The following is a 144,179-nucleotide window of genomic DNA, read 5'->3' as shown; positions in this document are numbered from 1 at the left end:
GGAAAATGAAGAAATTAAATATTTTTTCACATTTCTCCTACACAGCATAGGCATACCTAAAATTACATCTCAAAACACATTCTGCTATGCCTCCCCAGTATGGAGATACAACATGTGTGAGTCTTTTTCACAGCCTAGATTCATGGATGGGGCTCAAAATTCAAGAATCCCCTTAGCTTCAAGGGGCATATCATTTCCTGATTACTTATCACATTTTTGTAGGCCCTGGAGAACCAGGACAGTGAAAATATCCACAAAATTACCCCATTTTGGAAAGCATACACTTTCAAGGTATTTTCTGAAAGGCATAATGAGTCTTATAAAAATGTAATTTTTTACCACAAGTTTTTGGAAATTGCAGTAAAGAAAATTAAATGTATTTTTTATACAAAGTTGTCAATTAATAAAATATTTCTAACACACATCATAGGCACACTTAGAATTACACCCTAAAACACATTCTGGTACTTCTCCCGTGTATGTTGACACCACATGTGAGACTTTTTCCCAGCCTAGCCACACAGAGGAGCCCGAAAAAAATTACGCATCTAATTTCCTGATTCCTACCACATTTTTGGAGTCCCTGGGACACCAGGACTGTGGAAACACCCGCAAAAAGACCACCTTTTGGATAGAAAATGCCCCTCTAGCAACACCTACAGGACGTAACAATAGAGGAGAAAAAAATGAATCTTCTATTGTGAAACTTCCCCCTCCTTTTTTTTTTCCAACTACTGGAAAATTCTTTGAAGGGCTATTGGGCTATAAGGCTCCGTATGCTTACTCCAGTGTATCAGGGAGCTCTCTGCTCCCTCCTGAGTTTTGGATCCAGCCTTTCCCTGTGCTCCATCTCTCTTCCTCTGGTCTTTTGGTCTGGGAGATTCCTCAGTGTGCGATACTGACTTTCCTTATTTTGTTCCCTGTTCTCCTGATGAGGCTCCTCACTGTGAAATGCGCTGAGAGATAATCTCACACCCCTTTATTACTCACTGGTACCTCAGGGATCAGACATTGGCGTTATGATCATCATGTTTTGTCAAGAAAAACAAATTGACTTATGTGTGACATTGTGAGGTTATATGCAGGGTATGGTCTATGAGCCTGTGGGAATCTGTTTCACTGTTTTTATGGATAACACCTTGTGGTGTATTTTAACATGGATATGATACATGTTTGATTTTATATAATTGGCTTCAGTCTTTTTTCCCTCAAAGTGTCTGGCACCTAAAAAGTCCCATTCTGTATTTTATACTTTGGTTGTCATTTAACCACTTCAATACCGGGCACTTATACACCTTCCTGCCCAGACGAATTTTGAGCTTTGAGCTCTGTCGCACTTTGAATGACAATTGCGCGGTCATGCTACACCATACCCAAGCTATATTTTTATCATTTTGTTCCCACAAATAGAGCTTTCTTTTGGTAGTATTTGATCACCTCTGGGATTTTTATTTTCTGCTAAACAAATAAAAAAAGGGCGAAAATTTGTAAAAAAAAAAATTTTGGTTGTTTCAGTTACAAAACTTTGTTAATAAGTAAGTTTTCTCCTTCACTGATGGGCACTGACGGGGCCGCAGTGACTGGCACTGATAAGGCGACACTGATGGGCACCAATGATGTGGCATCAATGAAGTGGCACTGATAGGCGGCACTGATAGATGGCACTGATATGCGACACAGACACTGATAGGTGGCACAAATAGGCACTGATAGGTGGCACGGATTGTTATGGATAGGTGGCAGGGATATGCATGGATGGGTGGCATGGATGGGCATGGATGGGTGGCATGGATGGGCATGGATAGGCGGCACAGATGGGCATGGATGGGCACTGATAGGCGGCATGGATGGGCACTGATAGGCGGCATGGATGGGCATGGATGAGCACTGATAGGCGGCATAGATGGGCACTGATAGGTGGCACGGATGGGCACTGATAGGCGGCACGGATGGGCATTGTAGTGTACAGTACTGTATAGGGATTGTGATTGGCATCCATTATGGGCATTGATTGGCATCCATTTGGGCACTGACTGGCATCCCTGGTGGTCTAGGGAGGCATACCTGTTGCTGGGCATCCCTGGTGGTCTGGTGGCGTCCCTGGTGGTCCAGTGTGGGCATCCTCAGGGGGGCTGTGCTGATAATCGATCAGCACAGACCCCCCCCCCCGTCAGAGGAGCAGCCGATCGGCTCTCCTCTACTCGCGTCTGACAGACACGAGTGAGGAAAAGCCGATCACCGGCTCTTCCTATTTACACTGTGATCAGCCGTTATTGGACATGGCTGATCACATGGTAAAGAGTCTCCATCAGAGACTCTTTACCGAGATCGTAGTTGCGGGGTGTCAGACTGACACCCCTCAACAACGATCGCGCAGCGGCTTAATATCCTGATCACGTCATATGACGTCCGGTCAGGATAATACAACCACTTTGCCACCGTCATTTTGCTATATAGCGGGCGGCAAGTGGTTAAGTTTCATGGTCAGTCTTTTGAAGATTTCATTTTTTTGCCACAAGCTTTTGGAAAATTAAGAAAGATAATCAAACATTCTTTTTTTTAACAAAATTTCCAGTTTAAGTGCCGGTTCACACATGTGCGATGCGATTGGGACGGTAATTTTTTCATTGCGTGTTTGGTTATTACCAGCACGATTGTATTGCGAATTTAATGCGAATTCAATGCGCTTAGAATGTAAATGAGGTACAGTTGCGTTTTGTGCTCAGGCCAATCGAAAAGGCAGGAAAAAAAGGGGTGTTCCTATGCTCTTCCTGCTTTTCTTTTGTGGGGAGAGTATTGTCATTGAGGAGTGTGGTTTCTTTGTGTGTGGTGAGAGAGGATTTTGATTTTTGGCCATTATGTTCCATCATATGCCGTTACTCATGGCAGCAGTTGTTACTGCTACTGCTGCAGTGATGATGACCAAAGCCAGGAGGAAAAGGAGCAGGAAGAGACTGACGAGTGCACGTAGATATTGGGTCCATCCTATTATCCAAAATAGGGATGAGAGAGGCCAGTTCAGGATCCTCTACAATGATCTCAGGCAGCATGAGGAGAAGTTCTTCAACTATTCCCGGATGTCTGTAAATAGGTTAGTAACTGTACTTCATTTCCTTCTCCTCCTCCCTCCTTTCTATCACTGACATGCATCCCACTGACCACCAATCCCACTGACCACCAATGTAAGGGCATGCATCCCACTGACCACCAAGCCCACTGACCACCAATGTAAGGGCATGCATCCCAATGACCACCAATCCCACTGACCACCAATGTAAGGGCATGCATCCCACTGACCACCAATCCCATTGACCACCAATCCCACTGACCACCAATGTAAGGGCATGCATCCCACTGACCACCAATCCCACTTGCTATCTTTTTTCTCCTTTTACTAGAACTCTTGCCTCTTACCATTTTATTTGATTGTGAGTATGTGCTTTATCCTGTCACTTATATTGGCATTGTGGTTTTATTCTTAGTTTCGATGAATTGCTTCAGCTGCTTGGTAGACGTTTGGGGTATCAGAACACCACCTTTCGGAATAGTGTGGAGCCAGCGGAAAGGTTGCTTGTTACATTAAGGTAAATTTCTTAGATATACTTTGTGAAAATTTTTGCTAAACACCATAGTAAGCACTAGTAATGAATGCAAAGAATGCAGACAGATATCACAACAAAAGTGTCTTCCAAAAAAGTATTTTTTTATTTTTTTAGAAAAACTTGTAATTATTTAGCAATTGCATATTTTGCAGGAAATATTTTCAAAAAAAATCTAACTCCTCCAACTTCCTCTGACTCTCCAACTCCCTCTCTTACTTCTTCTGACTCTCTAACTTCCTCTGACTCTCTAACTTCCTCTGACTCTCTAACTTCCTCTGACTCTCTGTCTTTACCTGCACTGAACTTTAATTCTAACTTTCAAAACTTTAGTAACTGAAACTCTCTACCTCTCCACCTCCTCCTCCCTGTCATCTCCCACTCTCTCATCCTCCCTCCCTCACATCTTCATCTCCACTTTCCCCCTAATCTTTTTTTCTCTCCATCTCTATTTCCCTGAGCCTTTAAAAAAAATATAACATTTTTTGAACAAACCATCAAAATGGCAAAAAATAATTTAACAAAAACATAACATGAAGTTGGTAGCAGTAGTCATCTACAAATTCAAATAACTTGACGAACTATGTTCATGACCTGCGTAGCCCAAATGTCCCCTTTCTTATTGTTAACCCCATAACACCTCTAGCCCCTTCCTATCAACCTTTAATAATAATAATGAGACCACACCTTCTCTTTGGAGTAAACTGGCCACAACAGCCTTTATTAACACACCAAAATTTTAACTCACTCCAAAGATATGTATATAAATATATAAATATATAAATACGTATATACAACCATAAACAACATTTTAAACCAAAGTCCAGTCTGGTGATCTCTGACGGTGACCCACTTTATAACCAAAAACCAACCTCACTGCGGTACCATTAACATAACCAGGCCTCCAGCTGTGACCGCCCGGAGACAACCAATTCCTGCAGTGAAAAACACCCAGTATTCCGTCCACCGTTCGGGAATACATCGGAGGGGCCCCATATTACTTATGAGCCCCCCACCCCTTTTAGATCACCTCCATTTACCGCCACCGTCAAAGACCACCAGAAAGACAACGCCACGGCCTGAAAGGGTGACCCCCTTACCCTTGAGGGCAACCCCACACTCTCAAAGCAGTTTGAATGCCCCCTTGCAAACCCAGGGACCACAAGTCGATGCCGACATCCGTGAGATGTACGCCATCCCGTCTCAAATATAAGCCCACATTAGACTCCAGCTCCCTGTGTCTAATCACCAACCCTCCATTCTTGACCACGAACCTTCCCACCACCTTATTCACCCTGATCCTTGTCTTCTGGATACTCGCCACCGATCTAGCCCACCTCCACTTCGTCCGGGCCACGATGTCTGACCAGAGCAAAATCGTGTTCGGGAACCTCGCTCGGAGCCGCAGAAAATCCGCCTTTATGTCCACGAGCAGGTCCCGGACCTTACGCAACCCCAGGTCATTCCCCCCAGCATGGAGCACCAACACATCCGGGGGCCCATCTGAATGCACATACCTGTCCACCACACCCATCACCCCGTCCCACTGCATGCCCGGGATTCCCAACCAATGCAACTCCGCTTCTCTCCTGGAAATCCCCAGCTGCCTCCCATCCGGCCTCATGTCTCCTCTCCTGGCCCCCCAACATACATAAGAATGGCCCACGATCCAAACGAGGCGTGGTGCACCTCCATCTGAAACGAAAAACCACACACACGGACACTGAAACGGAGAGAGAACAAAACAAAACAAAACACATCAACCAGACAACAGTGCCGTCCCACAAGATACCAAGCCCTCTGTAACCAAGTTGTTGTTTTCCCTTTTTTTTTTTTTTATTGCCGTTATCCGCTCCCTGTGTGAGCAACCACACGCCAAACCAACACCCCACCGCTATTACCCTACCGCCAACTGCGGCCTAATGTAGGACCTGAACCTACGCGACTCCCACCGACCTATCTTGCGCACAGATGCTTCGTCCAACCCGCACCGGGCCGCTTCCGTGGCCGCCCGATGCGGAAGGAGTGTGAAGCATACTCCGACTCCACTAAACCTTGATTCCGCAAACACCGCCGAAAAACCGACACAAACTGGAACCTCGACAAGAAGGACCCATCCTCGTGCATAAGGAACGGGCCCTCCTCGCCCGGCCTGACCCCCCGATACCCCTGAACAGTAGCAACCGGGCAAACCGGGGACCCAGGTAACTGAAACAACGAAACCTCCACACCCCGACCCCGCTGGTCAGTTTTCGATCGCCGGATAAGCAAACAAACCTTATCGTTCGCCACCTGCACGTCCTGATCCAACAGCCCTCCCGGTATTTTCTTGGATGGGCTGACCAACTCACCCACCCTAAACGCCCCATAAAACGCTAACGAAAAAGCCGTAGTAAACAGTCGCACCTCAAAACTAGACGTACAAACCGACCCCAATTCCGCGCATATGGCCACCAAAAGGTTGAACGTCACCGGACGCCGCCTGTCCCCCCGCTTAATCTGTTTACGAAAACCCTGCAGCATCTGTCGTACCCAAAAGTCTTTAGTCCAATCCTCCGAACCCAGCAGTTTAAAAAGAAATGACAAAGCTGCCATTTTCTTGTCAATCGCGGCCGCTGAGCGCCCGCCCTCCATATTCCGGACCACAAAATACAGCACCAGTAAACGCCAGTCTCCGGTATCCCCGTCCGAGGACACCTCCACCACCAACCCCTGCCATTCCCGCCATACCCTTTCGTATGCTGACCAGGTAGGCCCACTTACGGACCGCCGTATCCATCCCGCGGCGATTCCAAGGGCAGCGCCCACATCCACTCTGGGCAAGGGAGTCCGTCCACCGCCGCGCCAGGCGCCAGTTCCCTGAACTTGTCCCACTGGAAACAAGACAGTGAGTCAGCCAAGGAACTATCCACCCCTGGGATGTGAACGGCATATTTGAACATGTTTAAACGCAGGCACCGAAAGACTAAATGACGCAAAACTCGAATAACCGGGGGGGGAAGACGCCGACATGCGATTCACCACCTGCACCACCCCCATGTTATCACAGTTAATTCGCAATTTCAAGTTCTTGCACCTCTCCCCCCACAGCTCCAACGCTAGCACTATCGGGAAGAGTTCCAGTAACACCAAATTGCCCAGGAAACCTGCCTCCTTCCAGGAGCTCGGCCATGGTGCCGCGCTCCACTCGCCCTGAAAAAACGCGCCATAACCCGTTGACCCGGCCGCGTCGGTGACCAACTCCAGGTCGAAATTGCTCACCGGCCCGGCCATCCAGACTGCCCGGCCATTGTAAGAGGACAGGAATTCATGCCACGCGCCTAAATCATCCCTGTGTTCCTTCGTCAATCTAATGAAGTGCGTCGGTGCTTTCGCCCCAGCCGTCGCAGCCGACGGCAAAACACCCTCCCCATAGGGATAATACGGCACGCAAAATTCAGTTTTCCAAGCAAGGACTGCAAGCTCTTCAACTGTACTTTCCGGCGACCTTGAACCTCCCGAACCTCCCTCTGCAGGCCCTCTAGTTTGTCCAACGGCAGCCTGCATTCCATGGCCTCTGAATCGATCACTATGCCCAAAAAACTCAACACCTGCACAGGACCCTCCGTTTTTTCAGCCGCCAAAGGCACCCCAAAAATGCTTGTGATGTGCTGCAACGTGGAAAGAAGAATCGCACACACAGCCGAAGCCCGGGGGCCAATGCAGAGAAAATCGTCCAAATAGTGAATGATCGATTCGAGGCCAGAGACATCCCTCACCACCCATTCCAAGAACGAGCTAAACTGTTCGAACACCGAACACGAAACGGAGCAGCCCATGGGCAAACACTTGTCCACGTAAAACTGCTCCCTCCAATGACAACCCAACAGTGGGAAACTGTCTGGGTGCACCGGAAGCAACCGGAACGCCGACTCGATGTCCGCCTTCGCCATAAGCGCCCCCCGGCCATACTTCCACACCCACCGGACCGCCGCGTCAAATGACGTATAAGACACCGTGCAGAACTCCGGATCAATGAAGTCATTGACCGAACCCCACTTTGGGAAGGACAAGTGGTGAATGAGCCGGAACTTGTTCGGCTCCTTCTTGGGGACAACCCCCAGTGGAGACACCACAAGACACCCCCAAGGTTTTTTCTCAAAAGGACCCCCCATGCGACCCAGCGCAACCTCCTTACCCAACTTGTCATCCACTACCGACGGATGCAGTAGGGCCGACTTGAGGTTCCGTGCCAACGGCGGCACCACCTGCAGGTCACAAGGAATCCGGAAACCCACTCGGAAACCCTCCGCCAGCAGTCGCGCCGCCTCCCCGTCTGGATACTTATTTAGGAAAGGAAGCATCCTTTCCACCTTCACCGGCGTCCTCCCTCTTGTTAGAAGCGTCTCCGGTGCGTTTTCCCCTCTTAAAGCACCGAGACAACGCGTGGGCCCCCCCGCAACCAGAACATTCGTGCTTGAATCTGCACGCACCCCCGAACTTGCACGCACCCTCGTTGAACTGCCAGCAAACTCCCCACTTCTTTCCGGCCGACAGTCCTGAGGAGGTTGCACCCCCGCCCCCCCCTGAAAAAACGAAGGCGGGGCCCGGGGCCGAGGACATCAGCCGCATCCAGAGGCTGATGTCCTTGTGATCCCACCGCAGTTCCTGACGCACCGCCTTTCGCTGCCGGAACTGTTCATCATACCGCAGCCACGCAACACCCCCGTACACCCTGTGGGCCTCTCCGATGGCGTCCATATAGCAAAACAACGCCGAGCAGTGCTCGGGGTTCTTTTCACCAATGACGCTCGCCAATATCGCGAATGCCTGCAACCAATTTGCAAACGTCCGCGGTATCAACCGGTAACGCCTCTTTTTCTCGTCATCCTTCTTGGTGTCATTAGGCTTGACCCGATCCAAATTGAACTTCTCTAACGGGAGCAGCGAGAATATCTCCACGTACTCACCCTTTGTTATCTTCTCCCGGACCTCCGGCTTCAGGTGCGCTCCAAGCGTACACCTCGCACCGTGCCGCATCCCCAATTCTGACCACGTCTGACCGACCCGTCGCCACCTCCGCGACCTTGTCACCACTGGCCACCCCACCACCCCGGGTACCGCGGGTTCAACCACCGCCACAGGCACGGCCACGGCCGCCCCCGGAACCGCACCCGACCTCCACAGTTCTGCCAGAGCAGGCGTGCCCTGAGCCCCCCCAAACCTCTCCACCAATGCCCGTAGACCGTCCAGAAGCCCCTGCAGCTGCGGTGCGGGCGCCGCCAAAGCCGAGCCAGGCCCCGCCCCCCGCTGCTCCCCCCCCACCGGCACCACCGGTGCCGGAGACCCAGTTGGCACCCCTTGAACCACGCCCAGCAACCCCTGCAAAGCATCAGTCAAAACATTATGCATGGACTTACCGGGTCGACCAGGAACAGCTCCCACAGCCGCACTGCCGCTCTCCACCGACGGATCCGCCACCTCGTCTTCCGTGGACAGCTCTCCTTCCGACCGCTCCACCACGTCCGCCTCTGCTTGTGAAGGGAGCCCCCTGGGCGATCTCCCCCCAGAGGCCGCATCACTCTGGTGGCTGGAAAGTTGTGTCTCCACAGGGTGCGCACTCCCTGACCGGCGGTGAGAACCGGACCTGGGGTGCCCCCTCGTACCGCCCTTCGCCTCCACGTGTCCCCCGCGGAGCCCCGCTTGGCCATCCGCAGGTCTGCGTCCCTTCCCCCTGTCTGCAGCTTCCTTGCGACACTCCTCCCGCCGTCTTCTGCCCCTTGCATCTCTTCCACCCGAACTCCGCTCGTGCTGGGGCCCCCCCCCGAGCTCCCCCACGCGACTGGTTGCCAGGCTGCGAGACGGGGAACCAGCGCAAATACTGCCTGTGGCCCCGCTCCCCGGGGCGAGCCGGCGGCGTGTTGACCACCCTGAGCCCCGACACTCCTGTTGTCTCTTCTTAGCCGGGGGACCGAGCCGTCCCTCCCCGGGCTCCGCCGGTCACAAGGTGGCCGAGGGGCGGGGCCTGGCGAAAATCGCGCCAGCGGCCGAGACCGCCGGGCCCGCTGTACAGTCCCTCCACCGCCCCCCACCTCAGCACCATCCCCCAGCAACTCCTGCACCTGCCTGGTCAACCATTCCGGCCCCCTCACCGCTGCCTGCGCCCTCAGTTTCGCCAGCGCCGCCTCGATCGCCGCCATTTTGTGTGTGGAGGAGCAGTGATAAAAGCTGCCTCCTCCTGTGACCTCCCCACGTGTACTGGCCCCGTATAAGCTCCGCCCCCTTTTTATACGGCTCCGCCCCCCCTCGCTTCTCTCAGCTACTTCCAACTCCCCTTCCTTCTATTGGCTCCTGGCACCAGGTCATGCCCGCCCCTCATTACCCCTCCCCTTGGGGGTCGGATCATTCCGTGGCTCCCTTTAGGCTTGGTTACATCATGCCGTTGTAGTGTTGCTGTTGAACAGCTCAGTGGTGTTTGCTGCAAGGCTTCACCTTGTGTTGAGGGATATTTCCTGCATGGTGGTGATATCTCGGTATCCCGTAGTACACTACTTGGTCCATAGTGTCGATAGGGTCTAGGCATGTTTGAGGGAAATTCAAGAGATTGATTATGATATGGATAATGATTTGGAATTATTGGTTTGTGCTGTTCCCTTGGTTTTGCTACAGGAGGGAATTGTTTTGGCAGGGACGTTATTTGCTCATATTGCTGTGGTGGTCTGTTTTGTGTCAGGACATGGTAAGATGTTGAGTCAAGTGGTCTCATATCAATTTGTCTGCTAATATACGTGGTTCTACTTGGGGGTGAAATTACAGAGGCAACTGGTGAAGGAATGGGATATGGTATTCGTGATCTTGGGGTCTCATACATACTAGAGGGTTCGTCAAAACTAGAGGGATAAGGGTTTGGCACGGTGTCTGAGGCAGAAGAAATAGGAGGAATTATTTGGGTATTAGGACGGTCGTGTGTTGACACAGAAACATGGCGTGGCACAGTGAATGAATGGATGCAATGTTCCACTTCAATCCTCATATTAAAGTACTGGTCTGGCAATACCTCTTTGAGAAGAGACACCAAACTAATGGCAAACAAAGTGTGAGGGCATCGCTGGGCATCAATTTGTTCAGTGATCCCTGACACTATGTGTAGTAATTTTTTGGTCTGGTCTTGTTCTTCAACCTGTTCTACTGCTGCTTTTCTTCCTGCGGGATGTAGAGGTTTGCCTTGGCCTTCTGATGGAAGGTGTTGAAACGTTGCTATCCTCATTGTCTGCCTCCTGAGCAGAGGACTCATGTAACTCGCTCTGCTCACCCTGGAGCTCCATAGATGACTCCTCATGATATGTGCAAGCAAATGATACTCCTTCTTCATCATCAACACTAGCAGCATGCTCCTCCTCCTCCTCCTCCTCCCAACTTGCTTCCGTGCTGAAATACAAAAAAATAAAAATTAAATCTGTGTTATGAATGAAAAAATATAAAGCTGATAGGGGGAGTAAAGGTTAAGGGGTAGGACAGGTTAATTGGATAGAGATTGTAGAGTGACCGATTCATGTATGATAACTTACTTCCTCAATTCTAAAACTGGCTTCAAAAAATCCATGTATCTGGTGAAGGCCAAGGGACGCTTTGGGCAACACCAGACCCACTCCTTGCTTCACGTTGCAGTCTCTGGTGTCTCTGAAGTGTGTCCTTGAGGCTCCGCCACCTAGTGCGTATGAGACCTTCTGTAATAAAAAAAAAGCAAAATAACTAAGTAATTTCATATTATTTTTCAGGTACCTAGCAACTGGAAATTCATTTACGAGCTTACACTACGAGTTCAAGTTGGGAAAATCGACGGTGAGCACAATTGTGCGAGACACCTGTATCGCCATCTGGGAGGTCCTAAGAGATGTGGTCATGAGAAAACCAAGCAAAGAGGAATGGAACACCAAAGCTGAGCTGTTTTGGGAGCGCTGCAACTTCCCTAACTGTGTTGGTGCTATAGACGGCAAGCACATAAGAATTGTGAGGCCAGTTGGTAGTGGGACAAAAAATGTTAATTATAAAAAATAATTTTCTTTTGTTTTGTTGTGCTGTGCTCACACCAGGGGCGTACCTAGAGCATTTGGCACCCGGGGCGGATCCTATATCTGGCACCCCCCCCCCCCCCCCCCCACCATTAAATGTAAAAACACCCACTGTGTCCCCTGCATACCTCTGCATCCTTCAATATCTTTTTGTCACTACTGTGTACCCCCCCTCTCCACAACTGCACCTTTGGACCCCTTTAAATTACACTGCACCCTGCATCTCTGGACCCCTTTACATTACACAGCACCCTGCACCTCCGGACCCCTTTACATTACACAGGACCTTGCACCTAAGGACCTCTTTACATTACACAGCAGCCTGCACCTCTGGACCCCTTTACCTTACACAGAACCTTGCACCTAAGGACCCCTTTACATTACACAGGACCCTGCACCTCTGGACCCCTTTACATTACACAGGACCTTGCACCTAAGGACCCCTTTACATTACACAGCAGCCTGCACCTCTGGACCCCTTTACATTACACAGCAGCCTGCACCTCTGGACCCCTTTACATTACACAGCTCTTGTACCTCTGGACCCCTTACCTCCTGACCCCTTTACATTACACAGCCCTTGTACCTCTGGACCCCTTTACATTACACAGCACCCTGAACCTCTGGACCCCTTTACATTACACAGCCCTTGTACCTCTGGACCCCTTTACATTACACAGCACCCTGCACCTCTGCACCCCTTTACATTACACAGCCCCTCACAGCTCTGGACCCCCTGCATGTTACACAGACCCCTACAGTGCAGACCCCCTCCCTACCATACAGACCCCCATCTACAGTGCAGACCCTCCTACAGTACAGACCCCTCCACCCTACAGCGCAGACCCCCCTACAGTACCGAATCTTCCCCTACAGTGCAGACCCCCTACAGTGCAGGACCCCTCCTACAGTGCAGGACCCCTTCTACAGTGCAGGACCCCCCTACAGTGCAGGACCCCTTCTACAGTGCAGACCCCCCTACAGTGCAGGACCCCCTCTACAGTGCAGGACCCCCCTACAGTGCAGGACCCCTTCTACAATAAAATATCTGAGTTTCTTCTAAATTTTTGTTTGGGCTACTGTCCATAAAAATAAGAGAACGCGTTTTTGGATTGGTAAGCCTTTTGTGGGTAGGCTCAGAGAGAGGGCTGGAACCAAAGAATTACACAGGACCTTGCACCTAAGGACCCCTTTACATTACACAGGACCTTGCACCTAAGGACCCCTTTACATTACACAGCAGCCTGCACCTCTGGACCCCTTTACATTACACAGCAGCCTGCACCTCTGGACCCCTTTACATTACACAGCTCTTGTACCTCTGGACCCCTTACCTCCTGACCCCTTTACATTACACAGCCCTTGTACCTCTGGACCCCTTTACATTACACAGCACCCTGAACCTCTGGACCCCTTTACATTACACAGCCCCTCACAGCTCTGGACCCCCTGCATGTTATACAGACCCCTACAGTGCAGACCCCCTCCCTACCATACAGACCCCCATCTACAGTGCAGACTCTCCTACAGTACAGACCCCTCCACCCTACAGCGCAGACCCCCCTACAGTACAGACTCCCCTACAGTACAGACCCCCCTACAGTGCCGAATCTTCCCCTACAGTACGGACCCCTCCTACAGTGCAGGACCCCTTCTACAGTGCAGGACCCCTTCTACAGTGCAGGACCCCCCTACAGTGCAGGACCCCCTCTACAGTGCAGGACCCCTTCTACAGTGCAGACCACCCTACAGTGCAGGACCCCCCCTACAGTGCAGACCCCCTCTACAATGCAGACCCCCTCTACAGTGCAGGACCCCCTCTACAGTGCAGACCCCCTCTACAGTGCAGGACCCCTCTACAGTGCAGGACCCCCCCTACAGTGCAGACCCCCTCTACAGTGCAGACCCCCTCTACAGTGCAGGACCCCCCCTACAGTGCAGGACCCCCCCCTACAGTGCAGGACCCCCTCTACAGTGCAGGACCCCCTCTACAGTGCAGACCCCTCCACAGTGCAGGACCCCCTCTACAGTGCAGGACCCCCCACAGTAAAGAACCCCCCTAAGGACCCATAATGTACCTCGAGCCCAAGGCAGTGGCATTGCGGGGGGGAGGTGCGAGCAGCACTCGAGTGGAGTGACATCTGTCGGCTCAGTGATCCGGGACCCGGAGCAATAATCCCCTTCTCTGTGGTCGCGTGACTCACGTTGCGCCGTTCTGATCAGTCCCGGCAGAGGCTGTTAGTCACAGCCGAGCAGAGTGAAGCCGCCTCCCCCTCCTCCTTCATGTCTACACAGTGCTGTGCATGGAGGAGGGGGAGGTGGCTTCACTCTGCTCGGCTGTGAGTGACAGCCGCTGCCGGGACTGATCAGAACGGTGCGACGTGACCACAGAGAGAAGGGGATTATTGAACCGGGTCCCGGCTGCCCGTCACAGCGTAAAAAAAAAAAAGAAATGAACAAACGGCCAGCGGCCGTTTTAAACATAATGTAGGTGCCGGCCTGGGGGGAAATTTCCACCCTGCCCCCCGGCCCAGCCCGCCCCTGTACAAGGGGAAATTACAGAGGGGCCAGCATCCGAGAGAAGTTTACCGACTTCTTTATGAGTCCTGCCGGTCAGGTATCATGGCAGCTTGATGCAATTTAATAAACAAAAAAACGTTTTTTACTGCATTGTCTACTACATGTACTTTTTCAATAAATGTGATTAGTTTTATTGTTCAACAGTGTGTCCATCTATTTTTTGCACTTACTTTGTCAACATACTCAGCTTGCAATATCATTACACAACATTACATTGGTGGTCAGTGGTATTGGTGGTCAGTGGGATGCATGCCCTTACATTGGTGGTCAGTGGGATTGGTGGTCAGTGGCATTGGTGGTCAGTGAGATGCATGCCCTTACATTGGTGGTCAGTGGGATTGGTGGTCAGTGGGATGCATGCCCTTACATTGGTGGTCAGTGGGATTGGTGGTCAGTGGGATGCATGCCCTTACATTGGTGGTCAGTGGGTTTGGTGGTCAGTGGGATGCATGCCCTTACATTGGTGGTGAGTGGGATTGGTGATCAGTGGGATGCATGCCCTTACATTGGTGGTCAGTGGGATTGGTGGTCAGTGGTATTGGTGGTCAGTGGGAAATGGAAATATACTTATGTTTGTGTTTGCGAACCTGAGGTGTGAAGTCATCCCAGTCTGCATATAGACTCCTGCAAATCTCATCCCAGCCTCTGCTCTTCATGGCATTATTTTTGTACTCTTCTATCCGGCTGTCCCATATATATGGCCTGTCACGGACGAGTCTGATGAGCTCCTCATTGTCCACACTGTTGCGACGCTTGGGGGCCATCTTGACTGTTTACAGATGGACATGTGACAGGAAACAGGAACTGAGGGGGCGAAACTGGAAAGAGGAGCTGGAAGTGAAGAATTTGCATATATCTAAACCAACAATGCGATTCCAGAACGATTTTCATTGATGTCTATGGAAACTAAATTCGCAACGCAACGCTGTAAACTCACACAAGACCCTTTTTTTTAACGCATCGCATTCAGAGAGGAATCGCAACGCATATATGTGAACGACCGTAATGAAAACCAATTACTTTTGTATGACATGCGAATCTAGTTTTTGTTTAGCGCATCGCATTCGTTATCAACTCGCACAAGTGTGAACCGGCACTAATAAGAAAATTCTCACATACAGCATGGGCATACTCACTCACATAACAACACATTCTACTACTCCTCTCTAGTATGACGATACCACGTGTGAGACTTTTTGTTACTGTTTGGACTGATTATATATAATGTATCTTGTGTATCACACAAATCAACCAATTGTATCAAAACCAATGTACTGTAAGAGTCCATTCACACTATGGTGCGGGTGCTTTTAGCCCCACTAGTGGCCAAAAAAAGGGTTAAAACTGCCCGCAAAGCGCTGCTGCCGAATTGCTTTGCAGGCGCTTAGGCATCACTGCCCCTTGATTTCAATGGCAGGGGGGCTGTGGGAGCGGTGTATACATCATAAACATGGTCAATAAACTGGCCAGGGTTAGTACAGGCGACAATCAGGAACATGTGTGACTGGCTGCACTAATAGGGCTTGTTCATATGTGAAGTTGGGGAGTGGTAAAACCTTGTGGTTAAGCCACAGTTTTACTGCCCCTCAACAGCTAACCCCTTGAGCTGCAGGGGCAGCGGCCTGAGTTATACACATGCCAATGCTGATATGCTTTGCTTCACAGCTGTGGCAGTACTTATACCCCCTGTATGCCCTCCAAACATGAGCCGTTCAAGTAAATGGGGGTACTTGTATGGGGTCCAAGGGGTTAAAACAGGTGGTGAGGAGGCAAACCAATGCCTACTCACTGCCTGTCCAATGCTCTCTGAGGAGCAATCTAAATATGGATGACACTTTAGAGAGCATTACACCAGTTAACAAGCCTTTATGGTCACACTATGACTGCTGTAGCAGTGATTAGGGACATGGGACTGGTGTTTCAGTGATCAGGGACACTGGGCTGGTTAGGCGGTGACCAAGGACACCATAGCTGGTAGTAGTATACAAGACGTCATGATCAGTGATTAGCTGTATCCGGTGGATGGTTACAGAGGGCTGATGCGGGTGGACTTACAGATACAGCCACCCTCATTGATGCTGCTTCTGTCTGGCCGTTTAAACACGGTGGCAGGACAGGAGGTTGTTAATGAATCAAAGAAGTCATCTTTGGCTAACAGAAGTTTCTATTATGGAATTGTACATGTAATTGTAACTGTAACCTTGGTGTATGAGAAGAACTTTACATTGGGAGTTAAGCCATTCAACCCCCTGGGTTATGCAGCCTTGTGCTGCTGCAGGACATTTGTACTGCGTTAACCCTTGTGGTTAAGTACATTTGGAGTGCACATTTTAACCTTCATTGTTGGGACATATAAATAGCAGCCAGACTGAGTGGAAGTGGGTGACTGTGGCAGGTGACGGTGGCCCTGTTCGGTAGGAGGATAAGTGTACTTTATGTCCCTCACCTTGCAGCTTGGTATCCATATTGGAACCTGGAACAAGAGCAAGGCCTTGCAGTAATAATAAAGAGGTGTCTTTCTGTGATGTAAGCCTACAGTTTATGGAAAAGTGAATAAAGAATATAGTGGTGATTCAGTATTGATTGTATCGAAAACAATGACCACAGGGTGGCAGCATAACCATAAACAATGAAAGTGGTTCTAAAGCCTTAAATTGCATTCACACCTAAGGATTAGCCTCTTTGAGCTTTTTCCCTGGCTTTTTTATTTTATTTTTATTTTTATTTTTTTGCTCAATTTTGACATGTTTTTATGTGTGACCTGCATGCATTTTTGAGCTTTGGCATTTTTTTATTAGTCAATAAAACTATAGTTTGTTGTATAATTTGTTGCTAGGTATTTCAGCTTTTTTAGCTTTTCCCTTAGCTTTTATTTTTTTTTAATTATTATTATTCATTTATTGTTTTTACGCATTGAGTTAAGGGGTTAGAGTTAAGGTTAGGTTAGGGTTAGGATTAGATGTTACGGTGTCACGTACCTTGGTTGGAGGCCGAGTTCCAGATACTACCGAGAGAAGGATGAAAGAGTCCATATTTCTAGAGACACTGCACTGCTGAGATATTTGTTGGAATCTTCTATTTCCAGGAACATTGCACTGCTAAAATAACATTTCTAAAGGCGGCTTCAGACTGCCCCACTTCACTTTTGCTAATCTGCAGTTTTCATGTGGGTTTTCCTTCCATGGTTTTCTATGAGGTCCTGCGGTTATGATGCACTTTCAAAAAGCCCACCAAAGATGCAGCATGCAAGAGTTTTTTTGCATCTTCTGAAACCACGCCAAAACAGCAGGACCTCATAGACATTTATGGGAAAGCGCAGCTAACTCACACAAAAAAAACAGGTTAACTGCGTTTAGGCAAAAGCACAGCAGGGCATTGCGAAGCCGCCCTAATAGCATAAAATATGTAACAACATGTACAGTATCTAACAAAAGTGAATACACCTCTCACATTTTTGTGAAGATTTTATTATATCTTTTCATGTGGCAACACTGAAGAAATTACACTTTGCTACAATATAAAGTAGTGAGTGTACAGATTGTATAAGGCCGCGTACACACGCGCGGACTGTTCGCCCAACTTTGTCCGTCAAACAGTTTTGGCAAACAGTCCGCTCAAAATTAGCATGGACGGACATGGCCACACACGACGGACGAACAGTTTGCTGAAACCGTGCGCGATGACGTGAACGGCACGTACGACGGGACGAAAAATACGACGTCCTATACACTGCATTATAACTTTCGGCGTGTAAATCCTTTCTGAGCATGCGCGGAACTTAGTTTGACGAACAAGCCTACACACGAGCGGACTGTTTGCTGAAACAAGGTTTCAGCGGACAGTTTTTCGGAAATTCCGTAAAACCTTGTTCGTCAAACTGTCCGCTGAAACTGTCCGCTGAAAGCCCACACACGAGCGGACTGTCCGCCCAAACACTGTTCAGCGGACAAAGTTGGGCGAACAGTCCGCCCGTGTGTACGCGGCCTTACAGTGTAAATTTTCTGTCCCCTGAAAATAACTCACAGCCATTAATGTCTAAAGCGCTGGCAACAAAAGTGAGTACACCCCTAAGTGAAAATGTCCAAATTTGTCCCAATTAGCCATTTTCCCTCCCCAGTGTCATGTGACTCGTTAGTGTTACAAGGTCTCAGGTGTGAATGGGGAGCAGGTATGTTAAATTTGGCGTTATTTCTTTCACTCTATCATACTGGTCACTGGAAATTCAACATGGCTCCTCATGGCAAAGAACTCTCTGAGGATCTGAAAAAAAGAATTGTTGCTCTACGTAAAGATGGCCTAGACTATAAGAAGATTGCCAAGACCCCAAAACTGAGCTGCAGCATGGTGGCCAAGACCATACAGTGGTTTAGCAGGATAGGTTCCACTCAGAACAGGCCTCACCATGGTCAACTAAAAAAGTTGAGTGCACATGCTCAGCATCATATCCAGAGGTTGTCTTTAGGAAATAGACATATGAGTGCTGCAAGCATTGCTGCAGAGGTTGAAGGGATGGGGGAGGGAGGTTCAGCCTGTCAGTGCTCAGACCATAGGCTGCTGCATCAAATTGGCCTGCATGGCTGTTGTCTCAGAAGGAAGCCTCTTCTAAAGATGATGCACAAGAAAGCCCGCAAACAGTTTGAAGGCAAGATGACTAAATGAGGAGGGTGCAGATCAACTGAGAATGAAGATGGGCAAAAAGTTAGAGGGGTTTTTAAACTATACGACGGGGGGAGCTAGTCAGAGCGGAACATATTCCAGAGGATAGTATTAGCATCAGTGGTAGGTTTTCCAAAGCACATAAACCCAAGGTAAGTATAGTAGCAAGTCCTAGTTGCAATATTGGAACACCCAATAAGAGGATAATATGCAACCAGTCTCAACTACTTGGGATGTTCACCAATGCCAGGAGCCTGGCGGACAAGATGGGTGAACTAGAGATACTATTGTACAAGGAGGATTTGGATTTTGTGGGAATTTCAGAGACCTGGTTCAACAGCTCTCATGATTGGCTGGCAAACATTCAAGGGTATACCCTTTATCGCAAGGATAGAGAGGGTAAAACAGGGGGAGGGGTATGCCTATATATCAATAATAATGTACAAGTGAATGTGAGAGATGACATCACTAAGGGAGCTATGGAGGTGGTGGAATCCTTATGGGTAGAGCTCCAAAGGGATGAAGCTAAGGGGAAAATAATGCCCCTAATCTGAGGGAGGAATCTGAGATATCCTATCACGATTTGGATTAGCAGCAAGGATGGGAAGTGTTATCATAATGGGGGATTTTAATTATCCAGACATAGACTGGGCGGAGGGAACAACGTATTCATCTAAGTCTCACCAGTTTCACAATGTCTTGCAGGAAAATTTTATGGGTCGGATGGTAGATGCACCAACTAGAAACAAAGCGTTATGCCCCGTACACACGAGCGGACTTTTCAACATCCAAAGTCCGAAGGACCGAGTCCGTCAGACTATCCGATCGTGTGTGGGCTGCAACGGACTTTTGATTCGCCAAAGTCTGACGGACTTTAGAAATGAAGCATGCTTCAAATTTTCCCGAAGGAACTCCGCCGGACCCGGTCCCCTTCGAAAACTCCGCTCGTGTGTATGCTACTCCGACGGACTAAAACCGACGCTAGGGCAGCTATTGGCTACTAGCTATGAACTTCCTTATTCGAGTCGGGTCGTACGTCATCACGTTCGAATCCGTCGGAGTTTAGTGTGATCGTGTGTGGCCAAGTCCGTTCGGCCGAAAAGTCTGTCAGAACTCCGTCGGAACTCCGGCGGAACTCCGGCGGAACTCCTTTGGAAGTCTGTCGGACATAAGTCCTCTCGTGTGTACGGGGCATTACTGGATTTACTGATTACCAACAATACAGACCTGATCACGGATGTTGAAATATGGGGCAATTTGGGTTACAGCAATCAAAGGTCAATTGACTTCAGTATAAATCACACAAATAGGAAACATAAGGGGAATACAAAGACACTGAATTTCAAAAGAGCCATTTTCCCTAAACTACAAACCTTGCTAGAAGGCATAAATTGGGATAAAATCTTAGGAACAAAGAACACGGAGGAGAGATGGGTTTGCTTTAAGAGCATATTAAATAAGTGCATTAGCCAATGCATCCCATTGGGTAATAAATTGAAAAGAGCGAACAAAAGTCTTGGATGGCTTAACTCCAATGTAAAAATGCATATAAAAGCAAAAGAGAAGGTCTTCAAAAAATACAAGGTTGAGAGATCATCATCAACATTCAGACTTTATAAAGAATGCAACAAGAAATGTAAAGGTGCAATAAGGGCGGCTAAGATAGAACACGAAAGACACATAGCGGATGAGAGCAAAAAAAAATCCCAAGAAATACTTTAAGTATGTAAACAGTAAAAAAAGGACAAACCATATTGGCCCCATAAAGAATGAGGAAGGACATCTGGTTACAAAGGATGGGGAGATGGCAAAGGTATTGAATTAATCTTCCCCTCAGTCTTCACAAGGGAATCGGGGGGCTTCAGTAACCAAAACTGCAGTGTTTATCCTCATGACACATCACAGGAAGCACCTCCATGGTTAACAGGGGACATAATTAAAATTAGATTTGGGAAACAACCTTAATAAATCACCAGGACCAGATGGCTTGTACCCGAGGGTACTTAGTGAACTCAGTCAAGTAATTGCCAGACCATTGTTCCTAATTTCTACTGACTGGAATGGTACCAGCTGACTGGAGAAAAGCCAATGCAGCACCAATATTTAAAAAGGGCCAAAAATACACCCCTGGGAATTATAGACCAGTTATATAATAAAAAGCACGTGACCGTGATTAATAATGACGTTTCAAGTGTGTATACGTTAAACGTCATTATTAATCACGGTTAGCCTTTATCATTCAACTTTTACTTTATTTTATTTTACTTTACTATATTTATTTTATTTATTTATTCCTTTAGAATCCGATCTGCGGCCCATATGCGCATACCTCATACTCTGTTGGGTTATTCATCTAAACGTGGCCAAAGGTAATGCATTTACTTTTAAAACCTGCTCTCTTTTTGAAAGCAATGATTTTTCATTTGAGACTGTGACTGGCCTATTTACTTACTCATTCCATCTCCTTTTTTTAGCCATTTTTGATGCATCCCACTCCTGATGATTGGCTGAAATCGCCATGAAATGCGTAGAGTCCATACTCAGGGATGCCAAGTCAAGTTTGCTATAATCATGAATTTCTTTTATCATTTATAGTTTTATTTATTAGGATAACCATGTTCACCTGCTCTGTATATCCATTCAATTTTTGAATTGTGATTGCTTGTACCAATTATGTCTATCCATTATATATGTCAATATGATTATTACTACAATTAATTATGCTTCTTTTTGCATGACCCATGTATTATATATTATGATACATTATATATACCTACTATTTAGTATTTGTATTTAATTTATTGGATTGATTAGCAACTCTCTATGGGTATACAGATTTTCCCCGCAGGGACAGTGACAATTAATTAAATTTTAGGTATCCTAGATCATTTCAAATACATATCCATGCCTCATTTAAAGTCCCACAACCCACTTTCTTAATTTCCTTTTATTAATACAGGGATGGAGGCATGCTTATGTTGGATTGGGGTCCAAACAGGTCACGTGCTTTTTATTATTTATATATATTAGGGTGGAAGACACACATTCCCTTTGCGACCTGCTATGGAAATACAAAAACCCAATATATCCAATTGACTGTATACCCTCAGTTCATAGATTTCTGAGTTAATTTATATTTTGGCATCTCCCCCACTAGCTTGTATCATCATTAGGATCTACATTAATATTTCTTTCTTGGTCAAAGGGTCATTATATCACCGTCTCTTTTCATTAATGTTCTGATATTTCAGCTAATTAGTTTTTTTTTTGTTCATGCCCTTTGGCTCGTCCAGCTCACCAGATGGATGGTCCTGTTAACTTGGTCTTTCTCTCCTGGGGTTGCGAGGTGTCTAGCTCCTTCTCCCCCGCCCATCCCTGTAAGATGATAGGGGCGGGGTGGGACCTCGACGCTTCAGCGTCATGCCAGCACGCCACATGCTCAATGTCTTGTTGACGCCGGTTTGTGTGGTAGTGCTTTTTCCACCTAGCGAGGCTATGTGGACGGGATGGACTACAGCTGTGGTCTCCGCACCTCGGGCGGGTGTCCACTCTGTCCAATCACATGACCAATGTTGCATGACGTTGGCGGTGACACGGCCCATGTCTGTGGATACAAAGGCAGGGTCAAGCCAGCAGCTCACTTCACACATTACATTAGGAGGAGAGGTTCTATGGACTCTGATCTACACTCTAGGTAATTAGGAGGTCCTATTTAACCACTTACAGACCGGACCATTTTGCTGGTCTAAGACCAGACCACTTTTTGCGATTCGGCACTGCGTCGCTTTAACTGACAATTGCGCGGTCGTGCGACGTGGCTCCCAAACAAAATTGACGTCCTTTTTTTCCCACAAATAGAGCTTTCTTTTGGTGGTATTTGATCACCCCTGTGGTTTTTATTTTTTGCGCTATAAACAAAAATAGAGCGACAATTTTGAAAAAAACGCATTATTTTTTACTTTTTGTTATAACAAATATCCCCCAAAAATATATAAAAAAACATTTTTTTCCCTCAGTTTAGGCCGATACGTATTCTTCTACATATTTTTGGTAAAAAAAATCGCAGTAAGCGATTATTGATTGGTTTGCGCAAAAGTTATAGCATTTAAAAAATAGGGATAGTTTTATAGCATTTTTATTAATAATTTTTTATTATTTTTTTTTTACTAGTAATGGCGGCGATCAGCGATTTTTATTGTGACTGCGACATTGTGGGGGACCCATCGGACATTTTTGACACATTTTTGGGACCATTGTCATTTATACAGTAATCACTGCTATATAAATGCAGTGATTCCTGTGTAAATGACACTGGCAGTGAAGGGGTTAACCAGTTGGTGGCAGTGTAGGGGTTAAGTGTTCCTAGGGGTGTGTTACTAACTGTGGGGGGGTTGGGCTTCCATTTAGTGAACACTGATCTCTGCTCCAATCACATGGAGCAGAGATCAGCGTCACTAGTTGCTAGGCAGAATGGAGAAATGCTGTTTATACGGCATTTCCTCCATTCAGCCGTCCCGTGAGACGATTGCGGGTATGCCCACGGCGATCAAGTCTGCGGGTCCCGCGACCGGACTCACGGGGGTCCCGACCAGCGCCACCATCCTATTCCCCTTTTTGGGTCTGTTGGGTTATTCATCTAAACGTGGCCAAAGGTAATGCATTTACTTTTAAAACCTGCTCTCTTTTTGAAAGCAATGATTTTTCATTTGAGACTGTGACTGACCCATTTACTTACTCATTCCATCTCCTTTTTTTTAGCCATTTTTGATGCATCCCACTCCTGATGATTGGCTGAAATCGCCATGAAATGCGTAGAGTCCATACTCAGGGATGCCAAGTCAAGTTTGCTATAATCATGAATTTCTTTTATCATTTATAGTTTTATTTATTAGGATAACCATGTTCACCTGCTCTGTATATCCATTCAATTTTTGAATTGTGATTGCTTGTACCAATTATGTCTATCCATTATATATGTCAATATGATTATTACTACAATTAATTATGCTTCTTTTTGCATGACCCATGTATTATATATTATGATACATTATATATACCTACTATTTAGTATTTGTATTTAATTTATTGGATTGATTAGCAACTCTCTATGGGTATACAGATTTTCCCCGCAGGGACAGTGACAATTAATTAAATTTTAGGTATCCTAGATCATTTCAAATACATATCCATGCCTCATTTAAAGTCCCACAACCCACTTTCTTCATTTCCTTTTACAGACCAGTTAGGCTAACATCAATAGTATGTAAACTCTTGGAGGGAATGATAAGGGATTATATTATATACAAGATTTTAGTAATGAGAACAGTATTATTAGCAGTAATCAGCATGGTTTCATGAAAAATCATTCTTGCCAAACCAATCTATTAACCTTCTATGAGGAAGTGAGTAGCCATCTAGATAAAGGAAGGCCGTAGACATGGTGTATCTGGATTTTGCAAAAGCATTTGACATAGTTCCCCATAAACGTTTACTGTACAAAATAAGGTCCGTTGGCTTGGACCATAGGGTGAGTACATGAATTGAAAACTGGCTACAAGGGCGAGTTCAGAGGGGGGTGATAAATGGGGAGTACTCTGAATGATCAGGGGTGGGTAGTGAGGTCCCACAGGGTTCTGTGCTGGGACCAGTCCTGTTTAATTTGTTCATAAACAACCTGGAGGATAGGGTAAACAGTTCAATCTCTGCATTTATGGATGATACTAAGCTAAGCAGGGCAATAACTTCTCCGCAGTATGTGGAAACTTTTCAAAAAGACTACATGGCAAATGAGGTTCAATGTAGAAAAATGTAAAATAATGAATTTGGGTGGCAAAAATATGAATGCAATCTATACACTGGGGGGAGAACCTTTGGGGGAATCTAGGATGGAAAAGTACCTGAGGGTCCTAGTAGATGATAGGCTCAGCAATGACATGCAATGCCAAGCTGCTGCTAACAAAGCAAACAGAATATTGGCAAGCACTAAAAAGGGGATTAATTTCAGAGATAAAACAATAATTCTCCTGCTCTACAAGACTCTGGTCAGGCCACACCTAAAGTAGGCTGTCCAGTTCTGAGCACCAGTCCTCAATAAGTATGTACTGGAAATGGAGCAAGTACAAAGTAGGGCAGCAAAGCCAATAAAGGGTCTGGAGGATATTAGTTATGAGGAAAGGTTGCGAGCACTGAACTTATTCTCTCTTGAGAAGAGATGCTTGAGAGGGAATATGATTTCAAATTACAAATACCGTACTGGTGACCCTACAGTAAGGATAAAACGTTTTCACGGACGGGAGTTTAACAAGACTCGTGGCCACTCATTAAAATTCGAAGAAAAGAGGTTTGACCTTAAACTATGTAGAGGGTTCTTTACTGTAAGAGCGGCAAGGATGTGGAATTCCCTTCCAATCCCTTCAAATTTACAATGTTATACAAGCTGTACACTCACTACTTTACATTGTAGCAAAGTATAATTTATTCAGTGTTATCACATGAAAAGATATAATAAAATATTCACAAACAAGTGAGGGGTGTACTCAGTTTTGTGAGATACTGTATATTATATAGATTAATTACACACAGAGTTATATGTTTCAAGCATTTCTTTCTTTTAATTTTGATGATTATTACTTACAGCCAGTGAAAACACAAAATTAAGTATCTCAGAAAAGGAGAATATTACATAAGACCAATAAAGCAAAAAAATAAAGGATTTTTAATACAGAAATGTTAGCTTACTGAAAAGTATGTGCATGTACAGTATAGTATTATACTTGATCAGGGCTTCTTTTGCAGGAATTACTGCATCAATGCAGCGTGGCAAGTCTCAAACCCACATGGGCTCATATCACAAACTCAGACTGAACAAGAAAATATTAATAAACAGGAAAAGAAATACCAGGTGAATATTTTGCGAAATAGCTGAAGGGCTGTCCATGTTAGGGATTTGGGGAAGTCTCATTGGCAGTAATCACAGTGAACACATTTAGTATGCATATAAAACAATTTGTATAGAAGAGCTTCTGAATGATAGCCCTACCGCAGGCGCTAAGCCAGCCGGTGCTATCATTAATTTCTTAGTGGAAATAGGGTCACCTAGCCAGCGCCAGGCACTGGGGAAGGGGGCCAAAATAGCCTACAACCAACCTCCCCCTGCCCTCCACGCGAGCCAGGGGTACCTGAGGTTGATGTTAAACACTTGGGGGAATAAACATTGCCGCCTTTGATGAAGGAGCCCTGCCCCCCAGCGAAGAGACATTAGGCATTATGTCCATCAACAGCATGGTGTGCAATACATAAAATGGGGGTGTATACGATTTCTGAAAGGTATAAGAAAGAAAAGAGGGAAAGAGGAAACGACCAGATCATACTTGGATTGGATTGGAATAGGTGACCCATCAAGACTCCGAGAGTAGCCGTACAGCGAGGAATGTCTCCCTGCCCCCTAGGTTCTTAGTGACACACGTGCTTTAAGGGATGGTCTGCAAACTCCAACAGAGCCATGTCTAGGCTAGATGGCACGTGCTTAGGGTTGGAAACGTATTCTATCCGAGGTGTGCAGATACCAACAAATTGGTCTCAAGAACCCCCGACAAGTCACTATCCAGTCTTCCGCCTCCCGGATGTCATTTACCCTGCTTATCCACTCCTCCCGGGTAGGAACTCTGGACTGTTTCCAGTAGGTTGGTAGTAAGCGCTGTGCCACATTCAGTAAGTGGGGCAATGCACTTTTTTTGTATTGGCTGATTGGAATCAGAGGGATGTGCAGGAGGAAGTGAGTTGGGGAGAAAGGAACATCGAGCCCTAGTATGTCTTTTATTTGGTCCCAAAAGGATTTGATTAAGGGGTGTTCCCACCATATATGGAGAGGTGTACCCCTGTGTCCACAGCCCAGCTAGCATAGCTCGGACTTGGAGGGAGTAATTGGTAGCATATACCATGTCAAATTGGTCCATGAGTTGTATGCCCAAATATCTAAGGGACGACTTAGCCCTGGTTGAAAGGCGAAGGCTGTCCAGAGGCTTTTTGTTAAAGGGGAAGTAAAATGGACAGGTAGAACTGCTGACTTTGCTTAGTTAATCTTAAATTTGGAAAGCGAGCCAAAATGTTCAAGCTCTTTCATCAGGTTGGGCAATGAGATCAGGGGGTCCAAGAGGTGGAATAATACATTGGCAGCATAAGCTGACAGCTTATGTTCCGTATTGCCAACCTGCAGGCCCTTAATGTCCTTGCTAACTTGTACAGTGCGTAGTAGTGGCTCCAGCACCAGGGCGAATAGGAGGGGTGAAAGGGGGCACCCCTGTCTCGTGCCATTCCTAATCAGGAATCGTGTGAAGAAGATTCTGTTGCCTGCAGGGATTAGAATATCGGTCCATGATCGATGTCAACATACATGTCCCAGCCCCAGGGTCTCTAGTACTGCTTTCAGATAGGATCAATCGACACGATTAGAGTTGAGCGGACAACTGGATGTTCGGGTTCGACGGGTTCGGCCTAACTTCGCAAAAAAGTTTGAGTTCGGGACCCAAACTTGACCCTGAACCCGAACCTCATTGAAGCCAATGGGGACCCGAACATTTGAGGACTAAAATGGCTCTAAAAAGGTAATGGAAAGGGCTAGAGGGCTGCAAATGGCAGCAAAATGTTGTTAAGAGCATGGCAAGTGCCGTACAAACAAATGTGGATAAGGAAATAACTTAAAATAACATAAAAATGAAAAATAATAATCTTGACCTAGGAGGACAAGGTCCATATGGAGTAGGAGGTTGAGGTGGCGGTGGATGTGGCCGCGTAGGTGGAAGCAGCAGTGGAGGAGGACGAGGTAGCCAACACTGGTTTTTGTTTTAATTTTTTTTTTTTTTTAAATAAGGTAACACCCCAAAAGAGTGAGAAAGATCAAAAATACAACAATGGCTGGGTAAGGTTGGTATACACATCTATTCTGCACAAGATATGGACAAGTCCTGTGGGATCCATGCCTGATTCTTTTTAATGAACGTGAGCTTGTCCACATTGGCTCTGGACAGGCGGCTGCACTTGTCTGTGATAACGCCCCCTGCCATGCTAAATACACGTTCAGATAATACACTGGCTGCAGGGCAGGCCAGCACCTCCAAGACATAAAAGGCAAGCTCAGGCCATGTGCCCAATTTGGAGAACCAGAAGTTGAAGGGGACAGACCCGTGTGCACACATACTGCTCCACCATGTTGGTGAAATGCTGCCTCCTGCTAAGACGTTCCATATCAGCTGGTAGTGCTGGTTCTTGTGGCGTGCGTGTGCACACATACTGCTCCACCATGTTGGTGAAATGCTGCCTCCTGCTAAGATGTTCCATATAAGCTGGTAGTGCTGTTCTTGTGGCGTGCTGACAAAGCTTTTCCACATTTTGGCCATGCTAACCCTGCCTTCTGAGGTGCTGGCGGTGGCCCGGTTGCATTGGCAACCTCTTCCTCCTTCTCTGCCTTCGCCTTGTGCTTCCACTGTGCCCCTGCTGTCAGGTGGGAATGCCACCAGAAGCGCGTCTACCAGCATGCGCTTGTACTCGCGCATCTTACGATCACGCTCCAGTGAGGGAATTAAGGACGGTACGTTGTCCTTGTAACGGGGATCCAGCAGCGTGGCCACCCAGTAATCAGCACCAGTTAGAATGTGGGCAACTCTGCGGTCGTTGTGGAGACAATGCAATCGCTCATGTGTGCCAGGCTGCCCCGAGGCAACGAAAGCTGTCCTCTGTGGGAGGTGTATTGTCTGTGTCCTCTGTATCCTCCCAGCCACGCACCAGTGATGGTCATGAGCTGGTCTGGGTGCCACCCTGCTGTGAACATGTTTCCTCCTCCTCCTCCTCATCCTCCACCTCGTCATCCTCCAGAACTGTGCCCTTGCTGGACAATTGTAGCGTTTGGTGAAGGAACCCACCCTCTGAGCCACTTGTGAATGACTGCCCTGAAAGCGTTGGAAATTATCCCTCTTCCTCCTCCTCCTCCTGTGCCACATCCTCTTCTATCATAGCCCAAAGCTTTTTTTCAAGGAGGCATAGAACTGGGATAGTAACGATGAGAACATCATCGGCACTGGCCATGTTGGTGGAGTACTCAAAACAGCGCAACAAGGCATACAAGTCTCACATGGATGCCCAGTTATTGGTGGTGAAGTGGTGCTGTTCTGCATTGCAACTCACGTGTGCCTGCTGAAACTCCACTATCTCCTGCTGCTGCTCGCACAGTCTGGCCAGCATGTGCAAGGTGGAGCTCCCCCTTGTGGGCACGTCACATATGAGGCGGTGAGTGGGAAGGCCGAAGTTACGCGGCAGCGCTGACAGGCAAGCAGCAGCAGGGTGAGAACGCCGAAAGTGTGCACAGACAGCCCGCACTTTCTGCAGCAGCTCTGGCATATGGGGGTAATTTTTAAGGAACCTCTGTACTACCAAATTCAGCACATGTGTCGGGCAAGGGATGTGCGTCTAACTGAGACCAGCTACGAGATTTCGCCCATTATCTCACACCACCAGGCCGGGCTTGAGGCTCACTGCCATCAACCACTCATTAGTCTGCTGTTCCATGTCTCTACACAACTCCTGTGCGGTGTGGTTTTTTTTCCCCAAACAGGAAAGTTTTAAAACTGCCCTGCTGTCGTTTACCCCTGGCTGTGCTGAAGTTTGTGTTGAAGGTGTTACGCTGACCGGATGAGGAGGCGGTAGAGGATGAAGTGGAGTAGGAGGGGTTAGCAACAGGAGGTAAAATGAAGCGCCCTGCAATCCTCGATGGTGGAAGGACATGCTCCAAGCTGCTATCCGCCTCAGGCCCAGCCGCCACTGCATTTACCCAGTGTGCTGTGAGGGAGATATAACGTCCCTGACCGTGCTTACTGGTCCACGTATTCCGTAGTTAGGTGGACCTTACCACAGATGGCGTTGCGCAGTGCACACCTGATTTTGTCTCCCACTTGGTTGTGCAGGGAAGGGATGGCTTGCCTGGAAAATAGTGGCAGCTGGACACGACATACTGTGGGACAGCCAATGCCATTCTGTCTCCACCAGACAGAATGACAGCATTTCAAAGGCCAGTAATTTTGAAATGCTGGCATTCAGGGCCAGGGATCGCGGGTGGGTAGGGGGGTACTTCCTCTTCCAGTCCAGTGTTTGGGAGATAGAGAGCTTAAGGCTTCCATGGGACATTGTGGAGATGGTTGGTGACCCAGGTGGTAGTGTTGCTGGCAGATCTGTTTGTGGGGTGGCAGGTGCCACTGTCACTACAGAGTGGCATGAAGAGGCCTAGACTGCAGCAGAAGAGGAAGCAGGAGGTGCCAGAGACATTTCTTGGTTTTTGAGGTGTCTACTCCACTGCAGCTCGTGCTTTGCACTTAGATGCCTGGTCGTGCAGGTTGTGCTCAGGTTGAGAACGTTTATGCCTCGCTTCAGGCTCTGATTGCACAGCGTGCAAGCCACTCGTGTCTTGTCATCAGCACATTGTCTGAAGAACTGCCACGCTAGAGAACTCCTTGGACCTGGCTTTGGTGTGCCCTTGCTGCATTGAAAATAGCAGGCATACTGTCTAGGGGACGGACACTCCGCTTTTGCACCCTGCTCCCTCTCCTGCTGTACGGTGGCTCTGGGGAACCACCGCCTCTTCCTCTGAACTACACAGGTCACCTGCATGACGTTGATTCCATGTGGGGTCGAGGACCTCATCGTCCTCCACATCATCTTCCACCCAGTCTTCACCCCTGCCCTCCTTGTTGGTCTGCACAATTGCGAAAGCAGCAGCAGTTGGCACCTGTTTTTCGTCATCATCCGAGACATGCTGCGATGGTCCTCCCATGCTACTCATCTTCAAACATAAGTGGTTGGACATCTGTGCACTCAATCTAGTCCACTTCTGGGGCAGAGCTAGGTGGATGGCCCTGGGAAACCCTGCTAACAGTCATTAAAAAGCAGAAGAGACTTTTGCATGATTTGGGGCTCAGACTGCTTGGCTGATGTGCAAGGGGGTGAGGTGAAAGACTGATGGACATCGGCAGCAGGTGCCAACTCTGATCTTCAAGCAGGAGACTGGGTGGGAGGCAATGTGAAGGAACTGGAGGCACTGTCAGCAACCCAATCTACTATCGCCTGTACTTGTCCTGGCCTCAACATTTGTAGAGCCGCATTAGGCCCGATCAAATACCGCTGCAGGCTCTGTCACCTACTCGCACCTGAGGAAGGTGTTTCACTTGTGCATGTAGCTGGCACAGATCGACCACGTCCTCTCCCTGCAACAGGAGCTCCACCAGCAGCACTGCGACTGGGGCCACGTCCCTTATTTGACGTTCTCCTCATATTTCTCAAATTTAGGATCTTGCCCTATATGGCCTAAACATAAAGATATGCAGAAAACGCAGCAAAATATATATTTTTTGTTCTAAATGGGTGTTTTTAGAATAGCAGAATAGACCAACAGTATCTAAAGGGTGTATCTCACAGTAACATATGCAGTGCTGGTGCACTGAGCTTGCATAAAATGCCCGCCGACGCCAACCTAACAGACGGATAAAAGTTATCTTTTCTCTGGCACTGGGCTCAGGGCAGGGTAAAAAAAATTGTGCACTGCACCCACACAACAAAATTAAGGTAGATCGCTGAGTAATTTGATTTCTGAATCAGGACTCCTATCTAATTCTCCCCCTCAAAGCAGCAGCAGCAACCTTTCCCTACACTAAAGCAGAGTGACGCGCTGTGCTATGTGCCTCTAGCTTATAAAGAGGCTGGGTCACATGCTGCACTGGCCAATCACAGCCATGCCATTAGTAGGCATGGCTGTGATGGCTTCTAAGGGCACACAAGTTAAACAAATGTTGATTGGCTGCCCTGCGGCTTTTTAAAATGTGCCATTACAATGCCGAACACTGAACTTGAACCGGAACATACAGTAAATTTACAGTTCGGGTTTGTGCAACCCTGGACACGATCAAAAGCCTTTTTAGCATCTGTTGATAATATTTTATAGAGTCGGGGATCTTGGCAGTTCCGGGCCCAGTGGATAAGTTGGATTGCTCTAAGAGAATTGTCTCTAGCCTCTCTACCCATAATAAAACCCATTTGGTCAGGGTGGATGATTACAGCCATAAGGTGTTTAAGCCTATTAGCTAAGATTTCTGCCAGAAATCCTTGTCCTCCTTTGGAATCACAGTGGTGTGAGCCAATAGCTCCTCTGGGGGGATAGCATTGCCCCCTGCTATGGAGATAAAATACTTGCACATAGGTGCCGCCAGAAGGGAGAAGAAAGTCCTACAGTATACTTTGGTGAACCCTTCGGGGCCAGGGCTTTTCCCATTTGGCAAGAACTTCACTGTTTCCCCAAGCTCAGCTAGTGTGATCGGCAGCTCCAAAGTGGAGCACTGATCTTCAGTTAGGGGAGGGGCACGGGCTGAGGCCAAGTACTCCTGAACTGCCCTCTGTCTAGTCACCTGTGCATTAGGAGGTAACCCGGAGTAATTTGGTGTAGTAATCCTGGAACCCTGAGGCAATTTTAGAAGACTGTACCATCAGTTCTCCAGAGGAGGAATGGAGCTTTTGTATGTACGTCTGAGCATGTTTTTTCCAGAGGGCCCATGCGAGCAGATGACCGCATTTATTACTATCTTCATAAAATTTATGAGACATGATCTGAACCGTTTACCGGTTTGATTGTCTATCAAGCGCAACTCCCTCAATTTGGTCAGTTTCTTCAGTGTCTCAGGGTCTCCGCTATGTTTATGTTGGAGTTCTGCCTTTTGAAGGGCTTCAAGTACTCTTTGAAAGTCTGCCCGGAGTGCCTTCTTGAATTTTGAGCCTAGGGGGATCAGCTCTCCCCTGACTGAAGTAGTGAGTTAAGATGTCCGTTACCTCTGCCACTACTGCAGTGTCATCCAGCAGATTCTTGTTCAGCCTCCATGTCCAGGCTCTATGGGTGCCTGATGGCAGGGTGAAGGTAATGGTGACCGGAGTATGATCTGAGATAGTGATGTGGCCAATGGACGCTGACTGCAGGAGCTCAAGTCTACGTAAATATGGTCTATGAGGGTGTATATGTCTTGTACCTTGGAATACCTGAACCTGAAGCATGTAGTAATCTCCAGCTGTCCATCAAAAGGTGTAACTGGAGGGCCCTATGAAAGTGTTTGAGGAACGCGTAGGAATGTGAGGGCCTTGTATGAGACGTGTCAAGCAGGGGGTCTGTGCTAATGTTTAAGTCTCCCCAAAGAACTGGTGGCCCTCCTTAAATGCAGCCAGCTTCTCCAGGGCTGTGTCAATGAAGTTGAGTTGGTCAGTGTTAGGGGCATAGATCATGGCGAACGTATACATTTGTCCAGCAATGTTGCCCTTCAGGAAGATGTATCCTCCCAGAGGATCTGTTTTAGTCCGAAAGGGGCAGGATTTGTGGATTGCAATAGCTGTCCCCCTGGATTTAGATACCGGGGATGTGCTAAGGAACCAATGACTGAAGAGGTGAGTGGGCAGCTTAGGAGTTGACTGGGGTGTAAAATGGGTTTCCTGCAAGAAAATCACCTGTGTCCCAAGCCTTTTTAGCTCCCACCACAACCAACTGTGCTTGTTTGGGGAGCAGAGGCCCCGGACATTATAGGAGCATACTGTCAAAGTAGCCATGGAGGGTCTAGAGGATGGTAAAATTAGCAGTAAAAACATAAACAAAACAGAAATGTAATGTTCTAAATGTTCTGTGAGTCTTGTTCGGGGCCCGTCCCATAGGGGGGAGGTCCCGAGCCCTGACCCAATGGGGATAAATACCCAAGAAAGGGTGGCCTACATGGGGAATGTGTGCCAACAGGGGGGGAAGGTAAGGAATCTCAGTCTCCCTCCACCACATCTAACGATGTGCTACAAGTGAGGGAGAGGGGGGAGTTTTTTTTATATCAACTGCCCACGAGTTGCGGATTAAACTAGCCAAGATAAAGGTAGTCAAGCTATAGTTAGTGCATTCGGATCGCAGACTGTATTATAGGTGATGTGCTGATAATAGTGTACCTGCAAAACAGAAGGCACTGGTAATACTTTCTCCTTAGCAGTGGTTGTGATACAGCATTGACTTTATAGCACAGGGAAGGTAAACCTAAAATTCCACTGTATGCAAGCTATGGATGAATGAGAACACTTCTCTGGGACTACAAGTCCCACCAGCAGTCTGTAATTAAATAACACGGCAACAGCACACTATATTGATCTGGGCAAGTGCCCGCTTACCACAACAGGCCCAGATGCTTGTCAGGCCCCTTTCCTGGTATCTCAGTCCCGATCCAAGATGGTGCTGTCACACCACACTGCTCCTTCTGATGGCTGATGTAACTGTATGCAGGAAACCTTTAGAAATCCTGTATCCTCTGGTCCATCCTCAGAGGCCAAAGGATTCCGCTCTGCACCTTCCAGGCCGCAGTCTGTCACACACACAGACCTACTGCAGGCTGGCTTTGAATGTTCTGAACCACAGACTGATCCTCCTGCTCAATCAGCAGGGCAGTTCACTGGGATCCCTCTGGGGCAGGTGATCTGTTCTACGCTGTAGGGCCCCTGCTGTGTGTTGAATGGTGTCCAGAGAGAGAGAAAACCTGCCATGCATGTCCCTTTTATGTCACTACCCAGCAGATTGCTCTGTGACCTGGCATTGTGGGTCAGTAGTCCCTTGACTGAATTAAACACGAGTCACTTGAACATTGAACTACATTGCCCCTAATGCTTTTCAGCACTGCTCAAGAACTGTAAGACAAGTTCATCAGCATTAACATCAAAAGGACATTAGAGGGAGCCAAACTCTTATTTAATGAACATCACATCACTTATTATGATAACTGGGTCCCAACTAGGGATGGCCGAACTGTTCACCCGGCGGTCGCTTCGCTGCGAATTTTGCGTGATCGTGATTCGCCAAACCGGCGGACTATTGCCACTGTTCGCCCCCCGGCAGACATATGTTTGTACAGTGTGAAAGAATTTTGATCCATGATGACACATCCATCATGGGGTACAGGACAGCCAATTGAGACATTTCAGCACATGGACAATTGGACATACCCCCTACTTTATAAATAGACCTGATCTGGCGGCCATTTTACATTCTGTCTCATGTCAGTGTAGCGAGAGGTTGCTGTGTGGAGCAGGGACAGACTGTAGTGACACAAATCGCTAGCTATTAGGTCCACAAAAGTCCTTATAAGGACTGGTATAGGTGTAGTACAGTATATAGGGTTCAGTGCACTGCTGTGCTGGTGATTGCAGCTGTCTTTTGTCAATGTAGGGACAGGACGCTGTGTGCAGCAGGGACAGTCAGTTTAATCACTAGCTAGCTATTACTATTAGGTCTACAAAGGTCCTTTTAAGGACTGGTATAGGTGTACAATATATAGGGTGCTGGTGCAGGGCTGTGCTGCAGATTACTGCAGCAGTCTTTTATCAGTGTAGGGACTGAGGGACAGTCTGCAAATCACTAGCTACTAGGTCCACAAAGGTCCTTTTTAAGGACTGGTATAGGTGCAGGGCTGTGCTGCAGATTACTGCTGGTTTCTGCAGCAGTCTTTTATCAGTGTAGGGACTGAGGGACAGTCTGCAAATCACTAGCTACTAGGTCTACAAAGGTCCTTTTTAAGGACTGGTATAGGTGCAGGGCTGTGCTGCAGATTACTGCTGGTTTCTGCAGCAGTCTTTTATCAGTGTAGGGACTGAGGGACAGTCTGCAAATCACTAGCTACTAGGTCCACAAAGGTCCTTTTAAGGACTGGTATAGGTGTACAATATATAGGGTGCTGGTGCAGGGCTGTGCTGCAGATTACTGCTGGTTTCTGCAGCAGTCTTTTATCAGTGTAGGGACTGAGGGACAGTCTGCAAATCACTAGCTACTAGGTCCACAAAGGTCCTTTTAAGGACTGGTATAGGTGTACTATTTGGTGTGCAGTATATACAGTAGGTGTGTAATACACATATAAAATACTTGCACATATAGAAAGCATAGTATAGTGCATTTCCACTGTGCAGCATTGTGACTGCTGAGAGGTTCTGCAGCGATACTACAAAGAGTGACAAACGCAATCAAAAAAAGTATAACTGGTGTGATAGACCAGTGGCCCCCAAAAACGACAGATTGAAGCGGGATGTTATATACCTTCTTCCACATACATACTGCACTTCTCTAGAGACTTTTGTCACAGGGTCATTTAAAAAATGACAGGCAGAGGAAGAGGCAGGCCCTTCTGCAGGGGTGGTAAGGATAGGGCAGGAGCAACAGGCTTGAGCCAAAGTGGCAAAGTGATGTCACTTGGGTGCCCACAAGAGAGGAAGAGGAGGGGAGTTCAGAGGGAGATATGGACCAGCAGATAGGGAGGAGAAGCAGGAAGAACTTACATTGCACAGGAGGGACAAAGCAGACTGCGAATGTATCAGGAGCGAGGCATCAACCATGTACAGTCACATCTGGCGCTCCCAGGACGCCGGCACATGGCTCTGTGTGGGCTTTTTTTAACGTGTCCGCTGCTGACAATAGTGTTGCCATTTGCAATCTTTGCAGTCAACGCATAAGTCGCGGTAAGCCCAACACTCACTAGGGACAACCGCCTTAAGAAGGCACATGAGCTGCCATCACAGAGCCCAGTGGGAGCAACGGAACACATAAAGCCACACTCCAGCCTCTCACCGTCCAGCCTCGTCTTCTACTTCTCCTTCTCCTCTCCCCTCACAATTGTCCTCCGCTCCACCTTCCATCACGCCATCCTCACGTTTTTCTGCAAAAAGGCAGGCTTCCGTGGGCCAAATGTTTGAGCGTAAAAAAATGATGACGCTGGATAACCCTCTTGCCCAGCGGTTGACGGCTGGCTTGTCAGAACTGATAGCCCACCAACTACTGCCATATAAACTGGTGGACTCGGAGGCCTTTCAAAAATTTGTGGCCATTGGAACACCACAATGGAAGGTCCCAGGAAGGAAGTATTTCTCAGGGAAGGGCATCCCAGAGCTATATGGCCATGTTCAGTGGCAAGTGAATGTATCTCTGGCACACAGTGTCAGTGCCAAGATACATCTGACCACAGACACGTGGTCTAGCAAACACGGGCAGGGAAGGTATATCACTTTTACTGCCCACTGGGTGAACCTTCTGACGGCCGTCAAGCATGTAACCCGTGGCACCTGTGTATAATTGGTTTTACCGCCACGGATTGCATGCAGGCCTGGCTCTTCTTCTCCTCCTCCTACTCCATCCTCCTTCCTCTCCTCCTCGGCTGACTCCTCCTTTTCCGCTGCTATCGTCTCTTCCGCTACGCCGCCCAAGCTCCCCAGAACCTATTTGACATACCAGGTGAGACGTTGAAATGCTGTCCTGCGTCTGTTGTGCATGGAAGGCAAGAGCCACACTGGCCCGGCCCTCCTTTCAGCTTTGCGTTTACAGGCAGATCAGTGGCTAACACCGCTCAATTTGACAGTTGGTAAAGTGGTGTGTGACAATGGTGTCAATCTGCTTAGCGCATTGAAACAGGGCAAAATTATGCACGTGCCATGCATGGCACACGTCTTAAACTTGGTTGTGCGGTGATTTGTTTTCAAATATCCTGGGGTCCTGGACATCTTGTGGCAGGCAAGGAAAATCTCGGCCCATGGCTCGCCTTGCTGATCAGAAGATCTTACATGGCCATGGCTCACCTTGCTGACATTCAGCGGCGACACAATCTGCCGGTCAGACGTCTTATTTGCGATTGCCCGACGCGATGGAACTCAACTTTCTATATGCTTGATAGGCAACTCCAGCAGAAATGTGCAGTTAACGTCTTCCTGTATGAACTCTGCGGCAGAACAGGTTCTGGGGAGCTTGGTTTTTTTCACCGCGCCAGTAGCTGCTCATGCGCGACGCATGCAGCCTTCTGTGGCCATTTGATGAGATCACCAAACTGCTCAGTCGCAGCCATGGCGCCATCAGTGACATGGTACCTTATGCCTTATTTATGGAGCATGCATTGTGTCTCGTCATTGATCAAGCCGCAGAGGAGCAGGAAGATGCGGAAGTCGCAATGCTGGATGAATGAAGAGCATGCTTTAAACCTTTCTGGGATCCCTGTTGTGCGTGGGTAGGGAGAGGATAACGAGGAGGACAACATTATCCTGGATGATGAGCAGGAGCCAGGCCACCTGTCATGGATCTGCCACCTAGGGGTTAAAATAGTGCAGACTAATTTCAGTGATTGGTAACAGGCTGCCTTATTTAAACACCTCAGCAGCACTGTGTCTTTGCTGTCTGGTCTGCAGCTCATATCTGTTCCAGTGACTTCCTGTTCCTGTGATCCAATCTGTTTCCTGTGTTTGACCCAGCTTGTTTGACTACGATTGATCTCTGCTATCCTGACCCTGGTCTGCCTTGTAACCACGCTCTGCTCTACACTGCTTGATATCCTGTTGCCGAACTTTACCTGTATCCTGACCATTCTCTGCCTGTCGTCTATATCTACATCTGATCACCTGTTACCAAACCCGGCTTGTCTGATTACGTATTCGGTGTCTCCCCAGCTTACCCGCCTGCTTCCTGCTGCACCAGCTGAACTGACAAGACCAAAAGACGAACCAGGCACCCATACACCGCCAGGCCCTTGAGCCGGGGTTGTACGAGACAGCCTTCCCACTGCACATCAGGCTCATCCTGGTGCAAATGGGGGCCTTCATGCACCAGTGTTTTAACAGGAACCCCCGTATAAAAAGCATAAGGGGCAGTACTGGGTGGCAATGTACTTATACTCCCGGTACAAACACAAAATGGCGGAAATGTTACCACCGTCACAGAGGGCTGTCAGAATGGAGCACTTCCAGGCGTTGCTTCAAGAAATGCTGCATTCTGCTTTTGCGTGCGCTGGCAGAGGAGGAATTCTCACTCCCAGAGAAAGAGTTGCGGGTACCAATCCAACAGCGCCTGCAAGAAGAGGCCGATTTGAAGATGTGTTGGTGACTTCTGATATGAGGTCATTCTTTCAGCCGAAGGGGAGGGGAAGGAGCAAAAGGAAAAAAGAAAGATGGGGTGGATGGTCAGGGGTGGATAAAAATAAAAAAATTTATATATATATATATATATATATATATATATATATATATATATATTACACCATAAAAGTAATTAATCGTGTACACATTATGTATTCCCTATAGTAAATGTGAAATATAAAATCAAGCAGCATGTGAATCAAAGTGTCATAAAGATCTATATACCATAACTAGCAAGTGCTAAAAAACTTCAAATAAACCTCAAAGTGACTAGTGCATACACGAATAAAAAAAAAAAAAAAAAAAAAAAAAAAAAAGACAAAATCTCATTCAGAAAATAAATGCGTGGAGCAATTCATATAAATAAAGTGATAAGTGCCAATAAGTCCAAACAATTAGTCGCATAGATGAAATAACGCTGGAAGAGAAATCAGTGCAACTATTGCTGCTCAAGCAACAAATAAAGCCATATTTTATTCTGTGCAAATCATGCAGACAATTCAGTGGCACACTCCTCCTTTCCCCTTCGTGGGATAAATGGGTGGATGTCCCCTTACCTTACCACTGTAAGGTTACAGCGTATAGTAACATATGATGGCCAATGTGAAGGTTCCTTTCTCTTTATATCAGATGATATGGTGGCAGATGAACCTCATAAAATGTAAGAGACTTTGCCAGATCGGCTTTATTTGTTGCTTGAACAGCACAACAGCAATAGTTGCACTGATTTCTCTTCCAGCGTTTTTTCATCTATGCGACTAATTGTTTGGACTTATTGGCACTTATCACTTTATTTATATGAATTGCTCCACGCATTTATTTTCTGAATGAGATTTTGTAATTTTTTTATTTTTTTTTATTTTATTCGTGTATGCACTAGTCACTTTGAGGTTTATTTGAAGTTTTTTTGCACTTTTAGCACTTGCTAGTTATGGTATATAGATCTTTATGACACTTTGATTCACATGCTGCTTGATTTTATATTTCACATTTACTATAGGGAATACATAATGTGTACACGATTAATTACTTTTATGGTGTAATATATATATATATATATATATATATATATATATATATATATACTTTTTTTTTTTTTTTATCCACCCCTGAACATCCACCCCTCCCCATCTTTCTTTTTTCCTTTTGCCCCTTCCCCCTCCCCTTATACAGCGCAGCACTATCACCTCCCAAATTCACTTCATACATGTGTTATGTCAGTGGCCATGTGGTGGGACATGTGTGCACAGCTAGTAAGTATTTTGTGGCTGAAAATATGACCTGTAGGTTTTTAAGGTTTGCCTGCCATTGAAGTCAATGGGGCCCGCCGCAAACTTTGCGGTTCGTGTTCGTGAAACGTCCGTCGGAAGTTCGTCCATCTCTAGTCACAACATCGGCACTACATATATAAATGTCATGCAGCGCTTCACTATAAGGAAATAATTATTCAATTGGTGTGGTGAATCACTGAGTGTAACAGCAACTGTAGGGGGTTTTTTTATTTTTTTTTCAAATAAATTTTCTTCATATTAGTTTTGATATCTATATAGTTTTATGCACATGGCACTTTAGATAGTTTATTGGCACCGATTGCCACTATACACTTCACATCTGTATGATGTATACAACTTAGTACAGCAAAACTGAAATTTTCAGAGAAAAAAAAGTCGACAAATGACAGCTTATTTCTGTTTGTAAACAAAGCGGCAGTGGATTCCCTTTATCTATGCCAAACCCTTATCCTTGAAAAAAAAAAAAAAAAAAAAAAAAACCTGCATGGGATTCTCCTAAAAATACATACAGTAAAATGAAAAATAAGAAAAAAAAAAGTGTGGGGGGGGGGGGCCCTCCAAACCAGACCCATGAGTTTGGTATGAATTTGAGGGGGGCTACCCCCCCACCCCCTCACAAATCCATACCTGATCATTTTTTTATTTTTCAAAAGTTTTACTAAAAAGATAATTCAGTCAATTAAAAAAACAGAGTTATGTAACAGAACAAACTGGTCAGCACAGCCCTGGTGAGAGTCAAAGGACAATGTCAGGACAAGAACAATTAGCGTATCCACATAGAAGTAATTTTCCTATAACATTTATTGCATAGCTGGGTATGGTACCAAGAAAAAAATAAAACTGTACAAATTGATTTCATACACATAATCAAATACCTATCCCCCACCATATTGTAATAGGGACCCCTACATAAGGCACGATGGTACTCATAGACAGTAGCATACGTGGCCTTATAAAGAGGCAAGGCTTTATCAGAGCCTCCCCAGCGGTGATGGTTGAGGCAGTAGAATTTTTCCAGGAAAGAATAATGATTTTCCTGGCATAATAAAACAATAGAGTTAGGAGAGTTTGGATGAACTTTGCCGAGGCCAAAGAGTCAACCAATCTCAACAAACAAATCTCCACACTAAGGGTGTATGCTCATCATTGTGACTGATTTTACACATTGCATTACATTCAGCCAAAATTGTACCCTAATCTGAGCATGCGTGTACCCCCAAGCCATACCAGGCCATATGCCCTCAATACATGATCTCCCTCACCCCCCTTTTCGCTTGTTAAATAACTTTTCTCCCATATTGATGAGGACCAAAGTCAGTTCACTTGTGTTCTTATTGGAATCTGGAAGCACCCATATGTTAATCAATAAAGGCTATACAGTACTCCTATTTATTCACCCAAAAAAAGTAAAAACAAAACAAAAACAAAACAAAAAAAAACACACACACAGACACTTTTTGGCAAGCCCTTTAAAAAAAAAAAAAAACAAAAAAAAAAACACCCAAAAAGCCCTATGATGGAAATCCATAGTCGATCATGTTGTCCAGTGTTGCAGATCCATGTCAATGAATGGCGCACAACGCCTGCCAAAAGAAAAAATCCCATTGACACGAGCTGCTCCTGTCAATTACTCACACCGGACGACATCTCCCAGAGCCCAGCCATTAAAAGTAAACTGAGTCGGGGGGAATCCCAGGTGACATCATTGACCAAATGTGGGCATGACCATATTTGGACAGTGACGTCATGAGAATTGGACTGAGCCAGCAGCTCATTCCTACTGTAGATATTAAAACTGATCTTCATGCAGATATATATGTTACAAATTACTGCAGCTCTGCAATCATACAGTAGACACATTCCTAAATGTTAAAGTGCATGTTACTTAAAGTGGATGTAAACCCAATGTCATCCTTTCTAAACTACTGCCATAGGGGTTATCTGTAAGTATATACATGCTTCCTACATGTATCTTTACCTGTCAAATGTCTCCCCTCTGTCTGTTATGAGAACTGAAAAACTGCAGATTCTGTGGGTGGATCTGTTGTCTGGAGCTCGTGGGTGGCTTCCTGATGTTAGTAGACTCCACTCCCACCTCTACACTCCCCTTGTCAATATGCATTTTCTCCTGTGTATTTCTTAGCCCTTGTACACACGGTTGGACATTCCAATGAAATCCATCGGATTTTGTCCAAAACTGGTGTTGTATGCACACGGTCGGACAAAGTTGTCTGAAAATCCAATCGTTCGTAACACGATGATGTTATTTAGTTACGACAGGACTACGTTCAGGCTAGTAGCCAATAGCTTTGGTCTAGGAATTTGATCCAAGCATGCGTGGCACTTTGATCGGAATTCTCTACAAACGATCGGACAAAGTCCGATCGGATCATGTTGTCGGAAAATTTTTATATCCAGCTCTCAAACTTTCTCAGACATTCCGACGGAAAAAGTCAGATGAAGCCCACACACGGTCGAATTATCCGACAACACAGTGTACAAGGCCTTACACTGAACTTCTGCTATGATCTCTAACATCCAGTGAAAAGACAGGAAAGTAACCACATGACTTCAGCATTGAGGGAATTAAAAAATAATGCATGTCTCTTAGGCTAGTGCACAAGATATGTAAATCACCTGTGATTCACAGCAAAGGGACGGTTAGACAAATTTTTCCTCTGTTTGTCAAGATTTATCTCACTGAAAAATAAAAGAGGATTGCTCAGAGCTGGATTAACTCTTTGTGGCAATACTGGGCTCAAATGATAGGAAATCGTATACTCTACATTAGGACATAAAAAAAAAAAAAAAATTGTTTGGGTTTACATTCACTTTAAACATTTCATATTCTTGATATGTGTCTGTTGTTCCATGTACTTGTATTAAAACGTGTCCTGTTTTCTTCTGTATTGCTTCCTTTGTGTGAAATCCCTGGTGATCCTGCCAGGCATAGAAGCACAGCCTGCCTGCCCTCCAGTGGTCAGACTTCAGCTGACAAATACCCCAGCACAGCTCTTCACTAGGAGGATCAGTGAACTGCTTTTTTATATATGGGGACAGTAAACATATATACATCTATCTACAGTATATATTTAAATATAAATCTGTGATTTTCAGTCAGTCCATGGAAATATTTTGTTTTCTTCTGTCCTGATTAGTGCAATAAAAATAATATGTCTGCTATAACAAAGAAAGAGTAGGCATTTACAGTCTATTGTTATATTTTATATATATTTCTGAAACTACTCAAACAGGTCTTTTTTTTTTCATCTGAACTGAAACACAGAGTGGATTTCTGTGACAGATCATTTTTCGCACATGAACTGCTTGAGCAGTTACTTCCTCACACACAAATCCATACAGAGACTGCAGAAGGCTAATCTAAGGTCAAATTCAGGTACTTACACTGCTTGCAATTAAAACATACATTTAGTGATGCCTTAATGAGTACATGGCTACACTGGGTCACTTTTAGATCCCTGGTTAATACCATTTAATGTAGCTCTGCACTTTATGAGTTTTACAAACATCATTGTACATCATAACCTCTAATTTTCGAAATCAACAGGCATAGAGAAAAAGTTACCTGAGCAAATAAAACTGATCAGGTGAAACAACTCTGATCAAATGGATCATTGGGAATGTATTTGTAAAATAGATTATATTTATTAGTTGTGCTATGAAAAGTACAATTCAGTAACTGACATTGTATCTTGGATAATAATAGGGCACACATAAATAAGCTGCTGAGATAAAATAAGAAATAACAGTTGAAATATAATTGTGTGGCTTAAAAAAAAAAAAAAGAAAGAAAGAAAAAATACACAATCACAAAAATTAAAATGTACTAAAATTTAATCTTCATAAAAGTTGTAATTTAATCTGTGACAGTAAAACAAGAAGCAATATTAGAGTTTAGTATATTATATATTTCAGTTTTGAAATTCATAGAAATCAGTTTCCCAGTTTTCCCTATAAAAGAACCCACCATCCCTCCCCAAAACCATTGTACACTAAATGTTTTCTTAAAGCTGAACTCCAGGTCATGCCCACTTTTCACCCTTCGTGCCCTTTTTCTGTGGACAAAAACGCTTTTCAGTTTAACAAATAATGCCTTTTTTTTTTTTTATTAATGAAGGCTTATTTCATGTGACATCTTTGGCTCCTGCATAGTTTACAGTGCCCAAGCACCAGGGAATCAAAGCAGACCTTGTATGTCACATCTGCTGGGGTTCCCAGGAGGAATGAGAGACACTTTCCATAATTTGGGAATCCACATACTTTGCTGGGCATTCATACAGGTGTTGCTTAGGGCTGTTCACTGGCTGTGAGCAGTTTAGTGGGAGTTGCTTTGCAAGATTCACTGGCTCTGGGCAAGTTGCATCTGGGGGTTGTGTAATTGTACCTGCCCAGGTATGAAAGTGGTGATGTCACAGATACATATAAGAGACACTACCAGGAGCAATTTCTCCTTAAAGAGAAAACAGCAGCACCCGGTTGCACCAACACAAATTTTGAAGTAATGGGGCATCGGACCCATTTAGGGAAACAGAAAAAAGGCCAAAACAGACTGAAAGAAATAGAAAGCATTTTGGACGCAGGTAAGGACGTACCCAACTATTCCACCTGGCTGGAGTTCAACTTTAATTATAATGGCAAGATGAAATGATAAACTCATATGTTTTAAATATAAAATGAAGTCATCGTGACTCAAAGGTATTAGCCCCACTGAGATCATTAAAGAGGGGGGAAAAAAAAAAAAACAACAACACTATATATATATATATATATATATATATATATATATATATATATATATATATATATATATATATCGCTATATAGCTAAATTTTAGGGCTTGACACAAGCATGACTACAAACAGGATTTGGAAGTCAATATGAAAACCATGTAATTAAACTACTAACATGTAACATTTGAAATGCATTCATGCTCTCATAGAATCATTCAAAATAGAGTCAAGTAACTTTATTTCCACATCTGCCTTGAACACTATTGCAAAAGTTGACATGGTGGTGGTCTTGTTTTCAGAGAGAAATACAGCCGATTCATTTCCAGAGAACCTTGTGCAAACAGTATTGGAGATCTAAATTGTTTACATAATATATAAAATAAAAAAGGAGCCTTTTCAGATTTGTTAAATTATGGTTGGATTTCTTTTTACATATCGGAATGCTGGCACTTTCCAACTAGGCAACAGTTCTTCATTCCTGTACGCTACAAAAAAAAAAATAATAATAATTCAAATAAATCTGTATAAACACATCTATTTTTATATTTAAATGTCGTTTCTACATATATACAGTGGTGCAAAAAAAGTATTTGATCCCTGCAGATATTGTAAATTTGCCCACTTAAAGAAATGAACGGTCTATTTTTTTTATCATAGATGTATTTTAAATGATAGAGAGAATATCAATATCTGGATCAAAAATCCAGAAAAAAAAAACCACAATACAAATGTTATAAATGGAGTTGCAATTCAGTGAATAAAAAAAGTATATGATTCCCAAGCAAAACAGGACTTTGTACTTGGTGGAGAAACCATTGTTGGCAAGCACAGGAGGCAAGACATTTCTTGTAGTTGGTTACTGGATACACACATCTCAGATTTTGGCCCACTCTTTGTTACAGAGCTAAAGCCATTAGGCTGCTTGGCTGTCGACTGGTAGCCACGATGCCCGGAAAGAAGATGGGCGTTTTGTGGAAGAGGGAACAGCGGTGACATTGCTGGCTCCTGTGTCAGGTAAGTGACACATAATGGGCTACTATGCCATTATGCTTTAATTTTGCAGGGAAACAAAGAGGAAGTAAACTCATCAGGGTTTACTTTCTCTTTAAGGTCTTGAGACTGGCTAGGCCACTCCATGACCTTGACGTGCTTCTTCTTGAGCCACTCCTTTGTTACCTTGGCGGTATGTTTTGGGTCATGGTCATGCTGGAAGACCTATCCACGACCTATCTTCAGCGTTCTGGCTGAGAGAAGAAGGTTCTCATGCAAGATTTTACAGTACATGGCCCTATCTATTGGCCTCTCAATGCGGCAAAGTCGGTCTGTACTTTTAGTACAGAAACAATCCCAAAGCATATTTCCACCTTCATGCTCATCTGAAGAGATAGTGTTCTTGGGGTCATAGTCAGCATTTTTCTTCCCCCAAACACAGTGAGTCAAGTTAAAGCCAAAGAGCTCAATTTTGCTCTCATCTGACCAGAGCACTTTCTCCCAATCCTTCTCTAAATCATTTAGATGTTCATTGGCAAGCTTCAGATGGGCCTGTATGTATGCCTTCTTGAGGAGGGAGACCTTGTGGGTGCTGCAGGATTTTAATCCATGGCAGCGTGTTGTGTACCAATAGTTTGTTTGGTGACTGTAGTCTCAACTGCCTTGAGATCCTTCACAAGCTCCTCTCGAGCAGTTCTGGGCTGATCACTCACTTTTCTCATGATTATACTTACCCCGTGAGGTGAAATCTTGCATGGAGCTCCAGACTGAAAGCAATTGATGGTTATTTTGTATTTCCTCCATCTGCAATATTCGCTCCAACAGTTCTCCTTCTCACCAAGCTTTTTGTTGATGGTCTTGTAGCCCATTCCAGCCTTGTGCAGGTCTACAATCTTGGCCCCGACATCCTTTGACAGCTTTTTGCTTTTGCACATGACGGAGAGGTTTGAATCGAAGAAAGATTCTAAGGACAGGTGTCTTTTACACACATAATGAGTTGTCATTAGGAGCACCTTTTTAAAATGGACAGGACTAATCTGTGTACCAAATACTGTAGGGAGTCTGTGCGAAACTTCCTGTCCTGAGAGGAAACCAATTGGTGCACACATAAATATGCCAATGGATTCCCCAATTTAAAATTAAAAATTGTTTCATTTGGAGTTCAGCTGTAAAGCATGACCTGGCTCCCAGGCCAGATTTGTAGGCTCTAGAACTTTTCATCCCCAACCATTATACAGGTGTTAATCCACACAAACATCTACTGTATGTTAGGAAGTTAACATTCACCTGGCTCAGACCTGCTGCTTTACGAGGGTCTAAAGCAGCAAACACGAAGATTTCTTTTTAGGTTTTTTCTTTTCCACTGGTGTTTTCCTATTTATCTGTCTGACCAAGTCATAAAAGATCTAAAAAAAACAAAAACAAATCAGGACATTACAATACACAGATTACTGAGACATAAGAATCAACCTTATAGCCATAGGAGTACAGTTATGTTTTTCTATTCAATTATGGATTCTTAACTAAAAAGAACCTTCTATTCCTCCTCTAAGCTTCCTCCTCCAAATATCTAGTGAAATAGCAAGAGTGTCAATGTGTTTAGCTAGGTTAAAAAACAGGATTATTAATGTTTCTTAGCCCTACTATGGATACAAAGAACAAATGAAGCACACATGTGGTATTGCTGAGATTGTCAGGAGTAGGAGAATTTATTTTGCAGGGTTTTATGTTGGAAGGTCATGGCAATAGCTAAAAAATGTCAGGCTAAAATTTAAAGACGTATATTTTACATTTTGGATAAGTTTCACTTTCATGATAAAACATATTAGGAAATACCCATTACCACTTAACAAATGAAAGCCAAATCTGCCCTGAAGAAGATGTCAGTTGCAAAATTGGGTCTGGGCGTTAGGGCTTGTTTTGACTATCATGAGGGGGTTAATGCATGACCTCTTTCAGTAGTCTAAAAACTGACACATTGTGTGAAGAAACAACATATTCCATTATCCCTGGGTCTCTCAGTCTAATACTGGTGCAGGTGAACGCTAAACAGTAATCAGATCTGTCAGCCACACACAGGTAGGGCAATTAACAGAGATCACTATGTTGGAAGAGATGTTTTCATCACATTAGCACAGTGTTTCTCAACTCCAGTCCTCAAGGCGCCCCAACAGGTCATGTTTTCAGGATTTCCCTCAGATGAAACGGCTGTGGCAAATTACGAAGGCAGTGAAACTGATCAAATCACCTGCGCAAAATAATGGAGGGCCTGAAAACACGACCTGTTGGGGAGCCTTGAGGACTGGCGTTTTAGAAACACTGCATTAGCAGACCCACATTTGTGACGCAACACAAATGAAATGATGAGGCATGACCTGGACACTGTGTGACTTGCATCAAGTAGTGGCCTGTCCCTTTAGTGAATAGGGACAAGCTAGGTAACACACACACGGTACTCTAACAGCACTAAGATCTACTAAAAAAAGAAGAAAATAAAAACACATATGAAGGTGTACAATGCTTTCAATTAAATGGGAAAATGGTCACTTGTTAGACAACTTGTTAAACATCCAGGATTTCCTATATCTGACCTGAATCTACCAGGTAGAAAATTCTTCAAGTGAAAAAATAGGATTTTTGTACTCACCGTAAAATCCTTTTCTCTGAAGTTCATTGACGGACACAGCATTTTCATCTTGACCTTAGGGTTATATCACGCCTTTAAGAGAGGACTAGGCATTAAGTGTTAAAAACTGCAACACTTGCACAGTACCGCCCAGGGGGCAGTCCTACTGGCTATAACCCCCTCACACTGCATCCAGCAGCTCAGTTCGTCAAAAGCAGTACAAACATAAGCAGAAGGGGTGGGTGCTGTGTCAGTCAATGAACTTCAGAGAAAAGGATTTTACGGTGAGTACAAAAATCCTATTTTCTCTTTGGTTCTTTGACGGACAAAGCATTTTCATCTTAGGGACGCGTCCCCAAGCAGTGTCAAAGAAACGGGTGGGAACAGCAAGAAGATAATTCCACCTATAACAACCAGAGCTCCTCAATGGAGGGGTTGCAACCTTAAACAGCTGCCTGCAAAAGCTTGCGGCTGAAGCAAGCAACCCAAAGATGCGTTCACATCAACCTTGTAAAATGTTGTGAATGGACGACCAGATCGCCGTCTTACACACCTGGGAAACAGACGCTTGATGTCGGAAAGCCCAAGAGGCACCAATTGCCCTGGTAGAATGTGCCGTGACAGTAAAGGGAGGCGCCCGTCCCCTTATGGGATAAGCCTGAACCACAATCTGTCTGATCCGAAAAATGGTGGCCGGTGAGAAGGCCAGTCCTTTCTTTGGACCTGCCACCGATACAAACAACGAGTCCGACCTCCGAAAAGGAGCCATAGCAGACAGATACATCCGCAGAGCCCGGACCATAAGGACGGAAGCACATGTCCTCATTTAGATGAAAGGCCGAAACAACCTTTGGCAGAAACGGAGGCTGCGGACGCAGCACCGCTTTATCCTTGAGGAAGATCAAGTAAGGAAACTTGCAAGACAAGGCCGCCAACTCAAACCCTCCTGGCTGATGTAATAGCCACTAGAAAGACTACTTTCTGAGAGAGCGTCAAAAAGGGGGGATCTCCCTAATGTTTTCAAACGGAGGTTTCTGAAGCACCGAGGGCACCAGATTCAAATCCCAAGGAGGCAGCGGTGGTCAAACCAGAGGGACCACATGTCGAACCCCCTAAAAAAAATGTACTCGCCAATGAATGAGTCGCCAAGGGGTGCTGATTAAAGACAGCCAAAGCTGATATCTGTCCCTTGATGGTGCTTAAGGCAAGTTTCTGATCCACTCCTTGCTGCAAAAACAGCAGGATACTGTAAATTGAATATGTGCACGGATGCCACCCCATCTCCTAACACATGGTTATGTAGGCCTTCCACATACAATGATAAACCTGCCAAGAAGATGACTTCTGTGCCCTCAGCATAGTGGATATTAAGGAATCCAACAGACCTCGACCCCTTAGCACCTGGCTTTCAACAGCCATGCCGTTAAAGCTAGTGACGGTAAAGCAGGATGAAGTATTGGACCTTGCAACAGAAGGTCCTCTCGCATCGGCAGTCACCAAGGAACATCCGCCACTATTCATACAATCTTGGCGTACCATGGACACCGAGGTCAATCTGGGGCAATCGGAATTACTAGAATCCCCTCAGCCTCCACTGTGCGAATCAGACATGGTAAAAGTTTGAGTGGGGGAAAAGCATAAATCAGCCGATAATGCCCCCATGGAGCCACCAACGTGCCTGCCTAGGGATCCTTTGACCTGGCCACAAACCTCTGTACCTTCCGTTAGCACCGCGAAGCCAGGAGATCCACATCTGGCGTGGCCCACCTTAGGCAAAGGAGCCGAAAAACATCCGGATGTAGCGACCAGTCCCCTTGGTCCACCATCTGACAACCATCTGATGAGGTAATCTTCTATGCCCGGAATGTACGCAGCCGACAGAGCTGGCATGCACCACTCTGCCCACCGCAGGATGTTAGCAACCTCCAGTACTGCAGCCAAGCTCCTTGTTCCTCCTTGATGGTTGACATATGCCATCGCTGTGGCGTTGTCCGACTGGATCCTGACCGGACACCCCTGCAGCCTCTGTGACCACGTCGAGTGGCACCGCCTGATCGCCCGAAGTTCCAGCACGTTGATCGGCAGGTGGGATTCTTCCTGGGTCCAGCGACCCTGGGCTGACTGTATGCCCCAAACTCCCCTTACGGTACCGCCTTGAAAGTGGCTACCATGAGACCCAGGACTCGCATGCAAAAAACGCAGCAATGACCACCTGCGGGACACCAACAACTTCACTGCAGCTTGTCCGAAGGGAGAAAGACTCTCGCCTATAAGGAGTCCAGAAGCAGGCCCAGGTACTCCAGGTGTTGAGTCGGCACCAACACCAACTTCTGAAGGTTCTGTACCCAACCAAACTCCCGAAGAGTTTGCATATATTGCTACATCCTCCCTTAATTTTGAGGCAGAAGCTGCTCTCAGGAGGAGGTCGTCCAGGTAACCCACAATTTCAATCCCTCACTGTCTTAGCAAAGCCAAATTGGGGCTAGCACCTTGGTGAAGGCCCTCGGTGCCAACGCCAGGCCAAAAGAGAGGTATAAATTGGTAGTGCTCGTCCCCGACCACAAATCGCAGAAACCTCTGATGCTGGATGCATATGGGGATATGCAAGTATGCGTCCTGTATGTCCAGGGATTCCAGAAAATCCCCCTGATGGAATGCAGCGGCCACTGAGCGAACCGATTCCATCCTGAACCTTTGTACCTTCACAAAAGCTGTTGAGGGCCTTGAGGTCCAGGACCGGATGGACCCCTTCTTCTTTGACTACAAACAGATTGGAGTAGAATCCCTGAAATCTTCCCGGCTTCAGTACAGTTACTTCGAGTTCCACCGCTCCAGGTCAGTCCGCTAAAAAAGCTTTGCTTGTCCTCCAGACAAATAGGGGTCCCAGGTGCAGGCTGATTGCACAAACCAAATGGATGGGAAATGGAAAAACTCTGGACAGCCGCACTCCGAATCGAATAAAGTAAACCGTGCCTTTATTTTCTCAAATGAAAAACCTCACATCACACAAATCACAGCAGCAAAGGGAAAAATATAGAACAAAATTCTAATGCGTTTCACAGAGGTGTGTGTGAAAAGCATGCTGTTCTAGAAGGAAACAAGCACCCAGCGCTAGAGGCAAAACTACCTGAGGCTACTAGAAAATGACCGCCTCTGTAAAAACGCCTGAGGGCACCGAGAAAATGGATGCCAAACTTCCAGACAGTGGTTGAAAGACAAAAAACTGGCTGTGGCTACCAAAAAAATGGGGCATGGAGTGCCCGGCGGCCTTTCCACATGTCTAACACAGCACAAACACCCCACCATTGCCCAGAAACAGGGAAGAGGACGAGCGGACCCCCAACACCCAGCGCAGCCCCCTGCCAGGACCCAGAGCGCCCCCCCCCCAGATACATGCACCGCACCCCCATGTGCCCAGTCACACAGCGGCCTATAGCATGGGGAAGAGGGAAGGGACAGGGAGAGAATAAAGGGAGAGTGAGAGACCCCCTCCCTAGTCGACCTCCCAGGGAATGCCCAGCTGCTCCATCCTGCTGAGACAGGTGGAACCATATTTAGCCCTCCTGCAGGGACTGCTGGACACATTCCACAGACAGACCCATCACCCAAGCAGTATGGGGTGGCTGTCGGCCACGGCACACTGACACAGACAACAGTAGCCCCGTCATGTGTGTGCCCCAGAGCATATAGCTCACCGCCCGCCCCGGGCTCAGAGGGGGGCAAGTCCCGGCCGACCCAACGTGTAGCTAGGGCCTGCTCACGCTCGATGGCCAGGCTGGGGAGACTACCAGGATCTATATTATCTAGCCTGTCACCCAGCCCGGCTGTTGATTGTAGATCACAGGAATCAAAAACGCAGAAAAAAAATTCCCAGGACCAATGGACCAACCGTGAGCCGGATCCTGGTCCAGAGCCAGATAGGCAAAAAAAACTGGAGCTGCTGGATGTAGTGAGGGGTTATAGCCAGTAGGACTGCTCCCAGGGCGAAAGTGTTGCTATTTTTAACACTTTCTGCCTAGTGCTTTCCTAAAGGGGAGATATAACCCTCAGGTCAAGATGAAGATGCTGTGCCCATCATTGAACAAAAGAGAAAAGTAGCAGAGCGGACACTAAAGCTGGCCACAGATATATGGAATATATATCTAAAAATGAACGATCGTTCGCTTTTTATAATGGTTAATGTGCTCAATTTGATTATTGATATCCAATTCTTCATGGGAAAAACAAACTCATGTTCGAAAATTGTTTAAATGAATGATTTTCAAAGCGTGAGTAGTGTAATCGATTGAAAAAAAAAAAATAAGTTAAAAAGCATATGCGCATGAACATGTCACACAATTTTTTATATATATTTTTGGGGGATATTATAGCAAAAAAGTAAAAAATAATGCGTTTTTTAAAATTTACGCTTTTTTGTTTATAGCGCAAAAAATAAAAACCGCAGGGGTGATCAAATACCACCAAAAGAGCTCTATTTGTGAGGGGGAAAAAAAGGACGTTAATTTTGTTTGGGAGCCACGTCAAATGACTGCGCAATTGTCAGTTGAAGCGAAACAGTGCCGAATCGCAAAAAGTGGTCTGGTCTTAGGCTAGCAAAATGGTCCGGTCTGAAAGTGGATAATGCTTAAAAAAAATAAAAAAAAAAATAAAAAAGTCGATGAGTTGGAAAGTTTTTTTATACAGCGATAGGTTAATCAAATGTGCTATCAAATGGACCAAATCTTTGATCAAATGATCTTTCGTTTGATTTTCTAACAAACTATAGCCAGCATAACTGTACCTGAGATGGGATGGGTTATAGCCTCAAGGGGGCTGACCTTCAGCCCACGGTCACATTGGGCCATTTTGACATGCGAATGGTGCAATGCCAAGTTTGCAGCGCCATACAGATTCCCAAAAGTAGTTCCTGCACTACTTTTGGCGACTTTGGGGATAATTTGAATAGACATCTGTACATGAACCTGCACAAATGTCTGACAGAAATGCCCAGCCCTCAGTGTGAACGTGGGCTTAATGTTCTTTTTGCCTAGTGTACATTTCTCCTGTAGGTGGCAATATGAAAAGAGGGATTCAACATGCAAGCTTCCTGGAGAGTTGACAGTGGAACATAGAACACCAGAAAGGGGAGCTAGGAAAGTTTTGCTCGTAGCACAAGTGGGGGGTACATATTCATATTTGACAGTATTACAGACAACAAAACTAAAACAAACTTTAAAGTTACATGAAACAGTAAGGATATAGAAATAACTACAAATATCAAATCAAAAACACTACTAACCTCATTTACATTGATCTTAGACTTAGCAGAAGATTCTAAAAAGGCACAATTATTCCACTGTCTGGCTAGGTTTTGTCCCTGTTCTTTGCCAACTACCCGCTCATCTTCCAAATCACACTTATTGCCCACTAAAATCATGGGAACCTTTATCCGGAGAAAACAAACAAAACAACAAGTTTAGTATTTAAGATATAGAAAAAAGAATTCACATATTTTACTAATGAAGAAAAAACTGCCACAGTTGATTTCACAGATATAGACATACAGACATTGTATCAACATTATCTCCATGATGCCCTCATTGCAGCTCTGAAGGGTGTCTACAATTTTCACTATGCAGTCCAGTAAGCACCAGTGTTTGATCTAGTACTCTCAGAAATCAGCTCTTGATAACAGTAACTGGTCAGACATACTCCCTCCCCTCTAATTCAACACATACCAGTGAGGAAGCTTGTGTTGTGAATGTGGCAGTTACTAAGCTACATCAGCATAGAACATTGAAGAAAAGATCTGGAATCATAATCTTGATAAAGAAAAAAAAAAAAAAAAAAGAAGATGTAAATCCCATATTTTGCAGTACAGGACACATGCTTGATATTCATAAACGCTGGGTTATAGGCTGGTACCTTCAGGTCATTGGACATGGGCAAACCCGTTGACACACTACTTAGGCATATCCCGATAAAACTCACTCAACTCTTAGTCCTCAGTTTTGCAGCACCCAATGCAGAACACATGAACAAAGGGTGGCCTGTGCAATGTACTGTACTCCGTAACGAGGAGTTTACAGGCAAATAATAAAAAAAAAAAAAAAAAAACATTCTCTTAATTGTACAGTACAAAGGCTTGATATTCATGGACCCTGGGGCATCCCCCAGCAATGAAGGGCTGCCAACGGTAAGACAACCACAACTCTAACAGGCCCAGCAATAACAAAGGTCAATTGACCCAATGCAGAGTGCTGCTTTAAAAACCTGTGCAGTGGAAAGAAGCATCCACAGAAAAATGGACATCCACCTGGTAGAATTTTGAAGACAAGAAATCAACAAAACCAGGTAGTGGAAAAGTTTTTAATTATGAAGTGCTTTCACAGGGTGACACTGTGAATGCACAGGTAGTAGTGTGCCAACGTCCCGATACTGGATATATAGAAAAACTAGAAACTAGGTGGTTGGACTTTAGAGGCACACTAGTAAACAGTCTAAAAATGTTTGGATTAATTGAGTACATAGATAAAATACATGAAAAAAAAAAAAAAAATCAATAAAGCTACTCATACACAATTTCTGACACCATATACATAACAAATATATATATATATATATATATATATATATATATATATATATATTTTTTTTTTTTTCCTAACGCCCTAGAGAATAAAATGGCAGTTGTTGCCATACTTTGTCACACTATTTTTTACGCAGTGGTCTTATAAGTGCACTTTTTTTGAGGAAAAATACACTTTTTGAATTAAAAACTGGACAACTGTAAAGTAAGCCCAATTTTTTTATATTGTTAAAGAATGTTACGCCAAATAAATTGATACCCAACATGTCATGCTTCAAAATTGCACGTGGAATGGCAACAAACTTTTACCCTTAAAAATCTCCATATGCGACGTTTAAAAAAAATATAGGTTGCATCTTTTGCGTTAGAGGAGGTCTAGGGATAAAATTATTGCTCTCGCTCTACCGATCGCGGGGATAACTCGGTTTTCATATGCGGGCGCTAATCACATAGTGTTCACTTCTGCACGTGAGCTTGGCGGGACAGGGTGCGTTAAAATAAGAAAATAAACTTTTTTTAATCTTTTTATTTTTACACTGTTCTTAAAAAAAATAAAAAAATGGTGTCACTTTTATACCTATTACAAGGAACGTAAACAGCCTTTGTAATAGAAAAAAAAAAAAAGCATGACAGGACCTCTTAAATATGAGATCTGGGGTCAAAAAGACCTCAGATCTCAAATTTACACTAAGATGCAATAAAAAAAAAAAAAAAAAAAAATGAAATGTCAAAAAAAAAAAAAAAGAAAAGAAAATGTCCCTTTAAGAGCTATGGGCAGAAGTGACGTTTTGACATCGCTTCCGCCCTGCAATGGTATGGAGATGGGTGGGGGCTATCTTCCCCTCACGCCTCTCTCTATACCAAGCCTGGGAGCAGACCCAATCGACCTCCGCCCCTACCGATGGTTCCGGTAAGCGTCAGAGGGCACCGGAGAGCAGAGGGAGGGGGTGAATCTGCTGCAGAGACCACTTTTATTGGAAACCAGACCACTCACTGAACAGGATACTGGGGGTTATGGCAGCTAGCTGCTGCCATAACAATATACCACTTCAAAGTGTCAACGTATATATCTGCGTGAGCCGGTCCGGAGACTCCACTGTTAACCTGTTTAAAGGTGTATGCTCTAAAGTCATCATCCTCATTGGGGCATACAAATCAATATTTGGTTCCCTGACATCAGATATGAACATGCTTGTTCCAGGGCAATGACTTAACATATCAAAAAAGATAGATAAGAACATCCACATTAGGTGCCTTAACACAAAATGAAAATGTGCTTCATCCAGGTCAGTGACTGATCAAGTAGAAAAGGAGCAATGAATTGCTCAAATTTCATTCAGACAAGCCCCTTTTAAATGTACATCTGGCCAGGCATACAGTGGTCTACACTTTAAAAATCGTTGCAGAAGTGACTACTGAGTTGGCTTAGACAACTACAAGAACTGAATATGAAAAGAAAGAACGTGATTACAGAAATAGTATGTACACAAAGAGGCAGAAGAAGAAAAAACAGTGGGACAAAAAAAGCATATGACAACCTCACACAGGTAACGGTAGACTTAAATATGTACAAACAGGTCTGGAAAACATTTTGAAGCCATGCCATATAGAAAAGCAAAATCCTTACATCTTCCGTGTCTTTTACTCGTAAAATCTGTTCCCTCAAGTCTTGCAAGTCATTAAATGTTGACTGTGCGGTGATAGAGTATACTAGTGCAAATCCCTGACCGTTCTTCATATACAAGTCTCGCATTGCAGTGAATTGCTCCTAGGAATATCAAAACAAAATGTTCATTAGATACTACAAAAAAAAACAGAACACAAATATCACCATATTTAATGAAACTGCCTACAAACCCCAAGTAGCAGAATTATAAAACACCAGGTTTAGCCTCACACCACCTTTCAGTGGTTATGGGCGTAATACTCAGGTACTGCGTTTTCTGGAATACATTCCTATGGACAAAAAAAAAAAAATCACTGCAGCTGTGGCTCCCATACACTGTAAATTGTGGCCACGTGCACAAGCCCTAAAGTTGAAATAACATTTTTGCACTTACCATAGAATCTTTTGATATGGATAGCAATTCTCAAAAAATGCAATTCTACTGCCACCTTCAGGAAGTTTGGATGCTGGCAAACAAACATTAAGTCAGCCCTCGTATAACCCTTCATCCAACCATCAGGCCTCAGTTTTGTGACCAGTTCATAAGTCTTTAAAAAGTAACTCCACTTTTGTTGAGGGGAAAAAAAAAAACGAACAAATTTCCTCAATAGGAAGAACTGCAAGTTTCTAAATGAGAGAATTTTTGCTAATAGCTAGAAGTCATAAAAGGGAGAAGTTCAAGCCTAGGATACCTGACCTCTGACCGCAGGAGTAGGAAATTGGAACAGACAAGGAATGCCCAACTGAACATATCAAAAAGGCTTGTAAACCTCGATTTCATGAAATGGACAGTTGGAAAAACAAGGTATGTCAAAGCAAAGAGAATAACCAACAGTATTCAAATAGCCAAAAAAGAAATGAAAAAAAAAAAAATCTTGGCACTTAGAATCAAGGAGAGAAATGTCCATAATATACAGGTTTAACCTGACAATTAAGAAATTTCTTGAGAAATAGCACATACTTAATGTGATTGTAGCCGTATTAGTGCAATTGTGACAGAGAAAATTGAGTACTGTCGGGTATACTTTTTTTTATTTGCACTAACATACAATTTTTCAGGACAAGCTTTCGGGGTATGTCCCTTTCTTCAAGGTCCAAGCAGTACTCAATACAGTATCAATTTTCTCTCTCAAGAAATAGCATAAACATAATTACTCCCAACAGAAAGCAACAAGAAGGGAGAAAATCATGGCTAAATTTAAAGTGGAAGTCCAGTCAAAAATGAATATTTTTCTATTAATTGTATGTAAAATATCTCTTTGACCCGATTTATTTTCTGTATAGCCGATTGCCAAGCTTAGAAAGTCTAATCAAAGCCAGACAATCAGTTTCTCCCTGTTCTTCAGGGACAACCTTACTTTCTTATTTCTGAATTCTGCCTCTCACTTCCTGAAAACATTGTCCTTCTCTTTAATACAGGCATGCCTACTGTTCATTCTAATCACCCCTGTCTTGCCCAGCCCTGCCCCCATCCCTCCTATCCTTTTTAGACAGACATGGCTCGACCTGCCCAGCCCCACCACCATTCCTCCTTCTCAGATTTCCTCCTGCCTTTATAGCCTTGTTTTGGATATCAGCTTCTCCTGAGAGAGAACGAGAGAAGGGCAGGCTTTGGAAGTATGTTCTGTTAGAAACTGTAAGATTACAATGCAACATGCTGCAGATTTTCTACAGTGTAGAATCACATGGTTGTTTCTGCATGGCCCGGCGATGGCCACTGGGTACGTGGTGTGGCATGGGGTGCATGGTGTGGTCCGGTGATAGCACTTTGTGCATAGTGTGGCACATGACCAGCTGAGGGAGCTACATGTGGAGTAATGAGTTTAAGGCTCCGTTTCCACTAGTGTGACTTATTCGACTTTTTACACAGTCGCATGACAAGTCACAGCCCATTGATTTCAAAGGCAAACGTTCCCATCTATGCGCCTTTGAAAATCAGGGTCTTTGAAAAGGTACCTGCACTACTTTGATGCACCTTTTATCCATTCCATGCTTTCAGAGCCCTGTGCCATGACCGGTGGCTCCCACATGCATGTGGAAGCAAGACGGGTGAACATGGAAGTGGCCTCCAGCTCTGACATCTCGCGGGAGGACTTCATTTTAAGCCAAGTTTAACAATGTGCTAGTATGCGATGCATACTAGCACAATATGGCTTTACCTTACAGGGTTTAAAAAATAAATAAAAAAAAACCTCCAGCAACATTGGCTGCAAATGCCTGTGCAGTGATGTCACCCATAGGCTTACTCTGCCCCTCTACACTGAAGCCAGCACTGGGAACTGATCATGTGATGGGACCAGAGCAGTTTCAGAATAGGCAAGTATAAGCATCTTTTTCTTTTTTTTACAGGGTAGATAGAATGGTCTTAAAATGGGGGTGAAAGTAGGTTTAGCCTTAGTTCAATCTTGACTGAAATTCCACTTTAACCACTTGCCGCCCACCATATAGCAATAGGACGTCGGCAAAGTGGTTTAGTTATCCTGACCGGACATCATATGGCGTGATCAGGATAAAGAGCCACACAGTGCGACGATCGGCGGTGCAGCGCGTCGGTGACGGTAAAGAGTCTGACTGAGACTCTTTACCACATGATCAGCTGTGTCCAATCACAGCTGATCACGATTTAAACAGGAAAAGCCGCGTATAGGCATTTCCTCACCCGTGTCTGTCAGACGCGAATAGATGAGAGCCGATCGGCTGCTCTTCTGACAGGGGGGGGGGGGGGGTCTACGCTGATTAGTGCAGCCCCTCTGAGGATACCCACCCAGTACCACCAGGTATGACAATCAGTGCCCTTCACTAATGTCTGCCAGTGCCTGCTCATCAATATCCTTTACTAATGCCTGCCCATCAGTGAAGGAGAAACCATATTTTATGGGAACAAAATGATAAAAACGGTTTGGGTACAGTGTAGCATGACTGTGCAATTGTCATTTAAAAAGCAACAGTGCTGAAAATTGGCTTGTGCGGGGGGGGGGTTGTTTAGTGCCCTCTTACGTGGTTAAAGAAGAGTAGGAAACCCAAACCCTTCCAAAAATAAGAGTGAGGAGAGCCGCAGCAACCATATAAAAGAATAATCTACATACAAGGGCATAATGGCCAAAAAGGAGTCATTTTGTCTCATACCCAGTGTGCCAGCTGCAGTTTACACTGCCTGGCCATTTAGTAAATACAAGTCTGGGAATCATGAGAAGCAGAATTGTATTGGGTAAAAAAAGGGGTTGGCTTATATAATCCTTTTCTTACAGTATATTAAAGACACAGGATGAGTAATTCAGGTACACAGGGTTATGCTACACTGCCTTGAGAAAACTGAACAATGGCAAAACAAAGCTGTAAAGACAGCCAAAAAACAAACTGAGTGGCCAAACAAGCAAACACTAAAAGGCCCACATGAACAACAGGTTAACAAAAGAGACCTACATGGGCTCACAATCGCCTTAAGAACTTTTTGACCAAGCTTGCATCAGATGAGGCCAGACTAACCACCTGGTAAAACTCGACAAACTTTTGAACAGAAGACCAGATGGCAGCCTTGAGGGGGAAAAAACAAAAACAAAAAAAACACGATGCCGGATGCTGAAAAGCCTTATTTAATGCAGTGCAATTTGGCAGTGACAGATGAAATTTGTCCTTATGTTTATAGGCTAAAACAATGAGCTTCTAAATCTACCTTGAGATAGTGAACAAGAAGCAACATAAGACTTGAGAGCTATTGCTGCAGAAGGAAGAACCTTCACAAGGAAAAATCCAGGAGAAGGGCCTAGGCTCTCCAAGCATTAAGAATGTTCAAGCAAAGACTTCTGGGGGTTCAGGATCCAGCCATACATCTGCAGAGTTTGATCAGTTTGAAGGACCTTGTTAAGGCTTTGCCAACTGTTCCCTCAAGTAGGGAGTTGTCTAGATATGGGAGGTGCAGTGGGTAGAAAAAACGTTTAGTTGGAAAGATGGAGATATACAAGAAAACATATTTGATGTGCACAGAGGCCAGAATATCTACCAGATGGAGGGAAGCACACTAGTAGACTATGCGCAATATTTGTACCCAAAAGAAAGAGAACCTGGAGATCCAGAATGAAGTGAATTTCCTCTTTCGCTTTGGGGACAGTAAACAGATTTAAAAAAAAAAAAAAAAAACCTTTCCTTTTCTGGAATGATAGCTCTGACCCCTTGAGAAAGGGCTACGCCAAAGGAACATGGAGGACAGCTAGTCTTTGTGGGGACGCTGGCAGGTTTGACAACATGAATAGGGGTGGAGGTGAGAGTTAAAAATTATGGTTGGTAGCCTCTGGATAGTAAATTCTAAGTGCAGTCATCTGAAATATCTTGGGACGAGGCGGACACTAGGGCAACTTGCACACTCCCCCGCTCTGACAAGTTGGGGCATCCCCTCATTGCAAGGAAGTCTTGCTTGTGGGTATTACAGCTTTGTCTACAACTTGGGAGGCCTGGAAGTAAAGAAGTCTTCTTAGTCTCTTAAGTAGAGGGTCTATAATATAGAACTTGGCCTTCTTTTGTGGTAGTGAAAGGGAGCTACTAGGGAGAATTCCTTCCTGGATAATAGAGGAGGGAGTTAGTCCTTAAAGAGGAGGGCCGGTTATACAAAAAAAAAAGTCGGCAGCTGCAAACACTGCAGCTGCTGACTTAATCAACACACTCACCTGTCCAGGGTGCCCGCGATGTCGGCCGACCAGTCCCTCGGGTCCCGGTGCTGCCATTCCTTGTAAGGGAAACAGGCAGTGGAGTCTTACGGCTTCACTGCCCGTTTCCTACTGCGCATGCGCGAGTCCCGCAGCTACTGCGCATGCGCGAGTCCCGCAGCGCTTTCTGAATGGGACGCGCTGTGTTCTGGAACACAAAGTTCCCAGAACACAGCGCGACTCATTACCCAGAAGACGCCGCGACGAAGACAGAAGATCTCCGCGGAGGAGGAAGAGGAAGATTAGGAGAAAGTGCCTAGCAACAGGCATTTCTGGTAAGTAAAAAAAAAATTTTTTTTTTCATTTTTTTTTTTTTTTTATATTTTTTTGTAATTTTTAATATTTTTTTTGTTTTCAGGGTGGCCCTCCACTTTAAGGATGAGTCTGAGAAGTGTTGAGAGTGTGGTTGGAGCTATCATTGTCAAGTTCTTTTGGAGGTACGAATTCTAGTTAACTTTGCTTTACTTGGAAACCACAGTATATTTTACTGCCCTAAAGATTGTTCAGCACATTTAAATGACAGCACTTAGAAGTGTATGGAGAACATAAAACAATGAATTGTACTAATCTGCAAACAGAGCAAAACAATTCTATTTGTTTTTAATAAATGTTAACATGCCAAGTACAGAAACAAAAATAAAAGAAGCAGTTTACTCACTGTTCCAGCAGTATCAAGAATTTCAAGCATGCACTGCTGTCCTTCTACTTCCACTTGCTGTCAAAAAACAGGAGAAAATATTAAAAAAGGAGAAAAAAAAAAAAATAAAAATAAAACACACACAAGACAAGTATGGTCAAAATATTTTCTTCCAAGTCAAGCTTTGTGCAAAAATTCAGCAGTCTAAATATCTTTTCAGATTCTGTTATGAGGTTTTCACTGACTGTAAACCCCTGCTCATGCCAATTTATCATCCGCTTATTCTGAATTCTGTAAGTTGGTAAAAGGCTTGTTTTAAAGGGGTTTTATGGCCAGAGCATGCACTTTAATTTTATAACACCGACAAAACAATATTGTTACGTTTGACAATCCAATATAAGCTTGAAAAATCTTCTTTCATGTTGCTATCACTGCCTGTCTGTTGGCCACCCCTTTGTACAACTTCCTGGATTCCCTGCATGCTTTGCAGCTCTTAACTTCTGTGGTTTCCTTTACATTTCTAAGAACGGCATATACAATGGTATTTTGCTGCCTGCAAGCAGTGATTCCTGTACTTACTGAAACTCCTCCTTTAAGCTCCTCAGTAGTTCAAAAAGGCATGCTCTGTGAACCCTGTGACACAATTCCTATTTAAACAGCATGGTGAATCATCCAAATTAGGAAAATGGTGAAAATTCAAGGAAGTGTGTGGGGAGCGTCTCAAACTTTACAAACTTCAAGATTATTCATATAAATAGAAGGCTGGAAATAAATACAATTTGGGAATATTCAACTTCAAATTTTAACTACAGATGAACGTTAATGATTTTTTAACATCAATCTAGATTTGTGGCTGCAGACTTGTAATCTTGGCTAGGACAGCACTCCTTTTCATTTGAAATTAATCTCAACTAGGAAAGAACACCCATATTTCATTGATAACATGAATAAGCTGGCTAAGTAAGCAACTGGTCTTGACAAACTGTGCATACTTTTCTTCTCCTTATTTGGGGCTTACACACTGTTCCACACAGTACTTAAAATTGTCTTTGCAATTATTTTCACATGAAGGATGTTTCTCAAACTGCAACTTGTTTTATAAGAGAGACTGACTTCTATGCTGCTGTCATTATCCATCAACTAAGACCATGCAAAGGGCATGGCTGCCAACTGTATGTAAATAGACATGTACGTCTGATACTGCACACCACCCAGTGTTTGTTCTGCCAAGGGCCCTGCTACTAGTGTGACACTGGGAAGTCCTGACCCCTCAGACTTTGCTGAAAGATGGCTGTTGGATAATCTTGACAAAGAGCACCTCTTCGTTTTTGCAGTGGAAAGCGCTCATAGGATCCCCACCCGCCACCTACCACCAGATAATCCACTGTGACCCTAATTCTTCTCAAACTATAGAGACAAGGAAACCATCCGTCACAGATCCAGGGAGCTTAAGACCTTTAATGACCGCAGTCATGTTTTTTCTAGATTTCTTCCCCAAGTACAAAAGCGCAGGGCTAGATTCCAAACAGATAAGAAGTGCCTCCAACAACTGCAACTTCATTATTCCATCATATACCCAGGCAAACCTTGGGTGGGGCAGAGAATGCTCACTTTTTTGATACGCTAGCATTGGCAGTTGTGTGGCATTCTATTTCTGATGGTGCCTGACAAAGCCATTCAACAGTCAATAAGACAAGAGCACTCAAAGGGGCAACAGATTTCTCCCATCCCTTTGCTGCCGGCTAGTTACGCCATGACTATAGTTGTTTTCTGCACCCCTTGTAACCTTATCTGGATGCAAGACCCAGTAAAGGATACTCCATAGCATAATCTACCATCCCTTTGTTGTATGTGCTGCTTCTATTGGTGATCTGCCCACCGCAGCTCTGACAGCTTACCCTGTAGCAGGTTTCATAAATCACAAGCTACGCGGATGTTACGCACTGAAGTGCAGTTGTCAGCTTTCCTAACTGTAAAGCCCAGGGGAGAGAGGGCTCCCCTATAAGAGATCATAAGCAGTACAGGGAAATTGCCTTTCCTGCACTGTTAGACATTTAACAAGGCCTTTGACTCCAGGTTATTGCCTGGCTCCATGCATAATGTCACAAATGTGGAAATCCATAGGATTCCTCCCTTCAACGCCTACCAATTTCAAGGTGCTAGCAAAAGTCCTTGCTAATATCTACCATAGTCCACTTGGACCAGACAGAATTCATGCCTCTATACTGCCACCAATATCAGATACTCTACCTCAGGGGTAGCTGGCTTTGGAAGGGGCCAGGGGGAGAAAGTCACACTACTGTTCTTCCTACCTTTAACATCCCGATTTAGGGCTCAATGCACATCCTGGTGCAAATCACCCATTTTGGTTGCAGTATGTACAATGTTGGACATGGTAAACAAGCAGAGCTAGGCATGCTCTTGATCCATAGTTATTACATCACATGTCCTATGAACCACTTAATAGGTCACAAGTCAGGTACTGTACCAGAGTGCCAATGGTCAAAATCTAAAATGATAATATTTTTCACTTATTTGTAGCCCACTCCTGTTAATTTGATTTATTTTGAAGTCTGCAAGCTTACTCTGTGAAGATTCCCACATTTACTTTATTAAATTCTGTGTCACATATTGACTATGCCCTGTTGATAGCACTGCTGTGTCAAAAATTCAGAGTCTGCCTTCTGAACTACCAAAGTGCTCAGAAGAGGAGTTTCAGTACATGAATTAGCACTTGCAGGCAGCAAGATATCATGGGATATGTAGTCTCTAGCAATTGAAAGTAAAACAGCAGAGGAGAAGCTGCAAAGCATGCAGGGAATCCAGGATGTTGTGGAAATAGACGGCCAACAGACATACAGCACTCAACATAGAAATTCATTTTTCGAATAAGCTTATACTGGAGCGTCAAAAATAACTATTGTTTTGTATTTCTATTGCAGTGCTGAAGTGAAAGTAAATGCTGCGACTACACATTTCTTTTAACCATTTCACTGCCACAATGTGAAGGCATACAGCAGGGGTCGCCAACCTCCTGCTCTGGAATGGCAGGTTAGCAAGCCCAGATCGCAGGTTGCCGACCCACCATACCACATCATCGGTGTTGTGAATGAAGCTGGTGGTAGAGGAAGAAAGTGGCTGCAGAGCAGAGCCCATAAGCCGATGCTTCCTGTACAGAGCCGGCTTTTGCCACAGGCAGAGTCTATGGCAAAATTCAGTTAATCCACAGGATAGACACAGGTGCACTACCCTGCACCCGCGGTGTGGGTAATCAGTGTGAAAGCAGTTTAGGCCCTTTAAAAACACGATCGGCCCTACCCAATAGGACCCTCAATTCACCTCTACAGAGCGGCAGATGTAAACAGACTTTTGTCCATTTACTCGCACCTGCCTCCAATCCGGTCCTAAAAATCCGATAAAAAAAAAAACTGGAAAGGAGTTCGCCCCCTTCCATCTAGGTGGATCGGACTGGAGGGCCTATAGAGTAGCCGTGACCTGTCATCCGCCCATTGTGGCCCGCGACTGGTTACCAAGTTGCTTAAGTGGCCCTCGCTCTTAAAAAGGTTGGGCACCCCTGGCATACAGTAACAGAACTTCATCCAGCTGGCCAGCTTGGTAAACCTTACACCGCTTGCTATATGCTCATGATCGCCATAAAATTGCAGCAGAACTGCAACACACTGTTGAACAAAAGTAGCTGAGAGTAGAAAATGTATGGCTTGGTGGGTTATTTTACAAACTGTATTTTACAATAACTGTCAAAAGAAAAGAAAAAAAATTGTGTTAAGTTGCTTATTTACATTTTTGCGTATCTTTGATTTTCACTGTTTTGCAAAAAAGGCAAAAGTTTAAATTTACAAATGTTTATTTTTTTTTAACTCAATATGGTTTTAGCTTATAGAATTAGTAGGACTTAAAGTGTTACTAAACCCACAACAGTAAAATCTGTCTTTTTATGCAGTAAAGCATGATTGTTATACTCACTGTGGAATCTAAGGGGTTAATCCTCTGCATTGTGTAAAAAGGTCCCCAATCTATCAGCTGATAGAACAGAGCCTTGGGGCCAAGCTGCATGTTCTCAGTATGGTGTGTACTGACGTAAGGAAATCTTAGGGATGAAGAGAAGCAATGATTGACCAGGCAGATTCTATGGAGAATTTCAGCACCCAGCGAAAGGTACAGAGAACCTTCAGATCTAGAATGAGACCTATGCCTCTTCCGGCCATAGGGATCATGAACAGTTTTAAATAGAACAGCAGACACAATTTTCTGAACCCCTGGGAGCGAAGCTGCCCTAGAGCAGCATGAAGGTCAACCTGCTTTAGGCAGGGACGTTGGCAAGTTTGACAACATGAAGCAGGGTGGGGGCATAGACTGACATTTTAGTTTGTAGCTTCTGGACACTACATTCTAGAACCAGGCATCTGAAACATCCTGGGACAAGCAGGCATCTTCTCACATTGGGAACTCTAAAATTTCTGAATAATTTGGGGTGCAGGTCTTGTGGTCTAACTGACAGCCAGGACAGAGGCATGTAACTATGTAAAGGGATGAAAGGAACTCTTGGGCTCAGAGGTCATGGGTTTCCCAAAGGGCGACGTACATTCTTCTTTTGGGGCAAAGGAGTACAGTTTTTTCTTGTGCTTTTCCCAGGGCAAAATGGGACTCTTTCCCCCAGTGGTTTCTTTGTTATAAATATCTTGAGATACAAAAAGTGGTACAAGAGGTTCAGTCAAAGGATGCCTACCCCACGTGGATAGAGAGGAGACAGTCTGGATAGTTGTTGGAAAACACCCCCAGTCTAATACAGTAGAGAAGGGCTGTGGAAAAATGGGATTTTTAAAACAGCTTCCTTTTCTTGGGAGTACATCATAGGACACACAGCCTCAGGTATTTAAATTAGTGGGTTATAGCTACCTTCAGGTGTTGACACTGGCACACCCAATACAGGAAGTTTACTCCCCTATATAACCCCTCCCCCTTCCAGGAGTACCTCAGTTTTTGTAGCCACGCAATATAAGCAATATACTTACGCCCCATAAAAGAGGGGTGGGAGCTCTGTGTTCTATGATGTACTCCAAGAAAAGGATTTTACAGGCAAGCAGTTTTAAAAATCCTATTTTCTTTATCGTACATCATAGGACACAGAGCCTCAAGTATTTACTTAGTGGGACATCCCATAGCAGTGCTACTTGAGGGTAGGGAGACAAAACCTGTAGGGCACCCCCCGACCTTGAGGACTTGTACTGCTGCCTGCAGCACACTGCACCCGAAGGCGATATCCTCATTCCTTCTTACATTCACTTGATAACATTTTGTTAATGAATGGACCGAAGACCAAGTTGCGGCCTTGCAGATCTGAGCAAAGGAGGCCTGATGACGCACTGCTCAGGAAGCACTAACCCCTCTGGTAGAGTGCGTCTTAAATTGAATAGGGGGAATCTTACCCTTTAAATCATAAGTTAGAATTATAACTTGCCAAATCCACTTGGCAACAGTGGATTTCGACGCTCTGGCAGAATAAATAAGACAACAGTTTTACGATTCTGAGCAGTTTTCTCTAAACAGATTTTTACTGCTCTCACTACATCAAGACGATGTAATGACTTTTCTTTCCTGGAACATGGTTTTGGGAAAAACTACGGCAGGACAATATCTTCATTCAGATGAAAGCCTGAAACCACTTTTGGCAAAAAGCCTGGACGAGGGCGCAACACCACTCTGTCCTAATGAATCAATTAAATATGGCTCTTTACAAGGAAGAGCAGCCAATTCTGAAACCCTTCTTGCGAAGGATATAGCAACCAAAATATCAGCTTCCTAGCCAGAAGGACTAAGGGAATATGCTGTAATGGTTCAAATGGCTGTTTTTGTAACACTGACAAAACTAAATTCAAGTCCCAAGGAGTTAAAGGGGATTTAACTCTCACATTAATTTGCATCACCCCTTGCATAAAACCCCGGACTAAAGAATGCACAGCAAGTGGTCTTTGAAATAAAACCGATAAGGCTGAGACTTGGCCCTTAATAGTACTTAGGGCCAACTTCATCTTCACAGACAGATGCCTATAGCTGCAATTGCAGGCTGAGCAACAGTACCTGCTAAAGAAAGGGGATTTTAACAGGAATTCCAACTTTTTATTTGTTGGATCCTTTAGCATTTGTGCATTGTCCACTGGACAAGTCAAACTTTTATTCACACTGGAAATCGCAGCATCTACTGCTGGAACTTAACATTTTTGATGAATTTTTCCTCCATAGGATAGAGAACTGAGAATCTCTTTGGAGGGAGAAAATGCTTATCCGGATGATCCCATTCGGTATAAATAAGATTCTCTGAAAATGTGTGGACTGGAAACGCATGCACTGGTTGTGAAGGTTAAGGAACCAAAAGAAGAAACCAGACTTTCAGCTGACTCTGTTAATGGTAGCATAAAAGTGGAGCGAACCATGTCCGTAAGGGTTTGTACCTCACATTGTGAAGCTGAAACTTCAACTGTTGTTTCCTCCACAGAGGAGTAATCGGTTTGTTTTTCCCGATCGTTTGAGGGTAATACCTCATCCTGTCCCACTGGTAAAGGGTTTGGAGTGGGAGAGAGGGATCTAGCACACTTCTTATCCCCTTTAATGGGGGATGTGATTAAAGCAGCTAATCTTCCTTCTAAGCCCTGCAGGGCAGAGGAAAATGCATCTTCATTCACGTAAAAAGGGGCTGAAGTGTAAGAAGCAGTTGCACCACCAATTGCTTCCAAATGACTCACCCTGGCTTGCCACGTCAGGTATCTCTGGAGAGGATGACAATGTGGAGGCATGGCTGGAGTTCCCAGCGCCTGCGGGTGGTTTTGGTGCCTTAGTAGTAATCTTTGCGTCCATAGTGCAAAGCACAAAGAAACAGAGGCACTCTAAGAACTGTTCTATTTACTTGAACAAATAGTAGGAAAAAACAGTAGCAGCATAGAAAGATCTAATGCTAAAAAAAGGTATTTTCCTGTACTGCAAAATACTTGTGTAAACCCCTCACGCGCACCAGTGCTTGTGTGGCAGCCTTGCTTCCTCTGCTCGGATAGATACTGTGTTTGCAGAGTATCAGCATTAAGCTTTTAGGTGTGAGCCTGATAACTGTGCGCCGTGTGTTGCAAGGACGCTGAGTGCGCACACGGTGCCAACCGCTTAAGCCACGCCGCCTACCCGCCCTCTTTCTTTTGACATCAGCCTCGTGCACGCACGTTGGCTTCATACACAGCAGAGAAGGAGAGGAGACTGCAGCGTCTCCATTACGTTACTGGCAAGTAGTTTCCTGTGCTCTCTTTTAGCAACAGTAGGCGGGCAGCGGTTTGGTTTGGTTATACATAGCTGTTCGATCAGCTTCTCCATGTTTTTTTTTTTTTTTAAACATATATCCCCAGCTTTTCCCCATATAGGGAAAGAGGAGACACGCTGTTTCAAGCACTGTTTTAAACAGGGTATTACATTTTTCACTCCCTCTAGGGGAGTACTTAAGGCATTACAATATAGTTTAAAGAAAAGTCATAGATGGACTTTGCAGCTCCTATGCTTTGCTCTTACCTTTTCCTCGCTGCAGGATACTGCTGTAAACAGACAGAGCCAAACTTCACCCATCACAGCAGGCAGCGTGGGTAAAGACTGGGGCCCTATTAATAGGGGGTTCCACTCCATTGGACCATGTATAGAACCACTCAGGACAGCTTTAGGCAATGTAGCAAGACCACAAAGAGTCCTGGTTCCTAGGATCCAGCCCCCAAAGAGGAACATTACAGGCAAAAGCTTGTTCTTCTATGCAAGGCTCGGGGACCATCCTGGAGCTGCAGTGGTGGGATGGATCCAGTTGATGGGAGGCTCTTTAAATCCAGCATGGATCCATCCTGGAGCTCCGCAGAGCACATTTCACTCATTTCAACACCTTTAGACACTGGCGAAAAAAACTGAGGTACTCCTGGAAGGAGGAGGGGTTATATAGGGGAGTCAACTTCCTGTATTGGGTGTGCCAGTGTCAACACCTGAAAGTAGCTATAATCCACTAAGTAAATACTTGAGGCTCTGTGTCCTATGATGTACGATAAAGAAAGAGCTCCAGTTACTGCAGAACCTCAAGCTCTGATGGTCTTTGACTAGATGGCCAATACCCTGGAGTTGGACTTCAAGAAATATCGTTGTGGGGTCTTTGGTACATTTTCAATTGTGTATTTTTACAATATGTATGTAAACGAAAAACGTTAAACATTTCTCTGGCAGCAAAAAATGAAAAAAAAAAAAAAAACTATTTACAAACCCCTCTACCTAAAAAAATAAGAGGATGCAATAAATCACTACATAGAATATATATATTATCGAGAACAGGGGTAGGCAACCTTGGCCCTCCAGCTGTTGAAACTACAAGTCCCATGAGACATTGCAAGACCCTAACAGTCACAGACATGATTTTGTAGATGCTATAACTTTTGTGCAAACAAATCAATATATACGCTTATTGCGATTTTTTTTTACCAAAAATATGTAGAAAATAAAATATGTAGAATACATATCGGTCTAATCTGAGGGGGGGAAAAAAAATTGTTTTTGAAAAAAAAAAAGTGGGTAATTATAGCAAAAATAAAAAGATAGTTTTTTTCTCAAAATTGTCATCGTTCTTTTGTTTATAGCGCAAAAAATAAAAATCGCAGTGGTGATCAAATACCACCAAAAGAAAGCTCTATTTTTGGGGAAAAAAAGGACGTCAATTTTGTTTGGGTACAGCACCACACGACGGCGCAAAGCGGCGCAATGCTGTATTGCAAAAAAAAAAATGGCCTGGTCATAGAGCAGCCAAACCTTCCTAGGCTAAAGTGCTTAAGGCAGGAGTGCTCAACCTTTTTCGAAGAGCGAGGACCACTTAGCTCCAGCCAAACTTGTTTGCTCCTCCTCCCCGCTGCCAGATTTGGCACCTAAAACCAGATAGCCGCTCCCACTTCTGTGAGAGATCACAGCATCGTTGTGCGGCGATCTACGAAACTTCCGGCTCCTTCTTCCCGCATAGCTCTTAGTCACTTCCTCCTTCGCCTGTGGATTCTGTAGGCAGTACTGTGATAAAAAAAATAGGATTTTTCTAACAGCTTACCTGTAAAATCCTTTTCTTGGAGTACATCACGGGACGCAGAGCCATAGTAGTTACTATGTGGGTTATAGGCCAGATTCAGGTGAATTTACAATGGCACACCCTAAGACAGAAAGTCCACTCCCTCTATAACCCCTCCCACTACTGAGAGTACCTCAGTTTTGTAGCAAAGAAATATATGTGTATTAGAAAAGGCGGGGGACTGCTGTGTCCCATGATGTATTCCAAGAAAAGGATTTTACAGGTAAGCTGTTATAAAAATCCTATTTTCTTTATCGTACATCACGGGACACAGAGCCATAGTAGTTACTATGTGGGATGTCCCAGAGCGATGCCAACTGAGGGGAGGGAAGACAACAAAAGTAGGGCACCGTGAGACTAGAGGACTTCTACTGCTACCTGCAGTACACCATGCCCAAAGGCAATATATCCTCACGCCTTTTTGCATCCACCTGATGGAATCTGGTAAATTTATGGACTGAAGACCAAGTTGGGGCTTTGCAAATTTGAGCCATGGAAGCTTGGTGATGCACTGCCCACGAAGCACTAAAAGCCCTAGTGGAGTGCGCTTTGATTTGAGAGGGTGAAATATTCTGCTTCAAACCACAATTACTTGCCGCATCGATTTAGAAATAGATTTTGATGCTGCCTGTCTGCTTTTTGGACCTTCAGGCAACACAAACAAAACATTAGTTTTTCTAATCTGAGCAGTCGCCTTCAAGTAGACTGACTGCTCTCACCCCATCCAGAGAATGTAATGACTTCTCTTCCGTAGAACAGGGTTCTGGAAGAAATTAAGGTAGAACAATATCCTGGTTTAGATGAAAACCTGACACTACTTTCGGTAGAAAGTTAGGAAGAGGACGCAATACCACCTTATCCTTGTGAATAATTGAATATGGCTCTTTACAAGAGTAGCCAACTCAGATACCCTTCTTGCAAACAATATGGCTACCAGAAAAATTTGTTTCCTTATCAAAAAGGACCAAGGGAATATGCCGTATCGGCTCAAAAGGCTGTTTCTGCAATGGCGACAGAGCTAAAGTTCAAGTCTCAAAGGTTCGGAGGTGATCTAACCGGAGGATTAAGCCGCGTTACCCAATGAATATAGCTGCAAACCAAAGAATGAGAAGGAAGTGGTCATTAAAATAATACAGATAAGGCAGAGACCTGGCCTTTGTTAGTAATCAAGGCCAGCTTCATTTCTAACCCCATCTACAGAAAGTCAACAATACTAAGTATGCTGTGGATTCACACCAGGCCTTCCAGACTCTACAATATAGGATTCCGGAGGCCGGCTTCCTTGTGTCATGGTAGATACCACTGAATCCGATAGCCCACGCTTCTTCAGAATATGGGTCGCAATAGCCAAACCATTAAATTTAGCGTTTGTAAGGTAGGATGGAATACCGGACCCTGCAAGAGCAGGTCTGGACATAGTTGTAGGGTCCATGGGTCCCCTACCGGCATCCTTATGATCTCTGCATACCAGCATCTTCTGGGCCACAAGAATCACGACTTCCCTTACTGCTTGATCCTGTGAAGAATTTGTGGAAGCAGCAGAATAGGAGTGAATGCATAAATCAATGAGAACTGATTCTACTGGAACACCAAGGCATCTGTTCCGCACGCTAGCGCATCCCTTGTTCTTCACACAAATTTGTTGATCTTTTTGTAGAACCGGGACACAAACAAATCTACGTCTGGGATCCCCCATCTTTGGCATATTGTCAGGAAGACATCAGGGTGAAGGGATCATTCTCCCGGGAACAACTGTTGACGACTCAAATAGTCCGCCTGCCAATTTTCTATTCCTGGAATGAAGACTGCCGATATGCAAGGTACATGGTTTTCTGCCCAAGTTAGTATAGGATTAACCTCTCTCTAGGCCACACGACTTCTTGTGCCCCCTTGGTGATTGATATAGGCCACTGCTGTGGCATTGTCGGATTGGATCCTGACAGGACAATTCCGTAACCTGAATGTCCAGGCCCTCAGGGCCAAGCGAGCTGCCCAAATCTCTAGAATGTTGATGGGCAAGGTCATCTCTGATGTGGACCATTTCCCTTGGACAGTCGCCTCTTCCAGGACTGCTCCCAAACCTAAAAGGCTGGCATCTGTTACCACCTTCCAGGTAACTGGTAGGAAGGATTTTCCCTTCTGCAGATTCTTGGTTATCAACCACCAACTGAGGCTCCAGCGCACCTTTGGAGACATACACATTGGGAATTCTAGAGCTTGAACCTTCTTGTTCCAAGCCAATAGGATACTGTTTTGCAGCAGCCTCTAATGAAATGGAGCATAAGGAATGGCCTTAAAGCCACCATTTCTCCGAACAACCTCATGTAAAGTCGAATAGAAGGATTCTGCTTTGCCTTGACCACCTGAATCAGTTCCTTTATGGCATTAATCTTAGCCTGGGGCAAGAATACCCTTTTCTGGGCTGTATCCAAGATCAGATCCAAGTATTCTTTACTCCTTTATGGTTTTAAGGAAGATTTCTCTAGGTTGAAAACCCAACCTAGGTATTCCAGGTAGTTGACTGTAGTGATCATACTTTGGTCTAAGCGGGCTACCGACTGGTCCATAAAGAGCAGAGGTTTGAATAAAACCCCAATCCCTGCTCTTCCAAGGGGACCACTGAGATCACTTTTTGAGACAAAAGATTGTCTAATGCTTGAAAGAGACTGTTCTCTGGTTCCCTGGGAACGTCTGATCTTCTAAAACGAGGAGACGGGAACTTTTGGAACTCTAGTTTGTACCCTAGAGTTATTAAGTCACCCATCTGCCTCAACACTCTTCCTGCCAGACCCTTGAGAACTGTAGAAGTCTTCACCCCACTCGAGCGAGTGGGGGCGGCCCTTCATAAGGGGGCTTTAGTATTTTGTCTGGTAGGTTTCCTCCTCCAGGACTTCTTGTGTGCCTGGGGTTGACCTTGAGGTTTACCTCTTGAACTTGACGGCCCCTGGTAGCTCGGCTAAATCCTAGGCCTGCTGATCAAGAATAATCTTGGTGCACCTGTTTAAACTGGTCTCTCAAGGACTGACATACACCAATTGCTGCCAACGCAGGCAGAGTTACTGAACCTGCCAGAAGGAAAAAAAAAAAAAAAAAGTGCTTTTTAATAGGAATTCCAACTTCTTATCCATTGAGGATATAGCAGCGTTAATTGCTGGCATCTCCCACTTCTTAGTAAATTTTTCCTCCATAGGATAAAGTGTTGAAAACTTTTTAGGAGGAAAAAAATGCTTATCTGGGTGATCCCACTCAGAATACATAAGCTTTTCCAGCAATGAATGGACAGGAAAGGCATTCACAGCTTGAGGAGGCTTTAGCTAACGCAAACAAGAAGTGGGCTTATCAACAGACTCAGTTAAGGGTAGCATAAATGTGGAACAGACCATATCAGTAAAAGACTGCACCATTAATCTTTCAGATTGTGAAGCTGATCCTTCCGTATTTGACTCCTCAGAAGAGGAGTCATCAGCCTCTTCAAGGTCCACTGAGAGAAATTTGTCTTCTCCCGACCCTAGTTCCTCAGTTTGAGGGTCCTGGGTAATGGAAGGGGACCGGTCACGTTTGGTCCCACTGGGATGCGATTAAAGCTGCTAACCTTTCCTCCAAACCTATCACAGCTGAGAAAAAAAAAAAAAACAGTTGCAACATTTGACAGCCCTGATGGCTCACTCTGAAAAGCCACCTCAGATCTCTCAGGGGAGGATGCCATTGTAGAGATGTTTAGGCTTTTTAGAGCTCGAAGGAGTCCCCTTTGAGCCCTTTTTTGGGGTGATTCTACCTCCCCTTCTGACCATAGCCCAATGCACAAAATGCAAAGGTACTACCAGAAGAAATTGCACCCACTGCTTGAGCAAATAGTCCAGCAACTGCCACTGCTATTAGTGTTCAGCCTGGTGCTTTAGTAAATGTGCCAAGGAGAATGCCTGTGTCACCATTTAATGCCCCCTTTTTGATCGTGTCCCTCCGACAGCTGCAGCCAGCAAAATTGAGCTTTTTAAGTGTACGCCCATGCTGGATGTTGCTACACGCCATGCTAAGCCATGCCTCCTCCGTATTCCACCATGCCCCTTTTCAAAAAGGGAGCCCCCCCATCCAAGGAGAGGGGGGAGAGCTTCTGCCCAGGTGGGGGGTGTTTTTGGAAAAAAAATCTCCCCCCCAACATCTTACCAGAGGCCTGGGACTGCTAGCCAGAGGGAGATCTGCAGCTTCTGCTGAGACAGCATGATCTGAGGGAAGCCTGACAAGGCATGTGCTCTATATAGCCCCCAGTGGGGACTTTAAGGCATGATAACATTTACTTTTGAAGAAGATAATGCATAAGAAAATTAAAAATTCCTTAGAAATCTCCACTTATCTTTCCGGCTGCAGGGATTCTGTGGTAAAACAAACAGACCCAATCTCCCCCCCTCACAGTGCTTTCCGTAAAAAAAAAAAAAAAAAACTTCAGGAACTAGGGCCCCTTTTTAAATCGGGGGATCCACACTCCAGGACCCATAAAGCACCCAGCCAGGAAAGCTTTATGGCTGAAAAACAAAACAAAAAACAAAGCACTGGGTCCCAGGGTTGAGCTCTCTAAAAAGAGAAGCTTTACGGGCTAAACCTCATTTCTTCCACCACGAGACCCGGTTACCAATCAATTCAGCCTAAAAAGACACTTTGAATGGATCCGGTTGCATAGCCTGCCCCGGCAAGGAATATTCCAGTGGAGCTCGACATAGCACATCTTTACTTGTGACCAACACCAAAGACACTGGTGAAAAAACTGAGGTACTCCCAGTAGTGGGAGGGGTTATATAGGGAGTGGACTTTCTGTCTTAAGGTGTGCCAATGCCCATCATCTGAAGGTGGCCTATAACCCACATAGTAACTACTATGGCTCTGAGCCCTGTGATGTACAAGAAATAGCGTTATTTCCTGACCGGAAATTACACGATCTAGGGCGGATCACATCGCCTAGATGTGTTTATCTATGTTGCCATAACAATGGGGCAGGACTCCATCAGCGCCCGCTGTTATGGCAACTTTAGAAACAATCAGCGCTGTGACTGCTGGTGAATCGCGCACCTCTCCTAAGCTTATCCCGGAAGAGTTATTGATTGGGCTTCACATGCCCACAATAATGATGGCAACGGCCACACCAGGAGGGACAAACTTGTGAGTGTTAAAATGATATCAAAATATAGGATGCAAATACTCACACCCGCTTCTATACACCCCTCCGCACTTTATGAAAATTCAAAAAACAAATACAGATTACAGCTGCCACTTAAAAAATTCACAATACCATATTAGCAATCAACAAGAAACGCAGAGTCCACACTGATAAAAAGTCTCTATAAAATTGCAGCAGCATTGTTTAAAAACGACGTTTTTTAACAATCAGGGTCATAATTTCCCATGGGACCAATCCCCGTTGAATGTTTACACACTACATCTTGCGGGTGTTGAGGTACACCTTCAAGAAGCACATGAAACCCGCAGGATATAATGGGAGTCTATAGCTCAGTGCAGATAACCAGCAGGAAAGACGCATGTGCACTGCACCAACAGATCAGTGTGGAAGCGGCCTAAATAACCCTAATATGCCCACTGCAAAATTATGCGAATAATAAACTGACCTTTTTGTCTTTCAGCTTCTGCTGGCATCACTAAGCTGTTAGAAAGGTTCCTGTCCTAGACGGAGTAATACCTAATTGCATTTCGCCTGGGACAGAAGCTTTTCCTTTTTTTTTAAAGTTAAACACTTTAAGCACTAAACAAATATTATATACTATATTATAATATTATATACAAGTTATATAAAGTCTTGTCAACTTACCTTTCTGTATGAATCCTCTATAGTGGGATCATATTTTTCTACAAAAATTCCCTGAACAAACTGCACTGTCTAGAAGACAAACACAAACAATAATAAATCCATGTAATAGTTCATGAAATTAAAATACCACAAAATAAAGTAAACCTTTTAATGAGGAAAACATAGAGGGGCTGCCGTTGCTGACCTCTTTCTGAATAGGCAGTTGCATGGGTTTTACACTGACCCCACTGAGGTGCAAATAAAAAAATGCATTTTTGATGCGTTAAAAAAAAAAAAATCTTTAAAAAACAGCATATAGCTAGTTGCTGCTGGGAAGCCGGCCACCGCGTCCTTAACCAATGAGTCATCAGCAGGCTTGCCCGCAGACAGCTGAACATCAAAACTGAAAAAAGCCACTTGGGGTCTCCTCCCCAATCCATACCAGCCCAAATTATTATTTTTTTTTTAAATGGCATGTGGTCTCACCCAAAATCCATATCAAATACTTTTTTAAGCATGCAGCCCGGCAGGTCAGGAAAGGGAGGGCCCTAAACATGGGGGGGGGGGGGGGCTCCTCCTTAAAAAATAAAAATAAGCATAGGTGTGAACCTAGCCTAAGTGTATATTAATTGGTTTGTGTGAAAGTTATAGTTATAGCCCTAAAATGCCAGGACAGGACAAATTCCTCCCAAATGACTCATTTTTGTAAAGTAGACAGTCTGACATATTTAAGAAGAGGCAGGGTAAGTTTTTTGCAGCTGTAATTTTCTGTCAAAATTCTTTGGAAAGTGAAGAAAAAAAAAATTGTATACAAAATAAATGTAAAATACTTTATTCAATTTTTTTTTTTTTTTTTACATCCCGTCATCAGAATAGTCAATTGTCACCATATTGACACTGTATTACTCTGGGGAGCGATCAGGGATTTTTCTTTTTCTTTTACACTGTTATTGCTTATACAGCGATTCTTACTGTAGAAGCAATAGCTTACCTGTCATTAATGGGTTTCCCATTTATGACTGTGGAAGATTTTCCCCCATTCCTCTAGTTTAATGAAAACTTAAACTTTATGGATTTCCCATCACATTCTGCACCAGAGACAATGATTAACAATAGAAAGGGTGAATAGTCATAGTGGGGAGACAGCAATAAAAACCTGACAGGGATTCGAACCATGACACAAGCTACCCAAGGCTAAAAAGTGTGAGCTTTGCATATATACTAACGGTCAGGGCTTATACAGATTTACAAAACAACACTATTCTTTTTCCCTGTGAAAACAACAGTTATGTGCTACAAAAGTAAAAACCTAGGAATGAATTGGTATAGTGAGATGGTAACATTTGTAAAGATGTTTGTTTAATGCCTAGATTTGGTGTATGGAGGTACCCATAGACATCAAAGAAAATGAACAAAGCGGGTAAAGGGAAGCATGGGTCGAGAAAGGGCCTAGACCACTTGCCTCAATCAAAAGCCTTTAACAAATTATGCTAGGTTTCACATACACTACCGCTCCTAAGTTTGAGTTTAGTAGCATCTGGCTTTAATTCCCCCCAGTTAGGAGAGGTTCAACCTCCCTCTCCTGAAAGTGATAGAATTGCGTTAAAGGATAGGAACGTTTTAGCCGTACATCACGTCAAAGTATACATGAAGCCTTAAGAAATGTGAAGTCAAATTAATTTGTTTTTGAATTTATGCAATTATTGCTTACCAGTGCGGACTTCCCAACACCTCCAGAACCAAGAACCACGAGCTTGTACTCGCGCATGATGATATTGTTTGTCAAATTCTAAAGGAAACTAAAAAAAAAAAAGCTTTATTAGTTAAAATTTACCATGGCAATCTAAATAATTGGAAAAAAAATTTGGATAATGCAGGTATGGTTCTAACTTTTCAGGGTTTTTCTTGTTTCCTTGTTGGAGAGATTCTGCATATTTTACTACCTTTGTGTTTATTAACCATCTGACATCCGTGCTATGGCCGAATGACGGCCACAGCGTGGATGTGAATTCCCGGGAGGGCATCATATGACGGCCTCGCCTGTGCACGCTCCCTGCGCGCGCCGTGATCACTGAGACTCGGCTAATCACCGATCTGAGCTGGTTCCGGCCCCTTACCATATAATCAGATGTCAGCTGATCACATGATCAAAACAAAAGTTTACGTTTAAGTGCCCAGTAAGCAAGTGGTTAAAAGAAAGAAAAAAAAAAAAAAAAGACGAGGGGAAAACTTCCTGCCAGGAACACAGACAGCGATTAAAAAAAAAAAGAAGAAGATGTATGACTTTTATGTCTAATTTACATATAAGAAATGCAAATGAATGTGGACACACTTGGGGAGCAATGAGAGGGGTCCCAAGACTACAACAGGTCTGATTTTGGGGTCGGCCAGCTTGCCTAGGTAAGCAGTTATGCCTGTAAATGACTATTGCAATGCAGTACATGCATTGAGAAGTGAATAAAGGTATTGCTTCACTTTAAGTACATTTTCATTTTACATACATGTTATAGTCCCCATTATATACTTAAAAGTGGGGTATGCCTGTACTCCAAGACAGTGCTTGAAAAAGCCCAGATGCCAGGTCACCATGGCAACTAGAAATTGTGTCCTGGTGCCTGGGCTTTTGTCAGCCCACACAAAACAGAGGGTTTTGTCATTGAAGTAAAAGATTTTCTAGTAAAAAAAAAACAAAGTGAGTGACCATGGCGAGCTCATACATCTGCTATATCGCTGTCTGAAACTTAATTGGTTCTGGACAGGGGTTGTGTCTACAATAGGGCCTTTCAGGTCACGGTACCGTTGGATCCAAAACCCTGCTTACTGGGGATTATGGATCACATCCCCACCGGAGAGGATCAGAATCAGGCCATTACTAGAGCCTTGTTTCAGGCCCGCAAATGAATCCTTAGGCACTGGAAAGCAGCTGAACCCCCGGCGCTGCAGGAGTGACTGGCACAGATGGGAGGATACACTCCGGCTGGAGAAATATATCAGCATAGGGAGCGCCCACACAAATTTGACAAACTATGGTCACCCTGGCTAGATACCCCTGCCATCTCGCCTATAGATCTTGCGATGGATAGGCTGTTGCTTTAACTTGTTCAGATGACATTGATATAAATAGTGGAGGTGGGGTGAATGATGTGATTCTCCGGGTGACAGAGGCAGACCTCATGAGAGGTGGTATATGCAGGAGAAGCATGGGGCAAACGGTAGCTCATAACCTATCCTTGGTGCACATTGAGAGCCATGGGCACGGCTAGTAACACTGAATCATAGGTGTATGGAATGCATGTCTGTTGCTTTATTCATGCAATTTCTGTAATGATTGCTGCTGGTTTATTTTTGTACAGTATGTTTTTCTTTGTGTTATAATAAAACTTTTTTTGAGACAAAAAAAAAAAAAAAAAAAAAAAAAAACTGGCCCATAACTTTTTTTTTTGCTGGTTTCTAGATGCAAAGGAAATGTATCAATTCCTGCTCCAAGATGAGCAATTTAAGTCCATCTGTGAAGAGAGTGGCGGTCTTGGAAATCTAAAGCCCAATAGACACCAACAGCCTGGCTCTGGTGAGAGAGGCAGAAACCAATTCCCTAAGGGCATAGGCCCTGGAAATGAGGAGATATGCAAGTTTATTAGACCTGTCAACTTCTTAAAAAAGTCATTTTACAGTAAGTACTTTTCAACTTTAAAAAAAATGTAGAAATAATTGTTAAAAATCAATCTCTTTCGATATATATATTTTTATTATACATACACACAGTTATCTATATCTATCTTTTGAGGATTGCTGGGAGGACACACAGGTTTCTACGCCAAGCTGCGATGCTGTTCCAAGCAATTAATCTATGTCCCTGTTGTGCAGAATTATGCCTTTTTATGGTCATCTGTCTGAACTGCTTCTGTAACTTCAGATACTTCTCTCTGCCATTTCTCCCTGACAAATAAGGAGAATTACACAGCCAGCAATAAACACCTTCATGTGCATGTTTATTCGGTTTTCTTTACTCATTTAACCATGTCATGTAGATTCTGTTCATTGATTTTCTGAATATAACAAGACAAATAATAAAATCAACCATTTGGCAAACATTTTCTAAGTGCTAGAGATACCCACTGGTTGCTAACATCCATGCACACTTCGGTACTTCAACCTATGCATCCTGCATCTTTACCATGCAATTTAATCACCTTTCCATGCATGGCAGGGACATTTTCAGCATATACAATTTATACAATTTCTGTATTTTCTACAATGGATGGGGTAATTCCTGCATTTTCTGCCCAGTTGTGTTCATTAATACAAACAAGTGTGCTTAAGTATGCAACACCATCCCTCCCGACGATGCTATTTGTAAACTGCAACTAAACCTGTAAGGACTTGTTTACACCTGTGTTGGTCTCTGAAGAACGATCCACACTGAATCGACCTTTCAGAGAAAAAAAGCAGGCGAGGCTGACAGAATGTGATAACTGCATTGCAATTGGGAGTATAAAAAATTGGCTCGCTGTTGCGAAACAACAACATTCATTTAAAAAGGTTGCATTTGGCAGTGGTACTGTTTGGTTTGGTCGTGCTTTGAACGAAACATCACAGCTGCAGCATGTGTACAAAGTCCATCAGCTGATTTCCCTGTAGCTTCTCAATCAGCATCTGCCCACACCTAGTCCTGCACACTGCATTTGGTTCATTCATGGAAGGGGACGGGTCATTTTTGTTTTAGGAGGCTTATGCATCAGTAGTAACTGTATTTGGTACTCGTTTAGACAGTCATACAGAGCCTTTAATTGTACTTTAAGTATATGTTGTGTCTCACACTCAACTACAATAAATTCTTAACTCTTTCAAACCCTTCAACTTTATAATCTATGAGAACAAGTGGCTACTGTTGGAAAAGCATATTTTTCATGCCTTTGTACTCCTACATTGGATTTTTTCCTCCCAACACACAGTGCAATGCGATGTATCCATTACAGTTTTAAGGAGAAAAGTGAAAAATAATAAATTCTACAAAGCTTAGATTTGTTTACTGCTTACAAATAGAGTGTCTTTCCTTCAGCCTCCATAAATATTACTATTGAATACACATATGGTCAAAGACATGGAGGTCTCTCTGACTATTGTAAGAAAATGTGATATGAACATGGACCTAAAGCCAATCAGCTGGGGAGATGGGCACTAAAATAAGAAGGGTGGGCAACAACTAGGCAAACTGAACGGTGCTAAACAGGCCTAACAACAAAGTTCAAAAAGACCCAACTTCAGAGTGGCACTGCAAGAACCCCGTGGCTGAAAGCTGCATCTGAAGATTGGACATCCACATGGCAGAACAAGTATGAACAGATGACCAGTGGCAGCCCAAAAACAGCTTGGCTACAGAGGCCTGGTGGAAAATATCCCGGGAACTCCCACTGATCTGGTGGAAAAAGCATGTACCTTAAAGGGTAAGTTCACATTTACAGAAAAATCTGTACTTACACAGGTCTCCCTCCTCCTGCCTGTTCTAAGCCCCAGTATATATCTGCAGCAGGAGTCTGGGGGATATTGTGTTTTGAGAAAATTTGAGGAAAAAAAAAAAAAACACACTTTTTGCTAGTAATGGCAGTGATCAGTGGTTTTTAGCGGAACTGAGACATTGTGGCGGACACATCGGACTCCTAGCTGACACTTTATTGGGAACCAGTGACATTACAGTGATCACTGCTTAACATATGCACCGACACTGTATAAAACGACACTGGCATGGAAGGGGTTAATATCAGGGGTGATCAAAAGGGTTAAGTGTATTCCCTAATTGCGCTTACTGTGGGGGGGAGAAGGGCTCACTTAATCAGCTTTTTTGAATACTGACTTTTTTTTATAATTTTTTTTTTATAATATCACAACATCGATTTCGGGTTACAAGACCAGAGACCCAATCAAAACCAATTTCGGCTCTGTTCAGGTGTCCAGCCAGCCAGCTGACGTTACGGCTGGTCGCTCTGGCCTCATCTGACTTTGAGGAAATCATGTGACCAGTGACGCAACGTGTCGCACATTTCCTATGTCTCCAGGACCCAGCATTCGGTGAGGGTGTTTGCAAGAGCATTTAGTTTCTGCTACTTTAATGTACATGCATTATACAATCACTGCAACATGTAAGTGTATGGGATATCTGCTTTCAATAAACATACAGTGTTTTGATATACTACACGATGAGCAGAATGTAGGTTTTATTTTGAGCTACACAACTGTGGAACAGAAGTATTCCACATTCTAATGACCATTATATGTGAAGGAACACAAAACCTCAATAGCGAAGCATTTCCCACTGTTAAAACATATGGCGATTTTTGACCTTGTGCTCAAAATACTAAGGTGAGCGTGCCCTGCACTTAGTGGTAAAAAGGTGGTTATAAGTTTTTCAGTGTTTCACGCTTTTTCTGCACATATACTTTTCGGAAACTGTGGACTGACTGCTGATTAATTCATATCTTTGGATGTTTATTTTACCTTGAATTTGCACTTTATATATTTTGTTGACACTTTATATGCATTTTATTATTATTATATTATTGGTTGTTCTGATTTATTTGTGTATATATATTAATTGCAATAGTTTGATTTCTCACTTGGCACTTTATGATGTAGATACCGAATACTTTTATTAAGGGTTTGAACAACGCACTATTGGCATTATCCATTTGAGTGCACTGTTAGAGTAGTTGCAGCAGTTCATTACACTTATTTATAGTCATTCACTACAGTTCTTTAGCAGCACACTGGCAGATATTTTTTTTGCTAGAATCACTTGTTGTGAACACCCATGTAATGCAATTCAGGTGCGGTGGGGGAAAAAAAGCCTCCTGCATCACTTTGGTGTGGATGCGATTTCAGCCATATAAAATGTAGCACTGAAATCGCACCGCACAGATATCGGATGTGATGTGCACAGTAATACGGTGCAATTCCTGCGTGAATTACATGCAGTGTTCCGCACGCACCAGTGTGAAAATAGACTAGATAAGGACGTTTTTTTTGGTGCATTTTTGGTGTGTTCCAGTGCATTTCTAATGCGTTTTACCTCATTCTCAGTGAAAAAAAATGCTGCATGTTCTACTTGTTCTAACTCTGAAACTGACAGCACTGGTATGAAAACCATATGACCTCCTATGTATTTTTGATGCAGAAAAAAAAAACCCACTGGACTGCATGTGGGATGAACTGGTCCGTAAGAGAGATGTCACCTTCTAATCGTCTGTTGTAACCCCCTAAAAGCAGCATCACCGTGCCACAATCGTGTGCAATGCAAGTGGTTGCAGCCCAGCCCTATTCACCAGGGGAGTAGCGCTTCCAACTGTGGCTACAGCATATGTGCCACCCTGATTACTGCCTCTGCAGCTAAATAGGGGATAGTTAAAGATGGTATAAATGGCTCAACCATGTGGTTTTTCCATCCCCCAAATTTGTATGAACAAGCCCTCGGTTCACATCTCAGCAGCTGTTTGCTGCATGTAGGGCAGCCCTACCGGCAGAATAAGCAATCCCCGACCCTTTAACTACTTCCTGCCTGGAGGACTCCATATGACATGCTTAGGTTGAAGTGGTTATACCAGAATGATTGCAGCTACAAGCATCATCTCAGTATATCTTTTCAGCCGATAATTCTCTCTTGTAAAAGCCATCCTAGCCGTCTAAACGGGTAACCTGTACAATTTTTTTAAAGCGACACCTATGGAGATTTTTACGTACCGTAGTTTGGCACCATTTCAAGCATGTGCACAATTCTACATCATGACATGTTAGGTATACATTTACTTGGTGTAACATCTTCTATACCTTACCAAAACTGAGTTATATATTGTGGTTTTTTTTTTATAAATCATTAAAATTCAAGTGCATTTTTTCACAAAATATTGCATTTGAAAAATTGCTGTGCAAATATGGTTGTACAAATTGCAACAACTGCCATTTTATTCTCTAGGGTCTGTGCGGGTAGTGGTTAACTTCAATACCAAACACTTTCAACCCCCTGTCCAGGCCAGCTTTCAGCACTATCCCACTTTGAATGCCATTTGGTCATGCAACACTGTATCCATATGACATTTTTATAATTTTTTTGAGACAGAGAATACTTTTGGTGGTATTTAATCATCACTGGGTTTTTGCTATATAAATGAAAAAAGTCAGAAACTTCTAATAATAAATCTTTCTACATAAATTTCAGCCATACTATATTCTGCAACATTTCTTTGGTAAAAATAACCCAAATCCATGCATATTATTATTATTATTATTATTATATTAGTCTGTGCAATAAGTTACAGACTACAAACCATGGGATCTACAATATATTTTAAAGTTGATCAATCCTGATGTACTGACTGCCTAATTACTTGGGGCTCTAAAATGCCAGACCAGTACAAATTCCCCCAAATGACCCCTTTTTGGAAAGTAGACAGTCCAAATTACCATATTTATCGATGTATAACACATACTTTTCACCCCTTAAAATAGGGTAAAAATTGTGTGCGTGTTATACGCTGATATAGGCTGCCACAGAGGAGAATGAGCGCCACCAAAATAGACAGAGCCAGATCTCCTGTGTACTCGGTTTGGCGTCACACCCAGTCCCACCCCCTGGGTGGCTCCTAGCATTAACGTCCTGTCATTGGACTGGAGTAATGTCCATCATTGGATCCGGGCCAAGAGCAGGACTGGGTCGTGACACAGAAGACACACAGGAGATCAAGCTCTGTCTATTTTGGCAATGGCAAGGCTGCAGATGGCCACTGATCAGGCTGCAGTGAGGAGCAAGGCTGCAGATGGACACTGATTAGGCTGCAATGATGGCCAAGGCTGGAGATGGGCACAGATTAGGCTGCAATGATGGGTAAGGTTGGAGATGGGCACTGATCAGGCTGCAATGATGGGCAAGGCTGCAGATGGGCACAGATTAGGCTGCAACGATGGGCAATGGCAAGGCTGCATTGATGGGCATAGACGATTATTTTGCTTCAAAATTCTTTATTTAAAATTTATGTTTTTTTCCTGAAGCTTCTCTCTTAAAATTAAATAAATACAGTATTTAGTAAGAGACACAGAGCATTTTTCGTTGTAATTTTTTTGTTAACATTTTAAGACAAATTAAGAAATTAAATAAAATGTACACAAAATAGTAGAGCTGATCCATGCTTAAGACCTGTATGGATGTGGTGTCAGGGATGAGCTTGGAGAAGGGTGCAGGTACATGTGGCAGGTCCCCTGTCACTGATTTAAACAGGCTGCCTTGCCCTAGACCAGGGATCCTCAAACTATGGCCCTCCAGCTGTTGCGAAACTACACATCCCATGAGGCATTGTAAAACTCTGACATTCACAGACATGACTGGGCATGATGGGAATTGTAGTTCCTGAACAACTGGAGGGCCATAGTTTGAAGACCCATGCCCTATACACTAGTAAATCCCTTGCAAGCAAAGATGGTTTTTTGTACAGGTATATGGATTGGTGCGCGCATAAGAATGAGGCCTTTGATTTCAATGGTGCATTTTTTTTTGTCAAGGGCTACAGCCGTGACTTATGATACAGGTACTTCGTAACAATTGGGGAAGAAACAGGAAAAAAGAAAAGTTGTCTAGTTCTGTACACAACACATACCTGCTATCCTCAGCATGTAAACCGTCTTCAACCAATATCAGAATAACGATGTAAAGATTATATCAGACCTGCAAAATACAAATATAATCAATTAAGTTTACGTAGCAAATAAAATGTAGCCGATTTGTTAATTTTAGGGATGCACCAAAAAATTTCAGCTGCCGAAAATTGGCTTTTTGGCAATTTGCCAAAAGACAATTCATGCCAATAATGGCGCCGGAAATGGGGCAGGGCCCCGCCCCGGGTGCTGCACCCGCCACAGGGGCGTCGTTCTGGAGTGCCCATCCTCTCTCCTACTCGCCAATACTGCAGGTGGCCCGTGGGGTCTCCGTGTAATGTCCCCTCTCCCCGAGTGGTTGCATATGGATCCTCAGCCAATGTGTAAATCCCCAATGTGCAGGAGCTTGGTCATGCCGTTTACTGTGAAAGTGAAAGCAAGGGAGAAATGCCTAGCACAGTGTGCTCTCTGCCTCCCCCTACAGTGCAGTACCCGGCATGGAGATTGAAGGTACAGAGCCGCAGCTGCCAATTTTTAAAAAGGCGATCTGTATGTTTGTATGTGTGTATGTTGTGTGCACGCGATGTGTGCGTGCGCGTTATGTTATGTGTGTGTTATATGTGTGCATGTATATATGTGTGTGTTTATATGCACTGGTGAGGCACAGGCAGGCTGCATGATGGGCACTGGTAGGCTGCTGGGCACAGTGAGGCTGCATATGATGGGCACTGGTGAGGCTGCATTGATCTCCTGTACCATGTCCCGCAGTCTCTGACCATCTCCTGTACCATGTCCCCCAGTCTCTGACCATCTCCTGTATAAAAATATTTTTTTAAAACAGTCACTTTCGGTATCGGCATTCGGCCTAGTGTATTTTTCATTTCCGGTATCGGCACCAAAAAACCCATTCGGTGCATTCCTAATTTACTTCTTAAACAAGCCTCACTTGACAGAAATGTGCAGGACATTAGATTAGCTACTGCATGGTTACCAATTGTTTTTTTTAAATATAGATCAATAAAACTCTACCAAACAAGTTCAATGTTATTATATAACAAACAGGACACCTTTCAAAACAGGAATACCAAATTATGCACCATTTAAGTGTAAGCTTTTGCACGAACCACTGCACTAAATAGGACATGTGAAAATTTGGTATGTTGGCATTGGTAAACCATACAGTTGCATCCACATTCAACAAACATCAAAGGTATCTTAACAGATCATTAAAAGGAATGTATATTGTTTTGGACATAATAAATCATAACAGGATTCCATATAAATTTTTTAACCATGTGAATAAAACATTACATAGAGATACTGGTCTCCATCCACAAAGCGGTATTTTCTTTAACCGCTTCCCGACTGCCTCACGCAGATATACTGCGACAAAAGGGCATGTACAGGCAGATTAACATACCTGTATGTTGCCCTTTAAGAGGCGGTTCGCGGGCACGCGCCCACCGGGAGCTCCGTGACAGCGGGTCCCGCAGACCCAATATCTACGGGGATACCGCAATCGTCTCATGGTGAGGAATAACGGGGAGATGCTAATGTAAACAACCATAGTGACACTGGGACAATTGGGAGCTCTGAACAGTGACGTGTCACACACAGCCCCCCCCCCCACAGTAAGAATCACTCCCTAGGACACACTTAACCCCTACAGTGCCACCTAATGGTTAACCCCTTCACTGCCAGTGACATTTCTACAGTAATCAATGCAATTTTTTTAGCATTGATTGCTGTATTAATGCCAATGGTCCCAAAAATGTGTCAAAAATGTCCGATGTGTCCACCAAAACGTCGCAGTCATGATAAACGCTAATCGCCGCCATTGCTAGTACAAAAAAATCTATAAAAATGCCATAAAACTATCCCCTATTTTGTAGATGCTATAACTTTTGCGCACACGAAGCGCTTATTGCGATTTTTTTTACCAAACATATGTAGAAGAATACGTAATGGCCTAAACTGAGGACATTTTTTTTTAGATTTTTTTGGGGCTATTATAGCAAAAAGTAAAAAATAATGTGTTTTTTTCAAAACTGTCACTATTATTTTGTTTATAGAGCAAAAAAACAAAACAAAAAAAACGCAGAGGTGATCAAATACCACCAAAAGAAAGTTCTGTTTGTAGGGGAAAAAAAAAAAAAAAAAAAAAAAAAAGAAATAAAAGAGGACATCAATTTTGTTTGGGAGCCATGGTGCACAATTGTGAGTTAAAGCCACACAGTGCCGAATCGCAAAACGTGCTCTGGTCAGGAAGGGGGTAAACTCTTACGGGGCTGAAGTGGTTAAAATGTTCGATAACATACCTCATAGCAGTTGTAAAATATGTTTTCTGGCATAAACTAAAAAAAAAAAACGCTACTAGAATACCGCATTAGTTATTTTGTCAAGTAACGCGTTATTTCAGTAGTGAAAACATGCGGTAAATTATCGCCTGGCGACAAAGGCATAACGCAAGACAAAGGCATAATGAGCTAGTATGAATCGCATAGAATGAAGCCCTCGCAGTGAACCCGCACACCGCTGAGATGGATAGCATTTCCAGAGTTTCTTCCAGGTTTGCGGGCTCCGGCACTAAGTGGCCAAAGCCGCAATGATGCCACTGCCAGGCATGTGCGCAGGAGCCGCCAGTCACAGCACAGAGCGCATGGGCCGATGACGACAGCAGCGTATATAGTAAATATCTCCTAAATGGTGCAAATTTAGGCGATATTTACAGAACCTATAGGTACTCACCTGTAGGTACAATTTAAATAAAATAGGATTTTTAAAACAGCTTTCCTGTAAAATCCTTTTCTTTGAAGTACATCATGGGACAAAAGAGCCATATTAGTTACTATGTGGGTTATAGGTCACCTTCAGGTGATGGACACTGGCACGCCTTAAGACAAAGTCCACTCCTTATACAACACCTCCCACTACTGGGAGTACCTCAGTTTTGTAGCAAAGCAATACACGTGTATACCAGAAAGAAGGGAGGGACCTCTGTGTCCTGTGATGTACTTCAATGAAAAGGATTTTACAGGTAAGCCGTTTCAAAATTCCTATTTTCTTATCGTAAATTACGGGACACAGAGCCATAGTTGTTACTATGTGGGATGTCCCATAGCAATGCCAACTGAAGGGAGGGAGACACAACAAAAGAAGGGCACTAAGAGCCTCAAAGATTCATACTGCTACCTGCAGTACACTGCACCCAAAGGAGATATCCTCATGACCTTTTACATCTATTTGATAGAACCTGGTAAATGTATGGAGTGAAGACCAAGTTGCGGCCTTGCAGATTCAAGCCATGGAGGCTTAGTGATGCACTGCCCAGGAAGCACTAACAGCCCTGGTGGAGTGCGCTTTAATTTGAAAAGGTGGAATTTTCCTCTTTAAACCATAAACTTGAACAATCACTTGACAAATCCATTTAGGAATAGAAGATTTTGACGAGCTGCCTGTCTTCTCTTAGGACCTTCTGGCAACACAAACAAAACATCTGTTTTACGAATCTGAGCGGTCACCTTCAAATAGGCCTTGACCTCTCTCACAACATCAAGAGAATGGGTTTACTTCCTCTTTCATTCCCTGCAAAGGCAAAGCATAATGGACTACTATGCATCGCATAGTAGCCCATTATGTGTCACTTACCTGACACAGGAGCCAGCGATGTCACCGCTGTCCCCTGTAGTCCGGCGCATCCATCTTTTCGGTGTGGTCTCGCAGCTCCGCCGCTGTCATTCGGCGGAGCCGCGATGACGTCACTCCCGCGCATGCGCACGGGAGCCGACACGCGCGGCAGCTCCGTTGTTGGAAATGCCGCGCTCAGTGCGCCTGCGCGCTGCTGTTTACGGCGCATGCGCTGTAGACAGCGGTGCCTGTCTTCGGGCAAATATCTCCTAAACCATATAGGTTTAGGAGATATTTCTTGGACCTACAGGTAAGCCTTAATCTAGGCTTACCTGTAGGTCAAAGTGGTTTGTAATGGTTTACAACCACTTTACGCATTTTTATTCTGTCGTACGAGAATTTTCATAACTTTGGTAAACATAATTTTAGATATGAGACTAGCATGAAAAAAAAACAATCAGTGAATGGCTTGGCAGATGCACTATGCCAGGTCTCCAAAGTGAGCCTCTTTTCCTTTCATGTGAGAAGGATCCTTTGTTTAATATGTTGGTTGGCGGAATTCTCATGCAAGAAGCAACTCAAGAGGATGCCTTTCAAGGCAGAGTGCCTGTTTGGTTCTTTCTTAGACAAGTACATCAAAGAAATCATGGGTGGAAAGAGTACTCTCCTCATCCAGAAAAAAAAAAAAAAAAAAAAAAAGAGAGAGAGTTTTTGCTCCTGAGACTAGAAAAAGTTGTTTGTTCCCCTCAGGCCTCAAGTGCTACAAGTCTAAACCTGGAATACACTTTCATCAGAAGTTGAGGACCTCCAAACTATGCCGGGGGTTCTGCTTCTGTCTTACCCACCTAGAACAAGGTGTTTTTTTTTGTTTTGTTTTTTTCTTAAGCCTGTCCCTTAAGGATGGGGTTTCTTTTGGAGATCCCCTTGTGATCGAGGGCCTCCTGGCTAAGGGGGTGATTACCCTACTCTAAACTGTCATAGAGTTTATTTCAATCTTTTCAAGGTTCCCAAGAACTATTCACTGTGGATATGGTACAGGAGATGATCAGAGACTCCCGTGGATCCTACCACTGCAGCCAGACCTTCTCTCGCAAGGTCTGGTATTCCATCCTACCTTACAAATGCTACATTTAATGGTTTGGTTACTGAGACCCACATTCTGAAAGACCGTGGGCTGTCTGGTTCAGTAGTTTCTACTTTGATTAATGCTAGGAAGCCGGCCTCCAGAGTCATATATTATAGAATCTGGAAGGCATTTGTCTCCTGGTGTGAATCCAGTGGTTGGCACCCCAGGAAATATGTCATGGGCAGGATCCTTGAATCTTTACAGATGAGATTAGAAATGAAGCTGGCCTTGAATACTATCAAAAGTCAGGTGTCGGCAATAGCCGTGTTTTTTCAACAACCACTTGCGTCATACTAAGAACACAAAGAATTACCGCTTCAAGGTAATGACTTCTCCCAAAACAGCTGTCTCCACAATCCCACGAGGTGCCAGCTTTGCAACAGGAACTGAAGTAGAAAAGATGTAGCTGGATAGCCGCACTCCAAATTATTTAACTTGATTTCAAAAATGCAATTAAAATCATAGCATCTAGGCTTGTATACAGACTAACTGCACAGCCGCTGACATGTTTCACACCAAATACGCTGCTTAGTCATACTCTCTGGTTCGTAGCTTTATTCAGGAGGTAACGCCGATTAATCCTCTGGTTAGGTCACCCCTGAACCCTTGGGACCTCAATTTAGGCCTGTCGGCGTTACAGAAAAAGTCTTTTGAGCTTATACTAAAAAATAGTTTTTTTGGTTTCCATATCTTCTGCAAGAAGAGTATCAGAGTTGGCTGTTCTTTCTTGTAAAGAGCCATATTCGATTATTCATAAGAATAAGGTTGTATTGTGTCCTCACCCTAATTTCCTACTGAAGGTAGTGTCCGGTTTTCATTTACACCCAGGATATTGTTCTGCTTCCATTTTTTCCAGAACCTCATTCTGCTGAATAAAGGTCACTACATCAGGGTTTACTTCCTCTTTAAGTGATTTAACGTGTTGTAGTGTGCGTGTCCTGCTGCATAATTTTGTATTTATTGTGATCGGTTTTCGAAAAGCTGTATACTGCTGATAAGAATGTAATACGATCGCTTAGAAAGCTATATTTTCATACGATTTTCTGATCGTGTGTACGGGCCTTAAAAAAAAAAAAAAAAAAGGGCTTTTTCCTCATCTGCAGAGTCCTCGAACACAGGATTATCCTCCACAAGGAGTCTTGTTAACGCCCCTTTCACACTTGTCATGCGACTTTGCAGTCCCAAGTCGCACAAGTTGTACCCCAATGAGTACCATTCATATCTGTGCGACTTTAAGTCACACCAACTTCAAAGTAGTCCCTGTACTACTTTGGTCAGACTTTGATGCGAGTTACACAGGCATACCCTGAAATCGTGTCAAATTGCGGTAAAATCGCAGCAAGTGGTAGTGTGAAAGGGGACATAAACGGATGGGCCAACAAAGGAACTGTCCACGGTCCACAGAAGGAAACCCTCCCCAATAGGATATTGCTCAGCAAAGAGATTTGTAGGGTATAGCCAGTCACTGTACAAGACAGATTCTAAAAGCATATTGGAAGGCCTTCACAGGTTTGGGCAATTTTAACGACTTCAGCCCCAAAAGAATTGAACACCTTCCTGACCAGGCCATTTTTTGTGATATGGTACTGTGTCGCTTTAACTGACAATTGCGCAGTCGTGCGACGCTGTACCCAAACAAAATTTAGGGCATTTTTTTTTCCCCACAAACAGAGCTTTCTTTTGGTGGTATTTGATCACCTCTGTGTTTTTTATATTTTTCGCTATAAACAAAAGAGCAACAATTTAAAGGAAAAAAAAAAAAAAAAACAACACTGTACTTTTACATTTTTGCTATAATAATTCTTCCAATTTAAAAAAAGAAAAGCTAAAAAAAAAGAAAAAATCTCAGCAGTTTAGGCCAATATGTATTCTTCTGCATATTTTTGGTACAAAAAAATAAAAAATAATAATAATCGCAATAAGCGTATACGGAGTGGTTCACGCAAAAGTTATAGCGTCTACAAAGTAGGGGATAGATTTATGGCATTTTTATTTAATTTTTTACTTGTAATAGAGGGGATCAGCGATTTTTATCAGGATGGCGACATTGCAGTGGACAGATCAGACACTTTTGACACTATTTTGGGACCACTGACATTTATACAGTGATAAGAGCTAAAAATAGCCACTGATTACTGTATAAATTTCACTGGCAGGGAAGGGTTTAAAACTAGGGGGCAAAGGGTTAAACGTGTGTTTCCTCTGTGTGTTCTGAGGGGATTGGACTGACTGGGGGAGGAGACATATTGTTGTTCCTACTTAGTAGGAACACACGATCACTTTCTCTTCCCCTGACAGGACAGGGATTTGTGTGTTTACACACACGTACAAATCTCAACCCCTGCTCTCGTGCCTGCAATTGTGCATCAGATCCCCCACAATGCACCGGGTGTGGGAAGCAGTTAAGGAACCCAATGCTAGAGATGTGCAGGAAGAGCTGTTCTAATGCTGAATATGAGCATACCGCATAAACAAGGGTAACAATGGTATCTCTAAAGCAGTATTAAACACAAAAGCAAACGGTATATAGCAATTCCTCGTGTTAAATGTGTATAATTTATGTAGTATAACATATAGAATAAAGATATTTATTTTAATGCAGTTGGGGGCTGTCATGCATTATAAATATAAATATATATATATATATATATATATATATATATATATATATATATATATATATATATATATATATATATATATATATACACTGTATTTATTGGCGTATAACACTCACTTTTTCACCATGAAAATCGGGTGCAAATAGCCTGTGCATGTTATACGCCAATACTTCAATTTTAGCTGCCTTCTTTAAAATGTAAATTTTTTCCTGAAACTTCCCTCTTAAAACGAATGTGCGTGTTATACGTCAATAAATACGATATATGCTTTTTCAATCTTTGAATAAGCCTAACCTTCTACATAGTATAGAATTAGTGATCAATGCAAACAGTATTTTCCTAAAAATAATCCTGTTTTTCAACAGAACACGCATATTTTAAGCAGTTAGAGGGTTGAGACAAACCATTTACAACTGAAATAGCTTACAATGATCAGCTTTTATTTATATGAAACCTTGATCCCTAAAGGAAAAAAGAAAAATCTGTTGCTGCATCTACTTAAAAAATGGAAGCCAAACTTCAGCTCATGCTTTATAAGTATATCTAAATCTGCTAGTGCATTTAAAACTGGCCATACATCTTTTTTTGATCTGGCCGATTAGAAATAAAATTGTACTCCAATAGAAGACTTCCGCTGTCAGACTACACTGATCTGCACTGCAGCCAATTAGCTGCATGTGCTGATCAAACACAAATTTCCCAGGAGTCGATTACTAGGCCAGGCATGGCAACAGATGGATCCAAATTCAACCATTTCAGCAGAGACCAGCTGAATTTCGATTTGTACATGGCCAGCATAACACTACCCTACTCCCCAGACTATCAATTCTGCCGTCCAAAGGTGTCTGGTGCTACTTCAGCCAGAGTTGTGCTTTTCTAACACAAGAGGTATGTTACTGGCCTGATCACCAGGGGAAAACAGATGGAAAAAAGCCTAAAAAAGAAAACTACAAGGAGCTCCGACTTACGAACCACTCCTACTTACGAACAGGGCGCACGCGTGGCCGACTTACAAACATTTCCGGATTCCAAACAAGAGGAATTTCCCTAACGGGTTCGTAACCCAGGAACCCCCTGTAATGCAGTCACAACATCAAATGATGGGCAAGCTGCAATATATTAGACATCTCATTGTGAGCAAATTCCTCAGTAGATGATAGAGCCTTACATTTGTTTTAGAGTAGAGAGGAGATCCAATACCCCGGTAAGAAGAGCTGCAGTGGACTTTTCTACACCTGGATTTTTCCTCCACAAAGACATTGATGGTTTTTTTGGGTTAACCTTACCCACCCTCTATTTGCACTATTGAGTTTTATTTTTAGCTCAGATTTCCATTTCAAGACTGAAAACGAACGAACGAACGTGTTGGAAACGTTTCAACTGTAGGTCAATCATTTGAAAAAAATGTTTTAAGTGAAATGCATCTGAGCAGTAGGGGTAGTAGTAGAACTCAAACAGGAAAAAAATATGTTTAGTGTTGAACACAAAATCGGTAAAATGTTGAAATTTGCTTGAAAATTTCAAACACCATGATTAACCACTTAAGCCCCGGACCAATTTACAGCCAAAGGACCAGGCCCCTTTTTGCGATTCGGCACTGCGTCGCTTTAACTGACAATTGCGCGGTGGTGCGACGTGGCTCCCAAACAAAATTGGCGTCTTTTTTTCCCACAAATAGAGCTTTCTTTTGGTGGTATTTTATCACCTCTGCGGTTTTTATTTTTTGCGCTTTTAACAAAAATAGAGCGACAATTTTGAAAAAAATGCAATATTTTTTACTTTTTGCTATAATAAACATCCCCAAAAAATATATAAAAAATATATTTTTTTCCTCATTTTAGGCCAATACATATTCTTCTACATATTTTTGGTAAAAATAAATAAATAAAAATCGCAATTAGGGATTATTGATTTTCGCAAAATTTATAGCGTTTACAAAATAGGGGATAGTTTTATAGCATTTTTATTAATATTTTTTTTACTAGTAATGGCAACGATCAGCAATTTTTATTGTGACTGCGACATTATGGCGGACACATCAGACATTTTCGGGACCATTGTCATTTATACAGCAATCAGTGCTATTTAAATACACCGATTCCTGTGTAAATGACACTGGCAGTGAAGGAGGTAACCACTAGGGAGCACTGTAGGGCTTATGTATGACGTTATGTTTTTTTTATTGTAGGGGGCGTGGCTTGGCATGTGACGTCACTCATATTCTTTCCCTATAAAAGGGAACAGACGATTGGTGACAGCCACACAGGGAAGCACGGGGAGAGGTTTGTTTACACAGACCTCTCCTCGTTCTTCAGCTCTGTGGCCCGATCCATGGTCACGGAGCTCAGGACCCACAGCTAGGCACTTAAAAAGCAACGTACAGGTACATGCTTGTGCCCAGCCATGCCATTCTGCCGACGTACAACAGCGTGAGGCGGTCCTTAAGTGGTTAAGGCAGTAAATATTGAATGGAAAGAACGTTTACTTTTTTTGTTCTTTTATACTCATCTATGACAAGGTTTAGGCTTGCTGGGAATGGGCAAGGGTATACCAAGAATGTCACTGCAGTGCAGCATTTTTTTTTGCCAGTATACAATTACCAGACAGTATCTGCATATAACCCATGGGTAAGACCAAGATCCTGTGTCCTGTACTGTAAGAATAAGAAATTTAGCCTTTTTGTGCACTTTAAAAGTACAAAGCCACTACTTTCTGTAGTATTCCTTGGCTGTAAATTTGAAAGCAAAATGGTGTGTCTCAAATATGTATGAACACACACACAAAAATAAATAAATAAAAAGGGGGGTAGGAGCAGTTTTCCTATAGTACGTTAATAGTAATCCACTTTACTTTCAAGTTAGTAATACAACAGGCTTGCAGTGCTCATTAAAAAGTTCCAAGGACAACAGATAAAAGAATAGTATTTTAAGATTTATCTGTGACTGCTTTAAAACATTCTGTATTTCCCTCGGTTCACACTGCCATATGAAATCCATGTTAGTCAATGAGAGTGGTCTTTGAAAAAACCCCATTCATGAAATCTGACCAGGGCACATACGGTGCATCCGGAAAGTATTCACAGTGCTTAACTTTTTCCACATTTTGTTATGTTACAGCCTTATTCCAAAACGGATTAAATTCATTATTTTCTTCAAAATTCTACAAACAATACCCCATAATGACAACGTGAAAGTAGTATGTTAGAAATCTTTGAAAATTAAAGCGGGAGTCCGCCGGGACTCCGCGTTTTTTTTTTTTTTTTTTTTTTTTTAGAGCCAGCAGCTACAAATACTGCAGCTGCTGACTTTTAAAATAGTGACACTTACCTGTCCAGCGCGCCCGCGATGTCGGCACCCGAAGCCGATCTGTAGATTGTTTCTCGGGTGCTGCCGCCGCCATCTTGGGTATGGGAATCAGGAAATGGAGCCTTTCAGCTTCATTTCCCGGTTCCCTACTGCGCATGCGCGAGTCGCGCAATAAGGACGGTCCCCGCTGCCTCTGGGATCTGTGTGTTTTCCCAGCAGGCAGCGGGGCACTTGCGGAAAGGGGCGGGCACTTACGGAAAGGGGCGTAATCTACGCCCCTTTCCGCAGAGAGCTATCCCGGAAGTGGGTGCATTTACCTGGATTATCCAGGTAACTGCACCCCCCTCCCCCCTGAAAGGTGCCAATTGTGGCGCCGGAGGGGGGGAGGATTCCGATGAGCGGAAGGTCCATTTTAGGCTGGACCTCCGCTTTAAACAAAAATAGAATTTTTATAACAGCTTACCTGTAAAATCATTTTCTTGGAGTACATCACGGGACATAGAGTCATAGTAATAACTATGTGGGGTATATAGGCCACCTTTAGGTGATGGACACTGGCATGCCCTAAAACAGGAAGTCCACTCCCTATATAACCCCTCCCACTACTGGGAGTACCTCAGGTTTGTAGCAAAGCAATATACGTGTATTAGAAGAGGGGAGGGACCTCTGTGTCCCATGATGTACTCCAAGAAAAGGATTTTACAGGAAAGTTATAAAAAAGAATCATATTTTCTTTATCGTACATCACGGGACACAGAGCCATAGTAATAACTACGTGGGACATGCCAGAGCAATGCTGAGGAGAGGGAGACACAAACAAAACAGGACGCCATCAGACTTGAAGACCTATGATGCTGCCTGCAGCACACTGCGCCCAAAGGCGATAGCCTCATGCCTTTTTACATCCACCTGATAGAATCTAGATAATGTAGGGACTAAAGAACAGGTTGCGGCCTTGCAGATCTGAGCCATGGAAGCTTGGTGATGCACTGCCCATAAAGCACTAACAGCCCTGGTAGAGTGCGCTTTAGAAGTCCAAAGGAAGTTTTTAATTTCCCCCTAGGAAACTTCACACTTACCCTAACCCACCGCAGGATTCTGTGGTATAATCATACAGACCCAATCTTGACCCATCATGGCAGGCTCCATTAAAAAAAACTTCAAGGACTGGGGTCCCTTTTTATCGGGGTTCCACTGCCTTGGGCCTGTATAGCACACTGCCAGGAAGCTTTATGGTATTGTAGTATGACCAAAGCACTGGATCCCAGGGTCCAGCTCCCAAAGAGGCGTTACAGGCAAAACCTTGTTTCTTCCACCAAGAGGCCTGGGTACCATCCACCTTGGCCTCAATGGCACCATGAATGGATCCGGTTGCAAAGCTTGCTCCAGCAAGGATTACTCCAGTGGAGCCTCTGCATAGCACATATTTACTCGTGACCAACACCTAAGACACTGGCAAAAAAACTGAGGTGCTCCCAGTAATGGGAGGGGCTATATAGGAAGTGAACTTCTTGTTTCTTGTCTTATACCCCACATAGTTACTATGGCTCTGTGTCCCCTGATGTACGATAAAGAAGAGAGGTTTAACCATAAACTACGTAGAGGATTCTTTACTGTAAAGCCCCATACACACTATACGTTTTTCCTTCAGATTTACCAAAACCATATAATATGAGGTCAAACCTTAGGCGTTCCAATTTGTAGGCAATCAGTCAGGCCCTTGCACTACATGGTTTTTGTAAACCTGAAGGAAAAAAAAAATCTGCAAAAAAATCAGATAGTGTGCATGAGGCATAACAGAGGCAAGGATGTGGAATTCCCTTCCACAGGCGGTGGTTTCAGCGGGGAGCATGGATAGTTTCAAAAACTATTAGATAAGCACCTGAATGACCACAACATACAGGGATATACAATGTAATACTGCCATATAATCACACACATAGGTTGGACTTGATGGACTTGTGTGTCTTTTCAACCTCACCTACTATGTATCTACCCATCTCTGCAGCACTCTACCAATCAGGCCTGTATGGTAGAGTGGCCAGACGGAAGCCACTCCTCAGTAAAAGGCACATGACGGCCCAGCTAGAGTTTGGCAAAAGGCACCTGAAGGACTCTCAAACCATAACAAAATTGTCTGGTGAAACAAAGATTTTACTCTTTGGCCTGAATGCTAACCATCATGTCTGGAGGAAACCAGGCATGGCTTATCGCCTGGCCAATACTATGCCTACAATGAAGCATGGTGGTGGCATCATTATGCTGTGGGGATATTTTTCAGCGACAGGAACTGGGAGACTAGTCTTGGCTTGAGGGAAAGATGAATGCAGCAATGTATAGAGACATCCTTGAAGAAAACCTGCTCCAGAGTGCTCTGGACCTCAGACTGGGGCAAAGGTTCACCATCCAACAGGACATTGACCCTAAGCACACAGCCGAGATAACAAAGGAGTGGCTACGGGACAACTCTGAATTTCCTTGAGTCCAGATTTTAACCCCATCAAACATCTCTGAAGATATCTGAAAATGGCTGTACACAGACGCTCCCCATCCAACCTAATAGAGCTTGAGAGGTCCAACAAGGAAGAATGGGAAAAACTGTCTAAAAATAAGTTGTAGCTTCATACTCAAAAAGACTAGAGGCTGTAATTAGTGCCAAAGGTGCTTCAACAAAGTATTAAGCAAAGGCTGTGAATACTTATGTACAAGTGATTTTGTGTTTATTTTTAATTTTCAAAGAATTTAAACACCCTTCTTTCATGTTGTCATTATGGGGTATTGTGTAGTATTTTTAGGAAAATAATGAATTGAATCCATTTTGGAATAAGGCTGTAACATAATGTGGAAAAAGTGGAGAACTGTGAATACTTTCTGGATGCACTGTATATCTGTAGTATTTACTTATCTCTCTCCAAAGCTCTAAGTGCCCCGTCTTTCTGCTGCTCTGTTCCTCTGTTATTAGCACGATAACTTCTGGCAAGCTCTCTGACACAGAAGATAAAAGCTGCTGGAAATTTGTGTCGGTGAGGGAACTTCTAGATGAACAGAGAGCTCGTCTATCCACAGTACAGCTCTGCAAGTTTCTTCATTCCTCTGCCTATGTGGAGTGGAGGTGTGTGCACCTTTCCTACAATCAGCTCTCAGTATATACCCATAGACTCCACACCCATTGTTGAAACAGGAAGAAAGATTTTTAACGATGAGCACTTTCTAATGATTATAGAAAGGAAAAGACTGCAGGTATACATGCAAAACTGTATACATGTAGGAAGATTTGTTTCATCTCTGTGTATCGTCTGAGGCTATATGTGAGAGTTTACATCCACGTTAATTAGCACTACTGAAGTCACTTCAACTTTAGAAAAGGTTCTTGTACTACTTAGTCAGATCCTCATCTATATTCTTGCGATTTGGATCGGACATTACAGGAAGATTACACAGGCATTCCACTTTAGATCGAAGCCCCAGCAGCAGTCCTCGCACACCGCTCCCGGAGTTACTTCCGGGTATCACGGGCTCCGGCACTGTGATTGGCCGGAGCCACGATGATGTCACTGGAATGCATGCGCACGGGAGCTGCCGGTAAATGCACACAACTAAAACAACGGCACGTACGTACTACTGCTTCAGTGCGCATGTGCCAATATTGTTGGAAACATGCTGATACAGGGGATATCTGTGCAGGTTTAGGAGATTTATTGGGGGTTGCTACAGGTAAGCCTTATAGGCTTACCTGTCGTCAAAAGTGGTTGTAAAGGGTTTATAATCACTTTAACCTCCCTGGTGGTAATACCCAGTGTGGCTCGCGGTGAATTTTCATTACCAAAAGCGGTAACCCCGAGCCACACTTAGGGCCCATTCACGCTTAAGATTCGCGTTTTCAGGCAAAAAGTCGTGTTTTTTTGTTTTTGTTTTTTTACACGATTTTGTACAGGTCAAAAGGTCACCAATGTAAAAAGCAGAAAACTGCCCAAATCTGCCTAAAAAAATAAAATAAAAAAAGTTCCAGAACTTGTTTGAGTTTCAAGCATTTTGGAGAGGACACGTGACCCAGATCCAGAGAATAAATTGATTTTTTTTCCCCTCCAGCGTTTTGTAGCTTCAGGTTTCAAGCTACAAAATGCTCAGGTGTGAATGGGGCCTCAGGGCTGCATCGCAGGTTCCATGTAGAGCTGCAACTAACAATTAATTTGTCTGTCAACTAATCTATCGATTATTTTTTCGATTAGACAACGACTATCCGTTTTTTTTTTTTTTTTATGACTCTAGTGGGTTTTTTTTTTTTTAAAGCTAATTAATCCTTTGGATAACCTTGAGAGTATCGGGCTGGCAGAGTATCGGGCTGGCAGAGTATCGGGCTGGCAGAGTATCGGGCTGGCAGAGTATCGGGCTGGCAGAGTATCGGGCTGGCAGAGTATCGGGCTGGCAGAGTATCGGGCTGGCAGAGTATCGGGCTGGGTATGGAGGGATGGCTGCTTCCATCCGACCTCTCCCCTCCACTGCACAGATCAGTACAGAGAGGGGAGAGAGAAACCGGCGTCATATCATGTGAGATTGGACGGGTGATCTATCACAGTTCCCTGGACAAGGGGGAGGGGCTGTATGCGACAGCTCGCAATGGGGGAACACACAGCTATTGAAATTAAAAGCTGTGATGTTCCCGGCGCTCTATTGAACCAGACGGGGGAGGCGGCTCTCCTCTCTTCGCTGCATCACTGGCTGCACAGGGGACAACACCCTTATCTCTTTTATCATGTCGCCAGTCTCTGACCACCTCCTGTACCATGACGCCAGTCTCTGACCACCTCCTGTACCATGACGCCAGTCTCTGACCACCTCCTGAACCATGACGCCAGTCTCTGACCACCTCCACCTCCATTGGACAAACTTTTTCGGTTTTCATCTGACAAAAGTTCGCTCTGCAAACAAACTTTTTGACAACATAAATCCAATGGAAACACAAATAGTAAAAAAGGCAAAACGCTGCGCTACAGAAGGGATATGAATATCCAAGAATACTAATCAATGGAGCAGCCAGCTCTTCGAGTTTAGAATACACAAAACACCTAAATCAGTGAAAAATACAAATAAGTGAAGCGCTACGTGATGCAATCCTAATGAAAAATAAATTTACATTAAAATGGCATGCCATTAAGCCAAAAAAAAAAAGTATGTTAAATGATTAACATAGACCCAGCATAAATATACTAGATAGATACACACATTTAAATTAAGTATATAAAATAAACATATTCTGAAAATATTTAAAGTGACTGGAAATATCAGCTGAAAAATGCTGAAAGTGAGAAACTAAAGCCCAAAAAGTGAAAGTGTAGTAAAATCAATCCATATAAACGTCCTTAAGTGAATTGCCAATGAAGATCTAAGAGTATGAAATCCCTTTGCCAAGTGACAAGACACCCAGGAAGTGAGCAAATATTCTCCTTACCGACTCAGATTGTGTGTATGAGGCTTTAGTCAAGTCCACCTAAATCTGCTAGGGCAACTAAAACTACGCTCCTCCCAGACTGACAATGCTGCTTTCTAATGTCAGCCATAGACCGTTCAAATCTCAGCCGGTTCAGCAGGGACCAGCCAAGATTCAAACCATGTATGGGCAAGGCTGATTGTACCCAAGTTGATCAATCGATTAACTTGGGTACAACCAGCCTGTCATTTTTTATGCGATTATTGCCAGCAGCTATAGCCACTAGTAATCATTGTGATCTCCCACATAAGACGGCTCCTCCGCCAGGAGAACACAATAGCTCTGCGGGAGGAATTCCCCCATCTACTCGGACTATGTAGATTAGGGGGAAATTGCACAGTCTCTGGCTGGCTTTAGCATGGCTCCATTGATCCTCCATAAAATGGAGACACCCTAAGGCTGCGTTCACATCTTTGCAACGTAATTTTTTCCCCAGGTTTGTTACGCAGCAGCATACTGTAGGTCAGCCCATTCAAGAGAATGGGCTGCCCTACGCAAAACATATGTGCCAATGTAGCTTGTGCGCTTTTTTGGCAGTAAACCAAACTAGGTTTGCATATTTTTCGCGTGTTTCCAGGAAAGCAGCCAGAAAACAAATTTTTGCCCTCGTTGCCGCAACCCATAGGTGTGAATGCAGCTTACCACTTCAGCCCCAGAAGGATTTGCCCCCTTCCTGACCTGGCCATTTTTTGAGACACAGCACTGTCGTTGCAACGTTTTACCCAAACCAAAATTTAAGTTCTTTTTTCCCCACAAATAGAGCTTTCTTTTGGTGGTATTTGACCACCTCTGCGGTTTTTTTTTTTGGTTTTTTTTGCACTCTAAACAAAAAATAAGAGCGACAAATTTGAAGAAAAAAAAAAAAAACACACACACACACACACACACACACACATTTTGTACTTTTTGCTATAATAAATATCCAAAAAATAAAAACAAAAGTTATAACGTCTACAAATTAGGGGATATTTGTAATTTTTATTATTTTTTTTTACTATTAATGGCGTCGATCTGTGATTTTTATTAGGACTGCGACATTGCAGCGGACAGATCGGACACTTTTGAATCTATTTTGGGACCATTGACATTTATACAGCGATAAGAGCTAAAAAAATAGCCACTAATTACTGTATAAATTTCATCGGCAGGGAAGGGGTTAACACTAAGGGGTGATCAAGGGGTTAACTGTGTTCTAACTGTAGGGGGGGTGGGATCCTACTAAGAAAGAACACACGATCTGTCTCCTCTCCCCTGAGAGAACCAGTATGTGTGTTTACAGACACACATCCCCATTCTGTCACGAGCGATCGTGGGTGCCCAGCGGACATCGCACCTACCGTCCACCGGTTCCAAGGACACGCGGCTTGTCTGCTATGACGTCTTAAAAGGAGAGACGTATAGCTATGGCGATTTGCGCAGCCGTGCCAACCTGCCGCAGTATATCTGTGGTGGCTGGTCGGCTAACGGTTAAGACAAGAGGAGTGTTACTGTCTGGATCCCCTGATGAAAAAAAAAAAAAAATCGGAAACTAAATGTGAGCACTGGGCACCATACCTAAGGGTTGGTAACCTGCAATATATTAAATTTTTGATTTTGAGTTTAAATACCGCTTTCATTTCGATGTTATATAAAGTGAAGTGCATTATTACACCACTCAGAAAAAAAGTAGATTAAATCAGGAAACGTACATATTTGGTACATACTTGTGCAATTTGCATCTTGTTGCTTACCAAACTGTACCCATCTAGTTCACCTGGGACAACATCCTTGCTTAGAGTCATAAAATCAAATCACAAGAAAAATAATACAAATGGTTCATTATGCTTATCTGATAGTATGTAAATCCAAAAGGCATGCAATTCCACTGAAATTAATTAGACGCGCTTCCAAATCTAGTTACATGCAACCACTGTGCAATGTTTATTTGCACGATAACTACACAACAGTCTCTTGTCCGTAAAAGTAAAACATGCAATGTGTTCTAACAAAGCAATGTAAGATGTATGAAAGATGCCCTGCTCATAAAAGCCATCCAGCAGCTGTACATTGGCAGCACTTCCACCTGAAAGCAGACAGTCTGACGTGAAGGGGTGTGTAAAGCATCCCCAGTGCTGCTGCCAACATAATCATTACCTCAGTGGCATTGAAAGGGTTAAAAGGTAAAAAAAGTTATAAAGTTAAAGCATATCTAAACACTCAAAAAATTTGTATATTGCAGCTTACTGACCCATAGAACCGAGGCCTGCACTAGAATTTTCCTCCCTTTATTTTCATCAGGTAATCCTCCAAACGCCACTTCTTTGTCCCTTGGTGGCTACACTTACTCCCCCACAGTATGGATGGAGGGAGGGGGCTATGGCAATCAAACAGCCTTGACTAATAACTAGTCTGCCTTTTGCTCACCACCATTAGATTGGGATGGGGAGATTAGTAATTTGCAGACAATAGATTATGGCAGGGCTTGACAAATTTGCCTTAACCACTTCAGCCCCGGAAGATTTGGCTGCTCAATGATCAGGCCATTTTTTGCCATACGGCACTGCATCATTTTAACAATTGCACAGTCATGCGACGCTGTAGCCAAACAAAATTGAGCTACTCTTTGTCCCACAAATAGAGCTTTCTTTTGGTGGTATTTGATCATCTTTATTTTTTGCGCTATAAACAAAAAAAAGAGCGACAAAAACAAAAAAACACCATTTTAGACTTTTTGGTATAATATCCAATTATAAAAAAATAAAAATACATTTTTCATCACTTTAGGCAAACGTGTATTCTACATTTTTTTTTGGGCAAAAAACGCAATAAACGTATATTGATTGGTTTGCGCAAAAGTTATAGTTTTTAACTAGTAATGATGGTGATCAGCGATTTTTATCGGGACTGCAACGTTATGGCGGACAGATCCGACACTTGACAATTATACAGTGATCAGTGCTATTAAAATGCACTGATTACGATCTACATGTCAATGACAGTGAAGACGGAAACACTTGTGGGTGATCATGGGGATAACTGTGTTCCTTAGTGTGTGTTCTAACTGTAGGGGGATGGGAGTGACTGGAGGAAATGACAGATCATGGTTCCTAGCTAGTAGTAACTCACAATCTGCCTCTCCTCACAGAACAGGTATTTGTGTGGTTACACCCACATGTCCCTGTTGTGCCTCCCTTACCGCGATCATGTGTGGCTGGCAGTCATTGTGACCACGGCCACGCGCAACGGCACCCCGCAGTACTATCCCACTTAAAAGGGGCTGACTTATAGCTACGACGGTTCACGGGATTGTGCCGACCTGCCGCAGTATAATGACAGCAGCTGGTTGGCAAGCGGTTAAAGTGGATGTAAACCCTCACATATACCCAGTGAACTGAAAAGCCTCAGATGATACACAGAGATTAAACAAATCTCCCCAAGTTTTACATATCTGCTGTTTTCAGCTTTATGTACTGTTTAGGAAGTGCTCTTCTTGTTAGAAGATTTTCTTTTCCTGGTTAACACTGTAGTGAAGCCTGGGCATACAGTGAAGACAGCTGATTGGAGGAAAGGCACACATACAGCCCCTCTCCTCATAAGTAGACTTTAAGCTCTGTCCCTTGAATCATTCAGGGCTCTGCTAATCTATTTATAGCATCTTCCCCAACACAAACCTCAGGCTGCTTTTATCATATGCCACTGAGAATTTGTCAGGAGTTATCAGGCTGATAACAGAAGAACCAGGCAGGAGAAAGCTACAGGACTTTGAAGAGAGATAACAAAAACACTGCAGATATATGTGCGCCCAGCTCAAATTTGATCTACTTAAAATCTAGGAAGCAGCTAAAAAAGTTGAGAAAGGCCCCTTTCACACATGCGGACAGTATGTCCGTATTTCATCCATCTGTTTGCGGATGAAATACGGACATACATGCATTCCTATGGGAGTGTTCATCCGCAGACACCCGCTATGGTCCGATTCTGCAGAGGAGGAAAATCCTATTTTTCTATCAGTCTTCAGAGCGGATCGGATGAACATGGACAGATGGTCCGTGCTCATCCGATTCCCCATAGAGGAGAACGGAGAGCCGACAGGCCGGTCCACAGTGTGCCGGGACCGCCCTGTCCGCCGCTGGCTCAGCAGGGACAACGGAGCGATCCCCGCTGAGCGAGCGAATCATCACGGGGCGGATCATTACTGGTCCGTCCCATGTGAAAGGGGCCTTACCTGTGGGCACTGAATATCTCCTAAACTTACACAATTTAGGCAATATTTACTATATACGCTGCCACCGCCTGAAGCAACAGCCCGCTCATGCCATTTCTTCAGGGCCCTTGCCGTGACCGGTGGCATGCTCGGGAGTGACTCCGGGTAATATGACGGCCATGACTCAGTGCTGATTCAAGGCTTCGTTCTAAGGTAAGCATTTCATAATGAGCTAGTATGCGATGCATACTAGCTCATTATGCCTTTATCTTGCAGGGATTTTTTTTGGGAGGTTTACAACCTCTTTAACACACTATGAATAGCTAGTTAAGGAGTGGCCCAGGAGCCCCCTGCCCGAACGCACCCCTCTATGTTGAGGACGTGGCCTGGTATGGTCCAGGAGGAGAGCATGGTGCTTGCATGTCCCCTCCCTTTCCTGACCTGCCGAGCTGCATGCTCAGATAAGGGTCTGGTTGCATGTTCAGATAAAAAAAAAGAATGCATAATGCAATCTGCGGTGAAAAAAAAAAAAAAGTCTGACCCTTTCCAAAAATGCACTGGATGAATAACGCATACATGTGAACGTGTACCATAGAAACCATGTTAAATGGACTGTAGTGCATTTCTGTAAACTGTAAAATGCAGGGTTAAACCAAAAATAAGAAAAGGAGAAAAGAATAAAAATATTTCCCACTTAGAACTGAATTATTTTTTTTTGTTTATTACAGGTACTTCTTATATTATAGCGCATTCAATTTACACAGCGCTTACACATTATGCATTCACATCAATCTCTGCCCTCAAGGAGATTACAGTTTAAGGTCCCCAACTCCCATTAGGGCCAATTTAGATAGGAGGAAACCCACACAGACACGGAGACAACAAGCAAACTCCGTGCAGGTAGTGTCGTGGTTGGGATTCGAAGTGATGACCCTAGTGTTGCTAGGCATTAGTGCTAAGCACTTAACCACAAAACTTTAAAATTTACATAGCACACTTTTTTTTTGGCAAAAGCAGTCTGCTCACATAGTGTGTAATAAAAACATCTTTGCCATTCTGAAGCTTCCCTCATACATATATATATATATATATATATATATATATATATATATATATATATATATATATATATATATATATATATATATATATATATATATATATATATATATTCTGTACTTGCCAAATATGCTGCAGAAATTTCCCTCCACTGAGTCTGGCTGCAATCATTTTAACTGTGGGAAGCTGAAGCCTGTTCACTTCCTGGATTTACACTGAGGCACACATCCAGCTCTGCCGCTCTCATTGGCTCTCGTATGACTCATCCCCCCTCCCTTCTGGCAAACTCTCACAAGAGTGAGAGCTGTTCATGATGTCATAAGCCTTGGCTTTTTACCAGACAAGAAACAGAAAGTGAGCTGTATAAGGTATTTACTGGCAGAAAAAAATGTTTTACTATCCAAAGTTAAAACAACAAGGGCAGAAGATTTAATGGATGGAAAGATGAAAAAATGACTGAAGTTCCACTTTAAAGTGTTTGCAAAGCTTATGTATTAAAGTGAAAAACCTGTGTCACAGCTCCCCCCAGACCACCCTTTGTTTCTTACCTAAACTCGATCCAGCGATGTGCACAAGTGCAGTGGCTCCAGCTGCTGTCGCTCTCCTCATTGAACAGAGTGATAGCAGCCGGGGCCACTGGCTCCTGCTGCTGTCAATAAGTTGTGACACGGGAGCAGGGCAGTGTCCTGTTGTCTATGTCAATGGATGCAGCAGCGGGACTTGGAAGCGAGAGGCACCCGATGAAGAGGAGGTGCCAGGAGTACCGGCAAGGTTTTAGAAATTAGTAATGAAAGCACTGCATCAGCATGACGACTAGGTAACTGGAATTTTCAGAAAATGTCAGCCTCATATTTCCCTCAATATAAAGTTTCTCTGACTCACACTGGAATGCATTTTGCTGCAGGCAGCACACAAGCAAAACCCATTGTAAAATATACGGTCAGAGATTTATAAAGAAAGTTGACAAACAATCATATATATTTATAGTGTAAATCACATGACCTCCAGTTTAGCAAAATGATTCAAAGTATGTTTTATGGATATTTTAAACCTCTGGGCTTGCAATCTGTGATAGACATACACTTAAAGCAGACCTTCAGTCATTTTATCATCTTTCCATCTATTAAATCTTCTGCCCTTGTGGTTTTAACTTTGGATAGTAAAAAAAAAAAAAATTCTGCCAGTAAATACCTTATACAGCCCACTTCCTGTTCCTTGTCTGGAAAAATTCCTAGGCTTATGACATCATGCACAGCTCTCTCGCCAATTCTGGTGAGTTTGCCAGGAAGGGAGCGGGATGAGTCATAAGAGGGCCAATGAGAGCTGTAGAGCTGGATGTGTGCCTCTGTGTAAATCCAGTAAGTGAACAGGCAGCAGCTTCAGCTGCCCACAGATAGAATGGTTGCAGTCAGAATCAGTGGAGGGAGATTTCTGCAGCATATTTGGCAAGTACAGAATCCCAATCCCAAGTGGTTGCAGGGAAGCTTCATAGTGGCAAAGATGTTACTACAAATGGTGTGAGCGGACTGCCGTTCCTCTTTAACCACTTGAGGACCGCCGTATTGCCATTGTACGTCAGCACAATGGCACAGGCAGGCATAATCACGTACATCTACGTGATTGCCTTCCAGCGGGTGGGGGGTCCCATCGGACCCCCTCCCGCTGGTTACGGCGGTCCGATTCGGTCCAGGAGCGCTCCGTGATGAGGGGATGGCCGTTCGTTTTCGGCCACCCCCTCTGGATCGCTCCTGGCCAATGAGAAGCTTCCTCCCCTGTGTATTGTTTACACAGGAAGGAGGAAGTGATGTCATTCTCCTCGGGGCGGTCTTTTTGACCGGACTACGAGGAGAAGAGTAAAAGTAAGTCTGCACGAACACTACACTGACATGTAGGTACACACAGGCACACAAACCCCCCCCCCCCCGATTTTTTTCAAAATTTTCGCTCTTTTTCCATTTATATCGCAAAAAAAAAAAAATCGCAGAGGCAATCAAATACCATCAAAAGAAAGCTCTATTTGTGGGAAGAAAAGGACGCAAATTTCGTTTGGGTGCAATATTGCATGACCGCGCAATTACCAGTTAAAGCAGCGCAGTGCGAAATTGCAAAAAGACCTCTGGTCCTTAAGGTGTTTATTGGTCCGGAGCTGAAGTGGTTAAAGCGGAAGTTTACCCAAAAGGGGAAGTTCAGCTCTTCCCCCTCCTTTACATTTGCCACTTTTTTTGGGGGGGTGGGGGGGGGGGGCAGGCATCTGATTTTGACAGGTACCCGCGCTCCCACTTCCAGTCAGATTGCTGTGGCAATCCAAGGAAAAGTCTCCCCCCCCCCCCCGCGCCTTCTGGAACTCATCCCAGAAGACTCTAGGACCCAATCACAAAGAACAGCACGGCTCACGCATGCGCAGTTGGAAACCGGCTGTGAAACTGCAAGGCTTCACTGCCAGGTCCCCTTGAAGTGGAAGTTCAGTCAAAAATGAAATTTTTTCTATTATATGTAAAATATCTTTGACATTATTCATTTTCTGTATAGCCGATGGCCAAGCTTAGAAAGTCTAATCAAAGCCAGACAATCAGTTTCTTCCTGTTCTTCAGGGACAACCTTACTTTCTTATTTCTGAAAACATTGTCCTTCTCTTCAATACTAATCGCCCCCGTCTTGCCCAGCCCCGCCCCCATCCCGCCTCTCCTTCTTAAACAGACATGCCTAGACCTGCCTAGACCTGCCCAGCCCCACCCCCATTCCTCCTGTCTTCATAGCATTGTTTTGGCCAGCGGTTTCTCCTGAGAGAGGGGGGGAGAGGAAGGCATTGGTAATATGTTCTGTTTGTTAGAAACTGTAATATAGGATTACAATGCAACATGCTGCAGATTTTGCATGGTGTGGCACATGACCAGCTGAGAGAGCTACATAAATGAGTAATGAGTTTAAAGCTCCGTTTCCACTAGTACGACTTGTCGCGCAACTTTAGACAAAGTCACAACCCATTGATTTCAAAGGCAAACGCCATCCCATCTAAAAATCACTGAAAATCTGTGACTTTGAAAACGTTTGATGCGATTTTGATCCAAAAGTGTAAAGGTGAATCAAATGTGCACTCAAAGGCGCACTCCAAATCGCACAGCTTTGAGGAGTCGCGTTAGTGGAAACGTAGCCTAAGGCTAAAGTGTGACTTTGGAGTGCAGCTTTGATTCAACTTTACAATGGATCAAAGCCGCATCAAAGCATTGCAGGTACCTTTTCAAAGTCTCTGATTTTCCAAGTCGCACAGATGGGAATGTTTGCCTTTGAAAGCAATGGGTTGTGACTTGTCATGTGATTGTCCAAATTCCCATGACAAGTTTGATTTTCCAAGTCACATGACAAGTTAAGTTGCACTAGTGAAAACAGAGCCTTAGTGTGGTTGCCTGTACTATGATAATTGTAGACTGAGCTGAGACCCCAGAGCAGTTCCAGCTACACTGACAATTCTCCCTGTATATGTGCCCTGCACCTCCCATCTAGCACCCACCCCCCGTGTGTGGATGGGGCTTTTTATTTCTTCATTTTCTCATGAATTAGGATGTACAATGCATCCTTACTGATGAGGGAACACCTGGTGGGAACCAATGGCCAGCTGCTCCCATCCTGTATGCGCCCACTGGCTGCACATTAACAACGTCCCTCCCAGGAAGTGATGTCACTAGCTTTAAGGAACCACACCCATTGGCTGATTTTAGCCTCAGAAGGAAGTAGAATTTAATTCATGTGACAGCACTGGATTCTGCAAAATAAAAGGTAGAAAAACTGGGATTTATTTTTATTTTGAGACATAAGGCTGAACTTATCTCACATTAATGATTGCAGGGGAGAATTTAAGTGTTAGGGTGGGCTTCATTGAAAGCCGACTGAATCGGCTTGGGTGAGGACATCGCTGGATCCAGGGGCAGGCATGTGTCCTCCCGCCTATTAAAAGTATTTGTAGCTGCTGACTTAATTTTTTGGGACAGACTGGAGCTTCTCTTTAAAAAACAACTTTGCCTTTTAAAATTTTTTAATATGGCCTGGCAGATAGAAAAAATAAAAAGGCAGATCTGGCTGTAATACTCATCTTCTACTAGATGAAACCAGTCTCCTGGGTTAAAGGTCACCAAGACTCTTTCAACCCACTTGCTATAGGTCAGGCTGTCATGGACACGCTCTCTGGGAAACGCATCATCACACTGGCGTGAGCTCACACTACTAAACAGACATTACATGAGCGCTGTGCTATCCAGGAGTAAAGACCACCCAGCACTGTTGAGGAGAGGCGAGGGATGTAACTGCTATTTTTAAGCAGCAGAGGGAGAATGTGAACATTTATAGCTGAACTGTATTTAACCACTTTCAGACCGGACCATTTTGCTGGTCAATGACCAGAGGTCTTTTTACAATTTGGCACTGCGCTGCTTTAACTGGTAATTGCGCGGTCATGCAATGTTGTACTCAAACAAAATTTGCGTCCTTTTCTTCCCACAAATAGAGCTTTCTTTTGATGGCATTTGATTGCCTCTGCGATTTTTATTTTTTGCGATATAAACGTAAAAAGACCGCAAATTTTGAAAAAAAAAATGATATTTTCTACTTTTTGTTATTAGAAAAATCCAATAAACTCAATTTTAGTCATACATTTAGGCCAAAATGTATTCAGCCACATGTCTTTGGTAAAAAAAAAGTCAATAACTGTATATTTATTGGTTTGCGCAAAAGTTGTCACATCTACAAACTAAGGTACGTTTTCTGGAATTTACGCAGCTTTTTGTTTACGACTGCCTATCTCATTTCTTGAGGTGCTAAAATGGCAGGGCAGTACAAAACCCCCCCAAATGACCCCATTTTGGAAAGTAGACCCCCTAAGGAAATTGATAAGAGGCATGTTGAGCCCATTGAATATTTTATTTTTTTGCCTCAAGCGATTGAATAATGACAAAATAATTTTTTTTTTTTTATTTTTTTTTTTTACAAAGTTGTCACTAAATGATATATTGCTCACACATGCTATGGGCATATGTGAAATGACACCCCAAAATAAATTCTGCTGCTTCTCCTGAGTACGGGGATACCACATATGTGGGAGTTTTTGGGAGCCTAGCCGCGTACGGGGCCCCGAAAACCAAGCACCGCCATCAGGCTTTCTAAGGGCGTAAATTTTTGATTTCACTTCTCACTACCTATTACAGTTTTGAAGGCCATAAAATGCCAAGATGGCACAAACCCCCCCCAAATGACCCCATTTTAGAAAGTAGACACCCCAAGCTATTTGCTGAGAGGCATGTTGAGTCCATGGAATATTTTATATTTTGCCACAAGTTGCGGGAAAATTACAAACTTTTTATTTTTTCACAAAGTTGTCACTAAATGATATATTGCTCACGCATGCCATGGGCATATGTGAAATGACACCCCAAAATAAATTCTGCTGTTTCTCCTGCGTACGGGGATACCACATATGTGGGACTTTTTGGGAGCCTAGCCGCGTACGGGGCCCCGAAAACCAAGCACCGCCTTCAGGCTTTCTAAGGGCGTTACAGTTTTGAAGGCCATAAAATGCCAAGATGGCACAAACCCCCCCCCAAATGACCCCATTTTGGAAAGTAGACACCCCTAAATTTAGGGGTACACTAGTGAGACTAGGTAATAAATGGCGGGTGCCCTGAAACTATAAAAAAATAACTAACCAGCGTCACCTGTAACAGTTATATGGTGATCACTGGTGAAAGGGTCAACTAGGGGGCAATCAGGGGGCTTTATGCGGTAGTATATGGGGGTCCCTGGCGCTATAAAAAGCTGCGGCGAACCTAAATACCTACCTGCCTAACTAGCGTCACCTGTGACACTAATACAGCGATCAGAAAAACGATCGCTTATTAGGCTGGGTTCACACTGGAGCGATGCAGGAACGCCACAAATCTGCGGCGGGTTCCCGCATCGCATGCCTCCCGGCGGCAGTTCACACTGCCCTATGCGAACTGCTGGGAGTGTCAGTGAAATGTTAATGACACCCCCAGATCAGTTCGCATATCGCAGTGCGATCTGCAAACTCGGATCGCATGGTGTGAACACCCATGCGATCCGATTCTGCTGCGGGCCAAAAAAAGGGTCCCGTGCGAATTTGCGTCGGGTGCGACACGAATTCAGCCATACTATCTGTATGGCTGAACTCGAATCGCACAGAGATCGGATGTGATTTGCACTGCAGTGCGGTGCGAATCACATCTGTTCTCATAAACCGCTGCAATGTGAACCCAGCCTTAGTGACACTGGCGATGGGGGGTGATCACGGGGTTAAACCTTTATTGGGGGGGTTAGGGGGGTACATTAGAACTAAAGGGGGCTAACTCTAACTGCCCTAACAGTTATTACAGTCACAAATGACACCAATGCAAAAAAAAAAAATGCAATTGGTGTCACTGTGACTGGGGGGGCAGGGGTAATTGGGGGGGTCATCGGGGGGTGAAGGGGGGGTGTGAGTGTGCCTGGCATGTTCTACTGTGAAGTGTCGTGTTGGTGCAACTCACCGATCCTCTCTCCTCGGTGCCGGAACGAAAAATACCGACACGGAGGAGAGATTACATCACTTCCTCTCCTGTGTTTACATTACAGGAGAGGAAGTGATGCAATGCTTCACTCCCATTCGTCAGGAGCGATCGCGAGGGGGTGGCCATGAATGAATGGTCGCCCCCTCATCCCGGATCGCTCCTGCACGGATACCGACCGCCGCTGGCACCGGGAGGGGGGCCGATCGGGCCCCCCACCCGCGGGAAGGCAGGGACGTACAGGTACGCCCATATGCCTGCCCGTGCCATTCTGTCGACGTACATCGCCGTGCGGCGGTCGGCAAGTGGTTAAGCACCTCCAACTGAAAATGCCAATTCATTTTAAATTATTCAAAGCAAATGCATCCATACATTCTAGCTCTCGACATCTTGAGATCTTAAAGTGTCACTAAACCCAAGACCCTGCATTCACTGTATCTGGCCTCCCACAGTACACAGAACATGAAAATGCAATCATTTTAGTAAATATTAACTGCTAACTACCTTTTCTCATCAGCAGTAAAAAGCAGTCTTGTGGCTTCAATCAGTGTCTGGTTAAAGCTTTTAAGAATTTTCATACCGCACTGGTTGACCTATCAGGATGCAGAACCCTGACCCTCTGTCAGGCCCTGTGCTGATCACATGCATACTCCCAAGGAAAACTTTCTAGCAATGCACAAACTTAGCATGTGCAGCCTGACTCCAGACATTTTTTGGAGACAATGCAAGAAGGGAATGATCTGTGTACACAGGATCAAACAGACTTTAATACACAATGCAGAGGATTATCCCTTAAGTTCCACTGTGAGCATAACAAGCATGCTTTACTGCATATACAGACTGATTTTATGGTTGTGTGTTTAGAAACACTTTAAAGTGGTTCTAAACGCTCAAAAAAAAAAAAAAAAACCCCACAAGACAAAGGCATAATGAGCTAGCATGCATCGTATACTAGCTCATTATGAAATACTTGCATTAGATGGAAGCTGTTGCAGCAGTCCCCGTACACCGATGTAACCGTCAACATCTCCCCGAGTTATTTCCGGGTTCGCGGGCTCTGGTGCTGTGACCGGCTGGAGCCATGACAACGTCACTCCCGCACAAGTGCGCGTGGGAGCCACTGGTCACAGCACAGCTACTGAAGAAAAGACACGAGCGAGCCATTTCTTAAGTGCGCATGTGGCGACGATGTTAGGACATGTGGATACAGTGAATATCCCCAAAACCGTGCAAGTTTAGGAGATATTCGTGGTACCTTATTATAGGCTTACCTGTAGGTAAAAGTGGTAGTACAGGGTTTACAAAGACTTTAAGGGCAGAAGATTTATACACAATTTACTTCCAGGAACACATCTGCCCTTAGCTCAGGCATTAAAGCAGGATGGAGTGCTTCGTTGGGAAAGCCACTGCCCCCTCCCCTCCCCCCCCCCCCCCCCCCCGATGAAAGAAAATGTCCATAAATGACATAAGTTTGGCCTAGGTCAGAAACCAGGAAGCAATTGAAGAAATGTATATAAAAAATAAAAATAAAAAAAACAAGCAAATATAGTAAACCTTACTATCTGTTTATACTAGGATTAATCCCTATTAGAATGTAAGCGCTCAGGTGCAGGGCCGTCCCTAACCCTCATGTATTGAATTGTATTACTGCTGCTCTCCCTTTCCATTGTAAAGAACTGTGCAAACTGCTGGCGCTATATAAATCCTGTAGAACAATAAAAAATAATAAAAGTTGATTGAGAGGGTTTAGTTCTGCTTTTCTGCAGGCTTATAGAAAGTCTGTCCAAATTATCTTCTGCAGTGTATTGTTGTGAGGCATGCTCTATGAATATCCCACACAATTTTCAATTGGCCTTCTCCCCAATGCCTTATACTACTATACACTGAAGGGCATTTATCAAGAAAACTAGCAACACAGGTGCAAATCCCACCCTCTCACTCAGCAAAGTCTATATGAAAGGTATTCATCAGAGATGGGGCAACACAGATACTCCTCCTGTACTGAAACTACAACTCCCATCAAGCCTCTGCCTTTGGGAGTTATGCCAGTGGCTGTCAGAGTATTGCAATGCCTCATGGAACTTGTAGTTCCACAACAGCTTGAGGCGTCCGGGCAGCCCGTGACCGCCGGGGTGCGCTCTCCCCTCCCCGCTGGGGGGGGGGGGGGGGCGGTGGGAAGGTTGCCCATCCCTGGTCTACAGTGTAATTGCCACCTATGCGTCTGTACTCCTGGGCAGCCAGCTGCGACAGATTAGAATAAAAATCTGTACCATTTTCAGTAAATAGAAATGCTTGAGAAGAGGCCAGGGTGTAGGCATCATTCTGTTGCACTATATGCAACTTTAGAGCAGCTAAAGGAGGAATAACTTAAGTTGCAACCTTATAATAGATCTATGGCTCCTGTTTAGCACTGTCTTGCTGTGCGACAGAATTATTAAATGTCCCTCATTGTGGCTGTCTGCATTCTTTTCAAACTAAACATTTTAGGCTATTATCCCACAACTGTGTTTTTGCACTTTTTAGGCTTTAGCAATTTTGTTTTAGCCAATGGAAAACCAGCTTGTTAAGCAGGTTACAATTTGACCTTTTAATCAACTTTAGTGATTAGTAGATATTAAACATGTGTAGTGAGGTTTACTAGAAGGAGAGACGCTCCCACTGAAGTCTACTGGGGCACACAATCATGCCCCAAAGAAGCCCCTGTACTTTTTCCGAATGTAAAGTGAAATCATATGCTAAGAAGTGAACGGGCACAATAGAATTATATGAAAATCTGGTGTTGAATGTTAAAAAGCTGTCAGAAATGCTCTTGAAATCACTCAGGTGTGAATAGGGGCGAAGACGATTTGCAGAATGCATGAAAAGTGCACACATTTTCCCACGTGCTTTCAGCCCTGGTTCACACTGATGAGATGCAGGAAACAAAAGATTTGCTGCGTTTCCCCCGCTTAGCAATCGCACGGTGTCCATGGGATCTGCTGCAAGCGTCAATGTTAGATTAACAACACCCCAAAATAGATCACAAAGCACAATGCAATCGAATCACATGGGTGAGACCATCGATGCAATACAATTCAGGTGCAGGGAAAAAAAGGGTCCTGCACCATTTTGGTGCAGATGCAATGCAATTTGAGCCATACAAAATGTACAGCCCAAACCTTGCATGTGGCACCATTCCTGTGCAAATCACATGTGTTCCACAGTTTATTAATAGCGGAAAAGTGCAATAGGAAACAAAATCACATACAAAGCATGTTTAACCACTTTCAGACCGGACCATTTTGCTGGTAAATGACCAGAGGTCTTTTTACACTTTGGCACTGCGCTGCTTTAACTGGTAATTGCGCGGTCATGCAATGTTGTACCCAAACAAAATTTGCGTCCTTTTCTTCCCACAAATAGAGCTTTCTTTTGATGGTATTTGATTGCCTCTGCGATTTTTATTTTTTGCGATATAAACGTAAAAAGACCGCAAATTTTGAAAAAAAATGATATTTTCTACTTTTTGTTATTAGAAAAATCCAATAAACTCAATTTTAGTCATACATTTAGGCCAAAATGTATTCAGCCACATGTCTTTGGTAAAAAAAAAGTCAATAATTGTATATTTATTGGTTTGCGCAAAAGTTGTCACATCTACAAACTAAGGTACGTTTTCTGGAATTTACGCAGCTTTTAGTTTACGACTGCCTATCTCATTTCTTGAGGTGCTAAAATGACAGGGCAGTACAAAACCCCCCCAAATGACCCCATTTTGGAAAGTAGACCCCCTAAGGAAATTGATAAGAGGCATGTTGAGCCCATTGAATATTTTATTTTTTTGCCTCAAGCGATTGAATAATGACAAAAAAAAAATTTTTTTTTTTTTTTTTACACAAAGTTGTCACTAAATGATATATTGCTCACACATGCTATGGGCGTATGTGAAATGACACCCCAAAATAAATTCTGCTGCTTCTCCTGAGTACGGGGATACCACATATGTGGGACTTTTTGGGAGCCTAGCCGCGTACAGGGCCCCGAAAACCAAGCACCGCCTTCAGGCTTTCTAAGGGCGTAAATTTTTGATTTCACGCCTCACTACCTATTACAGTTTTGAAGGCCATAAAATGCCAAGATGGCACAAAACCCCCACAAATGACCCCATTTTAGAAAGTAGACACCCCAAGCTATTTGCTGAGAGGCATGTTGAGTCCATGGAATATTTTATATTTTGCCACAAGTTGCGGGAAAATTACAAACTTTTTTTTTTTTTCACAAAGTTGTCACTAAATGATATATTGCTCACGCATGCCATGGGCATATGTGAAATGACACCCCAAAATAAATTCTGCTGCTTCTCCTGAGTACGGGGATACCACATATGTGGGACTTTTTGGGAGCCTAGCCGCGTACGGGGCCCCAAAAACCAAGCACCGCCTTCAGGCTTTCTAAGGGCGTTACAGTTTTGAAGGCCATAAAATGCCAAGATGGCACAAACCCCCCCCCCCAAATGACCCCATTTTAGAAAGTAGACACCCCTAAATTTAGGGGTACACTAGTGAGACTAGGTAATAAATGGCGGGTGCCCTGAAACTATAAAAAAATAACTAACCAACCAGCGTCACCTGTAACAGTTATATGGTGATCACTGGTGAAAGGGTTAACTAGGGGGCAATCAGGGGGCTTTATGCGGTAGTATATGGGGGTCCCTGGCGCTATAAAAAGCTGCGGCGAACCTAAATACCTACCTGCCTAACTAGCGTCACCTGTGACACTAATACAGCGATCAGAAAAACGATCGCTTATTAGGCTGGGTTCACACTGGAGCGATGCGGGAACGCCACGAATGCGCGGCGGGTTCCCGCATCGCATGCCTCCCGGCGGCAGTTCACACTGCCCTATGCGAACTGCTGGGAGTGTCAGTGAAATGTTAATGACACCCCCAGATCAGTTCGCATATCGCAGTGCGATCTGCAAACTTGGATCGCATGGTGTGAACACCCATGCGATCCGATTCTGCTGCGGACCAAAAAAAGGGTCCCGTGCGAGTTTGCGGCGGGTGCGGCGGGTGCGACACGAATTCAGCCATACTATCTGTATAGCTGAACTCGAATCGCACAGAGATCGGATGTGATTTGCACTGCAGTGCGGTGCGAATCACATCCGTTCTCATAAACCGCTGCAATGTGAACCCAGCCTTAGTGACACTGGCGACGGGGGGTGATCACGGGGTTAAACCTTTATTGGGGGGGTTAGGGGGGTACCTTAGAACTAAAGGGGGCTAACCCTAACTGCCCTAACAGTTATTAGTCACAAATGACACCTGCCGGGTGATCAGGGGGTTAAACCTTTATTAGGTAATAAATGGCGGGTGCCCTGAAACTATAAAAAAATAACTAACCAACCAGCGTCACCTGTAACAGTTATATGGTGATCACTGGTGAAAGGGTTAACTAGGGGGCAATCAGGGGGCTTTATGCGGTAGTATATGGGGGTCCCTAGCGCTATAAAAAGCTGCGGCGAACCTAAATACCTACCTGCCTAACTAGCGTCACCTGTGACACTAATACAGCGATCAGAAAAACGATCGCTTATTAGGCTGGGTTCACACTGGAGCGATGCAGGAACGCCACAAATCTGCGGCGGGTTCCCGCATCGCATGCCTCCCGGCGGCAGTTCACACTGCCCTATGCGAACTGCTGGGAGTGTCAGTGAAATGTTAATGACACCCCCAGATCAGTTCGCATATCGCAGTGCGATCTGCAAACTTGGATCGCATGGTGTGAACACCCATGCGATCCGATTCTGCTGCGGACCAAAAAAAGGGTCCCGTGCGAGTTTGCGGCGGGTGCGGCGGGTGCGACACGAATTCAGCCATACTATCTGTATAGCTGAACTCGAATCGCACAGAGATCGGATGTGATTTGCACTGCAGTGCGGTGCGAATCACATCCGTTCTCATAAACCGCTGCAATGTGAACCCAGCCTTAGTGACACTGGCGACGGGGGGTGATCACGGGGTTAAACCTTTATTGGGGGGGTTAGGGGGGTACCTTAGAACTAAAGGGGGCTAACCCTAACTGCCCTAACAGTTATTAGTCACAAATGACACCTGCCGGGTGATCAGGGGGTTAAACCTTTATTAGGTAATAAATGGCGGGTGCCCTGAAACTATAAAAAAATAACTAACCAACCAGCGTCACCTGTAACAGTTATATGGTGATCACTGGTGAAAGGGTTAACTAGGGGGCAATCAGGGGGCTTTATGCGGTAGTATATGGGGGTCCCTAGCGCTATAAAAAGCTGCGGCGAACCTAAATACCTACCTGCCTAACTAGCGTCACCTGTGACACTAATACGGCGATCAGAAAAATGATCGCTTATTAGGCTGGGTTCCCGCATCGCATGCCTCCCGGCGGCAGTTCACACTGCCCTATGCGAACTGCTGGGAGTGTCAGTGAAATGTTACTGACACCCCCAGATCAGTTCGCATATCGCAGTGCGATCTGCAAACTCGGATCGCATGGTGTGAACACCCATGCGATCCGATTCTGCTGCGGGCCAAAAAAAGGGTCCCGTGCGAATTTGCGGCGGGTGCGGCGGGTGTGGCGGGTGCGGCGGGTGCGGCGAATGGCTGAACTCGAATCGCACAGAGATCGGATGTGATTTGCACTGCAGTGCGGTGCGAATCACATTCGTTCTCATAAACCGCTGCAATGTGAACCCAGCCTTAGTGACACTGGCGACGGGGGGTGATCACGGGGTTAAACCTTTATTGGGGGGGTTAGGGGGGTACATTAGAACTAAAGGGGGCTAACCCTAACTGCCCTAACAGTTATTACAGTCACAAATGACACCAATGCAAAAAAAAAAAAAAAAAATGACATTGGTGTCACTGTGACTGGGGGGGCAGGGGTAATTGGGGGGGTGATCGGGGGGTAAAGGGGGGGTGTGAGTGTGCCTGGCATGTTCTACTGTGTGTGGGATGTGTTGGTGCAACTCACTGATCCGCTCTCCTCCGTGTCGGAACGAAAAATACCGACACGGAGGAGAGAATACATCACTTCCTCTCCTGTGTTTACATTACAGGAGAGGAAGTGATGTCACCGGGGATTTCCATTCGTCGGGAGCGATCGCGAGGGGGTGGCCATGAATGAATGGCCGTCCCCTCGTCCGGGATCGCTCCCGAACGAAAACCGACCGCCGCAGGCACCGGGCGGGGGCCCGATCGGGCCCCCGACCCGCGGGAGGCAAATCACGTACATGTACGTGCTTATGCCTGCCCGTGCCATTCTGCCGACGTACATCGGCGTGCGGCGGTCGGCAAGTGGTTAAATAGTACAAACACATAAAAAAACATAGGAGAAAAGTGTTAAAAACAGGTTTGCATGCATGTGTGGTTTCCTTTCCTGTGGTGCAAATTGGCTCAAAACACTGTCTTAACTTTAAGTCTGCAGTTTAACCCAAACTCCAAGTTACATTTATTTTGTTTTTTATTTTAGAAGTGCTTCACAGCCTGCAATACACATCTTATGGATCCCCTGAAGTACCTCTTCTCTGCCACAAGATGTCCTCGGTCTTCCGGGTTCAATGATGTCATTCATCACTCAACTGGTAAGACTATGGAGATCCCTTGGGTGTAAGGCCTCATGGGTCTGCCAGGTGGGTGTTAACAGAGGGCACTGGATTCACAGCATCTCATCAACTGCTGTTTCCATCACTGAGGACCATTCCCCCAGCACTGAAAAGAGGCAGAGGACCATGAAGCATCGTGTGCCTGAAGACTTCCCTATTTTTTCCTCCTAGTGACAATAGTCATATGGACACAAATATTTATAAAGTCATGGGTTGACACATACCAGACATTTGTAAAGCACAGTGATGTTCTTTGAACCAGCATAGTGCTATTAAATTAACGGAATGTGTGCAAAGAAAAAAAAAATATTAAAAAAAAGGTCACATGACCAGAACTCGGAAGCACCTTAGAATTCCCTGCCCATCATAATGGCAGAACATTTACTTCTAAACCATTTAAGAAAGTTTGCACTCCCAGACAAAAAAAAAGCCATTTTCAGAACAGGCCAAACAAATTCTTTACAACTTCACAAACCAAGAGAGGTTAACGTTTCTAGAAACTGAGGTTATAGATCATGTAAATCACAGTTTGTGTAAAATTCAGAGATGCACGAGTGTGTGCATCTCCGTCTGGCCTGACATTGGCATTTTCCAGAATAAGTACATATGGATTCAACCTGAGCACTTGAGACACAAAGTGATGTCTCAGCCATTATGTTTGGAAGCTACTAATAAAAATACCTTAAAAACTAAAATATTGGCAACTACGCAACACATAATTATTGATGATCTTAGTAATAACAGATACCTTCTACAAGGGAACTCGAAAACTTTTTTTGCTTTTCAGAGTGGAATTGTCAGAACCTTAGTCAAGCTTCTGGTCAGGTTCCTGTTTGGGAGATTACCCCCGACTTCCTGGTCATGATTCACTTGGATGTACAGGGGTGGATTTGCAAAAAGTTAGAGCTGCACAATTCTGGCTAAAATGAGAATCACAATTTTTTTGCTTCGAAGATAGATCTCAAATCATCTTTCACATTAAAACAAAAAAATTGTGCTAACTTTACTGTTTCTCTTTTTTTTTTTTATTCATTGAAGTGAATTTTTTCCCAAAAAATTGCATTTGAAAGACCGCTGGGTAAATACAGTCTGACAAAATATTGCAGCAATTGCCATTTTATTCCCTAGGGTCTCTACTAAAATATATGTTTGGGGGTTCCAAGTAATTTTCTAGCAAAAAAATATTGATTTTAACTTAAAGAAGTGTCAGAAAAAGATTAAGACTTTAAGTGGTTAAACTTCCTGCATTTACAAGTTGTTGAAAACTTGTCAGTCTGCCCTTATTTATTTACTCAGAAGTTCTATCCCTTTGATCTAAGAAGGAAGCTTAGTTACAATGTTGCAAGTTAAAAAAAACTTGGCAGACTACCCAGATGTTTTCTTTTGACAGCTGAGTGAGCAGATAGTTTCTCCACTTGTTTATATGAAAGAATCGGCTATCTCTGCAGGAGAGATCTCAGAGGGGGTGAATCGAGATCACGATTTTTTTTTTTTTTTTTTTTTTTTTTTAACAATTGTGCAGCTCTACTGTGCATGGTAGCCAATCAGTTTCTAACGTCAGTTTGTTCAAATTAAGCTTTGACAAAAAAAGTCCTGGAAGCCAATTGGTTTCTATGTAGAGCTGCACCAAATTTTTCACTCTAGTTTTAATAAATTAACTAGGGTCATTCACTGTCCATTCAGAAAAAGAAGGAGTCGGTAAATGACAGATTTATCGGCTCGTTCCTCCGCTCTCCATCCTGAAAGAACTGGGACATGGGGGGGGGGGGTTAGGGAGGATGCAGGGGGACCCAGAGGATGGCACAGAGGGGGGCCCGGAGGATTGTACAGAGGGGGACAGCCGGGGGCGATTGGTGCAGCGGTGGAGGCAGTTACCAGCACCAATCTCCCCGACAGCCGCGGGAGGGAGAGGAGAATTGGCCGTCAGAAAAGCCATACAGGGAGATTGTTGCTTACAACTGCCCCCACCACCACACCGATCATCACAGAGGCTGCCCAAGTATCGTAGCATTTGCATGAGTACAAGTACTCGTGCAAATGCTCGATATTGGCACTAATTCTAGTATTGGTGCAACCCTAAAATTAAGCCCAATGTCACAGGAGGGTGAACCCCCACAAAGGAGGGGCACAGAAATCAATAAAACAGATGTTCTATCCTTTCAAAACAGTATAAAAAAACAGACTGATGTTAAAATCCTGTGACAGCGCCTTCACTAGCAATTCAATGGACAGACAAACACAAGCATCTACATATCTACTATTAAAAACTGGGCAGGTAAAAAACAGCCAAACAAGTGGAAAATTTTACACTCGGGTTTTAGAATGATGATAAATGCTTACAGTTCGCATTACAAGAATACATTAAAATGTTACCTCATACAGGCACATCAAATCTATGTATTGAAATTACAAGCATGATACAAAATTGACACATTACTTATAAAACTATTACACAAACAGCAACTACAAGTAACAAAACTAAACAAAACCTTGAGCTGAAGGACATAATTTAACCCTGATGACACATCACCAAAAAGCTGAAGAGGTGTGAATGGAAAATACGTGGATGGTAGAACAAAAAAAGCCGAGTCCGACTTACAGGCAACTACTTTTCTGAGAGTCTTTCTGGACAGCCCTAGGGCTCCTCCTACCAGGACAGGAAACACATTAACCCCCACCAGATAAAAGGACAGCCCCTCCAGGCCCCATGTCAGTATTCTTGAGAACCATAGGACGTCCCTGTAAAACATATGTATAATACACAACTTCTAGGCAAAAATCGGGTGGGAATCCAGATGTCCTGGAAGACTCTCAGAAAAGGAGTTATCGGTAAGTCTTTTCTCCAAGCGTCTTCCAGGACAGCCCATGAGACGATGAGCCTGAACTTACCAGTCTAGGGAGGGACAATTTCCTGAAGGACCCTACAACCAAATGCCTGAGCTCCAGGCGATAATGTTTCAAGTGGTTGTATACTTTTTTTTTTACTTTTACCTACAGGAAAGCCTATAATAAGGCTTACCTGTAGGTAAAAAAAAATATCTCCTAAACCTGTACGGTTTAGGAGATATTCCCCTCTGTATGTGCCGCTGACTGCAGCGGCGCATGCGCACAAGGGGATTCTCGGCTGAAAATCCAGCAGTGGCCGACCGGCCGGGATGAAATCTCCCGCGCGCATGCGCGGGAGTGACGATATCATGGCTCTGGCCACTCACAGCGCCGGAGCCGCGATACTCAGAAGCGCAGACGAAGCATGTCAGCTCCCTCTGCGTGAATCGGGCCAGATGTCGGGCCACGTTCTAAGGTATTTCATAATGAGCTAGTATGTGGTGCATACTAGCTCATTATGCCTTTTGCTTTGCAGGTGGTAAAAAAAAACAAAAAAAAAAAAAAAAAAAACACATTAGCTGGTTTACTACCGCTTTAATGAATTTGTTCCGCTGAGGCTCCAGACCTCTCCGCCCAAGACGCAGACAAGGCTCTTGTTGAGAGCGCAGGGACAAAAGGCGGCAGAACTTCCCTAATTTTGTAAGTTTCAGAAATAGTTGCTTTAGCCATCTAGCCAAGGTGGCTTTAGATGCACTCCCTTGTGTGCTCCCGAAAAGAGGACAAACAAGGCGTTTGTTTTTCTAAAAGGTAGACAAGAAGAATTTTTTTCGTCTAAAAAACAAAATTTTCTTTCTTGGTCTTTCTTTGGCAAAACTACAAAAGATAGGCAGTACAATGTATGTCCTGGGATCTGTGGAACGTACTGGCCACTTTAGGCTGAAATCCTGGATCAGTTTTCAAAACAACTCAATCCTTAAACATTGTGAGGAATGGCTCCCTCGCTGATAGGGTCTGTACCTCACTTAACCTACCAGCTGAGGCCATTGCCACAAGAAAAATAGTATTTAAAGGTAAGTAACTTAACTGAAATATCCTCTAGGGGCTCAAAAGGGAATTCTACCAGAGTTTGAAGCACCAGGGACAGGTCCCAAGTTGGACAACTTCTAACCACTACTGGCCTGAACCTAGAAATTGATTTGAAGAGAATCTAGCTATAGTGGGATTTTCAAATAGAGAAAATTGTAGAAAAACACTGATAGCTGCCACCTGTACCTTCAAGGTACTAACTGAAGGCCAAAACGTCACAGGAGCCATGCTCACACGAGACCTAGGGGAACAAGTTCCAATAAACATGTTACCACCCCCCCGTCCAGAGGAAACACCAATACTGACATGGGGCCTGGAGGGCCACATTTTTATCTGGTGAGGCTTAACATGTTTCCTGTCCTGGTAGGAGGAGCCCTAGGTCTCATTGGCTGTCCTGGAAGACGCTTAGAGAAAGTGTAATTCTTAAAGAGATTCTGTTACCACATCCTGCTCTATTAAACCGGGGGAAGGCAACCTCTGAATTTCAGCTGCTGTGAAGCTACAGGTATTGAGTTATTGCAAGACTGACAGCCACAGGCTTGACTCCAAGAGGCATGCTGGCATTTTTAGTTTCACTACAGCTGGAATGCCAAGGTTACCTACCTCTGCAATAAACACAGGCGGACTATCTGTAGCATGCTCACACTCTCTGCTGCAGAATTTCAGCCACTTAGACCCCTTTCACACTGAGGCGCTTTTCAGGTGCTTTCAAGCTTAAAAAAAAAAAAAAAGCACCTGAAAAGCTCACAAAACCTATTTCCATTAAAATCAATGAATGCTTTCACACTGGGGCAGTGTGCTGGCAGAGCAGTGAAAAAATGCCCTTCTCCATTTAAATTAATGGACAGCTCTTCAAAAACGCCTGAAAAGCGCTCAGTTTTACTGGCAGTTTAGAAGCGCCTGTGCGAAAGGGGCCTTAAGCAGAGATATCAGCACCACTAGTTTGACAGATGTGCTCCATTTCCAGGAGTCTCGCATGTCCAGGCTGAAAGAAGCCACACCCCTACATCATCACAATGTTTCTACAGCGAGGATAACATTCTCCTAAAATCGGCTGCATGCTGAATAGTAAACACTGACAGCAGCGGCTTTCACTGCCTATGTTAGAAGATTGTACTTGCAGCTGAAATGTTATGCAGTTAGGGGGAGGCTGCGGGGGGGGCCTAGAAGCCACACCCCATTTTCGCACCCGAGCGTTCAGAAGCTTCACCAGGAGGTGCTTCAAGACTTCTTTGACACTAGGTTTTCCATTATATTTACGGTGCTCATTCACATGTGAGGATAACATGGTTTGATACTTGTTCCTTGGTCATGATTTAGGCTTAAACAGACTTCAATAGGAATAGGCTAAAAAAAAAAGTAGTCTGAAATGCATGCAAAAACTCTTACAATTGCTAAAAAAAGAAAAAGAAAAGAAGAAACCAAAAAACATCACCAGACACTCAGCTCAACTGTGAGCGGGGCCCAGAGTCTCTGATATACCTAAACAGGGATGAGCCATTCCTGGTCCAATGAGCTGCAGTTAGGGGGATTTCCACTAATGATACAAATGAGTGATGCCGATTACATCAATGACCCCCTAGGTCACTGATGTCACAAATGTCCCAACCCATGTGTGTGTGCATAGTTGCAGGGCATGTCCCAGCTGCAACTCATTGGCCCAGGAATTGTCACTTCTGGGTTTGCAGCAAATGCAAGCTCATCCCTATTTGCAAACGACTCTATTTTTATGCAATAAAAACTGCTGTAAGTACATGTACTACAATATGTCTGAGTGTTTTTACTTGGAAGAGCAGGACGTGGTGACAAAATCTCTAACTAATTCACACTGCCTTCCAATAGGAACTAACATCATTGATTAAACTGCTTCCAAAAACAGTTAGACCCCATACACAGTCACACTAAGATTTTCTGCAGATTTTTGTCTTCAGATTTACCAAAACCATATAATACAAGGTCAAACCTTAAGGATCGGTTCACACAGGGGCGGCACGACTTGCATCGCGACTCACAGACGCGACCTGCAAACGACTTCAGCGGCAACTTGCAAAATGACTTCTGTATAGAAGTCAATGCAAGTCGCCCCAAAAGTAGTACAGGAACCTTGAACCTTGGACTTGAGTCGCTCCTATTAGAACGGTTCCATAGTACAGAACGGAGCGCGACTTGTCAGGCGGCTAAGTCGCCTGGACAAGTCGCCCCTGTGTGAACCGAGCCTAAGAGTTTGAATTTGTGTGCAATCAGGCAGGCCCTTTCACTACGTGGTTTTGGTAAATATAGACAAAAATTTGAAGAAATTCTAATAGTGTGTATGGGGTCTTACATTCAAGGCATGCTGTGCATAACTGTCACAGTTGCTTGTGCTGCCAACCAAACCGTCAAGCCATCAAATGGCTAGTGTCATAACCGATCACATGTGTAACACAATTGCAACTGCAGATCAAACATAAGCCAAGATGGTAGATTCCTTGACTGTAAAGATTAAGAGGGCCTGGCTCCACTGTTAAAGCGGAGTTCCACCCATTTAAAAGTCAGCAGCTGTGTAGCTGCTGATTTTTAATAATCAGACACTCACCTGCCCCACAGTCCAGCAAAGCAGGCACACAAAGCCTCCATCCTCTCTGTGGCGCCCGGCTGTGGCTTCACAGCCGGGCACGCACTGCGCTGCACATGGCCAGGCAATCTTCTGGGACCTGTGACGTGTCCCAGAAGATTGCAGGGAGGGGTGAGAGGTGACCTTCCTTCTGGCGCCAGGGGAGGAAATGGGAGCTGGGTGACTCTAAAAACTGGGTACATGCTCCCCCGCCCCCAAAAAAATGATACATCAAATGTGGCATGTCATGGGGTCACCAGCACTTAAAGCGGAAGTTCCATTTTAGGTGGAACTCCACTTTAAAGAGGGATTCCACCTAAAAAAAAAATATTAAAAGCCAGCAGCTATAAATACTACAGCTGCTGACTTTTAATAAATGGACACTCACCTGTCCCGGGGTCCAGCGATGCCGGCAGCCGAGGCCGATCGATCGCTCGGCTGCTGCCGCCACCATTCTAGGTGAGGGAATCAGGAAGTGAAGCGAATCAGCTTCACTTCCCGGTTCCCTACTGCGCATGCGCGAGTCGTGTGTGTCCCAGCAGACAGCGTGGCAGGACAGGAAGAGGCATAGACTGCCACGGGAGTCTATGCCCGGAAGTGGGCGTAAATACCTGTCTTTGACAGGTATCTGCACCCCCCCCTGAAAGGTGCCAATTGTGACACCGGAGGGGGGGAGGGTTCCGATCAGCGGAAGTTCCACTTTAGGGTGGAACCCCGCTTTAAGTGGAAATAAAGGCATTTTATAAAAACGTGCGAGAAGGCAGGCAATTTATTGTGAGAAAGACATGTAATGTTTCTTTTACAATTAAATATATCTACCTGCCTACTTGTAGCCTTTTGTGCCATGTAAACTGAATTGTGCATGCGGAGCTCAGCTTACATCACTGGCATAATCTTTGTGCCTGAATGATTGGCTCTTGTGCATGAACAGGAGTTAGGTCATCCCGTGCCAGCCAATGAAGACCGGCTCCCCAGGGTGATGTTGCCAAGGAGGGACCTCTTGCGGCCCTGATACTGTTAGAGAGAAGGTAAGTATAGCGCTTTTATTTCTGCCTTAATGCCCGGGATATGGCACAGCTTCTTTATCATGTGAGCACTTTGATTGGCTTTCACACGGATTATATGATTGGGCGCTCATCCTGCTGGCTTCCAATCAGAAGCTGTGACCATGGACTGTCAGTAACAGCCTGCACAGTAAGCGCAACACCTCAGACTGTCGTGAACGCAAATGTGCAACGGCTGGTCATTAAAGTGTAAGTTCACCTTTACAGAAAATCTGTAAGGTGACTTTACACTGGACCACCCCCGGTTCCATTGTCCCATGATCCTGCTCTGGCAGGAACCGGAATGCCACTTTACCGCATAAATTAGAAGTTCCTGCGGCTTAATCTCCTTTCCATACCTCTCCGTGTGTATGGACAAGAGGCACTAATTGGTCAGCACCATTACATGGAAAGCGATGACCAATCAGAATCCATCTAGCCCAACCTGACTGTGCCCGCACTGCACATGTCAACTGTTTGTTTTTATTTAGAGGATTGCAGAACTGAGACATACTTACCTAATACCCAGATCCCCCCACACAAAAGATCAGTCCCTGTGGCTCCTGCCCATCACAGTCTAGCCCAAACTGTTCCTAATGTCATCACGCCCACAAACCTGCTCTGGACATGAGAATGTCAAGACAAGTCCACCGCTGGATTGTGGGGGAGCTCCGTTTTCTAGTGGAGAGGAGAATCGAGGGGGGGGCTAAGCTTTCTCCAATCCCCTAGACCAGGGACCGAAAGCCGCGGACCGGTCCGTGATTTGTTAGGGGCCAGTGTTCTGCCGAGAACTGTCCGCCCATCGGATAGCGTCCGCCCTGTATTGCGCAGTACGGAGGACAAGGAGACGCCGAAAGTCTCTGAAGATGAACGGCGCATGCGCACTTAATAGTACCTTCAGCCCTGAGTCCAGGTTCAAGCCCCACCATGCATGCGGACATATGGTAGATGATGTTAAACAGCACTTAGTAAGAGGGCCCCTTGTGGGCTCGCTTCGCTTGCCACTCTTCGGGCACAGCCTCGCTTGGCAATTTTTCTATTCTAACCCTATGCAGGCGCCGTTCATCTTCGGAAACTTTTGGTGTCACCTTGTCCTTCGTACTGCGCAAGTACAGTATAGGGCGGACACTATTCGACAAGACACCGACGACAAGCAAGCTCGATCTGTATTGGTGGCCGATCGCATTTCAGCCTTGGCTCCGCCTCTTGTCTGGTGTGCGGCAGGGCCCTGCTGTGAGTGGTGGGTGAGTGATTGAAGCTCCGTCCCCTGTCAGTTACAGCTACTCTCCTTCTGACATCCCAGGACACAAACGGGTCTTGGAAACCCCCCCCTTCTACCAGGTGTAGAGATTGATGCAGTGATCCACTCCACAACAGGGTTTTTACAGTAGCCTCTGTGCAGCCAAAACCTCTCTGACGATCTGTAAATACAAATCACTAGCAGAGGTTTGACTTTACAGCGATTCCTAATAAAAGCCTATGAGCGAGTGGATCAGAGCAGAGGTTCGGCTTTACAGCGATTCCTAATAAAAACCTATGAGCAAGTGGAACACTGAGGAGAGGTTTGGCTTTACGGGATTCCTAATAAATCCCTATGAGTGAGTGGATCACTGCCTTAGACAGCAAAGAGCAGCTGACCTGTGCAGTGTAGGTATAACCCAATCGCATTAGAAAACTTTGTTTTTTGTTGTGCTTTAGACCCCTCTGCTTCTATAGAGTCTGGAAGTAGTGGGTTCGTCAGATAACTGTATTAGCTAGTTCCATAAGAAGCTTTTCTAGATTAAAGGAAGCTTCATTAGAAAACTTGATGTGACATAATGAGTGACCCACCCAGAGAAGTTCTCAGACATGAACAAGTTTCAGACCTGATGAGAAGTACAGCAGAACTTTTTCAGAGCTGTGACCACACAGCGTAGATTGTCAGCTCTGTGGGCACAGCCCCTGTCTGTAGTCAGAAGGGCAGGGAGAGTCCCTGGAGGAAGTCCCTTCCGCCCTCTCCACCCAAACCAGAGCTGGCAGTCTCCTTCCTACGGGCCGCATCCCCGGCCTTTCCTGCTCACTAAACCTCCCCTCCTCCGTCACTTACCTACAGTCTTTATCTCCAATGGCCGCCACCTGGAGCCGGATCCCCCGGCAAAGCCAAACTCTACTAGACGGACCACAGCCCCTTCGTATCCCGGCCGGCCAGTCACAGACAACTACCGCTACAATCACCTCACGCTGGGAACCCGCCTAGCCAGTGCGCGCCGCCGCCGACTTCCACTCACGGCGAAAAGGGGGGCGGGGCTTCCCGTGTAGCGTGCGCGCGACCCCCGCAAGCCTCGGAAGGGGGGGGGGCAATCAGAGGCGAGGATTGGTGAAAACCGTTAGAAGTGAATGGACGTCACTGGCATCTGGAGGGGAAGAGCTGATGTGCGCTCTCCTTATCTGTCTCTAGTCACAGATCGATGAGCTGGGGACTGCTTGGCGGCTGTCATTGATTTTACAGAGGAACTTCAACCCCCCTGTGGGCTTTTTTTTCACTCTAAAGTAGTATACACACTATACAATTTTCTTTAGATTTTTTTTTCCTTTAGATTTACCAAAACCAGATAATAGGAGGAGGTCAAACCTACATGCTTTCAACTTGGATGCAATCAGTTACATAGTCAACATAGTTGAAGGTAACTCTAAAACAGGGGTCTCAAGCCGGTGTCTTATCATATAAGGTCCCCCATCAGATAGCGTCCGCTGTGTACTGTGCATGCGCAGTACACAGCAACACAGATTCCGAAAATAGCCGAGGATGAACGGCGCATGCGCACTGAGTCCAGGTTCTAGCCCCACCATCCAAGTGGACATAGAGTAGGAACAAAAAAGAGCCAAGCTCAGCGTGGCGAGTGAAGCTCGCCCGCGAGGGGCCGTCTAATTTTCACAACCCTATGTCCGCTTGGATGGTGGGGCTACCACCTCCACTCATGGCGCAGGCGCCGTTCAGCTTCAGAAATTTTACGAAGCTTCTTCTGCCCCGTACTGCGCATGCGGATGCTATATGATATAAATATCTCAGTACAGCGCAAATACATAAAATTCATTACAGTGAAGTACTAAATGCATAAATAAAAGTCCATATAGTGAATGATACAATATACAGTGATCAAGAAAGATCAATAAGAGTCCACTTGTGCAGTGTGTCTTTAATCAATATATCCAGTGACGATGTGATCCCTTCACCAATGAACTAGTTGGACTCTCACCTCATCGAATGGACCCCTGATAAATCAGATAGGTCAAAAACACATGTTCCCATCAAGGGTGAAGTATAAGGCTACAGCAAACCAAACGGAAGCATTTCCAGATAGAATCTCCTCAATGTCATCAGGTCAGGATAATGTCATATATGAAAAAGAACAAGCAAATCTAGTGCTCTCCGTTTGATAACAATTTATTAAAACAAATGAATAAAAACAAATTTCCACTCACATTTCTAAGCACTGATCTCCAGTGCCGAGTGCAAAGCAGGAAATAACATGCATGGATCAGTGTGTCAGCTGGCGGATGACGTCACGACGCGAGTCACGTGGTCCGTACGCGTTGCGTCCCAGGGAAAGGGCGGGACTTCATCAGCGGTGACGGAATGACGTCGGACGGCCGCTTTATACTAACACACTAAATTTAAACCAATAAACAGCGGAGTTATGCGCAAGGCAAATGCCGCTACTAGCGTGACACCGGAACATACATCTGTGATCGCTCCATACACAGAAGGAAAGGAGAGGGCATATAGAAAACTTTATGAGCGCCAAAAAATATTTAAAACAAAATTAAAATCAACACCAGAGAGAAGCGTACGTCAAGTCCGCTAATTAGGCAACAAAATATCACCCACTAATAGTTCTCGCATAAAATATGCAGAGAAACGAACGAGACGTTGCCCAAACGGACAATACAAAGCTTTAAACGAATCTCCCGGTAGGTCGCATGACCAATGATAAGAACTAACGAATATACCCGCAAATGCCGCTGACGTCATCAGAAAGCTACACTGATCCGTACATGAAGAAAAAACAAACAAGCATACCTATAATTAAACACATACCATACAGGTAAAAAAGAAATCAAAAAAATCAAAAAATATATACAAAAAGTAAATATAAAAATAAAAATAAAAATATCACAATAAATATAAAAAAGAATCAGATACTATAGAATAAAACAATTATCTGTCCGAAATGAAACAATTTAAATCAAATTCCACATTTAAACCTCCCGGGGCAAGAACCCGTGTTTCATGGATCCAATAGGATTCACGTTTGCTTAATTGGCGTATGAAGTTACCTCCACGCCAATGCTTGGTGACCTTCTCAATCCCCCAAAAGCTCAAACTCCTGGGATTCTGGGAATGCACCAATTTAAAATGGCGAGACACATTATGAGTCTTCAGGCCCTTTTTAATATTATTTACGTGTTCACCCAACCTAACATGTAGAGGTCTGGAGGTTCTACCGATATATTGGAGACCACATCCACATTGTAACATATATACCACCCCTATGGTGGAACAAGTGATGAGTTTATCGATCTTGTATTCCTTATTATTACTAGTGGCTATGAAGGATTTTCTCCTTTTCATATTGCATCTAGAGTGCCTGCATGCCGTACATCTACCACACGCATGAAAGCCGGATAGAAAAGAGAAAAGCCTGCTTTCAGTTTGTACAGGGGGATCAATAACACTCGGTGCTATTTGGTCACGCAATGATGGAGCCTTTTTATATATGAAAGAAGGCCGTGCGGGTAACAATGGACCCAACACTCGGTCCTGTTTCAGTATAAACCAGTTATTGGCCACAACTTTTTCAAATTTTTTATACTGTACGTTATAATCAAGGACCATTCGGAAATTAACCCCTTCCACACCTGATTCTTTTGCCTTATCTTTAATCAGAAGGGACCTATCCATCTGCTGAACCCTAGATATTTCATGTTCAAGAGCAGATGGATCATAACCCTTTTCCCGAAACCTAGAGGACAATGTGTGGGCTTGATTCACAAAGTCATCCATGTAAGAACAATTCCGCCTTAGTCTAACGTACTGTCCCCTGGGGATATTGCACAACCAAGACTTATGGTGGCAACTCCCCAGGGGAATGTACGAATTCCGATCAGTTGGCTTAAAGTGTTTTTTTAATACTAGCCCATCATTTGCTTTGGTGATCTCTAGGTCAAGAAACACCAACCGTTCTTGGCTGATATTCCACGATAACTGGATGTTTTTGTCGTTAACATTCATAGTACCGACAAATTCATCCAATCCTCGCCGATCACCATCCCATACTAAAATGAGATCATCAATGAATCTATTGTAGCAGATTAATTCCTTGGGGCGATTCCGAAAAACAACTTCCTCCTCCCAGTGGGCCATAAATAAATTGGCCACACTGGGAGCAAACTTGGCCCCCATGGCAACCCCCCTTACTTGTAAATAAAACTGATGATTAAACCAAAAATAATTCCTAGATAAACAAAAATTCAAGCATTTGAGAATATATTTTTTATGACACTCCGATAAATCGGAGTAAGTGGACATGGCCCACTGAACTGAAGCTCGCGCATCACTGTGTCCTATAATAGTGTACAGTGAGCCGACATCGGCTGTCACAAGAAAACAGGAGGCCGTAATATCCAATGACTCAAGAATTTGAATAATGTGTTTAGTGTCTTTAAGGAATGCTTTGGTTTTAAATACCAGGGGTTGTAGAAAAGTGTCAATGTACTGACCCACTCTAGAGGAGATAGAGTCAATACCATTAACAATAGGCCTGCCAGGCGGATTAACACAATCCTTATGGATTTTTGGCAGGCTGTATATAATGGGGGTACGGCAAAATAATGGGTCAAGATAAGATCCCTCTTTTTTATTAAGAATATTTTTATGTTTCCCTTCTTCTATTAGCCAATGTAATTCATCCTTATACTGTAACATAGGATCTTTGTTCAAAATATGATATGTGTCAGTGTCACTGACAAGTTTATTCATTTCGGACATATAATTAGTTCTATTTAAAATCACCAATCCTCCCCCTTTATCCGCGGGGCGTATGACTATGTCATCCCTGCTCCTAAGGGATTCAATTCCCAATTTGATAAACTGGGGGTCCTTTACTTTGCGTACTTTAAGATTGTCTAGATCATTTATAACTACATTCTTAAAAACCTCCAAAAACTTGTTATCGGTGTTTAGGGGGTTAAACGTGGATTTATTACGGAGATTTGAATGATGATCTTCAAATATTTTCACCTGTCTAACAGGGTTGGATAGAAAATATTTTTTCATGTTCAAATTCCTAACAAACTTTTGGATGTTAACATATGTATGGAATTTACTAAAATTCCTAACCGGAGCGAATTTTAGACCCCTATCTAAAACTTTTAACTCATTATCGCTTAATGGACATCCACTTAAGTTGTATATGCCTGCCCCTATTGGGGTTTTTGTTTTTTGAATTCTCCTGCCCCCTCTCCTTCCTCTCTCTCTTTTCTTTTTTGGACCTGATTGCCCGACTGGGGGGTTCCGTACGGTTGCTGTCTCCACCACTCCTGATGGATAGGTGGAGGTGCAAATGGTGGATGGATGGGCTGGTGAATAGGGGGCTGCACATAAGGGCCCCTTCCGGGTCCACTCTGTGCACCCAAAAAATCCCCTCCCTCACCGGCTCCTCCATATTGTAATGGTGCATATCTATTAGACACAGGTAGAGTATATCTCGGTTGACCACCATACGGAACCCTCTGATGGGAACCATAATCAGACTGATACCCACCCTGTCTGCTAGGGGAATGGTAGCCATAATAGTACTGAGACTCATTAACAGGGTCTGCCCTGGAGTCAGAATTCCTGTCACGGTTACCATTACCTCTACCTCTTTTCTTTCCGTAATTATTACGGGGTCCCCTATTATATGTACCTCCCCTCGGAGCACTACTCCTAGTATTACAGGGATCTGGCACCAGATTTTCCGGAATAAAGGTGCCTACAGAACCAAGTGGCGGTATAGGGGCCATAGCATCAACCTCAATAGGAGTATCATGGTGGATATCTCCCTCGGTTTGATTCATTTTTTGCCATTTAAAGACATTACCCCCATTGAAATCATCTGAGTATCTTATGAACTTTTTCTTTTTCTTATTTTGGACCTCAAAGTCCCACTTTGCCATCTTGTCCTTTAGTTCAACAGAGAGTCTAATGAAATCAGGAGTGTCTTTAAATGATTCAATGGAATGTTTAATCTCATTGATCTGACTATCTAGAATGGTCATTTTTCTTTGTTTACGTTTCAACAAAAATTCCATTAATTCTAGACCTTTATTAAGAAAAAAGTTTTCCCATTCCAACATGGAATCCCTATCCAGGAGTCCATCGTTAGGAGGAACGTCCCATCTTAAACGACGTGGTATTAATCTAGCTGAAATATATTGCTGGAAAGAAACGATATCCCACCAAGCTTTAACCTTTATCTCAAAAACATGACCAAGCTTTCTAAAGGCCAAAACCACATCCGGGGTTTGTTCAGAAATAGGGGTACGTGAAAAAATATCACTTAATTTAACCTCTCTATTTTCCAAATATTGAAATACATCCATATTAGCTGCTGAAATTGTAGTAAATTGGTGCAAAAAAATAGTGAGAAAGTCAACCAGCGCTAAAAAAAACTGAAACAGTGAAAAATAAAAAATATATATATATATATAAAGAAAAAATGCAGCTAGAATACTGTAGGTCAAATTACCAAATCCCACATTTCAAAATATAAATATCTCAGTACAGCGCAAATACATAAAATTCATTACAGTGAAGTACTAAATGCATAAATAAAAGTCCATATAGTGAATGATACAATATACAGTGATCAAGAAAGATCAATAAGAGTCCACTTGTGCAGTGTGTCTTTAATCAATATATCCAGTGACGATGTGATCCCTTCACCAATGAACTAGTTGGACTCTCACCTCATCGAATGGACCCCTGATAAATCAGATAGGTCAAAAACACATGTTCCCATCAAGGGTGAAGTATAAGGCTACAGCAAACCAAACGGAAGCATTTCCAGATAGAATCTCCTCAATGTCATCAGGTCAGGATAATGTCATATATGAAAAAGAACAAGCAAATCTAGTGCTCTCCGTTTGATAACAATTTATTAAAACAAATGAATAAAAACAAATTTCCACTCACATTTCTAAGCACTGATCTCCAGTGCCGAGTGCAAAGCAGGAAATAACATGCATGGATCAGTGTGTCAGCTGGCGGATGACGTCACGACGCGAGTCACGTGGTCCGTACGCGTTGCGTCCCAGGGAAAGGGCGGGACTTCATCAGCGGTGACGGAATGACGTCGGACGGCCGCTTTATACTAACACACTAAATTTAAACCAATAAACAGCGGAGTTATGCGCAAGGCAAATGCCGCTACTAGCGTGACACCGGAACATACATCTGTGATCGCTCCATACACAGAAGGAAAGGAGAGGGCATATAGAAAACTTTATGAGCGCCAAAAAATATTTAAAACAAAATTAAAATCAACACCAGAGAGAAGCGTACGTCAAGTCCGCTAATTAGGCAACAAAATATCACCCACTAATAGTTCTCGCATAAAATATGCAGAGAAACGAACGAGACGTTGCCCAAACGGACAATACAAAGCTTTAAACGAATCACCCGGTAGGTCGCATGACCAATGATAAGAACTAACGAATATACCCGCAAATGCCGCTGACGTCATCAGAAAGCTACACTGATCCGTACATGAAGAAAAAACAAACAAGCATACCTATAATTAAACACATACCATACAGGTAAAAAAGAAATCAAAAAAATCAAAAAATATATACAAAAAGTAAATATAAAAATAAAAATAAAAATATCACAATAAATATAAAAAAGAATCAGATACTATAGAATAAAACAATTATCTGTCCGAAATGAAACAATTTAAATCAAATTCCACATTTAAACCTCCCGGGGCAAGAACCCGTGTTTCATGGATCCAATAGGATTCACGTTTGCTTAATTGGCGTATGAAGTTACCTCCCCCAAAAGCTCAAACTCCTGGGATTCTGGGAATGCACCAATTTAAAATGGCGAGACACATTATGAGTCTTCAGGCCCTTTTTAATATTATTTACGTGTTCACCCAACCTCACATGTAGAGGTCTGGAGGTTCTACCGATATATTGGAGACCACATCCACATTGTAACATATATACCACCCCTATGGTGGAACAAGTGATGAGTTTATCGATCTTGTATTCCTTATTATTACTAGTGGCTATGAAGGATTTTCTCCTTTTCATATTGCATCTAGAGTGCCTGCATGCCGTACATCTACCACACGCATAAAAGCCGGATAGAAAAGAGAAAAGCCTGCTTTCAGTTTGTACAGGGGGATCAATAACACTCGGTGCTATTTGGTCACGCAATGATGGAGCCTTTTTATATATGAAAGAAGGCCGTGCGGGTAACAATGGACCCATGGGATGGTGATCGGCGAGGATTGGATGAATTTGTCGGTACTATGAATGTTAACGACAAAAACATCCAGTTATCGTGGAATATCAGCCAAGAACGGTTGGTGTTTCTTGACCTAGAGATCACCAAAGCAAATGATGGGCTAGTATTAAAAAACCACTTTAAGCCAACTGATCGGAATTCGTACATTCCCCTGGGGAGTTGCCACCATAAGTCTTGGTTGTGCAATATCCCCAGGGGACAGTACGTTAGACTAAGGCGGAATTGTTCTTACATGGATGACTTTGTGAATCAAGCCCACACATTGTCCTCTAGGTTTCGGGAAAAGGGTTATGATCCATCTGCTCTTGAACATGAAATATCTAGGGTTCAGCAGATGGATAGGTCCCTTCTGATTAAAGATAAGGCAAAAGAATCAGGTGTGGAAGGGGTTAATTTCCGAATGGTCCTTGATTATAACGTACAGTATAAAAAATTTGAAAAAGTTGTGGCCAAAAACTGGTTTATACTGAAACAGGACCGAGTGTTGGGTCCATTGTTACCCGCACGGCCTTCTTTCATATATAAAAAGGCTCCATCATTGCGTGACCAAATAGCACCGAGTGTTATTGATCCCCCTGTACAAACTGAAAGCAGGCTTTTCTCTTTTCTATCCGGCTTTTATGCGTGTGGTAGATGTACGGCATGCAGGCACTCTAGATGCAATATGAAAAGGAGAAAATCCTTCATAGCCACTAGTAATAATAAGGAATACAAGATCGATAAACTCATCACTTGTTCCACCATAGGGGTGGTATATATGTTACAATGTGGATGTGGTCTCCAATATATCGGTAGAACCTCCAGACCTCTACATGTGAGGTTGGGTGAACACGTAAATAATATTAAAAAGGGCCTGAAGACTCATAATGTGTCTCGCCATTTTAAATTGGTGCATTCCCAGAATCCCAGGAGTTTGAGCTTTTGGGGGATTGAGAAGGTCACCAAGCATTGGCGTGGAGGTAACTTCATACGCCAATTAAGCAAACGTGAATCCTATTGGATCCATGAAACACGGGTTCTTGCCCCGGGAGGTTTAAATGTGGAATTTGATTTAAATTGTTTCATTTCGGACAGATAATTGTTTTATTCTATAGTATCTGATTCTTTTTTATATTTATTGTGATATTTTTATTTTTATTTTTATATTTACTTTTTGTATATATTTTTTGATTTTTTTGATTTCTTTTTTACCTGTATGGTATGTGTTTAATTATAGGTATGCTTGTTTGTTTTTTCTTCATGTACGGATCAGTGTAGCTTTCTGATGACGTCAGCGGCATTTGCGGGTATATTCGTTAGTTCTTATCATTGGTCATGCGACCTACCGGGAGATTCGTTTAAAGCTTTGTATTGTCCGTTTGGGCAACGTCTCGTTCGTTTCTCTGCATATTTTATGCGAGAACTATTAGTGGGTGATATTTTGTTGCCTAATTAGCGGACTTGACGTACGCTTCTCTCTGGTGTTGATTTTAATTTTGTTTTAAATATTTTTTGGCGCTCATAAAGTTTTCTATATGCCCTCTCCTTTCCTTCTGTGTATGGAGCGATCACAGATGTATGTTCCGGTGTCACGCTAGTAGCGGCATTTGCCTTGCGCATAACTCCGCTGTTTATTGGTTTAAATTTAGTGTGTTAGTATAAAGCGGCCGTCCGACGTCATTCCGTCACCGCTGATGAAGTCCCGCCCTTTCCCTGGGACGCAACGCGTACGGACCACGTGACTCGCGTCGTGACGTCATCCGCCAGCTGACACACTGATCCATGCATGTTATTTCCTGCTTTGCACTCGGCACTGGAGATCAGTGCTTAGAAATGTGAGTGGAAATTTGTTTTTATTCATTTGTTTTAATAAATTGTTATCAAACGGAGAGCACTAGATTTGCTTGTTCTTTTTCATATATGACATTATCCTGACCTGATGACATTGAGGAGATTCTATCTGGAAATGCTTCCGTTTGGTTTGCTGTAGCCTTATACTTCACCCTTGATGGGAACATGTGTTTTTGACCTATCTGATTTATCAGGGGTCCATTCGATGAGGTGAGAGTCCAACTAGTTCATTGGTGAAGGGATCACATCGTCACTGGATATATTGATTAAAGACACACTGCACAAGTGGACTCTTATTGATCTTTCTTGATCACTGTATATTGTATCATTCACTATATGGACTTTTATTTATGCATTTAGTACTTCACTGTAATGAATTTTATGTATTTGCGCTGTACTGAGATATTTATATTTTGAAATGTGGGATTTGGTAATTTGACCTACAGTATTCTAGCTGCATTTTTTCTTTATATATATATATATATTTTTTATTTTTCACTGTTTCAGTTTTTTTTAGCGCTGGTTCACTTTCTCACTATTTTTTTGGATGCTATATGATGGCCGGACTGAATATGCCAGAACACCGGCACCCCTCCACCTGTTACGAAACTACAAGTCCCATCATGTCTCTTCCTGTGGGAGTCATACTTGTAACTGTCAGCCTTGCAATGCTTCATGGGACTTGTAGTTTCACAAAAGCTGGAGGGCTGGCAATTTGAGATCCCTACTCTAAGGCCCCTTACACACTGGGGCGGGAACGGCGTCGGCGGTAAAACGTTATTTTTAGCGCCGCTTTACCATCGTTTTAGCAGTGCTATTCGTCTGCTAAAGGCGCAGTTTTAACCCCTGCTAGTGGCCGAAAAAGGGTTAAAAGCGCCGCTGCAGTGGCACTTTGCCGGTGGTATAGCCACGCTGCCTCGTTGATTTCAATGGGCAGGAGCGGTATACACACCGCTCCAAAGATGCTGCTAGCAGGACTTTTTTTTTAGCATCCTGCCAGCGCACCGCTCCAGTGTGAAAGCAGTCAGGGCTTACACACTGGAGAGACACAGCAGTGGCTGTTTCAGGGCACTTTGTAGGCGATATTTTTAGCGCTGTAGCACCTGCAAAGCCCCCCAGTGTGAAAGGGGTCTAAAGGAAATTAAACACAAAAGTTGTATAGTGTGTATCCCGCTTAACCACTTCAGCCCCAGAAGAATATTCCCCCTTCCTGACCAGGCCATTTATTGTGAATTGCGCGGTTGTGCGATGTGGCATCCAAACCAAATTTTTGTTCTTTTTTTTCCCACAAATAGAGCTTTCTTTTGGTGGTATTTAATCAACTGTGCGTTTTTTTTTTTTTTTTTTTGCATTATTAACAAAAAAGAACATCAATTTTAAAGAAAAAGCAGTATTTTTTACTTTTTGCTATAATAAATAGCCCCCAAAGATATATTTAGTTTAGGCCGATACCTATTCTACATATTTTTGGTAAAAAAAAAAATCGCAATACGCGTATATTGATTGGTTTGCGCAAAAGTTATAGCGTCTACAAAATAAGGGATAGATTTATGGCATTTTTATTATTGTTATTTTGTTACTGGTAAGTGATTGCATTCAGTGCATTAAGGTAAAAAAAAAAACCTTCTGTATGTAGCAGCCTCCCCAGCACCCCCTATGTACTTACCTGAAGAAGAAATCTCACACTCGCAGAAAAATAAGTTTCAGTCACCACATCCCAAATATATAGAAAAAGAACAACCCTCACATGTACAACCCCAAACATGTATATATACCTATAGTAATTCAAAGATATATTTCTCTAAATTATATTATTTCGATTATCCTTGGGAGGTCTCTCCCAAGCGCCTAGAAGCGATTCAGTTCGCATTGTGCGCTATACAAGTATTTCATTCATTCATTCTCCCAATGACTGCTTATGGGAGTCTCGCTGGCAACAACCTAGGAGTGGTGATTGGAAAAGCCTACTTGTACCATCTTTTCAGCTGTTCAGCTATTTCTTATGATCATGTGGGATGTTGGATGGATTTCATTGGCTGTAAGATATCTGGCTCCTACACATGATTTTTTGCTGTTATATGCGTTTTTTCGCTGTCCATTGATGTAAGATGTGCATTAATATTTAATATATACGTTTTTCAGATTTCTAACTCTTATTGCTTGAATTGAACCCCTGAGGAAGGGCATTAAGCCAGAAACGTTGGGTCAAGCTTCAAAAATAGAGTTGTTCTATATGTATCTACATCCATCTATTAATTATTTGTATTCTGAATGATCATTTTCAATTATTTTACAATTTTGTATATGTGTATAACAATAAAGGTATTTTAATATTTCACTAGTTTCTAGCCACTTTTTTAAAGTCCCATCTCTTTGGGGGTTGTTCTTTTTCTAATTACTTACCTGATCCCCATCTCTCTCCAGCAATGTCCAGGAGTGTCTCTAAGCCATCTGGGACACTCCTCCTGATTGGCTAAGACACAGCAGCAGCATCATTGGCTCCCGTGGCTGTCTATCAAATTTAGTCAGCCAATCGGGAGAGAGAGGGGATGGGGCCTGGTCGGAGCTCCATGTCTGAATGGATACACGGAGCTCTGACTTGGCTCCAGTGCCCCCATAGAAAGCTGCTGGCTGAGGGGGAACTCGATAGGGGGTAGGGGCTAGGAGCAGCAAAGAGGGACCTGAGAAGAGGAGGATCTAGGCTGCTCTGTGAAAACCCAACTGCACAGAGGAGGTAAGTATAAAATGTTTTTTTTTTTTTGTTTTGTTTTTAAAGCAAGCCTTTACAATCACTTTAATAAACATATTGACATGCATTTTGTAAATGTAGCATAGATCAATAACTACATAAAGAGTCCACAAACTCATTGTAATTCTATATCTGCAGCCTCCTTTTTTTTTCTCCTCCACTTCTCTGAACTTTCTGTCAGGGAGCACACCCCATGTTGTCATCATAACCCACATGATCCTACTAATCAGATCTACAAGTCATATTATTTCTAGATTGATGCATG

General features: G+C 44.0%; 1 protein-coding gene across 1 annotated transcript; it reads right to left on the bottom strand.

Annotated features, from left to right (window-relative positions):
- Positions 1 to 43,992: 43,992 nt before the first annotated feature.
- RAP1A (RAP1A, member of RAS oncogene family) lies at positions 43,993 to 132,048 on the bottom strand. The gene is made up of 9 exons (XM_077481531.1): positions 131,869 to 132,048; positions 86,660 to 86,727; positions 78,733 to 78,820; positions 77,043 to 77,111; positions 62,116 to 62,172; positions 56,719 to 56,859; positions 53,802 to 53,945; positions 47,185 to 47,303; positions 43,993 to 45,392 (listed from the first exon to the last, which is right to left on the bottom strand). The coding sequence occupies exons 3-8, from the start codon at positions 78,787 to 78,789 to the stop codon at positions 47,214 to 47,216; spliced, it is 558 nt and encodes a 185-aa protein (XP_077337657.1). The 5' UTR covers positions 78,790 to 78,820; positions 86,660 to 86,727; positions 131,869 to 132,048; the 3' UTR covers positions 43,993 to 45,392; positions 47,185 to 47,213.
- Between the last annotated feature and the right edge of the window lie 12,131 nt (positions 132,049 to 144,179).

This window comes from Lithobates pipiens, unplaced genomic scaffold (assembly GCF_037356315.1).
Source record: "Lithobates pipiens isolate NorthernLeopardFrog02 unplaced genomic scaffold, aLitPip1_a1.2 Scaffold_16, whole genome shotgun sequence".
NCBI classification, from domain to species: domain Eukaryota; kingdom Metazoa; phylum Chordata; class Amphibia; order Anura; family Ranidae; genus Lithobates; species Lithobates pipiens.
The sequence above is the reverse complement of the archived record's forward strand: the minus strand, read 5'-3'. Positions and strand labels throughout refer to the sequence as shown.

Excerpts from the sequence above, each read along its gene's own strand:
- RAP1A (XM_077481531.1), bottom strand. The coding sequence starts at position 78,789 with ATGCGCGAGTACAAGCTCGTGGTTCTTGGTTCTGGAGGTGTTGGGAAG. Across the intron at positions 77,112-78,732 it reads GTGTTGGGAAGTCCGCACTG|ACAGTGCAGTTTGTTCAGGG; the intron begins GTAAGCAATAAT and ends TTTGTCTTCTAG. Across the intron at positions 53,946-56,718 it reads GAGTAAAAGACACGGAAGAT|GTTCCCATGATTTTAGTGGG; the intron begins GTAAGGATTTTG and ends CTCCGGATAAAG.